The sequence below is a fragment of the Balaenoptera musculus genome, chromosome 7 (assembly GCF_009873245.2).
Source record: "Balaenoptera musculus isolate JJ_BM4_2016_0621 chromosome 7, mBalMus1.pri.v3, whole genome shotgun sequence".
Classification (NCBI taxonomy): Eukaryota; Metazoa; Chordata; class Mammalia; order Artiodactyla; family Balaenopteridae; genus Balaenoptera; species Balaenoptera musculus.
Genome location: NC_045791.1, coordinates 66,552,609 through 66,696,787, shown reverse-complemented (window position 1 = coordinate 66,696,787; position 144,179 = coordinate 66,552,609). Strand labels below are relative to the sequence as shown.

The 144,179-nt window shown below is 34.6% G+C and overlaps 1 protein-coding gene across 4 annotated transcripts; it reads left to right on the top strand.

The window, feature by feature from the left end:
* The first annotated feature begins 73,457 nt into the window (after positions 1 to 73,457).
* On the top strand, positions 73,458 to 143,475 carry TFPI (tissue factor pathway inhibitor). Of its 4 annotated transcripts, XM_036858584.1 has the most exons (9): positions 92,837 to 92,984; positions 105,341 to 105,463; positions 107,760 to 107,799; positions 110,879 to 111,076; positions 117,508 to 117,552; positions 123,553 to 123,729; positions 124,431 to 124,526; positions 139,781 to 139,960; positions 140,641 to 141,695. In XM_036858584.1, the coding sequence occupies exons 2-9, from the start codon at positions 105,422 to 105,424 to the stop codon at positions 140,745 to 140,747; spliced, it is 885 nt and encodes a 294-aa protein (XP_036714479.1). In that variant the 5' UTR covers positions 92,837 to 92,984; positions 105,341 to 105,421; the 3' UTR covers positions 140,748 to 141,695. The 4 variants fall into 4 exon arrangements, with proteins under 4 accessions (XP_036714480.1, XP_036714478.1, XP_036714479.1 ...); XM_036858583.1 differs by lacking the exons at positions 92,837 to 92,984; positions 107,760 to 107,799 and adding an exon at positions 73,459 to 73,743 and having other exon boundaries at positions 140,641 to 143,475; XM_036858582.1 differs by lacking the exon at positions 107,760 to 107,799 and having other exon boundaries at positions 92,862 to 92,984.
* Positions 143,476 to 144,179: the final 704 nt, after the last annotated feature.

Genomic DNA, 144,179 nt, shown 5'->3' with positions numbered 1-144,179 from the left:
CTTAAAGTGATGAAGGGGAAGAACCTACAACCAAGATTACTCTGCCTGGCAAGGATCTCATTCAGATTTGATGGAGAAATGAAAAGCTTTACAGACAAGCAAAAGCTAAGAGAATTCAGCACCACCAAACCAGCTCTTCAACAAATGCTAAAGGAACTTCTCTAAGTGGGAAACACAAGAGAAGAAAAGGACCTACAAAAACAAACCCAAAACAGTTAAGAAAATGGTCATAGAAACATACATATCGATAATTACCTTAAACGTGAATGGATTAAATGCTCCAAACAAAAGACACAGGCTTGCTGAATGGATACAAAAACAAGACCCATATATATGCTGTCTACAAGAGACCCACTTCACACCTAGGGACACATACAGACTGAAAGTGAGGGGATGGAAAAAGATATTCCATGCCAATGGAAATCAAAAGAAAGCTGGAGTAGCAATACTCATATCAGATAAAATAGACTTTAAAATAAAGAATGTTACAAGAGACAAGGAAGGACACTACATAATGATCAAGGGATCAATCCAAGAAGAAGATATAACAATTATAAATATATATGCACCCAACATAGGAGCACCTCTATACACAAGGCAACTGCTAACAGTTATAAAAGAGGAAATCGACAGTAACACAATAATAGTGGGAAACTTTAACACCTCACATACACCAATGGACAGATCATCCAAAATGAAAATAAATAAGGACACAGAAACTTTAAATGACACAATAAACCAGATAGATTTAATTGATATTTATAGGATATTCCATCCAAAAACAGTAGATTACACTTTCTTCTCAAGTGCGCATGGAACATTCTCCAGAATAGATCATATCTTGGGTCACAAATCAAGCCTCAGTAAATTTAAGAAAATTGAAATCATACCAAGCATCTTTTCTGACCACAATGCTATGAGATTAGAAATGAATTACAGGGGAAAAAATGTAAAAAAAAACCAAACACATGGAGGCTAAACAATATGTTACTAAATAACCAAGAGATCACTGAAGAAATCAAAGAGGAAATCAAAAAATACCTAGAGAAAAATGACAATGAAAACACGACGATCCAACACCTATGGGATGCAGCAAAAGTAGTTCTAAGAGGGAACTTTATAGCTATACAAGCCTACCTCAAGAAAAAAGAAAAATCTCAAATAAACAATCTAACCTTACACCTAAAGGAACTAGAGAAAGAAGAACAAACAACCCAAAGTTAGCAGAAGGAAAGAAATCATAAAGATCAGAGCAGAAATAAATGAAATAGAAACAAAGAAAACAATAGCAAAGATCAATAAAACTAAAAGCTGGTTCTTTGAGAAGATAAACAAAATTGATAAACCATTAGCCAGACTCATCAAGAAAAAGAGGGAGACTCAAATCAATAAAATTAGAAATGAAAAACGAGAAGTTACAACAGCCACTGCAGAAATACAAAGCATCCTAAGAGACTACTACAAGCAACTCTATGCCAATAAAACGGAGAACCTGGAAGAAATGGACAAATTCTTAGAAAGGTATAACCTTCCAAGACTGAACCAGGAAGAAATAGAAAATATGAACAGACCAATCACAAGTAATGAAATTGAAACTGTGATTAAAAATCTTCCAACAAACAAAAGTCCAGGACCAGATGGCTTCACAGGTGAATTCTATCAAACATTTAGAGAAGAGCTAACACCTATCCTTCTCAAACTCTTCCAAAAAATTGCAGAGGAAGGAAGACTCCCAAACTCATTCTATGAGAACACCATCACCCTGATACCAAAACCAGACAAAGATACTACAAAAAAAGAAAATTACAGACCAATATCACTGATGAATATAGATGCAAAAATCCTCAACAAAATACTAGAAAACAGAATCCAGCAACACATTAAAAGGATCATACACCATGATCAAATGGGATTTATCCCAGGGATGCAAGGATTCTTCAATATATGCAAATCAATCAATGTGATACACCATGTTAACAAGTTGAAGAATAAAAACCATATGATCATCTCAATAGAGGCAGAAAAAGCTTTTGATGAAATTCAACACCCATTTATGATAAAAACTCTACAGAAAGTGGGCATAGAGGGAACCTACCTCAACATATTAAAGGCCATATACGACAAACCCACAGCAAACATCATTCTCAATGGTGAAAAACTGAAAGCATTTCCTCTAAGGTCAGGAACAAGACAAAGTTGTCCACTCTCACCACTATTATTCAACATAGTTTTGGAAGTCCTAGCCATGGCAATCAGAGAAGAAAAAGAAATAAAAGGAATACAAATTGGAAAAGAACAAGTAAAACTGTCACTGTTTGCAGATGACATGATACTATACATAGAGAATCCTAAAAATGCCAACAGAAAGCTACTAAAGCTATCAATGAATTTGGTAAAGTTGCAGGATACAAAATTAATGCACAGAAATCTTTTGCATTCCTATACACTAATGATGAAAAATCTGAAAGAGAAATTAAGGAAACACCCCCATTTACCATTGCAACAAAAAGAATAAAATACCTAGGAATAAACCTACCTAAGGAGACAAAAGACCCATATGCAGAAAACCATAACATTGATGAAAGAAATTAAAGATGATACCAACAGATGGAGAGATATACCATGTTCCTGGATTGGAAGAATCAACATTGTGAAAATGACTATACTACCCAAAGCAATCTACAGATTCAATGCAATCCCTATCAAATTACCAATGGATATTTTTATGGAACTAGAACAAAAAATCTTAAAATTTGTGTGGAGACACAAAAGACCCCAAATAGCCAAAGCAGTCTTGAGGGAAAAAAACAGAGCGGGAGGAATCCAACCCCTTGACTTCAGACTATACTACAAAGCTACAGTAATCAAGACAACATTGCACTGGCACAAAAACAGAAACATAGATCAATGGAACAAGGTAGAAAGCCCAGAGGTAAACCCACGCACCTATGGTCAACTAATCTCTGACAAAGGAGGCAAGGATATACAATGGAGAAAAGACAGTCTCTTCAATAAGTGGTGCTGGGAAAACTGGACAGCTACATGTAAAGGAATGAAATTAGAGCACACCATAACACCATACACAAAAATAAACTGAAAATGGATTTGAGACCTAAATTTAAGACCGGACACTATAAAACTCTTAGAGGAAAACATAGGAAGAACACTCTTTGACATAAATCACAGCAAGATCTTTTTTGATCCACATCCTAGAGTAATGGAAATAAAAACAAAAATAAGCAAATGAGACCTAATGAAACTTCAAAGCTTTTGCACAGCAAAGGAAACCATAAACAAGATGAAAAGACAACCCTCAGAATGGGAGAAAATATTTGCAAACGAATCAACGGACAAAGGATTAATCTCCAAAATATATAAACAGCTCATGCAGCACAATATTAAAGAAACAAACAACCCAATCCAAAAATGGGCAGAAGACCTAAATAGACATTTCTCCAAAGAAGACATACATATGGCCAAGAAGCACATGAAAAGCTGCTCAACATCACTAAGTATTAGAGAAATGCAAATCAAAACTACAATGAGGTATCACCTCTCACCAGTTAGAATGGGCATCATCAGAAAATCTACAAACAACAAATGCTGGAGAGGGTGTGGAGAAAAGGGAACCCTCCTGCACTGTTGGTGGGAATGTAAATTGATACAGCCACTATGGAGAACAGTATAGACGTTCCTTAAAAAACTAAAAATAGAATTACCATATGATCCAGCAATCCCACTACTGGGCATATTTCCAGAGAAAACCACAATTCAAAAAGACACATGCACCCCATTGTTCATTGCAGCACTATTTACAATAGCCAGGTCATGGAAGCAACCTAAATGCCCATCAACAGATGAATGGATAAAGAAGTTGTGGTACATATATACAGTGGAATATTACTCAGCCATAAAAAGGAACGAAATTGGGTCATTTGTTGAGATATGGATGGATCTAGAGACTGTCATACAGAGTGAAGTAAGTCAGAAAGAGAAAAACAAATATCGTATATTAATGCATGTATGTGGAACCTAGAAACCTGGTACAGATTAATCGGTTTTCAGGGCAGAAGTTGAGACACAGATATAGAGAACAAATGTATGGACACCAAGGTGGGAAAGTCGCGGGGGGGTGGGGATGGTGGTGTGATGAATTGGGCAATTGGGATTGACATGTATTCACTGATGTGTATAAAATTGATGACTAATAAGAACCTGCTGTATATAAAAATAAATAAAATTAAATTAAAAAAAAAGAGTGCCTGCTGTCATCAAAACAGAACCATTAATAATAGGAAAAATTAAAATCATGTGCCAACTGATAAGATGCAATGAGAACACAGCATTACTTTTGTAAGATTCCTGCCACGATAAACAACCTAAACTAATATGACGACAATCAGGCAAACACCAACAGAGGGATCTTCTACAAAGGAAATGCCTTGTAATCTCCATATGTGTCAAGGTCAAAGGAGTCAAGGAAAGACTGAGGAATCAAGAGACCAAAAGAGATTAAAGAGACATGACAATTAAAGCAAAATCAATTTGTGAGTCTGAACTAGAGTTTTTGCTATGAAAAACATTGTGACATTTGGTGAAACCTGAAAAGGATGATTTTTAGTTAACAGTAATGTATCAATATTAATTTCTTGCTACTGATGGTTGTAATATGGTTACTTATGAGAGTGTCCTTGTTTGCAGTAAAATATTCCAGGCCTGTAATGGCTTCAGCTCTTCAGTTTAGTCTCAAATGGTTTAGGGGGAATAACGAAGCCTTTGTGTTGATTACATGGACAACTTTTCTGGAAGTTTAAGAGTTTTTTTTAATTCTAAAATTTACAGGGAAAATCTACATTGTTAAGGTGATTTTACTTTTTAATCATTTAAATAACTAATTGATTTCAAATTAGGCTTCTTTAAAAGGAATCGCAGTTTACATGGATGATCATTTCTAGAGTTATAACTGGATCAAATCAGTCAGTGTTTCAGAATCAGCTTTTTTCCAGACAAAATGAAAGAATGGGTGTTTACTTTTTAATTTTATTTCTTCTCCTATTACTAAGCATGAATATATTTTTTAAATCTTTTTGGTCTTTAGCCTTAGGTTCTAAAAATTCATTGCATTTATTAAACATGCTCATATTAATATATAATATATATTAATATATATTATATATTAATATATATTATATAATATAATCATATATAATAACTTGATATGATGCAAGAGAAAAACATAAACAGTGCCTGAAAGACTATGCTGTTTGTATTTAATAAACTCTATTTCTGAGGATCTTTGCTTAATTATAATGACTTAAAACCCACATTATGTTTGTGGGTTTTAAGAATCAACATTTGATATATTGTGGTTTCATCAAAGGTGGATTTTATTTTACATTTTTTATTGCTAAAATTGAGAGAAAAGTGAGTGGACTGCACTGTATATTACTAAAATACTTTGGTTTTTCTGTTAAGAGCAAGGTATTGATATTTATCAGACTTTACAGAGAGACCATTAATTCTCCACAAAGTAATCTACTGTGAAATTTCCCCAAATGGTATTCTAGCTATGTATTTATTTTATTATAAATAAGAAATTTGCCTGATCAATAAAATTGTGCATATTCTGTGTGAAATAGAAGTTAATTTTTCACTGGAGTAATAATGGTATTAGAATTAAGAAACCTAGACAATTGAACTTTGAATGACCAGTAGGATCAGTTTTGTCACGGTTATAATTACTTCCACAGAATATCATTTCTCCTCTTAATATGCACTTGGTGTGAATGACATGACTAACGATTATCATGAAATTGTTTTGGTCACCTTAACAATCACTACATAAATTTTCTATTTAAATGACGAATGAATTGCCATTAATTCATTTAAGGGTGTATTTATCAAATGTTTAACTATTTTCTGCATGTAGTACACGGGGGTTATTTAGGATGAGAGACAGATGCTGTTACCATATGAGTGTTTTCTTATGATCCTAAGCAAATTCTCTTTTTCCTTTCAAAAGACCTGAAACTAAAAGTAGTTTTAATTTTTTAACTTAATTAAATATCTATCAAGTGTCTATTATCTGCATTACTTCATCACTATATGATATATAAAGATAGATGAAGTGTAGCACTGGATTCATAGAGTATAATAAAATAAGGAAAATGGATAACATTAATACAATTTGCATGTGATAAATTTCATATGAGCTAAGCAAAGCCAATTGGCACAGCATTGGATAAAGGATAGATCATAAGGGAGAGATAGTATTTTGAATAAATTTTGTGGGCCAGGGGACTAGGGTGACTTACTTGGCTTTTGTCTCTAAATCTATGAAAGGCTTGTTGATGCTACTCTCTTCTCAGCCCTTTCCATGGACTTTCCTATAATGTTTTATGTCCAAGTAATATTTTTAAAGTATTTTGAAAATATCTATTTATGGAAAGTGAATTTTCTTTTGTATAATAATTGAACAGTCTCTTTTGAAATTTAAAGAAGAGATTTTAAGTACAAAATAATACAGGTATTCAACAGATACAGCAAAACAAATCATGAAAGTGTTATACAATGGTACATGGTCATGTCAAATGCTAAGATCATGGCACCAGAATGAATGAAATTTGAGTATCCAAGAAATTAAGCTGATTAAGATTAAGATTTGATGAAAGAGTAACCAGGCAAAGAAGGAAGAGCATTTCAGTGTGAAGGTACATCATGAGCAAAGATCTTATGCCAGGCATAGATATGGAATGCTTATTAAGAGAACAGGCCAGTGTGGCTGAAGTGAAGATACATGGCAGTGAAATATGAGATTGGACATAAAAGTAGGGATTGAATTTTGTGGGACCACGCAGGCCATATGAAGAATGTTAGTATTTATCATAAGAGCAATGGGAAAACCATAAGTATTTTCAGTGGAGAGGTGACGTGTAGCTTTGTAATTTGAAAAGATTGCCTGCTTAAAAGCAAAGGAATACTAGAAAAAAAAAAGAGAAAAAAATTCGGTAAAATGATAATAGTTTAAGTTACACAGTACTACCACTTCTTTGTATTTTAGAAACATGAAACAGTTTAAAACAGTTAAAACAGATTCTTTCGATTAAGTGCTCAATCTTTGGTTCTCTTTCCCCTTCTTTTGCTTCGCTCCAAAGGGTTTCCAGGTGCAAGCATTCACACTACCCTTGAGTTGCCACTGGTCTCTGACAAAATGGTTTTTCCCATAGTTTCCTGACCTAGTATCTACTGAGTTGTAAATGGTTTTATTGTGCTATAAACCACTCATCCAATTCTGGCTAGACTGTGCTGAACATTGGTGGCTCCGTATTCAAATTCCAGCATTCTTTAGATCCTTGGATATTCTTAGCACCTCCATGTTCCATCCCTCAACAACCGTCCCTCCCACCATTGCTACCTAGGAAATGAGAATGCATCTATATCCTCTACAGAATTGTGTAACCCATAGGAGGTCATTATGTCACCTCTGATTCTCCTCTGTAGCCACTGCCTCCACCCATATGTACGGTTGTAGAATATGGCAAAAGGCCAAATGGAGCCTTACATGGATTTCATCCAGGGAGTTGGGTCACTAGTTCCAGTGCTCTCATGTTTCCTCTTACCCTTGTGGAAGTTTCTACTGAATCCCCAGAAATATCATCATATTCATCCACCAGAACCACAAATATGCACGCATTGAGTTTCCTCACATAGAGGTCCAGGAATAAGGGCATTGTTGTTGGATCCTTTGCCCTTCTCCTTCTTCTGAGGATAGGATTGCCCCCAAATACCCCTGTGATATCCTGAGTTCTCTTTATTTCTTGCTTATAGTAAAACAGATATTCAAGGATACTAGTCCAGGCCCATAATTTGTTAATAAGAGGATAATAAATTTAGACAGTCCTTCCAACTTTACACTATTATACTAGGGAATTTAAAAAAGCCCCCAAAACATTTTTTTCATTGGTCATAAAAGCTAAGCATTGATTTTTTTTCATTCTTTTCATTTCCTACCACAACAGTTTTAATTCTCTCCTCTCATTCTGTTTCTACCTCATAGCATATATATGACATAAGTTAACCAAAAATTGTCGAATACAGAGACATTCAAAAATAAAACAATTTAATATATTTCGGTTGAGATTTTATAATTACATGAGGAAAACATTGCAGTGAAATTAGGTGTCTATTGCAGTGATCTAGAAGGGAGAGGGTTAGAAATTGTAAAAAAGTTGTTGGTGATAGAACTGGTAAAAAGTGAATGAATTTAAGGGACAAATCTGGCCCACCACCTATTTATGTAAATAAAGTTTTATTGTAACATTCATTTATGTACTCTCTGTGACTGCTTTGCATTACAACAGCAAAGTTCAGTTGTCATGACAGAGACCACATATCAACAAAGCCTAAAATATTCACTGCTTTGTCCTTCACAGAAAATTTTTGCCAACTCCTAATTAATAGCATAGATACAAATTCTATGCATTATTTATACTACTTTTTTATTAAAGATATCAGCAAGGAGATTTTTACCTGTTGTGAACAGTTGGCTTTGATCTTGTTTTTAACTTGGTGTTCTAGAGGCAGCATTGACGTAAATATTATTTAACTTCATATGGAAAGGAACTTTTTAAATATTTATTTATTTTTTTATTTTTGGCTGCGTTGGGTCTTCGTTGCTACGCGCAGGCTTTCTTTTAGTTGCGGCGAGCGGGTGCTACTCTTCGTTGCCGTGCGCAGCCTTCTCATTGCGCTGGCTTCTCTTGTTGCAGAGCACAGGCTCTAGGTGTGCGGGCTTCAGTAGTTGTGGCACACAGGCTTCAGTAGTTGTGGCTCGTAGGCTCTAGAGCACAGGCTCAGTAGTTGTGGCACACGGGCTTAGTTGCTCTGCAGCATGTGGGATCTTCCCAGACCAAGGCTCGAACCCATGTCATCTGCATTGGCAGGCAGATCCTCAACCACTGCGCCACCAGGGAAGCCTGGAGTCCTTTTACAGAGTCAGTAATCATTTATAACTTCCTTATGATTCCATTTGACATGAATAGCTCAGTTTGTACACATCCTGTTGCAGATCTGGAATTAGCTATTTCTCCAAGGAGTTCTGTATCCTTTTAGTGAGAAATGTTAGTGAGCACAATCTTGATGCTAGGAATGCTCATTGGTTATTGGGTTGGTCATTATTTTTAGTATTTTTTAAAAGACAGAACTAGAGTACACATTTTGTTTTAAGATAACTATATTGATGCTTCCAATTCAATATCAGAATTATTCTTACTTAATCTCATTGATCTTACCTCTGTATTTCCTCCTATCAATGTTAAAAATCCTTGTTCTCAGTGACCCCAACATTCTCATTTGTTTTACCCTGTGTAAGAAATATACTACAGTCTCAGAATAATAAAACCAATAGGACCTACAACAATATGATGACTAAAATACTGTTTTTAGTATACCTAGAAGTTTCCTTTAAGTCAACTTTACTTTTAACAATTACTCAATATATTTTAGTAATTACTTTAGTAAATTATTTTTTGACTTTAGTGGATTTCCATTAAAATTGTCTATAGTTCTGGAAATTCCTATAATATTTTGAAGTTAAGTAAACAGAAAACCACTTGATAAAATATCTTGGGGAAGTGCCGTCATTCTTTATCTGTCTTTTGTTTCAGAAAATCTTTATTCCACCTCTATAAGAATTTCAAATCTCTTTCTTTCCAAACCCCTCTATGTCTTCTACACAATCCCCATTTAGAACATTTCTTTAGATCATAATCAGCCTAAGAAACTATGATGAAGAGGAAAATAAATATTATACTACATTTATTTAAGTACTGTTTTTTCAAAAGAAAAACCACTGCATTTTTTTTCCCAAACAGTACTTGAAATATATTATTGAATGCTACCTTTAGGAGATCAAGAATCTATACAGATATAATAAAGATATATACATATGTATTTTAAATAGGACTTATTCTTGTCTCTATGGGTTATAATGTTTAAATCACATTAATATGAACTTTGTTTCTTTTAATACTCCTCAATCTTCCCTTTTTCAGTAATATCTTATCCTCTTTGTTGTTAGACACGTTAAAGGGTACAACATGCAATATTTATATGATGAAGCTTTATTTTTTTCTTAAATATGGATTTGGAAACATGATGAAAGCTTAATGTTCACTTAACTATGTATTTGGAGATATCCCAGTTGAAAATGTGATGTATCATGAGTATTTCCTCTTGAGGGCTTTGAAAATGTGTCCTTACTGATTGTAATGTAAAATCCACAGTCAGCTGCAAGTTACTCATGACTATATAGCTAAGTATAAATGATTTGACTATGAGTCAACTTCTTATGCATATAGAAAAATGCCTTGTATCACAATTATATTTCAAGAGCAATTCAATTATAGCCTTTTTCAAAATCAAGGAAAGATATTCTGAGTATGCCAGGTTATTTGCAATAACTGCCTCTCAGCTTCATATTAATATAGATGATAAACACAGTTCTTTGTACAAAATTTGAATTTTATGAATTGTAAATTTGAAAGGTTGTCTTTACTGGAACATTATTTATATTAATTATTTTACTTAAAATAGTTTATATTCATAATCACTGATTTAATATACTTCTAATTTTAGTGAATTCTCAGACTACTGCTATAAATGACACTGAAACTTTTATTTAAATTATGAGGAATCTTTCATACAAGAAAATTAAGTAGCAAGACCAAGATCGTTGATAGAAACTTGTGGTGGAGAGAACACCAGTTTCCATCTAATTATAGCTGTATAGTTCATTTTATTTATACTACATTTATTTATACTAAATACAAATTTATACTAAATTACAAAACCAGATTTGAGGAAAAAATTGAATTTAGGCAATTAAAACATGTATGGCTAAATGAAAACCAAAGCATTTATAATTATTTTTCTCTTCTCAATGTTATCTTTATCTTCAGATTTGGTTTTCCACCACCCTTGACCTTGTGTATACCTATTATGTGTATGCAATTCTCTTTGAAACATGGGGGGTTTTGTTTATTTTTTTTGTTTCATTTTTAATGCAGGAGTGGAATTTTTGAAAAATGACTTAAAATCTTTAAAATTTAATAAATTTATCAACTGCAGTATGCCAGACAGAACTTAGAGCCAACCAACAATGTCCTCCAATTTCTTCTGTTCTTGTTCAGTACTTCTTATCTCACACCAAGGTGTTCATCCAGGTGGCATCAAGTTATAAAGAATCTTAAAGGAAGGCTCTTAAAGAGAAATCACAACAAATTATTACAGAGCCTAGAGCATACACACTGAAATAGATGAAAGGCTCTACTCCTTGTCATGTAGATAGTGATGGATAAGTGCCCATTGTTTGCATATAACCTCCAAATTTCTTTCAACAGTTAAAGTTGAATTTTTTAAAGATAATTTGGTAGGTCCAGTATTTTTAGCAGGTAACGTGATGACAAGTTCTTTAGTTTGTTAATCAATAGTGATGTATTGGTCAGAACTGATTTAATACAGTAATAACCAATAAGTATAATATTGAATTATGGTTAATTATATCCAATAACAATAAGAAGTAGAAGGAGGAGGAGGAAGAAAAAAAGAAGAGGAGGAAAAGATGGAGGAGGAGGGAAGGGAAGAAGAAGTAAATGCAGTTATTCCTCATCCAAACACTTTGGCAAGGTATATAGGAAGAAGGGGAATGCATTTATTGCCATTCAGGATTCTGCTTGTCTGTGAGGGTGAGTAGATCTCCCTTTAGCCTGCAAGTGTTATCAGGAAAGAGCTAGTCTGGGCCTCTTTCTTGGAGGAATCAAATGGAAGTCCAATCCACAGTGTTCAGTTTGTGACCTGCAAAGGCAAAAAAAAATGCCTTCTCATTTAGAAGATTCTTGGTCTTGTTTGTGCACTATGTAATTCAGACTATTCGGGTTTTGCAATAGGTATTAATATACATGGAAGTTTTAGGAGAAATAAATTTGACATTCAACTATAGCAGTATTCTACTTTTTTAAAATAGAATTTTCTGTATTGTCATCTATAATTTCAAAAATTCTCCTCTCATAATCTTAGTTTAACGTATACTCACTTGTTTTCTATTTCCATTTCTTCTTCTATTTCTTTAAAAAGTGCTTCATATGCTTTGGGTATGCAACACTAGAACTGTCAATAAGGAAGCCATAATTTATATGCTTTGTAGTGAGTGTTTAAGAAGAGTTAACAAAACTATAAAATTATTTGTCCTTAAAATTCTCATTTTACTAAAAATTTGGAAACTGGAGTAGCCTGAGGAATGTAGGAAAATACGGAAATTTCCAAAAGATACTTAGTTCTTAAGAATGACATGAAATAAAGTTAACAGTTTTGTAATCCTCATTCCCTGAATCAATTCCCTTTGAAAACCTCAATAAGAGCCTTTTACACTTGATACGCATCTCTAAATTTGATCAAAGAAATTCATTTTAAATTATGCAATTTTAAAAAGAATTTGATCGATTGCTTTGCTTTTTTAATCAAACTACTACAAGTTTTAACTAAAAGAGAGAAAATGATTGCAAAGGAAATAAGACATTTATAGGTGGATATTAAGCATGTTTTGCAACTAATTGCTCAATACTCAAAACTTATTTCTCTTATTTTATTCTGTTTAAGAATGTTAGCAATAATTTAAACATCTCTCCTTTGTTCTGAATAAATTTATATTAATTTACTCTCCAAATTATTTTTAGATATTCTTATCCGCATATATATTTATTGTGATCAATTTAAATTTAATACATTTTAAAGATATGAAAACAGTTTGAAAGCTTATTTACATGGATGATGATGCATACGAGGTGGCACAGACCTATTTAAATTGAATATAAATCAGGTGTAGAGTAAAGTTAAATTTAGCAGATTTGAACCAATTTTACAGCACTAAATATGTTCCCTATTGAATTCATTAATAGGCCAAACAATTATTAGAGCTTTTTGATAAAGTTTTGTGAAGTCCCTCTTTTCTTGTAGTGGCAATTCAAAGGTACAAACTCTTAGACTGAATATATCCTGTTGAATTTGCTATAAGAGCTATTTTAGGAATCATCAATACAGTTGACGCTTCCATTTTTAAGGTTATATGATCCAAAATTCCGAATTAACATAGCTCTCCAATCAGAAGTCTATAGGTTCTGGTTTCCGATATTAATATAGATGTCTTAGCATAGCAAAGGTGATTAATTCTGGCACCTTTAAGAAGTTATGGGCTGCACAGTAGTGGAGCAAAGTTTTTTGCTTAGTTTTGTTTTTTCTTTTCTTACCAGTTTTATGAGAAATATGGTTTTGTTCTTCATAGGATGCGCTCTAATAAAGTTCATCTACGAAAAGTTAAGTTTGCAAGATTAGATGGATCCACAGGTCTAGAAAAGCAACAATAAAGGGGTCCAAGTCGGTAGGAATTTTGAAACTGCTAGGTGGCATTTCAGGGGCTCCAAGGAGCTCTGGTTCTTTATGTCTCAGTGCAGAAAAAATTCAGCAAGAGCTAATGCAATAAGTGATTTATTAGAATAGGACGCTTGTGAGACTTATAAGCGGGCAGGTGAGTATAGCGCTGCCCTGAGTACTTAGCGGGTTATATTTTTATAATCAAAGGAAAAGAGGGGAGGGGGAGAAGACCACCTTCTTCCTCGTTCTTCTAGCCTTCCATCATTAACTCCTCCTGCGTCTTGGGAAGGGGAGTTTTTGATCCTATATGGTGCATCCAGGACTGTCATGGCACTATGGAAAAATTATTTCAGGTCTCAGTACAATGAGAGTCTTTCATTTTGAAATGTCACCTTTCCATAAATTATTGTTTTTTTGTGTGTGCAGAGAGCATGTCCTAGGGGTCATTAACTTGTTGACATCACTGGCAAGGTTGTAGGCCTTATTTTCCACTATTATTTTATTGTCTTGAAGCATGCCTCATGCCTCCATTGCATGGGTTTGTTACTGAGCAAATTAGCTTGGTTTTGTTGTTAGGCAAGCCAGTTTGGCTTTGATGCTAAGCGACTCACTGTGCTTTATGAGTCAAGCAAGCCCATATTGTTTCAGGATTTTTCCATTACTTTCTTGAGTGATCATTAACTTACTGCGGTCTCCCAAAGCCCCCTAAAGTTTCCTCTCTATCTACAATCCCCTAGTGGGATCTAAACTAACTATTTGATTATCCTATTCTACCCCTATCAATTTGGCATGAAAAAAGTTCTATAATAAATGCTAGATGTATGCTTCATGTATATAGAGCATTACAGCAAAAGGAAACCATCATCAGGCAAAAGAGAGAAGTTATGTACAAAATGCCTCAAAACCAGGAAGCCTGACACATACTAGCAAGTGCTGGTCATGTAGCATATTCCTGCCAAGAAACCAGCTTCAACACCGGAGCCCTCCAGGAATCTCATTGAGCCCAAATTCAAATCATCAGTCTTACTGTAATCAATAAACAAAGCTGACGAGCTAGTACAAACCCCACGAATCTCCTCAGTTCCAGGTCACAAAGCAACACTTTTTTTTTTAAAGTTTTATTTATTTATTTATTTTTGGCTGCGTTAGGTCTTCGTTGCTGCGCGCGGGCTTTCTCTAGTTGCAGCAAGTGGAGGCTACTCTTCGTTGCGGTGCCTGGGCTTCTCATTGCAGTGGCTTCTCTTGTTGCAGAGCACGGGCTCTAGTCATGCGGGCTTCAGTAGTTGTGGCACGTGGGCTCAGTAGTTGTGGCTCACGGGCTCTAGAGTGCAGGCTCAGTAGTTGTGGTGCATGGGATCAGTTGCTCTGCGGCACGTGGGATCTTCCTGGACCAGGGCTCGAACCCATGTCCCCTGCATTGGCAGGCAGACTGTGCCACCAGAGAAGCCCCAAAGCAACACTGTTAATCAATATGTTCATACCTTGACCAGAGGGCAGTGTCATACATGTATATTTCTTATTTCACTAAGAGAGCTAAGGCTAATTCCAGACCTCCTGAAATTAATTCTTACAGCATAGTCAACCTGCCAACTGATAGTTAAGGCCTTCTTATGACAAAATGCTCATTCTTAGTTTGTCAACAGTACTTGCCTTACAACATCATATAGTCAGATAATCAGAAGTTACGTACAGATTCCAAATGTTTGTAATACCCAAATGTTTGGGTTTAGATGGAATTATACAGCTAAACCATCCAGTAGTACCAGCATAAACTTTTTCATATTTTTGTGCTAACTGTAGTTTTTCACCTCCCTGATAAACAGCTTTCTGTACTTTATGGTATATATTTGCTGAATGGCTAAGAAAACAATCTACCATTAATCAAGTCTAAGTCTTCTTCAGGCCAATTCTCCTCTATAAGGATAATATCCTGAGGGGGCTTTAATTCAGTCTCCCAGTACATATTGCAAAAATTTCCCAATTTCAGATATTTGAAAAGCTTACCATATACCACACAGCATACTTATGTAGGTCTTTATTTAAAAGCAAATGGAAGAGAGAACACAGGCAAACATTGAGCTTCCACAAAACATCCCATGAGAAAGCTCCTCAGGAGTCTTAATTCACACATGCTGACCTTGTTCTGTCTCCAGCTTAAACCACCAAGATCTGTGCAAAGACTGTTAACTTTGGGAGACCTCAAAGCAAAAGTCCTGAGCAGGGCTTTTATGCCTCTCTGGCTGCAAAATAAGCCAGACTGACTTAATTGGTTAGGCTGATTGCAAACCATCAGTAAAGAAACTAAGTTTGGGGGATTTCTAGAGGTAGTTTAGAAGTTTAAATAAATCATCATAAATTCTACTGCCTTTACCTTAGCCGGGGGTCAAAAACCGGACATTCAGGAGTCCCCAGAATATAGTGTCTCCAACCTACCTGTAACTGAAACTTATCTCACATATTTACGGTAATGAATACTAACATTATCTTATCATGCTTACAATACATATATGTATATAATACCAGTATTATAATTGTGCAAACTAATAGGTAGAGGGTAAGGCATCAGAAATAGAGAACTCATGGTAGGTTTTTTGTTGCTGTTTTTGTTCCTGTTGTTGTGTTTTACATAGCGAATTAGTTCCAAAATCAGCAATAAAACCCAAGTCTTCTGAATCACAGTCCGTCTCCATTGCATCTTAATGCCTTGCAACATAAATGTGAACTTCCTGGGGTTTGAAAGGTGTAACTCACTTATGAGATAGATATTCTATATATCATGCAAAGAAAACAGTTGTAATATCCTAGAAATAGCAATATAAAAATTTTCTGATGTGAATTATTTAGCTCTGTCATCAACAAATCAAAGTTAAACACCATTTAAAATTAATGTATATTTCAATAACTAAGTATACTGTTGACTTGTTTTAATTATTTTAGCTTTATGTATGTTTTCCGTATTCTTTTTCGTATTACATTATATGTTGCTACTTTATGTAACCTTTATTTAAAGCAAAGACAGAACATATTTTTTTTCAATATCTGGATAATACCATTTTTTAAAAAATTTGTACCTTTTACATTATAAAGATTTAGCTCATTATATCCCTTTAAGTCATCTAGCATTTGCTTCAATGAAGCCATCCATGCTTTTTTATATCTTCTATTTATTAAAGATAATTTTTCTGTCTCTGAAACTCGGAAAGATTTCTATTACTTTCTATGTTAAAATGTAACTGTAAATCTTCTTTACTCTTGAATATTAATTTTCTCAGGGTTAGCATTCCTTCTGTCTTTCATCAGAAAAAGATAAAATTATAAGAACATGATTTATATTTAAAGACACTATTTTTCTATCATATGACTGGTTCAGATGATAATACCAGTGATACCTTATACAAAATCAAATTACTAAATTGTAGGTCTGTAAAATTCCAGTAAGAAATATGTCTTTATGTGTGATACTTAAGTTAACAATAATATTTTATTGTCATGCATTTATTTGATGCATTTGATTTAATTTGCTGTCATCTAAACAAGTTGCTGAAATTTGTTATTTTCTGCTTTCAAGAAAGCCTCTTTTTGGAAAATATTGATTAAATATAAATATATTATAAATATAATATAAATTTGTATTATAAATATAATTCATTAATTTAAGCCAAAATTTTGTCTATGAATCATGCCACATAATCCATATATAGTGTCTGTGTATGAAGTACAGAGATCAGAGTCTCCCCTATGAAGAAACAGTTTGCAGACATGATTTGTGTGAACTGAATTCAGACATTATATGTGTAATTGAGGTCTATGGTTAACAAGCATCTTAATTCAGAATTATATGGTTATTAAGACTGAAGGACAACTACATAATTCACAATGTATTAGTAAAGAACTATCTTTGGGATAGAGAAATGAGAAACAAAGCCAGATTATGATGCAATTAATATAAATAATTACCACATTATATTTTAAATATAAAAAGCTTTCATCAAAATTATTTAAGGTGCATTATTAGTTTAAGAACAGATAGCCTAATTTAAAATGGCATATTTGAAGATAATATGCACTGGCAAGAAGGAAAAATTAAAAAACAAATTTTGAAATGTTATTTCTAAATATTCAAAAGCTTGATATCAGATAAGCAAACAATTGAATCATTATTTGAGATTCTTATTGCTAATTTTGGATAGATACTTAGAATATTGAATTGATTTCATTTTTGTTATTAATAGTAGAGTAAGAAAGAGGCCATAAACACATATCTTGAGGAGAGGAAAGGCCAAGTTAGTTCTAGACCTTCAGCCCATAATACTAAAGTTCAGAGACAAAAAATAGATCAAAGTTTTCTTTTAGGGATACTCCAGGCCCAGCTTCTTCCTTGTAGTACTCTTGCCGGATTATAGGAAAAAGAGTAAGCTTAAGACCTAAGGTGATTCCAAATGTTCAAGTAAATGGTTTACAGGGCTCAGCACAGTTCTATCCATATCAGGTACAGTTTTCTTTATCCAAGAATGAGTAAGGAGAAAAATATTGAACTAATGGTCCAGTCAGAGAATATGCCACAAGGATATGAACAAAGGATAAAACAAAAAATATAAGCATCAAATACAGGTAAAAAATATACATGAATTTTGGAAAAGTATTACTGCAGAAATCAAAGTAAACTTTCTCCCCAAGAATATTCATTTAAGTGTTATTTTTTTTTTAATGGAAGCAACTTAGATGCCCCCAAATATGGAAATATTAAGTAAACTGAGATGTCCACACAGTGAAATACAATAGAACCTTTAAAACTGATGGTAGGGGAAATGACTACAAGTGATGTTTAAAATCAGGTTAAAAATATTGTGAGTATGAAATATTCATATTGTATATACAAACGTATCTATTGAAAGATAAAACAAGATGATAATAGTGATTCTCCCTGTATAGTACATTTTTGGTTTACTTTTTACATACTTTTCTTTGACTTTATTTTTAAACTTCCTCTACAATAAATAATAAATTATACTGTAATCAAAACCAGATATTTTAGAAGAGACTTTAATGGAAATATTGGAGGAAAAAGCATGAAAAAGTAGCCCATGATGGGAATGATAGTTTACTATTAAAATATAACAATGAAGAAAACTCCTTAACTCATTTCTGCAAATAGGAAAGAAGAAAATGAATATTACTTTACCAGCACATTGAGAGAACAGGAGTCATAGGGAACAATCAGAAAACAATATAAAACAACCTTGGGTTTTTTACTTAGGACTGCCCCTGAAAACTTACTACATGAGACCATTTTGTCTCTGTCCAGGTTAAAATTTGGCCAGGCCACCCAGCTGTTAACTCTTAGTTAACAAAACTTCCCTGCTCAGTTTAGTGCTGAAACAGTCTCGCTCTATAGTTAATGTACCCAAACACGTATAATAATTAAAGCTCTCAAATAACTTCAGAGTTGAAATTCTTCCATATTCCAGCTAGACCAGCTTCTCATCTAACAACTCCAGAGTTGGAGAGATATCGGGGAGAAGATGTAAATGATAATGAGGTCTTTTTTTTTTTTGGCCACACTGGGAGGCATATGAGACCTTAGTTCCCCAACCAGGGATCGAACCCGTGCCCCCTGCAGTGGACCACTGGACTGCCAGGGAAGTCCCAGTGGGGCCTTTCTTAAGTGAAGTTCTCTCATCCGCAGTTCCAGTGTAAAGGAGATACATTGGACATTTATGACTCCTTCAGCTTATGGTCCAAATAGACTCTCTTAATTAGGCCCTTCTCTCTCCTGCTCTAATGGTCCATGATAAACCCAGCCCTTTGACCAGCCATTAGGAGGAGTCCTTTTCCAAACCACCCCAGACCACTACTTTGCTGTCACAAACTCTTTTATTTTTCCTTTTTATTTTTCCTAATACAAGTTCATTTGTTCCTCAAACTTAGAGACTTCAGCAACACCTATCAAATTCTCCAAGTAGTCTTATATAAGTTTTTATCATTATATCTGAGGTAAGGGGGAAGCATGATCCCCTCACAGCAAATTTATAACTCTATCATGAAAGCCATTTCAACTTAGCTTTGATATCATCAAATGTTTAAGAAGCCAAGGGTTTTGATACGGTTTTTGAAAACTCTTGCAAATCCGGATAGGTGAATAAATGCATCATTTATTTTCCTATTTCTGGCTGAAGGAGGGGATGGGATGATAGGGTCCCTTTGACCACAGAAGTTTCCCCTCCTCTTCAAAACTATGCATCCTGCATATGGACCTGGTTTATGCCTTCTACAGAATAGCTCAGCACCACCTGCCTTTAGGGCTTCTCCCCATTGACCTATTTCCCCAGTTGATAGCCTCACAGAGTAGTTCTACAGTCCCCACAGTCATAAAGCCACAATCTTATAACACATACCATTGTCTCAGTCTGTGCTGGGGGGTGAGGAACAGCCTCCCATGGCCTCCATTAAAAGCATCATTGAAAGAGTCATAGAAACTCCCATGCCAAGGAGACCAAACCAGTGGAGACTCTGTCTTCCCCCAGGTGCTGTCAAGAGGAGATAGTCAACACAATTCAGAAGTGTGGAGGACATAACAACACTGTATAGGATGGACTTTATCTAATGGGGAACAAGAAATAGGACTGTTTAATGAGCAGTAGTTTTAAACTGCCTCTTTGGAGATACTCTTCATGACTGAACCAACATCTGGGTTTTCTTGGGAGTTGGAAATGCTTGTATTTGCTTTTCCTCCTTCTCTGCCTCATTTCTTTCCCCCCTATGTTTTCTTCATTTGAATGACATTCACCAATAATACAGTAGCATGAAAGTTTGCCTCAGGCTCTGTTTTCTAGGGAGTTTAGGCTTATGCCCCCTGAAAGTAGGTAATTTACTGAAAAGAATTTAGGAGATTATTGTGAAAAGAACTTGGATTGCAGATGGTCAAGAAATTACAAATGCTACTGACATGTAACAGCTATTAACATCCTATAGAACTGCAGTTCTGAGGAATACACTTCATTTAACTTTGGACCAGTTGACTAGTTCAAATATAAAGTTTTATGATTCCTCGCTTTATAAGTAGATCTATTATATTCAGAGATGCTGTAAATCCAGTCATTCAACCTATGAAAATTCCAAGAGGTCATGATTCTGACTTTGAAAAGGAAGATACTAAGCAGCAATAAAATTAACAACTTTTTGCACAAAGATATGTGTGTAGCAAGAATCACCCACAATGACTTCCATTTATTTTGACCTCATAACACCAGAGCACTGAGCCAGTAACAGCTCAATGTCAGAAAGATGAGCTGACCCAGAGGAATCAAAGCACTGACATTGGCATCCAAATTATTATGTATTGAAAAATCGTCTCGACTTGCACCTGGCACACTGGCTCTTCTTGTTGACATTGAAACTGGAAACTGCCACTTGGCATTATCTATCAAAGTCTAGAAGGATAGAAGTTCGATATAGAATGTAATGCAATCAGGGCCAGCCTGTAATTATGGGGACAATTCTCAGAGTTTGCATCGACACTGAAATGACAGTCCCTGTATTCATTCAATAACCACACTCTAAGGACTTAACAGTAAATACTAAAGTGATGTCTTTACATTAATAACATCAATTTAGTGAACTTAAAATTTTGGAGCAGTATTGAACTACTAATTATAACTCAACTGATGTAAGAAGAAAAATTCCTAAATATAAATATGTCATAAACACAATAATTATACCCTGAATGTGTTATTTTATTATTGTTACCAAAAATCAAAATAATTTTTATAGTTATAATAGGAATAGGTAACATTTGTAACTTTTGTTTTTAGAGCATATCCCTTACTAAGGTACTCAATCTTCATTACTGCTATCACATATTGTGTCTTCCACTGCTTCCCCATATTTCATATTATTCACTGTTATTTTTAAAAGCAACATTTGGAGAGAAATTTATAATCTTCATAGTTATCGGATATTACTAATGAAATATAAAGCTCCTCATATTTTAATAAGTAAAACTGGGGAGCCATAAAACTAAACTGTACCACTTTTTCTCTTAAAAACTCACCTCTTAATTTCTTCTATCTTTTCCTTAAGCTGTTTGTAGGCATATTTTTATTGTTTGTATTACTTCTAAAATGTACTATGTACTCAGCAATTCTATTTCTTTAAATAACATTGTGATTTAATATTTAAGCAACACTCATTAGTCCATAAGTTTTAAAATCGGAATTCTTTGCAGATGTGGATATTGCTGTTGATCATTAATCAGGAGTTGCAAAACTCATTAATTTGTGGTAAGGTTTTACAGAATTCATTCTTCTACTAGGTGAATGCTAAAGGGCACAGAAGGAATTAGAGTCAAGACTAAAATTAGGTAGTGGCGAAATGGCCAATAGTTAAAACCAATAACCATCACGTTGATAGATAGTGGTTAATTCAGAGTACTGTAGAGCAATGCTACAAAGTCAGAAGGATTGCTGCTATGCCAGCAACAGCTTACAAGGAAATGAAATGGCTTCAAATATAAAGGCTCTATGATCAAAACCAATGTTTCCTTTGGTATGTGAAAGTCCTAATAATGTACCTTCTAAAGGACATGTGAAAAGAGTTTACATTTATGACCCGCCTCTCCTTTATGCTTTTCTTCATTATACTTATACTCAAAATCTCCTAGGAACCTCTTTCAAAACACATGTGAGTAGTCTCAACCCACAGTGCAACCAGATCTAGTGAATCCCAAGCACATGTGTATTTTAACAAAGGCCCCCAAATGCCAGACACAATAAAGAATATTTCATTTGTTATCTCATTTTATTTAACCCACACAGGACCCTGAGAGATAGGTATTATGAACTTTACTTTCCATTAGAGGGAAAAGGAGACTCAAAACAGTAATTAATAAGGAAACCCACCTAGTTATTCTGCTTATAATCACTATGCTCTACTATGTTCACTCCTTAGTCACTAATGGTTTATGTAAAATCAACTAATCATCTCCATCACTGTCATTTCATAATCAGAAAAACAGAGTACCATTGGAAGCACATGCCACATGAAAGATAGAATTCCCACAGGAAGCAGACTATCACACCTGAATGACAGAAGTCTCACAGAAGGTTGTCAGCTACACCTATTCCAACATGTTTGTGTTATGTTCCTATCACTTCTTCTTCCAACTCTGCCCTCCTGGCACCCATGCCTGTGTGACTCCAACACACCTAAGCACAGAGACGTGGGTGTCCACTCTTGCCACCCCCCTTCAGGATTTGGTGGCAACTTTGTGCGAGTTTACTTTCCCTTAAAATGGGGGAAACTATGATTTACGTTATACTGTAAAACCCTTTGCTTTGGATGTTTTCTCCTGGAACAGATGCAAAGATATCACGGTTGTACCCTCAGGTTTAGGGGGAGAGTCCAGCAGCATGCAAAAAGTGTTTATTGTCAGCAAAGAGATGGTCTTAATTGGTTTTACTTCTGATTTTAAAAGTCCATTTCTGCCCATCTTAGCTACTCAGCATAACTTTTTTTTTTTTTTTTTTTTAAAGCACAGGCTTCCATTTATAGCTACTTTATTTATTTATTTTTATTTATTTTTATTTTTTTGCTGTGTTGGGTCTTCGGTTCATGCGAGGGCTTTCTCTAGTTGAGGCAAGTGGGGGCCACTCTTCATCGCGGTGCGGGGACCGCTCTTCATCGCGGTGCGCGGGCCTTTCACTATCGCGGCCCCTCCCGTCGCGGGGCACAGGCTCCAGACGCGCAGGCTCAGTAGTTGTGGCTCACGGGCCTAGCTGCTCCGTGGCATGTGGGACCTTCCCAGACCAGGGCTCGAACCCGTGTCCCCTGCATTAGCAGGCAGATTCTCAACCACTGCGCCACCAGGGAAGCCCATCAGCATAACTTTTAATTTCACACTTTATTGCCTTTATTTTTGCTGTTCTGATCACTTGGACTGTTCAGTTATCTTTGTTATGCTTGGTTAATAACTATATACTTCGGCAAGGCAGTCTTTGCTTCAAACAGCTATCCTTCCTGATTTAATCAGTATAGTCTACTTCGCTTAATATTCCAACAAAGAGTAACATGGGGAACTAGAAAGAAAAGAATCCATATACTAACAATTAGTCCTTATAATTAATGCCTATGATCTTGAACACATAACAATTTAGACCTTATTCAACCACTTTTAATGGCAAAGTATCTTCATTAGATAAGAGAATATATTAATATTTGACAGAATATTAGTCAGTGATTAGTCAATAAATAGCTAAGCTAAAAAAAGAAAAAAAAAAGCTCTTTGTAGCTGATTAGTTCTTCAACTTGTAAAAGTTTTGCTTTTATTAAATTTCCATGTGCTATATTCCCATGACCAAATCATAAATCTCTGGCAGGTTTCCCAAATCACAAATATTATAATACAGAAATTTTAATTTTATCTCAGCAATTTTAGTAAAATGTATTCTCAGAGGTTGTCACCATAGAAACACATTCCTCAATATTGTGTGTTTTTGACTGAGCTTCGAAAACAATTGCACTGTTCGGACAAAAAAAAAAAAAAAGACTTTTTTCCCTCAAACAATACATTTTTCTTCTTATTCTGCTGCATACACTCAGAGCTGTGAGGCCATATTTTCTAGTATCCTGAGAACCTGCACCTATATTATAAATTAAGGGTTGCTTTAGTCATTTTAGAGATTCTCTGTAGAGAATAACAACTCAAATTTTCTCTTGTGTTTGCCCAGCAGTTCAAAGGAAAAAGCAAATTAACTGGAAAAATAAAATAGCTTTTCTTCTTCTCCAAATGATGTTTCTAAGAATATTAGAAAGTTCTAGTAGTTGGAGTGGGAAAAAGGAAATATTACAACAGAAAGGTATCTCTTCAGTTATTGAAATTTTTTCTTTTATATTTGTGGAGAGTGACAATGACAGCGATGACAGCAACAGACAGTAAGTTTTCACTGAGTGCCATTGCATGTGCCAGGGACTATGCAAGACGCTGAGGAGTCAATTATGAGAGAAAGCAGACAGTCTCTGTGACATCACAGCCTTAAAAAGTCCAAGGTACTTTCATTCGATGATCTCAGATATCAAAATTCACAAAGCAATCAAATAGTTTCCCAACTGACCTACGTAGTTTTAAGAGTTCACTTGTTTCCCAAAGTAAAATTTGTTGTTGGCTGTTCCCAAAATGTCTGCTAAAAGTTTGAAAACCAGTATTTTTGCCATTTTAATTTAAGGATATTGCCAAATACGCACACGAACAATTTTTTAAGCTCTATTTTGTGTTTAGAAAAGAAGAATAATTGTCCTAAATTAAGAATACCTGACAAGGGAGAAGAAAAATGGAAGTACTAATCATTCATTATTAACATGAGGGCTACTCTTGACTCTTTCATTCTTACAAGTATTCCATTGGCTTATTATATTACTCCCCTAACAGTCATTATTCTTACTGATGCGGTACTGCATTTGTGTTTACCACAATTGAAAACTGTAGGATAATTCATCTACTCTGATAAGTTGCATCAGGAAGCTACAAGGATCTTAGTAATAAAAGAGTTATTACTCTTAGATTAAGTATTATGGTTGTTGTGTATGAATAAATACTGCTGAAACTTTTCAGCTTCTGACTGCTGTCTCACAATATTCAGAAATTTCAGTTCTCACTTTGGTATAACAATAACTCATAAAATATCGCTAGTCTTTTTTTAATCTTATTTTTTGAGATATCGATAGCTTGCTAGCTGGTAAGATATAAATATACCAAGTTTCTTTTAGACCACTTAACTTTAGAGAAATAGATTTGTTTTCTGTCTAATTGTGTAAATAACCTTTGTGTTACTTAATCTTTTTTGTAACCCTGGAGGTGTCTATACTATTAAAGAATTAAATTCTGAATCATGTAACTTCCAGGGACTATTTGGCCAGAATTTACTGACTAAATAAAAAATCTCCACCACAAAATTATAACTTAGTCCTCTTAGCTCATACCTGTGATTTCCAGAAAACAACTTAATCTCTTCTTTTCATAATGATTCATTCAGGCTATGTTTATCCTCTCACAGGAGTTACAAGACATTCTTTATTTTTCTCTTTAGACCATTTACATACTGAGAAACCTTAACACTGAAACAATATTTATAAAAGGGAGAGTTCTTCAAGGACCTGTGACAAACAGAAATTTAAAGTTCATCCATAAATCTAAGTGCTGTCTTATATGTACATGGACACCAGAGCAACTGGAGATGCTAAGAACATAATTACTATATTATTAATTATTAATGGATAATATAATATAAAAATGTGTCTTGAATAATTTTCTGTGTAATATTTACTCACAAAATAAATCCTTATCCAAGAAATTAAGAAAAACAAAATCTTATTTTCAAATTGTAAACACCTATTCTTTTTTGTAATATATTCAGAGAAATAATACAATTTAATATTAACATAGATATTGATACTAATACACATATTGATACAGAAATATATAGTGTTACCTTAGGGAATTCATATTTTCATACCATTTATTATCATGCTCAAAAATATGGATAGTCTACAAATTTGATCCATTAGTTTATTACACAAACCAAAATTAATTATATTCCCATTAGGTATATGGCTCATATACTCATATATGATAGAGAAAAGGCACAAATAAGATGAATGAATATACATTACAGCATATTTTTAGGCAAATTTAAAGATAAGATATTTTTAATTCTCTGATTTTGCACTTGATTTCCATTCTGTCTATTGTGTCTCATATCTCCAATACCATTTCTAAAATGCCATTTACCAGAAGCAGAGAGTAATCTCTAGAGTTCCAGGAAATTTGAGGCCACACATGAAGTAGATTTTCTTCTTCCCCTTAAAAGCCTTCATTAGGAGATTACCACTTGCATGCTAGGTCTGTTCCATCAGGCATATTGGCCACTGGTGTGGCTACCAAAAGCAGTTTGCTTATCAGTCACTTCTGAGCATTCTTCAGGTCATTAAAAGCCATCAGAACATGATGTTGCAGAGCAACCTGGTTGTTGAACATGAAATTTTTTTAAAAAATTGCTCTGCTGTACATACTCTACAGATAATTATTACAGAAATCCATATTGTGGATGGTTAAAAAAAAGAGGGTGAAAAGTGCTAATATCTTTCCATAAATCAGCACCGTATGTCACCAAATAAAATTCCCTTTATTAACAGAAATTCTATCTAAATCTTTTACATAATGTGCTGGAAGCTAACTCATGAGTGGTTATGGAAAGCCACACAGCTGGATGCTCCTTGCAGATCTGCTGAAGTATGCCTCCTTTAATCAACGGCATTTGGATCTTCCTTTAGAAGCCTTGCAATGATTTAAAGAATTTGACCACAGCAATTACCAGGCTGACACATCACACAGTTTCATTAAAGATCCTTTCACTGCTCATTAGCATTAGACAGACATTACATAAGAATTCTCTATGATTACTTAGTGGAATTTTCTTTTTTATTCTACATGTTTCCAGTGGTTTATACTATCTGTCAGAGATTATTGTATAGTCTTGGTGCTGTGTACTATATTAACAATGTGACGACTCTCAGGAACTTGCATATCCCTAAACATGGCACTGATTTAATAAACTGTGTGACATCATAGAAGACAACTTTCACGTCAGTATAAGATGGCTTTTACTTTCTAATTGGGACTTATTCTAGAGTTTTTTGATTGTAGGGGAAAACCATGACATTTTTCATTCATCCAGAAGAGATTAGTAACTTTTTAAAGTAATAACATTTTAACAGAAATGTTGTCATGTGAGTTTCACTTTCCACTACTTTTAACACCACAGATAAATTATGTTTACAGTCTTTTATAGTTATTATCATTCATGCACACTGAAAGCTGTTATAAAGACTTGCTTTGTGATTGTCAAATATCCAATCAGTCCTGGGTTTGCAAATCTGATCTCTATGGCAAAACTGTTCATTGCTAAGTTTAAGGCCAAGGTTTAGACTCAACTGGATAGAGAGTCCTTCCAATGAGAAAGTTCCCACTTTCTGCCTTGTGAAGTTCTAACATGGACCCTAGAGGAAGGCAGAACATCTTGATCAACAGTTCCACTAAGACCATCCAAAGTGAGAATGAAGTAACACCTGTAAAGGAAATAGGGCTGCTGAAGAAGGGGGAAATGAATACTGAACAGGCAAAATAGCAAAAACTAATGGACATTTCAAAACTAAAGTAAATAAGTGCTTCTGTCTGGCATAGTTATACTTTTAGGTTCTCTATAAATAGGAAGAGCCATTATAATTAGTGTTTTAACAATATAGGCCCTATAGTCAGATATACCTGCCTCATATCCTAGCTCTACCTCTTCAAGTTATAGAACTTTGAGCATGTTTTATAATTTATCTATGCCTCATTGCATCCCATTGTTAATTTCATAGAAATCATCATGAAGATTAAAAAACTATATAATTCCAAACATAGCATGAGCTAATTACTATTACTAGTATTACCTACTATTATTAGAGGTAACACTTATGAAGTACTTTACACCAAATAAGCACCCAGTAAGTGCTAGCAATAGTGACAGTGAAAGTAACCATTATTATTTTTATTAACCAACAAAATATATACTGGTACATCAAAAGGGTATTTTTGCAAATAAGAACTGGACAAGGAACTTCCTTCGGTTAAATAAGAATTTAAGTATCGGGACTTCCCTGGTGGCGCAGTGGTTAAGAATCTGCCTGCCAATGCAGGGGACACGGGTTCGAGCCCTAGTCCGGGAAGGTCCCACATGCCGCGGAGCAACTAAGCCCGTGTGCCACAACTACTGAGCCTGTGCTCTAGAGCTCGCGAGCCACAACTACTGAAGCCCGCACGCCTAGAGCCTGTGCTCCACAAGAGAAGCCACTGCAATGAGAAGCCCGCGCACCGCAACAAAGAGTAGCCCCCACTCACTGCAACTAGAGAATGCCCGCACACAGCAACGGAGACCCAATGCAGCCAATAAATAAATAAATAAATTTATATTTAAAAAAAAAGAAAAGAATTTAAGTATCATAAGTTGCACATGCAAAAATTGTACAATCAAGTTGGATGAGATGACCTTGTCTTTACAGAATAACAACAGCTAACATTATTATTAAAGCTACCTTTAAATAAGCACCTATTTTGATCCAGACATAATGCATAATACTATCTAATCCTGAAAGATAATAGTAATATAGAAAACAATAATAATATCAGAACTGCCCAAGGTAGTGAGCAAAAGAGGATCCAGATTTTTCTGGGGCCTGAAGATTTTAGTATGGGAAGCTAAAACATAATATAAAATTATGAATATATAATTAGGTACAGGGTCTTAGAAGGATTCTCTATTAGCCATTTGGTTAGTCTGCCTCTGAAAGGGAGTACTATCATTATCATAACTTTACAGATAAGAAACATAAGACGCCCAGTGTTGAGACAGCTTGATCAAAGTCACACAGCTGGTGAATGTTAGAGCTAGGCGTCAAGCCTGATATTGTGTTTTCATTTTGCAGATGAGAAATCTCAGTCTCAGTGAGTTTATGTAACCTGCCAGAGATTGCAGAATTATTGAGTGGTGTGGGCAAGATTAAAACCCAGATCTGTCAAACTCTGAAGTCCATACTCTCTACACTAAGCTTTTGATGCCAACTGGTGAATAATTCTACCACAAGATACTGAATATTTTTTTCAGATTTTCATTGCTTTTGATCAAAGAATCAAACGAATGAGACTTACCCTGGACCCTGAAGGAAATAAGGCTAGTTTCAAAGGTGAAGTTGCAATTTTCTGAGGACACTTTAGCAGAGGTTATTTTTGATATGTTTTAACAGGTATCATTATATCTCTTATTTGCAACATAATTTTATATCCACCAGTCATCTGTTATGTTATAGAGCATTTGAGATTTCTAAACTAAAAGTTCCATATTAATTTTTATCCTAAGACTGAGTTTTAAACAAAAAACCCACCATAATATAAATAATCTATTCTTTGGGGATATAGGCAAGCTTTATTCCAACTTTAGAGTTCAAGAAATTGTTCTTCTTATTTGGTTTCATTACTAGAACCCTCCATAAGCATCCTTCTCCCCTGCATAGTACTGTGTATGTAAAAAAGTGAAATTGATGGTTCTCCCTTTAAGAACATAATTGAAAAAGTGAATTCATGCCAAATGTATCTTAATATAATATTTTGAGGCCAGAATAAAGTTGGTGGGGAATGTGAATATTTCCATAAACTTATTTCCCATAGTGTGTATAGGCATTTAAAATTCTTATATAATTTGACAAGCTAGAGGAAGGTGTGATAGGAGTCTGGTATTCCTTTATATTCATGCGCCAGTAGGGTGTACATCAGATAAAGAGGAGATTTTAGAATTCATCAATTAGGGACTTCCCTGGCGGTCCAGTGGTTAAGACTTCGCCTTCCAATGCAGGGGGTGAAGTTTCGATCCCTGGTCGGGGAGCTAAGATCCCACATGCCTCGCAGCCAAAAAAACAAAACATAAAAATGGAAGCAATATTGTAACAAATTCAATAAAGACTTTAAAAAATGGTCCACATCAAAAAAAAATCTTTAGAATTCATCAATTATTCAACAATTAGATTGATATGAAACAGTAGCCATAACACTTCAGGTTCTTTAGTAGGTCTTGGTAACGCATTAAATCATTCTATGTTTTCCTCTCATATCACTCAACACAAATATACACTATATTTATAGATGTAATGTTAATCAGTAACATCCCTGAACTATTAGTTCTAGGAAGAAACTTTTATGGTAAAGGTGGTGTAGCAATGATCTCATGCCCATGGAATTCACTGGTCTTACTTTACACCATATTGGAATTGTGATGGAATGAGAAAATATAATCTTAACTAAACATTTCAGTCAGGTGTCGGTCTGTGATTTTTTTTTAAACATTTCACAGAAAAATAAGAAAACTAAAGACACTATAGAAAGTTTTTTATTAAGTTAAAATTATACTTTTAAAATAATCACTTTTATTCTGAGATTATGTTTTTCCTTCTTTTTAGGTGTTAAAATATTCTTTCCTTTATGTGGCTAAAGTGAATGGAAAAGTTATTTTTTAGTTGCTTTTACTTAGAAAATTTTAATGTTAACATTCTCTGCAAAGCACTTAATTTTTAAATAAAATGTTACTTGACTATAAAATCTAAAAATACAGGAAACCAATATTACATAGAAATTAGTATGCCATATATTTTTGGTTAAAGTAATATGTGTGTACCTTAAAACCCTTAGTGAAATAACCCTTCTCAAAAAAGTAACTAGTGCCAGATAACTTCTGTTTGTTAGTTTTCTTTCTAGTATCTTCATATGGATAGACAATTACATGGATATAGATTTGCCTTCATGAACTGCAGTGCTTCTGCAAGCACCATCATTGGTGGATTTATAGAATTCCTTGTTCACTATTACGTTAAACTGCACAAAATCATCACAGGCCAGGGACATATTTTATAACAAAGGAAGTGTAGCAATAAGCTCATGCCCATGAAATTTACTGAGCCTACCATATGTCACATCTAGAAGAAATATGCTTGATAGGCAGCGGCACTTTGGGGAATCCAGCAGGAGGTGAGAAAGAGACAGAGACAGGTTAAGAAGAGAGTGGTAGGGAGAGAGAGGAGAGGAGAGAGATATCAAGGTACGGATCCCCATGGCTGTCTTTTGTGAGGCTGCCTTGAACTAGTTATGTCCTTTACCTAAAGGTCACTTATCATCAAGGTGGCTCCCCTCAAGGTGGTCTGCTCTATCATGACTCACTTCTGGATTTTAGTTTCCTCCATCCCTTTGATACTTTAGGCCTAGGGGTACTGATAACTAAGCTGCTGTTAGGTCTGGATCCCAGCACTATATTAGTGTTTCCACCGACCCCCCCAAACCTTTATAATTAGTACTTTGGAAATAAATTCTTTTTGAATTATCTAAATGTATGTGAGTCATCTGTTTTCTGTAGGAACTCTGACGATCTATTTTCATTTCACCCTAAGAGTAGAAAACACTGAAGATAGAGGAGACTCAGGTCATACACACAAATACAGACACATACATAAAAAAATAGAAAGCAGGAATAGAGAAAGCAGGGCAGAGAGACAAACCCGCAAGTACAATACTTCACAAATAGAAAAGAAACTATTAATTGTATAACATATAATTTGTAGCAGCAACTTTGTACAACATGTTGGAACAATAGATGAACAAATTAAAAAAAAAACAGTGAGATAACACATAAGAAGATAGAAATTTTCTGCTGAAAATGATTCATGTAAAAGAAAAAGACATTACAACTCAAATCAGCATGTGTAAAGAATAACACATAATTAACAAAAAAGAATCAGCAACAATTGATCAATATCTGAAACAAGGGACATCCTATCAGGACAGTACTGGACTAAGAGTACTTCAGTTTCTTAATGTGGACAAAACTGTAAAAGAATATAGATTATTATATTCTCTGGTATAGTATTAATTTTGAATTAAACATTATTGACTACTGTGACTATTGTATTGTGATTATTAACACCTCTTTTTGCTTTTAACTTTGTTTTCATAAGGTTCCAAATTTTTAAAAATTTAGATATTGTGAGGGTAAATAGATAAGTAAATAGTGTTCGGGTTAATAGATTTATCATCTGAATTGGGTTCCTGACCACATTGTGTTTTAAGATGTTCTATTCTAGAACGGAGTTGGAAAGGGAACTGATAGGATTATCATGAAGAATATATTTTCTTAAGACTTTTTACCAGTGTGTAGGTATACTGCAAGCTACTTATAAATGGCAAAACGTTATTTATGGAAAAATAAACAAGCTCCCTTTACTCTATTAAATGATAAGAATTTGCCTCTAATATTGAAATATTACATTTCTCTAAGAGTCCCTGGCCATAATCATTTCCTATTGCACTTCATTTTTTGCCTTTCTGGATACATAAAACAATAAGATAAAACAAGTTATATTATACAATTTCATTTATCAGGGTGATTTTTTATAGTTTTTAAGCCAAAGCATATTTATTTTCCCTTTAAATTGGTGTTGGCCCTATTGAAACTTGTGCTTGTGAATTTTTTATCTTGAACCAAAATATTTTTCCTTTATCATATCTTTGAAATAGTTACAGACTTACTGCTCTTATGGCAGGAAGTTTCAAAGTCAGTTCTACTATGCAATAGATTTATTTTTTTAATTGAATAAACTCAAAAAAATGATTGAACCCTACAATAGCTCCATCTATTATACTATGTTCTGGGTGGGAAGAGCTCATAATTAATAAGAGAGTAAGATAATAATTGTGGCTTTGAAAAAGCAAGGTATGGTGCATACTGAAGATATTAGTGAAAATGGTAATAGACAAAGAAAAATATGTATCAATATAGATATAGATATGGGTAGAGATATAAATATAGAAATAGAATTTTAATATCAGCTATTATTTGATATACTAGATTGTGTAAAATTAAACTGCAACTTTCTGCTATTTTTTATTATAAGTTTCTAGAACTAAATAAATAACATTGACTTCTTCAAAGATCAAACTAAAGTAGACAATATCAATTTTAACAGAGTTAATGAAAGAAATATCTTACTTTTTAGTCAATGATTGTTACAGATGTATTAATAAATTATTGTTATTAAGTAAAAAAATGAGTCAAGTTTCAAAATTATATTGTAGTTTGATATTCTAACTGAAATTACTTGGAGAGAGAATACTAGAGAAAAGGAACAGAGAAGACAACTGGGTTAGAGGCAACAAACTTCACAGGGCTCTCTGAGGAAGAGTCGGAGGAGAAAGGGAAGTAAAGCATTTATCTTGCTGAGTTTTGACTACTAGAAAATAGTCATGTAGCCAATACTCAAAATTATTTTCTAAAATCTCATCTTATAAATATTTTAAATCTAAGCAATCACATATTTTATGCATAACTACTGCTATTTTAAGAACCTGGGATGTCTCAGATGCTGTCTAGTTTAGAAAGTAGGAGGTTATAGTCATTATCAACTTCACATTAATTAATCATCTACATATGAAGAACAGAATTATTTGTCAATTTTTATACTTTTTACTATCTTGTAACTTCTCCCCTCTTTAGAAAAGAGAATGGTGGTTTGCATTCATGTTTTCTCCAATTGAAAATATTCTTTGTGAAAATTACTGTAATAGGAACATGTGTTTAAATTGCAAGGTATTAATTAAATATGTCACCTTTACAACTGACTTAACTCCTCTACATCTGATTCCTGCATTGGCTTACTCAATATACATGCCAACTCCTGTCTAATGTAGATACTTAAAAGGTTATATTTCCTAGATTCCTTGAAACTATTTTTTCCTTAAATAGATCAAGTAGAAGCCAACTGTTGGTCAGCAACTTTCTGCTTCCTAGTCTTCAGTGAAGGTAGTAGGTTCATGGAGCCATCAGTTCTGCTGCTCCAAGACTAACCAAAGTAATGTGATTCTAGAATCAGTGACCAGATTACCCAGATTTGTGTTTGTTACAGATGGAACCCTAGGTGGGCTGGTGCTATGGTGTTTTGCTGGAAGTGACTCTTAGGAGCTGAACTAATAACTGATCCTCCAGTCCTTTCCATAGTTTTGTAAGCACCATACTCTGTATTAAGTCTCTTTGTGCTTAAATCAGATGGAAGGATCACCATTATTCTCAATTGAAATCATACTAAATATTAACTCATAGAGCTATTATGAGAATAAAACGTAGGTGATGATATAAAGCAATTAGGATAGTCAAGTGTTTGGCCATCAGTAAATGTTAGAAAAATTAGTAGAGACATATCTTAATGAATAGATTTTATTTTTATAAACATATCTCTTTTTTTAACTGAAGCAAAATCTAAGATACTTTGTATGTTTTGTCAGAATTTTGAGTTAAAGAAAATTTCCAAAGTCAATAAGCTTTTACTTTTATTTGTATAATTTTGCTTTTTTTTATTATGATCTTTGTTTTTACAAAAGCCAAATGCAAACATAGCCAAGACAATCAAAATATTGAAGAATCAGTCTTTATGGGTCATTGCTGGCAGGGTCAGTAATTGATTTAGATTGTCAAAAGATAAATTGAAAAGTGGTTTATTTTTGTAACTGATCAATGTTGCTTCACTGTAATTCATTGATTTCACCATACATATCCATACTAATATATTTTTTAAAAATTTGGAATTGTTTCAAACAATTTTATTGACTATTTCTGTGCATCTGACAAAGAATTAAAAACTAATGAAATAGTTCCAATAATTGGAGGAAAATAAATAAATAGATGACCTTATGTAGTCTATTTCTTAGAGATAAGGACTCAAGAAAAATGAAAAATAAAAGCCAATTGCTAAGTTATGCAGAAAATAACAATTTTTTTACATACTGTAATATTGAACAGTATAAACACACACACACATATGAATGCCACCTTGTGTATACATATATTCACATGTGAACATGAGTTATGGTCATGTAAGGAAAGAACTGAGTTCATTGTACCCTTCATCTCATGCTATAATATTATCATCTATGCAGGGACTCTCCCTTGATTTCCATTTAATCATTTTCCCTTCACCATTGGTTCCCCCTCCATTCCCTCTTCCTGTTGCTGTCCATTTAATGTATATGGTGTATGTCTTTAATATGCATGTACTTTTTTTTAATGGTGTTATTTGGTGTATGTGCTTTTAGTTTGTATAGATGATATCCACCTACAAATATAATTTCTCCAATTTTTTCATTCAACATCATATTTGAAGATCTTTGTTGTATGTTTATATAGTTTTTTGTCCTAAATTCTGCACAGCATTCCACTAGAATTAATTTTTCATTTTCCTTTATGGACACATAGGTGCCCCCAATCTTCTGCTCCCACAAACTGTCATGCAATAATAAATAGTGACACTGCCCATTGGTCACACACTCAGTAGCAGGATTGCAGTGTCCTAGGAAACACACAATCACAATTCCAATAAGGATTGGTAGCTTGCCCTCCATAACAGCTCATCCAGTTTTCACTCCCATTAGCAAGATAAACCTGCTCTCAAGTCTCTACATTCTCACTAACACTTGGTATTATCTCACTTGCCTCCTCTTCCTGAATTTGAATGTGGAAACTTCCTTCAGTCAGTGTGCTGGAGCAAATCGGAATGTAGGGCTGAACTCTTGTTTCCTGTCCTTATGGGATCACTGCTCTTCACTGACCAATATTTAGTTAGCGGAAAACCATCATTTAATATATTTTGATTATTTTATTTTTTTAAGTTGTTTCAGGTGAGAGGATAAATCCAATGTTAATCAATTGTGGCTGGATGTAGAAGGGCTATTTTTCTTTAAATTTTTATTTTGTATTGGTGTATAGTTGATTTACAATGTTGTGTTAGTTTCAGGTGTACAGCAAAGTGAATCAGTTATACATATACATATATCTATTCTTTTTCAGACTCTTTTCCCATGTAGGTTATTACAGAGTACTGAGTAGAGTTCCTTGTGTTGTACAGTAGGTCCTTGTTGATTATCTATTTTATATATAGTAGTGTGTATATGATAATCCCAAACTCCTAATTTATCCCTCCCCCCCACATTTCCCCTTTGGTAACCATACATTTGTTTATAAAGTCTGTGAGTCTATTTCTGTTTTGTAAATAAGTTCATTTGTATCATTATTTTTTTTTAGATTCCACATATAAGTGTGATATTTGTCTTTCTCTATCTGACTTACTTTGATTAGTATGATAATCTCTAGGTCCATCCATGTTGCTGCAAATGGCATTTCATTCTTTTTTATGGCTGAGTATTATTCAAACCAGGGCTTTTTTAATAGTTAAGAGGAGAGATCATGATAACTGTAAAAAATATCAATCATAAATTATGCTATGCAAACCAGGACAAATATTCACCCCGTAACACTGATGTTTTAATTATTTGCATTTAATTATTTGATTATTAGTGAAATTGAACATCTCCTCATAAACAGATTAGCCAGCAAATTAATTCTGCTAATAAATACTATATCATTTGAATATTTCTCTCATAGTTTCCTATCTCTTTCTTATTAACGGGTAAGAGTTTCTCTAGATTTTAGGCTCTAATCCCTTGGTTTCTGTCATCTTTCTCCCAGTCTATGATTTACCTTCTTCCATTCTCTATTGTTTCCTTCACTGAAGAGAAATGTGAGTAAATCTATTTTATTCTTTGAGGACTGTATTTTTAGTGTAATATCTTACAATGCTAAAATTGTTATTGCTTAACCAAAGTTTCACAACACATCTTTATGAATAATCTTCTATGTGTCGCTAGACATTAATAATCAGTAAAGCAGATGCGGTGCCACTTTTAGGAAGTTCACAGCAAAGTAAGGCAGGTAGGCATTCAAGTACCAACATGGATGGTGAATGTTAAAAACAAGAAAGAGAGAGAAGTAATGTTCTACGATAATGTAAAGTAAAAGACTCTAACCCAGTATAGGAGCCCCTGAGGAAAGGATGCTTAAGGTGGAATAGTTTAGCCAGACAATGGGGTGTGGGTGGGACATGTTCAAAGCACGGAAGAACATGACCAGAAGCTGTTTTAGCGTAAGGCACTTTGCAAGAGAAGCCTTTCTGTCTAGGCAGTTTTAGCTGTGGTTATGGTATCTGGTAGTTATACCGAGATTGTGATAAACTACTTTCTTTCAGACATTTCTTTCTTAAGGAAAAAAAAATTCAAAAAAATTTTCGATATATATACCAGAATGTGGTGGAAAATGTATACAGGATGAATTTATTCCAATTTTATATTAAACATATAAGTTTTTAGTACTTGAGTATATGTAAATATATATTTTATATGCATATATATTTTAAAAGTTTTATAAGTAATGGAATACTTTGAAAATGTTTCATGTATTATATATTAGCCATGCACCATATGTAGCCTAAATCTTAATCCTCTATCTTAAAAATAAAATTATTGTTCAAGTAATGTCTTCTGATTCTGTACTGTCTTCCTAATGAATTCTTTGTGCTATTTGAAGCGTGTCTATAAGTTTAGGAAGAAACTTATATCTTCTAAATTAAAAAACAAAATGTTTTCCTAATTTTTTATATCTTATGTGGCTTGGACCTAAATCTAGTCGACAAGTACTTAAGATGTGGATTTGCTTCTTTTCATAAAGTGCTTATTTAAAAAATATTCTAAATCATTGTCTTTATGAACAAAACAGTCATATTTGGTAAAGCAACAGTGACATCCAGTGACAGTTCAGATTTATTCAAAGAATATTGTTTACATTTGCCATACAAGCAAAAGAAAAAGTTATTAAATATTAACCTGCACACTTTTACCGGTTCTAAGAATGTGTCTGTAAAACAAATAATTGGATGAAAATAAAAACCAGTCAATTATTTAGAGAATGAAAAGATAAGCCACAGACTGAGAGAAAATACTTGCAAAACGTATGTCTGAAAAAGGACATATCCAAAATACACAAAGAACTCAGTATCATATGTCAAAAGGGGATTGCAAATTAAAACAACAATGATATACTACTACGCACCTGTTAGAATGGCTAAAAATTTTTTTAAAGTGATTATACCAAATGCTGGCAAGGATAGAGAGCAAAAAGAATTCTCATTCATTGCTGTTGGGAATACAAAATGTTACAGCCATTTCGCTGCCAAAGTTTGGCAGTTTCTTACAAAGCTAAACACTGTCTTTATGATCCAGCAATTATGCTCCTTGGTATTTACTCATATAAGTTGAAAACTTACGTCCACACAAAAACGTGCACACCGATATTTATAGCAGCTTTATTCATAATCGCTCAAAACTGGAAGCAATTAAAATGCCTTTCACTAGGTGAGTGGATGAACAATTGTGGTACATCCATACAACTGGGTGCTATCTAGCCATAAAAAGACGAGTTATCAAGCCACAGAAAGGCACAGAGGAAAGTTAAAAGCATATTTCCAAGAAAAGGAAACCAGTCTAAAAAGACTATGTATTGTATAATTCTAATTATAATGACATTCTGGAATAAACAAAACTATAGAGAGATTAAAAACCTCAGTGGTTATCAGAGGGTGGTGACAGATGGGAGGGATGACCAGTTGAAGCACTGAGGATTTTTAGCGCAGTGAAACTATTCTGTATGATACTCTAATGGTGGATACATGGCATTATGCATTTTCAAAACCTGTAGAAGTGTACAATACAATTGTGAACCTTAATGTAAACCACAGACTTGGTTAATAATAATGTATCTATATTGATTCATCAATTGCAACATGTACCACACTAATGCATGATGTTAATAATAATGGAAATTATTTGTGTGGGGTGATATGGAAACTTTCTGTACTATCTTCTCATTTTTTCTGTAACTCTGAACTCTCCTAAAAAGTAAAGTCTATTGGGCTTCCCTGGTGGCGCAGTGGTTGAAAATCTGCCTGCCAATGCAGGGGACACGGGTTCGAGCCCTAGTCTGGGAAGATCCCACGTGCCGCGGAGCAGCTGGGCCCGTGAGCCACAATTACTGAGCCTGCGCGTCTGGAGCCTGTGCTCCGCAACAAGAGAGGCCGCGATAGTGAGAGGCCCGCGCACCGCGATGAAGAGTAGCCCCCGCTTGCCACAACTAGAGAAAGCCCTCGCACAGAAACGAAGACCCAACACAGCCATAAATAAATAAATAAATACTTAAAAAAAAAAGTAAACTCTATTAATTTTAAAAAGTCAATCAATAAAATTATCATTTCAAGATTAATCTTTTCCACTGAATTATGGTATTTTACTGAATGGTGGATTGTCACCAAGATATTGAATGGCATTATTCATAATTTTTATTGATTATGTGAAGTAGTGAATATTGAGTAACATGGTGACTGTGTAACTATATGACTTTTAATTGCAAAAATTAAATTGTGTGTTGTATGTGTTTGGAACAATGAGGACTTCACAGTCATGTTACTTTGCTCTGTCCTCATCATTGCATTATTCATTATTTTCATTAATATCATTGATATTGAAAACTTGACCTCATAATTCACCCTTTCTAAAAGGACAGTGGAAATATTAATACACTAGATACCAAAAAAAAAAATCACAATTTAATGCAATCATGATAGGCTGAAAAAAATGGACTGTCCACTATGCAACTAACAAGGGTGCATACAAAATGTCACATCAATCACAGAATTATATTATAAGGGAGATTTAATTTGATAGTAGTTCACACTGGAAAGTAAATGTTAGAGAGATTCTTAGTTGAACGCAGATTCAATATAACCTGTTTGTGACGAGGTTTTTATTGGGTTGGCCAAAAATTTCGTTTGGGTTTTTCCACGCCATCTTACGGAAAAACCCAAACGAACTTTTTGGCCAAGCCAATATTTAGTCTGCCTTAATTTCATTTTTATTCTGTTTTATTTGAAAACAAAGGGAGGAAATAAGCCAACTGTGAACTCCAGCTGGTTAGACTGCATCTAGAGTACTGTGCTCAGTCCTTGTTGCCTCGTTTTAAGAGGGCCATTGACAACTGAAAGCATCTTGAGAACAGGTAAGATGTTGAAATATGTAATATGAGGGGTGAAGAAACTTGAGAATTTTTAAATTCTCAAGAAAAGCATAGATAATCAGTTACAGTTACCTTTAAATATTTGAAGGCTCCCTCTAGGAGATAACATTTCCTTCAGTCTTACAGGGAAACTGTGAGCAATAAGTGAAAATTACAGGGAAACAACTCTTAACAATTTTCACTTAAGATAACATAAGTTGTTCATGCTGAATTTGATTATATTAACAAAACATTAAGATACTTTACCTGGTGTTTTTTATTTGAAACATAATTAGAACCCATCTCTATTTTTATGAAACATATGTAAAATCAAATGATGGAAATCTTGAGAGAGAAACATACATTTTTTTGCAGCTAATTACCAATTATGAAATTATAAACAAATTATCTCAATGTCTGTCCATATGAAAGACTGTCCTTCTTGTAATATTTAAATTGACTAGTTTTCTTCTTTCATCACCAAATTAGTATGGGCATATTGTCTCAAGTGAAAGATGCAAAAATGTGTGAAGATAACTTTAATGATCTCCAGTCAGACATCTCCTTTCCCACAACCTTGAATTAATAAATTTCAAATGTCTTTTGTATATTCTTCCATACTCCATCTATATTCATATGAATATATTAAATACATGCACATGTAGAAGTTATTCATTTCTTTTACAAAAACATGGATCACAAATAGTACATTGTAATGTAAAATAAAATCTCTTGATAAACGTATTAACCATTCCTCAGATCAGAAGGTTTGTTCAATCTTCTTTCTATTGATGGATATTCACACCTTTTTACTTTTTAGTTTTATATTGCAGTCATGCTGCTTGCCACAAACATCTTTGTATATGTGTGTATTTAGTTACTATTGCTTTTATTTTTATGTGGTATTCTGTAGGAACATTTTTAAAAGTGGGAATGCTAGTTTAAGGATTATGAGTATTTCTTTTGTTTAATAGATATTACAAATTACTTTTTAAAAAAATTGTAGCAAGGCTTGCAAGAAAAGGAAAGAGAATTTCATTTCCCTCGTCGTGTTATAGCACTGGATGTTACCAAATTTTAAAAGTTTGGTAAATCTGAAGACAAAAATATTCTTTAATTGTTGCTTTAATTTGCATTCCCTCGAGTGAGGTTGAAAATTTTTTTTTATGATGTTGTTTGTTGTTGTTATATTTCTTCTTCTGTAAATTTCCTGCTGTATTAGTTAGGATAATCTAGGATATGCTGATAATATATTAACCCAGAAACTTTGAAGGTATAACACAGGAGAATTTTATTTCTCAATCATGTTACATGTCCAAAGTGGATTAGCAGCAATCCCAAATCCACAGACTGAAAAATGTTCTTCGATGTTGTATTTGAACCACCTGCAATATTTGTTCCAAGGGAGCTTCCAAAGAAGCAAAGAATTTTAAAGGAGGCCTATCAGCTCATAGCAGCCTTAGCTTCCAAATAATACCCATCACTTCTTCTTACACTAACTAGTCCCATAGCACCAATCTAACTTTCAGTAGGGCTGGGAAGTACAAGCAAGCTGGGTTTAGTGAATATTTGATAGCTACTAACCATGTCTACAACAACTGCCATTTTTATAACTTGATATCTGTCTATTCTTAAACCAGTTTATCAGGGGTATTTGTAGGAGATATTAACTTTTCATAGATTATGTTAAGATATACTTTTTTAGTCTATTATTTATCTGTCTTAGTCTTTAGCTATTTTGTGGTATCCTTTGCTGTACAAAAAAATACCCTCCATTTTTCTAAATACTATTACTCTTGTACAATATTTATTCATTTTCTTTACATTTAAATATTTACTTCATTGATACTGATTTTTAAATAATGAAGTAAGAATCTGGCTGTTTGCCTCTTCAATTAAGTGGTGCTGGGAAAACTGGACTGCTACATGTAAAAGAATGAAATTAGAACACTTCCTAACACCATATACAAAAATAAACTCAAAATGGATTAAAGACCTAAATGTAAGGCCAGACACTATCAAACTCTTAGAGGAAAACATAGGCAGAACACTGTATGACATAAATCACAGCAAGATCCTTTTTGACCCAACTCCTAGAGAAATGGAAATAAAAACACAAATAAACAAATGGGACCTAATGAAACTTAAAAGCTTTTGCACAGCAAAGGAAACCATAAACAAGACCAAAAGACAACCATCAGAATGGGAGAAAATATTTGCAAATGAAGCAACTGACAAAGGATTAATCTCCAAGATTTACAAGCAGCTCATGCAGCTCAATAACAAAAAAACAAACAACCCAATCCAAAAATGGGCAGAAGACCTAAATAGACATTTCTCCAAAGAAGATATACAGATTGCCAACAGACACATGAAAGAATGCTCAACATCATTAATCATTAGAGAAATGCAAATCAAAACTACAATGAGATATCATCTCACCCCGGTCAGAATGGCCATCATCAAAAAATCTAGAAACAATAAATGCTGGAGAGGGTGTGGAGAAAAGGGAACACTCTTGCACTGTTGGTGGGAATGTAAATTGATACAGCCACTATGGAGAACAGTATGGAGGTTCCTTAAAAAACTAAAAATAGAACTACCATACGAACCAGCAATCCCACTACTGGGCATATACCCTGAGAAAACCATAATTCAAAAAGAGTCATGTACCAAAATGTTCATTGTAGCTCTATTTACAATAGCCAGGACATGGAAGCAACCTAAGTGTCCATCATCGGATGAATGGATAAAGAAGATGTGGCACATATATACAATGGAATATTACTCAGCCATAAAAAGAAACAAAATGGAGGTATTTGTAGTGAGGTGGATGGAGTTAGGGTCTGTCATACAGAGTGAAGTAAGTCAGAAAGAGAAAAACAAATACAGTATGCTAACACATATATATGGAATCTAAGGGGAAAAAAAAATGTCATGAAGAACCTAGTGGCAAGACGGGAATAAAGACACAGACCTACTAGAGAATGGACTTGAGGATGTGGGGAGGGGGAAGGGTGTGACAGGGTGAGAGAGAGGCATGGACATATATACACTACCAAATGTAAGATAGCTAGTGGGAAGCAGCCGCATAGCACAGGGAGATCAGCTCGGTGCTTTGTGACCACCTAGAGGGGTGGGATAGGCAGGGTGGGAGGGAGGGAGACGCAAGAAGGAAGAGATATGGGAACATATGTATATGTATAACTGATTCACTTTGTTATAGAGCAGAAACTAACACACCATTGTAAAGCAATTATACTCCAATAAAGATGTTAAAAAAAAAAAAAAAGAATCTGGCTGTTCTGTTAGATGATTAATCGACCCCATCAACAACATTTATTAAATAATTTCCCACTGAACTAAAATATTTCCTTTATAATACTATATTAGGTTGCTTTATAGGGTTTATATCTCTTCCAAAACTGCTTTTTATATATTTCACTAGATACCGTGTGCCTTAATACGACAATACATTTTCTTTTGCATACAATGTTTTCATACTCAAATTTAATATCTAGTAAAACAAGAACAGAACCTCCTCTTCCAATTCTTTAAAATTTTACTAGATATAATTCTTCTGACCTATAAAAACCTATTTAAAATCTAAGGTAAAATCAAATTATTGTGGACTTGTTTGAAATTATTCATTAATTTTACAATCACTTTTATTCAGCTACATGGTTTTTCCATTTTGTGCAGGTCTTGAAAAAAATTATATAGGTTTTTCATTTTTGCTATAAAATTTATTTATAGGCATTTTATCATTTACTATTTATGTATTTATTATTTATTACCATAAGATGGTATTTTTATTTCCATTTCTCAATGGCAATTGTTAGTAGAGATAAAAAGCTATACTGACTTTTGTGTATTAACCTAAACAATCAACAAATTTTCTTATTGATATACTCACAGTTTCTTTAGTTTTCTAGGTATACACTCATGCTATCTAGATCTAAGAGTAAGTGTCTCTCTCTTTTGCATATACAACTTGTTTTATTTTGTATTGTCTTGTCACGTTACCTAGAAAAATAATGTCCAACAGAACTTTCTGCAGTAATGTAAATATTTTAAACCTTCACTGCCAGTAGGTAGTTACTAGGCACACATGGCTAATGCAACTGTGGAACTGGCTTTTTAATTTCATTTAACTTAATTAATTTAAATTTAAATTGTCACATATGAACAGCACCTACTGTACTGGACAGTGTGTATCGAAAATACAAAAATAATTTTGAAAAATATCCTGATAATGATAATGAACATCCCTGTCTTCTTATTGTTAATTATCTCAGTATTTTACTATTTTATATGTTGTTTGCTGGTTTATCTGTGAGTGTGGGTGAATATTTTTCTTTATTTTTAAGGAGTCTTCTTCCATTCCTATTTCCTTAATAAAGTTTAGAAATTTAATTCAGATTGGAAACAGAATTTTAGCAAATACTTTTTGGCATACGGTTTCTCTTTTTTAATATGTATATGTAATTACTTAAGATTGATGCCCTAATTTTGAACAAAACTTATATTTTTGTCTAAACCCTTTCTGTTTCTGTTGTCTTTTCACATTATGGGAATTTAATTTTCTGAACAATGTATTTAGAAAGTTAATAGCGCTAAGTGAATTGTTCTAGAGTTTCTTAACATGTTATAATATTAAGATTATGATAAATGCATAAAATGACATGAGAAAAATTCCATTTTTCTATGATCTAGAATACTTCATTATTACATAGAGCTTTAATGTTTAGATAGAGCTCAATTATAAAACAATAAGGGTCTTATGGCTCTCAATGGGAGATTTACAAATATCTTTCCAATTGTTTTCTGTAATTATTGATTATTATTTGGTGATTGCTTTCTATGTTTTTGAAGTCATTCTTGAGAGTTTATATTATATTTTATAGGAAACCATCTGTTTCTTCTAGGTTTTCTAAGTTATTGCCATAGTATTGCTCATAATATTTTATAATTCCTTTGTTCCTTTTTTTTAAAAAAAAATTTATTTATTTATTTATTTGTGTGTGTTGGGTCTTCGTTGCTGTGTGAGGGCTTTCTCTAGTTGCGGTGAGCAGGGGCCACTCTTCATCGCGGTGCGCGGGCCTCTCACTGTTGCGGCCTCTCTTGTTGTGGAGCACAGGCTCCAGACGCGCAGGCTCAGCAGTTGTGGCTCACGGGCCTAGTTGCTCCGCAGCATGTGGAATCTTCCCAGACCAGGGCTCGAACCCGTGTTCCTTGCATTGGCAGGCAGATTCTCAACCCCTGCGCCACCAGGGAAGCCCCCTTTGTTCTTTTATCCTCTTCTTTTTCTAAAGTTATATCTATTTTATCAATCTAAATATTGCATAATTTTGCTATCTCTTATAGTTCTTTTGTCAGATTTGTTAAAAGTTTATCTAACTGACATTTTTAAAGAAGCTTTTGGCCAGTTGGTTTAGACTACTTTGTACTGTTTTCTATTTAATTATTTCAATATTCATTGATTTACATTCTCTGTTTCTTTTCTTTGGCTTCACTTTCTTTTTTTTTCCTAATGTTTTAATTTGGACACTTCATCAGTCTTTCTTATTTTTCTTCAGTCTGCATTGGCTATATTATGTCAGTCTTATAATAAATTTTTCTTATTAAAAAAAAATTTAGTTAAAGCCCCATTTATGGTTTTTCTCTTTGATCCCAACACTTTTATTTTATTTTATTTATTTTTTGAAAGGAAAAAAAGTCTTTATTTCACAGGAAGAAAAAATACCAAGTATGACACAAGGCTGATACCCACCCAATGGCCAGATATGTTTTCCTAAGGGATTTCGTTGTGTTTATTTCTCTAGCATTTTTCCATTTCTGACTTTTAGGGTGGCCCTTCTGTGAAGTTTCCTCATCCCAGCTGTTATGATATTTAATACAGAGTTGCCAACTTCTGATCTGGCGGTTCTAAGACACAGGGTAAGGAAAACAAAGCTTTCCAGTATTTCTGAATCCTATCCTCCACCCTAATTGGAATTAGTGCTTTCATCTCTGGTCAATCCTGAATTGTTTCTAACCCTAGCTTCATCCTTCCTCTCCCCCAGAATAGCAGAACACTTACTAATGGTAAAGATCCAGGTCCATGTCTAGAATTCAAATTACTTATGCCCCACACAAATCTCAATTTACTCTTTTTTCCTTTTTTATCCCTCTCCTCCCCTCTACCCAAGTAAATTATGGTGGTTTTCTTTGGGGGGATTATTTACATTAAAGAGCTTTTATTTTTTCTAAGATAAAAATTAGATTTTTATTTTTAAACTAACTAGGAAAAACAGAATTATCTTTAAAAAGGGTAATCATCTGGGGATCCTAATGTTACTCCATGGGATGGCTTAACACTTCCAGTAAGGGAAGTCATGGCATTTCATTCTAGAAATACACAAGAATGGCTACTTCCTGCTCCCTCCAGCCCTCAGCCTGAATTGTTTAATGTTAATGTGAAGTGGTCCTGACTGGTCCTGTATTTTATGCGTGGCCTGCTGCAGAACAAGGCAGATAAGGAATTAGAGGTAAGCAGAATTAATACTTGAAGGCCTCAGAGTCAATGGGGAAAAAACTGATATATCTAATATGCTAAAATTCAAGGACAGGGCATTGTTGTAACCCAGAAATTACATATCTAAATAGGGTTATAGTAGCAAATTTATAATAATTGTACAGGCAATGGTTTGAAATCCAGTCTGTAGCCGCTGTCTCAAACTTGAAAGGATCCAGCCATCAAAATATGTCAGTGATCTTGGGGACCAGACTGGGAATATGCTCAAAGATTTGGGTAATATTGTGAAGTATTTTAACATCTTGGGTCATCTGGTGTTAGTTGGTTTGAATCTGACCTGAGTTGGTAGATTGTTCCATATCTCATCAAATCAGTCTCTTAGTTCTGAGAACGGCCAGTTTAATTAAAGGGTCGTGTCTCATTTCAGGAGGTGGTATTGCAGGTGGGCTCCCAAAGTTAGGTATATATGGTGCTTATTTGCATCAGGTTACTTAATAAAAGGCATTTCTATAGAAACAAAAGAAAAAAATGGTTAATGGTTGGAGCAGACTATAAACCCAGTCTGAGTCCCAAGAGTGACCAGTCAAGATTTCTAGATGTTGATTTTAAAGCATCTTCAGATGGAGTGAGGGAAGGCAGTGGAAATCTAATGGAGGTTCTTGGTTAGCAGTTTGAATGTCTCTGGTAATCCTTCTGAGCGGCCACATAGCAACAGACACAAAGATTGTCCATACATGAGCTATTGTGGTGATTTCTCTGAAGTTTATATTAAGTTGTCCTACTTTAGCTTTCATAGTTTGGAGGAACGGACAGTTTTAGTTTGAGAATTTCAGAATTCTGGAGGGATCAAGTAAGGAGAAAAGGTAATTGTTTCACTTTTGCTCACAAAGGTATACTTTAACAAATTGCTGTAAGTCATAGCTTAAGAGAAAAAGTTTTCTTAAATCTGGAAAACAAAAGATGAAAGAGCCAGCAATGTTCAAACAAAAAGTCATGAAAAAATTATAATCACGTTCGTCAGTTCATTCAGTCCTATGTAATTAATTTTTGATCTTGATCTTTTGTTAGCTATTTTATGAATCCAGTTTTTCTTAGAGTTCTGTAAATTCTTACCTAGTTCAGTGATATGATCTGACAGTTAGCAGAAACCTGTATTTGTCAGAGTCTCTTCCACAAATCTCCTTGAAGATGAAGCACTTTTGCAAAAGCATCAGAGTAAAACAAAAGCTATCTGTAAATGACGAAAGGCTTAAAAATGCCCATGGTTAAAGATCTGATGAGTGTTCATTATAATGCAATTGATAAGGAAATATGGTTCTTTCTCTAACACAGGACATTTCAAGATAATAACTAGAATTATGACTGATAATGTTACATATCAGATTTTCAGTTTCATATAATTTCTGAAACACATATTCATAACATATATCCATAAAGAAGGTTTAGCATTATTTCTTATTTGACAATGCTTCCCATATAACCTAACATGTCAAATAAGCCTAATTAGTTTAATGTTTCTCTTTTATGAGGAGAGGCCCTCTGGAAATCCCAAAGTTACTTCCAGGTCAAAAGATTTCATTTAGAATTTGATTTTGGGAAGTCTGTCAAAAATATCAAAAGGTTTTGGACATTTGACTAAATAGGATCACCAATTATTATGAAACAGTACTTAATTATCTACTTAACCAAAGTGACAAAAGATTTTAAAGGCAAATACAGGAGGTTACATAGTTGTAAGCAAAACAGCTCTTTTAATGTTGAGGAAACTCAGTTTTCTTAAGTAATCAAAGAACTGATTAAGACAACATGAAGCACAAAATTATTCTGATAAAACTCATAATCTTTGCTTTGTAGCCAGATCACTTAAAAGGTAGAGAAATACCTTTCACAATCTCTTATAAGGAGCAGACCAATATTCCAAAAAAACTTTGTCCTTTTGGCAGATGAAAGAAAATTGCCTAAGTGTACTTTGATACTAAATGTTATTTAAAAAAACTCTTATAATAACAATTCAGTTTTAGCCAACCTGACCACACAAGGTAAAATTCTCATTTTCTCTCTCTTCTCAACTTTCTATACCATTTTGTCCTTTATTCACCTCTTTCTCATTCTGAAATAACCAGCTTTACTTTAGGACAAAAGACAAAAAAAAAAAACAAAACCCAAAATAATTACTTGCATTTCCTTTAAAAATGCATCTCCATACATCATAGCTTTCTTACCCAAAACACATCTTACTTTCCTTGCATATTGAGATTTTTTCCTTATTATTTCTAAGAGGTTTAATTACATATATTAACTAGGGTCCTTAACTCTTAAAAACCTTAATTTCTAGTGAAAACTAAGAAGTAAGCAATTGTGAACTGTCTCTTACACCAGCATTCTTTAAGATTGGCAAATCTGTGAATATATTTTATAATTTGTAGAAACATACATTTCCTCATAGAATAATTTTTAAATGTTGCAAAAATCATGTTTACTAACAGACTCAAATATCTTTAGTTCCTCTATAATAAGAGATCAAAAGTCAGTAAACTTAGACTTGTTTGGTAATTAATGTTTTACTAGTTTATCTTATTTGGAAGTGATCTAGATAGTCAATGAATTCCCATCATTTATTTTAACTTAGCAAAAGTCTAAGCCTGGAAGTTACCAAAGATTTGGGAAACTATTTTTAAATAGACGTACTATGACACATAATTCTTACTGAAAAGTTCACCTAAAAACTCTTTTCCTACTTACATCTATTTAAATCATTTGCTCCCAACAATTATGTTTAGATTACCTGTGAAAACTTCATTAGGCAGTAGAAAAAGTCAGCCGTCATCCCAAGCTACTTTTCTTGCTGACAGATTTTATAATAGAGGTAACATGAATTTATTTGACTAGAAAACTCAGGTAGAATATAAGTAGTTTATCTGCACTATATTTAATGCTGATAACTCTGAAGACATACTTATTTTAATTAAACCAAATATAAACTAGCTTTTACTTACCAAAAATTATCCTAGATCATGTAAACTTGAAAAACTTTTGGGTTAGTTTCTATATTTCTGAGTTTAAGTAATAGTTAATTCATAAGAGTTCATTTTTAAGACAATTAAATAGAGTTCTTTTATGAATTCATTTTGGCAATACCATCCGAAGGTACAGAAGAAAAAATAATCACATACACCTAACATACATACATAGACTTTTGTAAACATGCAGACAGACACAAACAGAGACTCTGTAGCTTCTGTTCCAAAATTTTAGCCATGAATCAGGTACAGCAATATAAAACTCACTAGTTTACAAATAACAGCTGAATCCAAACTGACAGACAGAACAAGTAAAAGTTACCTGCTTCAATGGCTGAAACTTTATACTAACATTTGTGGAGAAGACTTTTTAAGATTTGTGTTTGCCCTTGACAAGTAATCTTAAGGAGGCTGTGGACTAGATTTTGGGCAAGAGAGCTTTTACAGCAGTTTGTATTTTAAAAGGCCCCTTCCCCCCACTATTTAAACCCTTCAGTCTCAAGTGATTGTGGGCAGTGTTTTAGTTGCCACCTGGGGTGTTTACATTTCCAGCACATAGTAAGATTTACATCTTCAAGGGATAGAGAAAGAATGTAAATTTTCTCCTAGGAGTTTTAGTGCCTTTTGGATGGTTTCAGTAATCCCAATAAAATGTAGTAGCACAGCCCTATAATTAGGGGAAGCACCTTGTAAAGATAATTTCTCTGGACTCAGGGTCAAATGGGACATGTTCAGGGCTGGACATGAAGAGGGGTGTCGTTTTGGTCACTATGGTCATGGAAATGATAAGCCCATTGGACCACGCCAACTTTTCATGACAGGAGACAAGCCTCATCTAAAGTTTTCCATTCACTGTGAGCCTTAGCAGTGATCACCGTGATGGAAGAATGGGCAGGGTGCCAGGCAATAAATATCCAGATAAGGAGAGGGAGGGCCCTGGTATGAATATCGATGGCTCTGGGGGCCTTTGCCTTCCAGTTTCCCTCTTCCTCCTCTCTAGAGTCCTCAAGAACCCTGTCAGCCTTTCCCTTGGCAGTAGGGATACCTCTTGAGGAATGTTTCTTAATTCTGACACATTCAGGGGAAGGCCAAGGGGGCTCAAGATCTGTGGTATCTCAGAGGAAGCAAGCATATATCCTTTGTGGATCTTTAAGAAAGTTATACATTTTAAGGTCATTAGAGATACTGACCAGTTGAGGCATTTGGGGAGCCATGAGTAATAATTCAAAGCCCCTTCCAAACAAACACCCCACAATGTCTGATTAGCTCCCCTCTTTCCTACTTGCTACATAAAATCTTTAAGAAAGGTTTGCATTTCAGTTAAGGTAATATTTTTTGATGTCAGTTTTACTTATTGATTTTCTTCCGTTACCTTAATCTTATGTGTTGTTACTGCAAAGGTTTGGATGATGCCCCTGTGAGCCCTCTTCGTGGGTGGTCACTTTCCTTTCCAGAATTGTCCCAGTTGATCTCTCTGGGATTGGAATCTGCCTCCACTTGTACGATACACACATGGTCTCTGGGGGAAGCCCCTAGGTTTCTGGAGTGTAATTCCAGAGTCTTGGCATGTTGGTATGCATGCCACTGAACAACACCTAGGAAGCTTCCATGGGGTTTTGCATTTATCAGGGAACTGCTGTACCTCTTCAGGGTTCTTCGGAGGTGCTGGCGTCAGATATTCAAGACATTTATATTTGTCCATTATTATTTCTCTTTTTTTAGCAATATCATACCAGTGATTGGACCCACAATATCCCACTGGGTGAGGGAACGAAGAGTGACAGTAGTGAGTGAAGTGACCATAGGCCTCTTTGTATTTTTTCTCTGATGATGCCACTGGTCTCTTTGCAAGGCTCTTTCTAACTCTTTCTGAGTTAGGACACGTAGTCCAGCCATGACCCACCAACTCAGGGTTTGCAGATGGATGTCTCCCATCCTCCTCACCTATGAGAATCCTTTCCTTGTGCCTTTAGCTCAGAACCTCTCCTTGGTCAGTGACAAAAGCTTTTCGATTCAATCCACCCTCCTTAGCTCTTCTTGGTCTGGAAGCGAGGAAGACCCTCATGCACATTAGTAGTTAATTAAAGTCTATATAAATAGTGGTCTGATCACCTCATTAGACCATATGGCCTTGATCACACTGCTCTGGGAAGATCATTGGATTATTATGGCAGCCCTGACATTTTGGGTTGAATACCACAGGTAACACATGACAGAGGCAATACCCAAAAGCACATGGCAGTAGGACAGAACCTCAGCAAGCAGTGTCCCTTCCCCAGATGGTGTTACCCACCTGAGTTAGGTGGTTAGTAAGCAAGTTTCAGGTAAAAGGCATTCCCCTTGGTTAATTGCAAAGGCAATCTTGGAGTCCTGCTGACTATGCCAATTGCTTTGCGCTGGTCTCAGCCTACCCAAAACCAATGTCATGGCTGGATAGGCCCTTATGGTCCTTATTATGACTGCAAGATGCCCTGCAGCAATAACTATCAGGAAACTTTGAAAAAAAAGAAAGGTTTATTACTTACAAGACCTGGATATTACATGGCACACCTGGGGCTACACAGCAAGGTCTCAGACAGAGAGACTGAGAACGGTCCTGGGGTTCTGCTTTACCGAGGTTGAGGGTGGGAGCCTAGGGTTTCATGGGCTCACTCTTTATTAGTGAATTTAAAATATGAGAGTGGAAATTTACAGCAGGGAAGGAAAAAAGCAAGTGGCTGAAATGGTCAGTTATTGAAATCAACCAAGATCTTTAAACAAAGGAGCCTTAGCGGGGGAAGACCACCTGCTTTTTATCTGGTTATATGGCTGGCAATGTGTATATTAGAGATAACCATCTTTGAATTGGATGCCTCTTTGAAGTGGATGCCCCTTTGAAGTGTCGTCTCAGCAATCAAAGCTTAAGTCAGGCACTTGCATTACAAAAAAGAAAAAAAAAACTGTCAGGGTTTACAGTACGGTCACTTTGGTTCACTGATTCAGAAACACGAAACAGAAAAGGAAATTTAGTAATAACTTGAAAAACAAACTGTGTAAGTCACAGATGGCAAATTTCTAGTTATGTGCAAGGACAGGAAGAAACAATCCAGGCAAGAGCAAATAAAAAGCAAAGCTTCATTCTGTGATGCATCACAGGAATTTCACAAGTAAGCAAATTATTCAAGTGTATAACCAGGATTATTGCATGTCAGAACCATGAAATAATCATTCTGTTATATGAAATACATGTTCTATATACATTTACAGTCTGCAAAAAAGATGAAAAAGAAGATAATCAATGGAAAGTTCCATGAAGCAAATTGATTAAATAGCATCTAAAACACTAGAATATTAGACTTGTGATGGGACATTAAGAGATCTGGATTTATTCTCTCTGTTAAAGACTCTGAATGAGATTGGATAATGGATTGAAGTACATGAAAGCTTTTTCCAAAAGGAATGATGACTGTTTTATTTCTAAAGAAGCAAGAGAACAAAGGATTTATATCCTATTTAAGGAGTACTTTCCTGGCAAAAATGATAGACATAAGAAAGCACTGGTGATAGAAACTGCAGATTTCCTCTTACTCACAGTCATTCTGCAAAGGATAGGTGTCTGTATATCTAAAGTAGCTTAATACATTTGGCTTAGTGATAAAGTGGTGTGAATTACGCAGCTACGGTCTCTATTTGATGCTATGGAGCAAATACACAAGTTAGCTAATATACAAGCCAAGAACTCTTGGCCCTAATGTGGACCTTAGAGGGCATGTATCTAATTCCAAATTTTTACCTTGGCGTGATCTGAGTCCTAGAAAAGTGACAAGGTTGCATTGTGAGTAGGAGCTTGGGCTTAGACATTAGACAGGAAAAGCTGAGTCATAACTCAACTCCCTAATAGATGACAGATATCTATGTCTGAGGCTGAATGGTCCAAGGTCTCAGCTGGTGGTCTAAGAAGGCTTCCTGAAGAGTGAAACCTGAATTGATAGGTAGAGCTGAGGCAGTTTTCACTTTAGGCAGAAGGAAAGTACATACAAAAAAAAAAAAAAAAAAGGCAATGTCAGTTCTTTTTTTTTTTTTTTTTCCAAGAACTGCAAGATTCTCAGTATATCTAGAATATAAGGCTCAACTGGAGACTCTGAGATAACAGTTCTAAAGGAAAGGCAATTCTTAGTTTATGAAGCACTTTTTAAGGCAATATTGGGAATTCGTATTTTATTCAGAAGGATTTGGGTGATATCTTAGCAAGTTCAGAACAGTGCAAAGGAACTGCATGAGTATAGGCAGTAATTGAGTGTATTTTCTCTAGAAAACCTAAAAACAATAATAAAATCAACTTATTTAGTCTTTTTTTTTAATGCACAAGCAATTCTAAACAGTCAGTGATAAAATACTCCTCCCAGAAAAATATTTTATTGGTCTAATTCTAAACAATTTCTTCTGCAGTTATTGCTGAATTTTAATACTATATATGCCAGTGTGGCAGATTGTATTTATCAAAAACAGATGCAATGGTATTTCCAGTACCATATGCTCTTCCAAAATTTTGTCACTCTCCCATCAAGAGGTGGAAACTTTCTCCCCTCTTTTTGCCTTTGTGTGGACTTTTGTAACTGTTTTGTTGAGTAGAATGCAGCAGAAGTGTGGATAGGTGTTAAGTGTCTCTTTCTTGTAATGCTTGCTTTTGGAACCCAGTCACCCTTACTATGAGGAAGCCAAGGAAGGAGTAACTTGCAGAGGTTACATGGAGATGTTCCTGATGACACTTGACCAAGATGGCCTTAACGTCCCCTCAGCTGATTAAACTGTACGCAGGTTTCTTCCTGTCTTTCTGACATTCCTCTTTTTAGAGCACTAACTTTAGAAGATTTGCAGTCATCTACTCTTTCTCTGCCTTTTTGAAATGTAAATCTCTCAGCCTCCTGCCAGGTTTACAACCTAGGAAAGTCTTTCTTGAGGACCTGGGAGCCATTCCTTTAACATGCAATCATTCAGAAAGATATCATCCTTATTTCCCAGTGTCTGAGGGAGGGTAGGAGCCTAACTTTGATAAATTAGCCAACACAAATGACCTAATTCCATTGACCAAATTCTCCCCTAATGTCCTCTAGTACTTTTCTACTGACTCACCCCAGCACTTAAAAACTCTTCAATCTCTCTCCCTATTGCAGTAGTCTTTAACTCTACTGCAATATACTTGAATAGTCTTCCTCTCTGTTTAACTCAATCCAATGCATTTTTTTCTTTGATTCACTCTCTGGTGAGGCCCCAGATGACAGCATCAACTGTTCAACATTTGAGTAAGTGAATATTAAGATTCCAGCACCCAGCAGTCCTCCTAGCTACCCCAGATGGTGCCACTTGGAAAAGATACAAACTGTCTTCACTGAGCCTACCCATATTTACAGCTGTGCAAACTAAGTAAATGATCGTCATTGTTTTAAGCCACTAAGATTTAGGATGGTTTGTTATTCGTCAATAGATAACTGGGGGCTTCCCTGGTGGCGCAGTGGTTGAGAATCTGCCTGCCAATGCAGGGGACACGGGTTCGAGCCCTGGTCTGGGAAGATCCCACATGCCGCGGAGCAACTGGGCCCGTGAGCCACAACTACTGAGCCTGCGCGTCTGGAGCCTGTGCTCTGCAACAAGAGAGGCCGCGATAGTGAGAGTCCCGCGCACCGCGATGAAGAGTGGCCCCCGCTCGCCGCAACTGGAGAAAGCCCTCGCACAGAAACGAAGACCCAACACAGCCAAAAATAAATAAATAAATTAATTAAAAAAAAAAAAAATAGATAACTGGAATAGTAAGCTTCAAATTAGCACAGTTTTGCTAATAACCCTCTTATTAACATTGTTTTTTATGTGGATGTTAATTCTGATAACTCCAATAGTACATAACACTCAATTCACAACTGCAGAATCATTCCAACTCACTTTTTTATTATTTTTTTAATTTTTTTTGATTTATGTGACAATTTTATTGGAAAAATCATACTCAAGGCAGAAATAGAGACACAGACATAGAGAACAAACGTGAGGTCACCAAGGGGGGAAAACAGGGGTGGGATGAATTGGGAGATTGGGATTGACATATATACACTAACTAATATATATAAGATAGATAACTAATGAGAATCTGCTGTACAGCACAGGGAACTCTACTTCTCTTTGCTGTACAGTAGAAACTAACTGTACCCCAATTAAAAAAGAAAAAAAAAAGAGAGGGGGCAGGGGCAGAGATATTCAGAGTGAGACTCTCCAAGTGTTGGAGCCAGAGGTTAAGGCTGTGTTGGGGGAGGAAGAGTACTGAATCAGGCTTGACTTGGGAGTTTTAAAATGAATAGGGCTGAGTTTCAAAGACTATAAAACTGTTCTAATTAACAGCTCACTTCTTGTGCCATTTGATTCTCCGATCCTGGGGAACCACATATTCCTGCATTTAACGAACAGATTCAAAATAAACTATGATAACACAATGATTATAAAAAAGGAGAAACAAAACTTACGTTATTTCAATTCTGTCATTTTATGTAACCACCTGGGTTTTGTGCATGTGTGTTTAAAATTTAAAACGTTGAAATAGAGTATGAACTGGAAGGAATAATAATTTTTGGCAAGTGCAAATTTTTATCCCACACATGAAAATTTTTGCTAAATTTAAATAATATTTTTAAAACTAAAATTCACTCCTTTTTTTTTTACTGTTAATTCGTTATTGGGAAACTAAAGAACAAATCAAAAAAATAAAATATTACATCAGAGTTATGAGGTAGTAGTACTTAAATTGTTTTGCAGATGTTCCAATTGTATTAAAATTCACTTACTAATTATTGGACACTTATTTACATAAAAACTTATTTTATAAGACTGTACCAAAGGATGATAGACACAATTGTTAAGTAGATATAAAAACTACTGTATAAATATTGTACTTTTTTCTCCTATAAAAACTTGGAGGAACTTGTAATCATTTGCAATATTTTTGTATAACCAGCAACTGGTTCATAATTATTGTAAATTTCAGAAAGAAAATTGAATACACCAACATGAAACAATTAAAATGAGTTTTCACTTGAAATGTTACACTGCTAACCACTATGTCATAACAGATATAAGTGGAAAACCCTTTCAGTAGTCAAAATAAACATTAGAAAGTCAGTGAGTTGAAAGTTCCTTTCTTTATCCTCCATAGATTAAGTCTTAAGCGACTAACTCCTTTTTCGGTCCTCTCATCCATGTGGGAAGGTGTGAAGCCAGTCCAGCGTCTCCTCTTTCAGCACTTTGCTATTCTCCTCAAAGTTAATACTATCACTCCCCAACAAACTCCTCTCCTTCTGTCAATCCAATGGAGCTCAACAAGGAAAAAACAACAAAGCAAAAACAAACAGCAACAACAAAAGTATACTAGGAAGCAATTGCAGCAATGTCTGCATCTATTTTGGAATATCCAATGTCTCCAATGTTGTGTATAAATTAACTTCATGGTCATTAAAAAAAATAATTTTGTCATATAAGAGAGGGGTAGATGTTAAAAAAATAATTCACTCTCGTGTCATAGGCTAGGTATACCACTGCAATGATTATTTTATATTATATATTCTGAGACTACTGAAACTATGCCTATTTTGTATTATACTTAAAACATAGAATTTAATAGGTATTTGTAAAGTTGATGCATAGGGAGTGACATAATCAGTGTTTTATTTGTAAAGGATCACACTGATATCAATTTGGACACTAAATTAGAGGAGGCTAAGTCTGCAGACAGGAAGACCAATATGGCAATTATTGAATAAGAAATGAAGAACCAAGGTGGTAGCTGTGGGTTTGGAGGAGATGGAAAAGATAAAAATACTATTTATGAACTATAATCCACAGGACATAAGGGAGAAGGAGGAGTTAAGAGAATCTTCTAGGGTATCAAGAAAGATGGATTTAGGAAATCAGTGATACAGTTCAGCTTTATACATGATGTTCTGGAGATGTCTCTTGACTATCCAAGAGGATATATACAGTAGGTAATTAAAAATATAACATTTGTGTTTAGAAGAGAAGTATCAGAGAAAAATATTGGAGATTCGATACATATATGGTATACTTGATACCAAGGATATGAGGGTGATAACTGAGGTTCAGCCTTTAGATTAGAAGAAAGAAATGTATAAAATTTGGGAAACTATCAGCAATTAGTGGATGAGCAGAGAAAGAGGATCTATAGAATAAAACCGTGAAAAAGACTTAGAAAACCATTTGGAAATTTCTAAAAAGAAACAGTGACCCCTGTCAAGGTGTGTAGAGAGGTCAAGATAGTCATTGAAAAGTGTCCATTTGACTTAGCAAATAGGGAGTCATTGCAATCATTAGAAAGAAGGGCTTCGCTGGAACAGTGTTGGGAAAAAGACTTCTGCTATGACTGAAGTAGAGACTGGGAGATGCAAAAGTGCAGATAACAAGTATTGACTATTTCAAGAGTCTTTATTCTAAAAGCCAAAAGAGGCTGTAAAATACTAAATAGAAAGCAAGTTTAAGGAAGAGGTTGCTTTCCTTTTTAAGAGGGATGAAACTTGATTATGTTACTGATGTACAGAAAGAGCTAATATGGAAAGAAAGTGATAGGAGTAATTAATGGAGATACTTGAGGATGTGAAATGAAATAAACTCCAAATGAAATCTTCTGGGGAAGATATTGAAGATTTACTCATTCAATATTTATTCTAGATTCCTTTTAGTATTTCCTTCTATACTGCAGAGACAGGAAAGCTTAAAACAAATCCCAGATTATCTCATAGCTAGAATTCCAAATGTGTTTTAGACTCCATAATCAAATGCACTTACATGAGACTAGAATCTGAACTGAGGTTATTGAGATGGGCAACTAACACATGAAAAGACGCTCGACATCACTAATTATTAGAGAAATGCAAATCAAAACTACGATGAGGTATCAGCTTACACTGGTCAGAATGGCCAAATCTACAAACAATAAATGCTGGAGAGGGTGTGGAGAAAAGGGAACCCTTTCACACTCTTGGTGGGAATGTAAATTGATACAGCCACTATGGAGAACAGTATGGAGGTTCCATAAAAAACTAAAAATAGAATTACCATATGACCCAGCAATCCCACTCCTGGGTATATACCTGAAGAAAACCATAATTGAAAAAAATACATGCACCCCAGTGTTCATTACAGCATTATTTACAATAGCCAGCACATAGAAGCAACCTAAATGTCCATCAACAGAGGAATGGATAAAGAAGATGTGGTATACACACACACACACACACACACACACACACACACACAGTGGAATATTACTCGGCCATAAAAAGGAACAAAATCGTGCCATTTGCAGAGACATGGATGGACCTAGAGACTGTCATACAGAGTGAAGTAAATCAGAAAGAGAAAAACAAATATCGTATAATATCGCTTATATGAGGAATCTAGAAGAATGATACAGATGAACTTATTTGCAAAGCAGAAACAGAGACACAGATGTAGAGAACAAACATATGGATACCAAGGGGGGAAGAGGGGAATGGGATGAATTGGGAGATTGGGATTGACATACATATATATACTACTATGTATAAAATAGATAACTAATGAGAACCTACTGTATAGTACAGGGAACTCTACTCAATGCACTGTAGTGACCTAAATGGGAAGGAAATCCAAAAAAGAGGGGATATATGTATATGTATAGCTGATTCACTTTGCTATACAGCAAAAATTAACACAACATTGTAAAGCAACTATACTCCAATAAAAATTAATAATAAAAAAAGAACTGAGGTTATTGATGAGGGAAGCAGAGTGCATGGTTCTCTAATTATTTGCACATATTGTGGAAGAGGCAGCATGGTTCTGAAGTGAGCAGTTGTAATGGCACCATGTCTGTATATGTGTGTGCTTTGTGCATGCACACATGTGCTCATGTGTATCTGTTGGCATTTGTCTGGAAACAGCAACTATAGAAACAACTTACCAATGCAATAGACAAGTTCTCATTATGGAAGGAGCTGCTGGGGCTTTGACAACAGTTCTACTATTGATAATTTACATTAGAGTCTCTTTTGACAGCTCTCTCAATGATTTATAACCCATTTAGAACACTGTAAAAATATACTTATTCTTTTTAAACCGCTTTATTGTGACGTGATTGACACACAAAAAGCTGTGCATATTTAATTTCACATCTGAAACAATCACTACAATCTATGCCACAAACATATTCATCACTTCCAAACGTTTCTGTTACCCTCCTTATTATTATTATTATTATATTATTTCTCTTTTTGTGATAAGAACACTTAACATAAGACCTATCCTCAACAAAATTTTAAGTATACTATACAGTATTGTTAACTATAGACACTATGCTGTACAATAGATCGTAGGTTCTGTTTGCTTTAACTCAACCATGATCCATACAACTTAGAAAAAAGGTATAATATGAATAAAGAAAAGATTGCTAGTGGGGAACAGGAAATTTGATGACATGCTATCTGGCAGTCTCCTTTTTCTCCCCAAACAAAATAAAATTTTCTACTGAGAGTAAAGAGTAAAGTGTTGGAGTAGGGACTTGCGGAATATAAATATTTTATTTTGCATTGGTGTTCAAAAACTTGCCTTTGTCTTTGTAGTTGTCCTCATAGTTGTCCTCTTGTTTTGAAGGGGAAATGTAAATTCCTGAACCAGTGGAATTCAATTGAAATATTCTGATTGAGGCAATGCGTAGAATAACACAAAAAATTTTGGCTAGAAATTTCGCGAGTGCTGAATAAAATATAACTTTTCTGATACAATATATTGCTGTGTTTTCAGGATAGAATGAGAATACCCCAGGGCTGGTGGGGGCGAAAAACAAGAAAGGAAATGGAGATAGTAGGCTGATCTTGTGGCTGTGGCTGGGCACTGAGTTTAGTTTTACATACCCATGGCGACAAGAAATAAGTTTTGAGTCTATATGAACAGGAAGTTAGAACTGAGGCACCTACAAATAATTGACATTATGCAGAGAGCTACACAATTACTGAAAAGGAAGACTATGGCAGTATCTATCCACCTGCACAAGTAGATCATAGGAATATTTTGCTGGGATTAAAGCAGGAAAACAAGTTTCCCTCAGTTACTTAAATCAATGAGCATGCTCCTTAAGTGAGTTTGAGATCAAATTTGCACAACTCTAATGGTTTTAAAATGCCCGTAGGAGTGAAAAAAAGAAGCTTAAAAATAGGTGAAACCAGCACCATCATGGATTTTTTGGCAGGTTTTGCACTACACAATGGTGCCGCTTTCAAGGAGAGTGAGTCATATCCTTGACATCATAGATTGTATTTTTCTATAACAATTTTCCAGTAATGACAGTAAGTTGTATTGTTCTAATAAACTCAATGCATTATGACAATTTTATGGAATAAAATACATCAAGAAAAGGTGACAAAAAGTTCCCAGGTGGGATAATAGCAGTCATTTGGGATATCTGGCATATGCACATGCACAATTTCTCTGAAAAGATACACAATCCAAGACAAGATTCTCACAAACAACCTCACTGTGAAGGTGAGGACATTTCCAAAATTATTAGCATCATAAATGATCACTAGCAGCCACAGCTACCAGGATGATTAAAGACCTAAAAACTTCAAAAAAAATACAAAAGAAAAAAAAGACCAGAAAATAAGTATGTATAAAGTTATTAAAGACAAACAAGAAACTAAAAGCATAAATCAAAAAACACCAAATTATGAAAAAAGGCAGAACTGAAAGAAAATCAAGTAGAACTTATAAAATTAAAGTACAGTCACTGCAATTAAAAATTAACTGAATCACAGATAACTAATAAGAATGTGCTGTATAAAAATAAATAAATAAAATTCAAAAATATATATAAATAAAATAAAATAAATTAATTGAATCAACTGAAAGCAGATTAGGCACAGAGAGTTTTGGTGAATTGAATATGAGACCTTGAGATATAACCCAGAATGCAGCACAGGGAGATAAATGACCTTTACTTCCCATTCCATGAGAAAATACAAGCTAACAGAAGACAACTTCCATATACACCCACCACCCTATCTACCCATGCTTTGCAACTGAACCCATATCCTGTCCAGGACCAGCTACATATTTGGGTGACACAGTATAAAATTTATCAGTTTCAAGGTGATGACAGCAGGGTATCAAACCAAGCACAGGACCCTCCTCAGTGCAATGCCCTGTGTGATCGCACCAGTAGCACATCCATGAAGCCAACCTTTAACCAGCCTTCACTTCTATTTCTGTGGATGAGCTGCCTGTCTCCTAGCTAAGGTCAGTACATCCACCAGATCACTGAAGTCCAGCTCCCTTAACTGTTCAAGCTTAATCTTTCCAAATTAATTTATTAATTTAGTGCAATGCCAGTTAATATTAATTTTTTCAAAGAAATGGGCACACCAGATATTAAACTTTATATGGAAGATATAAAGGGAAAAATAGCTGAAGAACTTTGAAATGTTTGAAACAGAAGACAAAGATGATGATTTCAAAGATAAAGATTTAAAAGTAAAAATTTAGAGAAAATGTAGAATAATATATTCATCATATTATGGTAGTAGAATTTTTTTAAATAAAAATTTAAAAGCATAAGCCATGAAGGAAAATATTGATATATTTACCTACTTCAATATTATTTCTTATATGACAAAAAATTCTCTAAACAAACTAAAAAGACAAGACACATATTTGGAGAAGGAATCTCCATTCCATATAACCAAGAGGATTTTTTTTCAGAATCTATAAGAAACAGCTCTTATTTAAACAAGAAGAAGGCAGAACAGAAAATCAAATATTTTAAATGGTCAAAGGATATGATCAGGCATTTCTCAGAAGAGTAAACCAATAAACATGAACACTTTCTCACAAAAAATCTAAGAAATAAAATCAAATCTACAATAAGACATCTTTTCTTACATATCAGTTAGGCAAAATTAAAATTCTGACAACACTTTTTGCAAGCATCTGGAGAAATAAGTACTCTTTTTTTTTTTTTTTTTAGTACTCTTATATAGTGCTGTGGTGAGACTACTTTGTAGAGCAGTTTAACAATACCTTGTGTAATTAAAAAACTGCTTATTCTACAAGCCAGCAATTCTAGTCTTCCATATCTATCCTGAAGATATGCTTACATTTATACAAGGTATCATGTTTAAGAATGTTCACTGAAGCAAAAACAAGTGCAAGCAAGCTAATCAATCTACTACTCCTCAGCAGAGGAATGGAAAAAATTAATTGTATGTTTTAATAAATGGAATACTATACCATAGGTAAAGCGAAAGAAGTAGATCCACACATATGACCATATATACATTTTAGAAATGTAATGATGTGTGAAAAAGAGAGGTCCAAAAGAATAAGTTGAGTATAATACTATTTACTCACATTAAAAAGGGAGCAACTGTATAAATTATTTGTGTAAATATCATATATAGCAATGTACAACATCATAAATGGGAAAAATTCACCCAACTTCAGGATATTGACTACTTCTAAAGAGGCAGAGAGGCTGTAAACTGGACTGGAGTTAAGGCTGTTTCAGAGTAAAGTAAGTCTGGGTCCTTATTGATTAGGAGTAGTAAGACTATCCACAAAGCATGAATAGAACAAGTATCAGCAGAAATGTCCCAAGATGAGAAACAGCCCCATAACCCATGTGCCATAAAGGAATGTTAATACTCACCAAAGATTATTTCTACGCTTAGTGACATATAGGTAATTTAGCCTGAACTACCATGCTGAAGTAAATGCATTACTCAGTCATCATCCATTTTTGTGGAAGCAAAGGTACACTCCCTGACTTTAAGACAAACATGAAAAATCTAGATCAACCTTGTCATTTATGCGTTTCATCTCTTAAATTTTTGTGAGAGAATGAAAACCACGTATTGTCTTTATGACTTCATTATTTAGTCTGACTTTGGTTATAATGATTGTCACCTGGGTTTTGAATGACTTCCACATCAAACGAGAGAAAAATTACTGTTGCCAAAAAAGTAGAAATAGATATTCTTCTCAGTCCCGGTGGGTTTTTGGCAGGCACCCCACTTTCTAAGCCATCTAATGAATCACTAATATATGGATCTGACACAATCCTAATAGAACTCACAAAAAAAATCATGCCTTGAAAATACCTTTTCCTGAATTGATTTTGCTGTTACTGGAACTGAATTTGCAACTACAGTATTTCTAATTAACCTTACTTTTCTGTGTGTGCAAAATGGGCAGCAGCTGTTTATCACTATGTCTCCACGGAGATATAGAGGCTATAGTTTTGTGATTGCTTATTTTACATGTTACAGTACCAATTAATCAAGCTTATTCTGCTTACTTTCTGGAATACCTTTCCAACCTGAAACAAAACTCAGTTTAAATTTATATTTTCTTTCTTTCTTGTTTAAATTCTACTCGTTAAATTTTGAGGATACTGTTGGCTACATTGACATTTTTCTATTATTCTTCTGCTTTCTTTTGCCCCCTAAACATTTTCCCCAAGGCCAGACCTTTCCTCCAAGTCTTTTGACGAATGCTTCTGCAGTTATGACTTTCTCCTACCAAAATCACATGTTAATTCAGCAAAATTTGTCATGTCAATGAGGAAAATTGAGAAAGTTAGTGTGTGCTATTAAGAGGGCAAAAGTAATATCACATGCCTGAATATGTTAAATATGTCCCCTGACCCTTTTGATGAAAAATGTACTAAAATGTAAGTTCCAAAAAAACGGTAATGTTTATCTGGTTTGCTTACTGCAATAGTCCCAATAGTGGCATGTAGTAGGTGGTCAATAAATAGTAAATGAATGATTCAGAAAATGCTCTGTTTGCATTATAGTAAAGTGGAAGGCAGCAGCGCATAATGATGAACATGTGTTAAATATTAAAAGTTATTAATCAAGTTAGAAAAGTACTACAAAAAATATTTTCTATCTTACTTAGACAAATATACTTCATAAAGGCGAAATTGTAAGATATGTAAAGCCATAATTTTTATATGCCTGAAAGCTGACAAAATTGTAAGACATCCCAATTGAGTTATTATTGTGCATATTTTGATATCAGGTTAATTGGTGAGTGCTGCTTGGATGAATAATAAACTAAATACATATATAATTTATGAGTATTTGTATACTTATTCCATACCATTGATCTTTCTTGCCTTCATTTCAGCACAATTAATAATTATGTGATAATCAAGATTATCACATAATTTTCCTCTACTGCAATTTGAAATAATTTGTCCAAAATGTAAATTAAATTTAAGTATTAAAAAATTTCATTTATTTTAAGTTTTTTCTTCTAAAGCAATCAAAATTATTTATTAAAATACAAATGCAACATGAAAAGTTTTAACTAATATCAAAATTTAAAATAAAAATTCACATGACTGAAATTTTAATGTAATGTTTGAAAATATGATTGTATTATTACATGTTTTAAGAAAAAACTGTCAGCAGTTCTGGTGTTCAGTGTTCATCTAACTGCCAATGAAAAGAATTATTAGTTTACTCTACATGTTATGTATACACTTACACATGAAAAAGTTCAGAGTTACATGAATTGTTTAATATACCAAACCATTCCACATTCCAAGAGCAACTACTACAGATACCTCCCTAATTTGTGCATTCTTCCAGAAAGAGGAATTAAAATTAAACAAGAAGCCAGGAAATGGACACTCAGCACTCTTGGGAAAATAACACTTAGCATCTAAGATCTACTCTTCTTGCTACCTGAGAGAAAGGATGTGACAAGCTAATTATTTTGATTTTGTATCTTTGCTGAGCATTTCTGCCACTCAAATCCTATCTGTGCACAGAAGCAGAAAAACTGGGTAGCTTACAGTGGAGAAGCCTGCAGACAACACCTTGATGAAGTGATCAAAGTTAACATCTGTCATCAGTAATGAGACAAACCCAAATCAAGTGTCCCCTGATAAAATGAAATGAGAACAAAACAGCTTCACTTGTGTAAAAGTCCAAGAAGAGATGCACAATCTAAATTAATTACAAGAAATGTCAGGTAATCCTAAATAAGGACATTCTAAATTTGTCTGTAATCCTCAAAAGTGTCAATAAAAGGAAGTCATATTAAAAAATGAGTTATATCTCTGCAAAGTAATGTGGAATAAACTCTAAAATATGTTTTACATTTGTAAAAAGTTGGAGAACAGTACTTCAATTTTGAAAAATACACACACACACACACACACACACACACACATATATATATAATTTCCAGAATGACAAAGAAACAGTTAATAGTGGCAACCTCTGGGAGTGGAATCTAGATGGAGAGTGAAAGAAAGATGTTTCTTTTTCTCTTCTCACTTTTATTTTTTTCATGGTTTATTTTTAACCTGAACAAACATCTTATTTCAATTTTTAAAATGAAATAATTTCTTTAATTCCTTTGACTACTGTAAACTTTGTTTTTGACTCAGAAAATAGGAAATATCCTCAGGCAAAAAAATTTACTGTTTTTAACTTAGTCAACACAAGACTGACGGTAGGGAACTTCCCTGGTGGGCCAGTGGTAAAGAATCCGCCTTCTAATGCAGGGGACGTGGGTTCAATCCCTGATCGCGGAACTAAGATCCCACATGCTGCTGGGCAACTAAGCTCGCGTGCCGCAACTACTGAGCTGCGTGCCTCTAGGGAGCCCACGTGCCGCAGAATACAAAGCCCCCGCGCTCTGGAACCCACGTACCACAACTAGAGAGAAGCCTGCGTGCACAATGAAGAGCCCACGCACCGCAACGGAAAGGATCCCGCATGCCTCAACGAAGATCCCGCATGCCACGACTAAGACCCAAGCAGTCAAAAAAAAAAAAAAAAAAAAAGGCATGGTAGGTCATGACACCCAGGGTCTCATCCTGCCCTTGTCATTTAAAAACTATGGCTGTTTGGGCAAGGCACTTCCATTCTCTGGGATTTAATTATTCATCTTGTTGTTGAGGTTTGTTATAACTCTAACTTTAAATACCCTTAAAATATAAATTAAGACTTATATAACATGCTGCCAACAGAGGGCAGTAATTTATCACAAATAGTTCCAAAGAGTTTTTCTGAGCAAGAAATGAATCATTTTCATACAATTTAAAGGAAAATAGTAACCAGAGTACCACCGTTTTCCTCGCTGTTCCTGAAAATTTGGATCGCATTCCAATTTCTAGAGCCCGTGCTCCACAACAAGAGAAGCCACCGCAATGAGAAGCCCGCGCACCGCAACGAAGAGTAGCCCCCGCCCGCCGCCAACTAGAGAAAGCCCACACGTAGCAACAAAGACACAACGCAGTCAAAAATAAATAAATAAATAAGTTAATTCTTTTAAAAGTGTTGTTGAGGGCGTTGGTATATGGGTACTATCAGACTGTGAAGTTCAAGTGGCTAGAAACTGATATAAAAGTATAATTTTTAACCGTGAAATTTTATTCTAAAAATTTTAAGTAATTAATCAAGATGGAAATAAATAAATGTTTGTCTTTAAATTTCACATAATGAATAATCGATGAAAACCTCCACAAGATAAACTAACACATTTTTTTATAAACTAGAAAGAAGAAATAAACTCTCACATGCAGCTCCTGGAATAACTTCTTTCTAAGCAGCTTTAAAAGGAGATATTTTAAAAGGTGAGACATTCTTTTGTTTGCTGTAATCCTCATTCACTCAGTAAGAATTGTTATCATTAGTAGCATTCAGTTTATGGCACTAAAATTAAAGTTCCAAGAAGACAGAGTTGTATCTGTCATGTTCTTTGCTGTCTCTTTAAATCCTAGAACAGTGTTTGTCATACAGTTGGTGCTTAATAAATACGTCTGTGTGGTATATTTATATGCTATTTTATTTTATACTTTTTAGTTTTCCCTAAGAAATTTGTAAAGTAAAAATATTTAATAAAAATGTATAAACTTATGAGAAACAAGTTTTAAATTTCTAAAACAAAATTTATCTGTTATTTATATTTTTATGCTTCTTACCAAAACTCTACTCTACCTACCAACTCTGCCTACCAACCATTCTTGCTTTTGTAGTTGTGTCTTATTATCATTAGACAAAGTGAGGCAGATAATCATAAAACCACCATCGTAGTGTGCCTTTTTTCCTTTTTTTTCAGAATTCCAAATGACACTGTATAATATTGTTTTTCTGAGTCCTCTTAGAAAAGAATAGTGAAAATACAAATGTATATTTAACTAAGAGATATAAAAATAAAATATTTTGACTGGAAAATTATTATCCAAAAACCCAGCTGATATTACAGTAAAGGAGAAAATGAGATGGTAGCTGATGTCCTATACTTTGAAATTCTGGGCAGGATCACACTATCTAATCAGCAAGGATTTCTGAGGGCAGAATCTATCAAGGGATTAACTCCCTAAATCTAAAACAATAGGAATGGGGATATAAGGACAATCCTCTCTGAGGCAAACTTTCCTTAGCATTCCTAATCAATAAGAGAGGTGATTTACGGTGTAAGTAACTACCCCTCAAACACAGTGAATAAAAAGTAGTAAATTAATATGTGTATGTTGGTAGTGGAGACTGGAATAAAACTTACCTATCCATACACGCAATCTTTCTGGGAGGTTCAGAATGAAAGTATGTGCTGTGAGAAGATAGACTTTTCATGCAATTTGCCAGTGTCTGTCCTGGCAGTATAGGTAAGCCAGTGGTTGGAAATAATTTTTTTCTGTGGGCCTATCAAATTATTCAATGCGGTAATCTTAGAGTCACTGAGTCCTACTTTGGTTAAGGGAGGATAGTCTATCCTAGGGAATTGAGGGCTTGCTGCTATATCAACTTGAAGGAAATAAAGACCCAACTTCCCTGGTTTACACCATGCTATATTGACACACATGGGCATCATACATTATATCTTCATCAATATAGTACCAATAATAATACTTAAGATAGATACTTCCATAAAAATGAGAATTAAAATAACACTAAAAGTAATAAAACTAGTTAAAATATTATAGATGGGATTAATAGTACTAGTAATATAAATCAGAAGAATGATTAAGAATAATAGTATTACAAAATAATTAAAAGGACCAGAAAACTAAAAGCCTAAAACCAGTTTTAAATGCAGAAAATAAATAAAGCAAAGCAATTAAAGTCTAGATTAAAGGATAAAACGCAAAGTTGTTGAAAGTATAAACTTCAAGTCTTGACATTCGAATGCAGAAGCAAGCAGGTAGAAACTATAGAAATTAAGATTACTCCCTTCCATTGTTATCTGAGATTGGACTTTCTTTGAAGGGAGTCTCCAGGCAGATTTCCTAAAGAAAGAGTATTTACTGAAACTCAGGTGAGCTCAGCAGTGGTTAATCTCCCTCAGGAACAGGACTGTGAATTTTTTCTCAACATTTTTGCTTCTCCTTTCCATGGCCTCTTCTCTCTTTGTTTGTGTTCACCCAACCAAGGTTTTATGCATCTGTAATGATCCCATCCATGCTGTAATGAAAAAGGGATCCACCTTGGTCTTAAAAAAATGTAGTGAGACAACAATTATGAATGGCATAATTGTTAAGCTCAAGGCTTCTGGAGTTGGACTTACTATTTGTAAGTTATTTAGACACTCTGTGTACTATCATAGAGTTGTTACAAAAATCAAATGAGTTCATTTAGTTAAAATCTTTAAATAACAAAATAGTTTTTGGTACATAATGACTTTATCATTCTCCTAACAGAACTTGAACTTTAAAAGACTATATGGTGAGCAGACAAATGCATTTTTCATTATTGGGTGCATTTCACACATGGTAGAACCTGGAATAAGACATTGGGAAATGTGAGACTTTTTCTCACTGCTTATCAAATTGCATCCCACAGGAGGTCACCTTTTCTATCTGGACATTTTTTCTCTCTTAGGAAAGTTTCCAGAAAGGATGAAAAAGCAAGCTGGGCAAGAAGGCCCTGTCCAGATTTTTACCTTCCATATAGAGTTAGGTAGGGACAGGAAGAAACAAGAGATATACTTTCCAAGTTCTCACAGAAAGAGTTAAACAAACTAAAAAAGATTAGGGAAAAAAAACACATTAATTAAAGCAAAGTTTCAAAGTAATATACCAGGCCATCTAATAGACTATCTAATTCTAGAAAATCATAAGGAAATAGCTAGGAATTCAACTTATTTTATTTTTCCTCTGTTTGAGACATGATGTATTTTTTTTAAATATCAATAAGTAGCAATAATTTATTGTGAAATGCAATGCCTAAACACAGATGATACAATGATTAGGCTTCCCAACTCTCTTAGTCAATATATTTTGCCTAATGAAGGAAAATCACTTACTCAAGATGTCCACCTGTTAATAATGCAAATTATCACTGAGATTCCTGTGGAGACGCTCCTGAGAGGGCTGAGTAACCCTCAATCATGACTTCATGGTCTCACATATTACCACTACTTCTCAAAAATCATTCTCATTTTAAACTGGGCAAGGGATATCTTATTAATAAGAAATATGAATTAGAGAAAACAAAAATAACATGATGATTCCAGTACTCAATTTGCATGTGTGTATTTATTTTGAGTTCCATGTAAAGATTTAACCTAATTTGAGAAGTTTTCCTACAGATGGAGTCAGCTTGCTTGTGACTGTAAAATTTCTGAAAACCCTTTTGTTATTACTATATTACTTAACAAGAATAAACTTTAATCTGCAACATATTTGAAATTGATTGTTGCTTAATTTTGTTTATACTGCTGCTTAACATCAGTAAATTTCCAGAAAGCACTCCCCCCAAATTACTTCATATCCTACAGTGAAGTGCATAGGGTGAAAAGGAACACAGGACACCAGGGGGACTGAGGGTATGGGGTCCAGGGTTACATAACATAATATATATGTGGTCAATATAACACATCTTTAAGGGAAGAAGGTAAGGGGGTAGGGAGTATATTATTTATCTCTTCCTAAGTTATGCTTGATAACAAACTATCCCCAAATCAACAGGGTTTTTATGAAGAAAGGGTTTTATTTTCAGTGCCCTTTGTGGGTCATCTTTATTGTGATCCAATTTTGAAGAGTAACCTTTATGTGGGACATGCACATCATCTGGCAGGAAAATGAAAAATATAGAATCATAAAACTCATGAACTTCTCATAAAGCTCATAAAAATCTGAAATGTTATTTGAATTGTGTGAGAGTTGGAAAGACAAAATTAACAGAGTATGGTGAGAAATGAAAAGGAGAGTGTTTAGTATTAGGTGGGTACGTGGAACATCCAGATAATGATTAGATGCAAAGAACTTTAAGATACGATGGCACATAGTCAAGTTGGTGGTGAGAAAATCTTTTTATCCAAATAATTTAGACTTAGAGTTGTACACAATAGATAGGCAAACTAGTAACAAAACCTCAAAAAGGAGCTCACGCGAGCCTCAGGGAGAGAAAAGCTGAGTCCACAGAGCCCTTAAGTGACAGCATCAGGTTGTCTTACCTTAACAGTAGTTTACATCAATTTCCCACATTCTTTTCAGCACAAGAATACCCAAGTGTGTGTGAATTACTTGGAAATAAAATGGTAAAAAGTCTTCACTGATGTCAAGTGCAACTTAAATATGAAATCAATGATCTTTGAGAAAATAACTTCAGCTCAGTTGTGGCTCTTTCAAATAGGGTTCTTTACATAGTAAGAAAAAGAGATTTTTTAAATGACCTTAGGGGGAAAAAGGGTTTATTACAAGGGTATATGTTCTTGAGTACTTAGAAAAACTTGAACTAGGCCTGGGAAGGACTGTCACTGTAGAGCTCAGGCATCACTTTCTCATCTCTCATCTCATCTCTCAGTCTTGTTCTTGCTTTCATTCTTTCCCTGTTTCTCTCTCAGAGGTTACACACACTCTTTCATTCATCCCTTTCACCATTCACTCTCAACTAGCTTTCTCCACATAATCATCTGGCGCATACCATTTTGGATGTCAGCACTTCCTCTATCTTGGCTTTTTAGTTAAGAGCCTGGCACTGTATACTTTTATCTATAGCTCTTAGTACAAGTTTCCAAAAAGGAAATCTGATTTGCTGAGCTTACTGCTACCTTAGTAAAGCCTACAGATTGGCCAAAAAATGAATCAATGTCCACTTCAGTCCAAGAACAGGCAACTTTCCTAAACAATCTGAGCAAGAAGGGAACATTGAATGTGCTTGAGTTGCAACAGGTAATAAGGGGTAATAATTATACAGCAAAGTTCTTGAACTAGGCCTGGGGAAGGACTGCTTTTAACTTCATTAGAAACAAAGTTTCAACACACAGCAAAGTTTTGTTGTGGTATGAAATCCAGAACGTGGGTGAGAAAGAAACATAGAAGAGTATTTAAGTATCTGTGCTCTGAAGTCAGACTACATGATTTGAATCAGTGCTCCACAAACTATACCTAACCTTCTTAAACCCATGAAATGGTGAAATGGTCATGCAGAGAGGGCTTTCTTCACAAGCTGGCTGTGAGAATTAAATGAGGTAATTTATGTACCAGACACCTAGGAATTATTCAATAAATAGTAAAAACACACAAGAGGAAAAGTTACCCTGTAATAGGGAAGGACCTTTGTATTCTATTACAAGGTAATCACTAAAGGGATGTTGCCTATAAGCTTAAATTATACATAATGGCCCATCTCTGGGAACCCTGCCTCCCAGGTAATGAGCATTAAATTAAAATACTTTTGTTTAGCTCACCAGAAAACATCCTGACTAGGCCCACCTGTGAATGACTGCAGAGAGGAAGAAATTAACACAGCCTCTCCAGAGGCTGAGGGGAACTAGGAAAGGTTTGACTTTCCTCCCTCCCCTTTAGTATAAAAGAAGCCTGAATTCTAACTCAGGCAAAATGGTTCTATTGGGACAGGAGTCCACCATCTTCTCGGCCTGCCGGCTTTCTGAATAACGTCGCTATTCCTTGCCCCAACAGCCCATCTCTTGATTTATTGGCCTGTCCTGAGGCGAGTAGTATGAGCCTGGACTCAGTAACAACCCCTTACCCAGAGGTCAAAGGAAGGAAGCAAGAAAAGTTGAAGACATGAAGACAATCAGAGATGGAGAAAACAAGAAACTGATGGATTTTCTGATCAAATGACTTCAGCCGTCATGGCAAAGAAGATTCTGCCATCTTACGAAATCTCTAGTGATCTTAGCCTGATATGGCCATAATTCCATTACGGAAATACCAAGGGTTAACTTCAGCGATAGTGACCTAGAGCAGAGCAAAGTGAGTGATGCCTTTAAATATTTACATATCATGTAAAATAATAATTATGATATAAACAACAGCAATAAACATGATAGTTAACATTTATTGAAGGTTTGCTATGTGTGGAGGACTAAGTGCTTTATATGTCTATTTATATGTATATATATTATATGTATTAATCCATTTACTACTTATATCAAACTTAGGAACTTTTATCATTATTTTAGGGAAAAAGAAACTGAGGCACAGAGAGTTTAAATAATTGACCAAAGTTGCAAAGCTAGTAAGTAGCTGAGGCAGGGTTTACAGCCTGACATTCTGCAACAGGCAATACGTTGCATTGCCTCTCTAATCAAAGGGAATTTCAATAGCCCTCAGGTGTTTTTCACAAATATATTGACAACGTGGATGAAATAATTTGAAGAAGAAATAAACTGCAAAAAAAAAAGTTTCACTTTATTAAGTAACTACATGATGACAAATATATAATATTTTAAAAATATATAGCTCTGGGGGAAAACAGTGTTTTTTTTTTTAACTGATTACAAAGAATCCTGAAAAGTAAAAGAGATAGTTATTCAAAAATAGTAATTCTGAAATCTTAGTATAAGCTGATTCCTTTGTCTGTTTCCTTCATAATAGAAAAGGCTTTAGAATAATTTGGCGAAATTAGCCTAAAAAGAGTTGGAGTGACCTAAACAGGAAGCCTGGCTATTCCCAGCTGTGGGTGATCTCTGAGACCGGCTCTGAGGCTTCTCTTTGCTCCAACAGATGGGAGTGACTTTGAGCTGGATAAAAGTCAAATTCTTACCTCGCCCTTTCACTGCTGGCAGGATCAGATTGCAGTTCTTTCATTATTCTTCACTCCCCAGTTTCCTGATCTGTTTAAAAGAAGAAGTAGAAAAGATAAATCCTCTCTTCAATGCCTGGAAGGGAAAACAAAATGACCTCAACTCCGCTTTGAAAAAATCTTTCCAAGAACTTTCTTCAGAGATTTTACTCGTGAGTACTTGGCAATATACTTTCTAGCCCATGAGAAATAACTTTTATTTCTTTTCCTTGGCGGGGGGTGGGGGTGGGGGAACAAGGGTGCTGAGAGGCAAAGACTTGTAGGGGAGGACCATTGTCTGTAACCCTACAATGAAAATCGACCCTTCTCTGTAAACAAACTCATTGCAATGCTAAACTAAATACTCAGCATTTTCCATTTAGTTTTAAGCAAATATATATGCAATATAGGATTATGCTTTTAAGACCATGAACATAAAAAGTCGGTGAGATGTAGCCTTGTTTATAATTTTAATCTTGTAGTGGCAGTTCTTTACTAATTGTGTCTTTAATTGGAATTTTCTGAAGATTTTTTTTTTAACCTTTAAACATTATTTAGTAACATATAAAGAAATATAATAAAGAGACTGTCTGGCAGCCTTATGTTTAAAGAAACTTCTTTCATTGCCATTAATTGATGATATTTAAAATAAGGTATAAACATTAGAATCCTTGTAGTCTAAATATTTCTTGCCAGCATTAACTAATCTCTCTTAAGAAAATACTTTACACGTCTCCAAAAACAAAAGCTCATATTCTAAATATACTAAAATAAGAATAGATAGGATTGCACTATATATAGTACAATTACGTAAATTAAAGCAATAGATTACATACCTATATGATGTACTGTCATATTCTTGTTGCTTATAAAACGATATTAAATTTAGCTTCTGGTAGGAAAGAAAGCACATAGTATAGAAGTACACAACCACAGAACTATAATGAAACAAAAAAAATTAATTATGGAAGCACTCGTTTGTATGAGTATTAATGGAAAAATGAGGGCCAAGAGCAGTGCTGTGCAGAAAAAAAAAGAAAAGATAAGTAACAGCCACACTGTGACTCAGTGCTCTGGAAATTAGTCACAAAATGACTTTGTATAATTGTGATAACATTAAATACAAAGGGCAGAACCCAAGCAGGAAACATACAGCCCAGAGAGTCATATTTTATTGTGTGTAAAAGCGTAATATTTACGTCAGAGGTGAAAAATTGTGTCAATTTTGAGATACTGCAAAGTTTTTTAACCTTTCATAAAACATTTTTAGGATTCTTTTATACTCATCATTCTAGTGCATGATTATTTCAAGACATATAATCTATATTTTATCTAATACTTAAACTGAAGGGTGAATAATCTCTGAAAATGTATTGGAGTATGAAATTTTAATTTGGGGCCTATGGGTTAATAAAATGGTGTAAAATATCCTTAGGGATCAACAGAGTTGGAAAACTATTAATGTAAATACAGATAATTAACACTACAGATGTAAAACTTTAAAATATTTACTTTTAACAATTTGAATGGTTATATTGGGAAGCCAAATTTGTCTTCTTCAGGTAACTGTACAATCTTATTAGAGAGCTTTAATGGCATATATACTACTATTTGGTTCCGTTCTCTATTAGGTATGCTGACTTGTACAAGTTTTGTTTTTTGTTTTTAAAGGTACAGTCTGATATCTTTAAGCATTTGTTTTATCTCCAATGACTAGATGAAAACCTCTTTGGGAAATGTGGTCCTGTTCAAATGGATTATGCTATCACGTAGTGCTTGCTGGTCTGATTGGTTGTCCGTAACTCTAGGCTTCATTTGCTTATTGATTGTACAACTATTTTGCCTAGAATCTTCTACTATAAACAGTATTGCTAAATTTAAAAATAATCTATGAAATAGAAAATTGTTTTTGTATTAAACTATAGTTTTCATAACACTAACTTATTCCCTCCTAAGAATTAATTTCCTGGTCTTAGTTATCTACATCATTCAAATTCAAAACATAATTGGGGGACTTCCCAGGTGGTGCAGTGGTTAAGAATCCGCCTGCCAATGCAGAGGACATGGGTTCCAGCCCTGGTCTGGGAAAATCCCACATGCCGTGGTGCAACTAAGTCTGTGTACCACAACTACTGAGCCTGAGCTCTAGAGCCTGCGAGCCACAACTACTGAGTCTGAGTGCCACAACTACTGAGCCCACACGCCTAGAGCTGGTACTCCACAACAAGAGAACCCACCGCAATGAGAAGCCTGCGTACCGCAACGAAGAATAGCCCCACGCTCACTGCAACTGGAGAGGGCCCACGCGCAGCAACAAAAACCCGACGGAGCCAAGAATAGATAAATAAAGTTATAAAAAAAAAAAACCCATAATTGGACAGATGACTACTAGAGGAAAAAAGCCAAACTGAAAAGGTTTTGTTTATTCCCAGAACACCTAGCAATCTAACCAAATAGTAGATATGCTATAGATTCTTTAGGAATTGTTGGTTTACTACATTCACTGTCACAAACTTTTAATACAGATTTCAACTGAATCAAACATCTCTACTTAATAGAAGAAAAAAAAAGTAAAATAAACATCCTTGCCAAAAAAAAGGGGGGGGGTGTGGGACAGGAGAGACAATATGAAAAGGAAAGGGAAGTACTCAGAACAGGGTTTTCAAAAAAATCTTGTTTATTGGTATAAATTAAATAAGTAGAATAATAATATTGATTAAAATTAGCTAATTATATCAATTTATTTTTGCTATGTAGACACGATCTAAAAATTGTATTACAGTCCAACTCATTTATTCTCAATAAAGGCTGTCTTCAGCCACCCTTTTCTTGTTTACCATCTAAAACATGTAACTCAGGAAATTTAATTTGCAGAGTTGTCTTTTTTAAAACAAAAAATACTTTTTAAAAAAAACTATTTATTTATTTGGCTGCACCAGGTCTTAGTTGTGGCATGCAGGATCTTCATTGTGCCATGCAGGATCTTTAGTTGCAGCATGTAGGATCTAGTTCTCTGACCAGGGATCGAACCCGGGCCCCCTGCGTTGGGAGCACAGAGTCTTACTACCAGGGAATTCCCAAAACAAAAATACTTTTAAATGCATTATATTTTTTTTATAGAAAATGCCAATGATATAATTATTTGATTGTTACCATCTGCATTTGGAGAAATCTGAATTCAAGACATGGAGTGATTATTGAAGTCCTTGTTTCTGGATATTAAATCTCACCAAAATGAAGAAAGGATGCAAGTTATTCCAGAGAGTTCTCTCTATGCTAGACCACCTCTCTTGGGTCTCTGAGATCCTCAGTGACTGCTTTCTTGGTGTGATGTATCATCTCCAGGAGCCCAGTCTTCCCATTACCCTTCTCTCCCTGTCTTCATTTCAAGTGGCAGGTGCTGTGTAGAACCAGAGCCTAGGATTCAGCTACCAATAGGATGAGGGCACCCTAGTCATTTCCACTTTTCTTCTTTTCAAAAGCAATAACAAAAAGCACTGGATGCATGTCAAATCTGCTATGTTCGTCTCTCTCCAGGCCTTCCTTTGTGATTCTATGCTCTTTCTTAGTTGGAACAACCATATTTTAAAATTATTTTAAAAACAAGAGGTCCATGATCCATACTAGGAGTCCCAGTGCTGCAATATTTCTGTCTCACTTGCTCCATCTGATAGACCACAGGTACCTGGGGAGACACAGAATTACTGCAAGGAATTCCTCAATCAAAATGTGATGGTAGCATTTTCTCTAGACTGAATAAATATTACATGTTGTTGATTAGGCTATTTCAACATCAGGAATGTAAAAGTATCTATCAATACATCACTGATATACTGTGGTGGGTTTTTTTTGTTTTTTGTTTTTAATTTGTTTATTTATTTATGGCTGTGTTGAATCTTCGTTTCTGTGTGAGGGCTTTCTCCAGTTGCGGCAAGTGGGGGCCACTCTTCATCGCGGTGCGCGGGGCTCTCACTATCGCGGCCTCTCTTGTTGCGGAGCACAGGCTCCAGACGCGCAGGCTCAGTAGTTGTGGCTCACGGGCCTAGTTGCTCCGCGGCATGTGGGATCTTCCCAGACCGGGGCATGAACCCATGTCCCCTGCATTGGCAGGCAGATTCTCAACCGCTGCGCCACCAGGGAAGCCCCTACTGTTTTTATTACCAAGCATAGAGTGCCATTGACCCCCTTCAACTGTACCACACCCTCAGTGCCACCAACACGCTGCTGCCAACCTCATTCTGTCTCTCCTATTCATGTTTCTTACCAACATCTATCCCATCCTTGAATTCTGTAATAATCCTGTAATCTAAACATCACCTCATTCCTTACTTCGCAAGGCTTAGAAATGGAGTAAATCTCATAAATTGGGTGAGTCTCCAGAATAGTAGTGTTTGTTGCAAAATATTGGTAATATTTTTAAAGTTCTTTTAGGAATAAACTTCAAAGTATCCCAGGAAATGAATCAAAATGATTATATCAAAATATCAAACGCCTACTCACTCTTCTATGTGCAACCAATTTCAAATATACGTGACTATAAAATGAATGAACTTCTGATTCATGCTACATGAATGATTTTGAGAACATTATGCTAAGTGAAATAAGCCAGACACACACAAAAAAACAAATAGTGTATAATTTCACTTACATGGGATATCTACAATAGGCAAATTCATAGAAAAAGAAAGTAGAATAGAGGTTACCAGAGTTTGGAGGAAGGGATGAATGGTGAGTTATTGCTTAATGGATACAAAGTTTCTGTTTGGGGTAATGAAACATTTTGGAAGTAGGTAGTGGTGATGATTGCACAAAAATATAAATGTAATTAATGCCACTGAGTTGTACACTTAAAAATAGTTAAAATTGCAAATTTCATGGTATATATATCTATTTTACCACAATCAAAAATAGTAAATGAAAAAATTAATATTTTTAGTTTTTTTCTGTTTCAATTTACGTAGTTTCTATCATTATATCTTCAAATTTACTTATCTTTTCTTTTATGTCCAATGTGTTTATAATCCCATCTAGTGTATTTTTCATCTCAAATAATGTTGTTTTCATCTCTAGAAACTCAGTTTGAGTCTTTATCTTCTTTCTCTATTTAACACACTCAATATTTTCTCTAGATTCTTGAACATATGAGTGCAGTTAAAATTTTAGTTTAAATTTTAGTTTAAAATTTAGTTAAATTTTAGTTTAAAATTTTAGTTTAGTTTATGAATGCAGTTAAACTTTTAGTTTAATTTTAGTTTAGTTTGTTAATTCTATTTTCTGTGTCATTTCTGTGTCATTTGGCTTCTTCTCATTATGTTATGTTTTACTGTTTTTTGCAGACCTTATAATTTTTATTTGAATGCCTGATATTATGAATCTTACCTTCTTAAGTGCTGAATATGTTGTATTCCTGTAAATAATATTGAGCTCTGTTCTGAGTTGCAGTTTAATTACTTGGAAACAATCTTGTATTTTGTTATCTAACTGTCAAGCTTTGTTAGGCAGAATCAGAGAAATGTTTATTCTATGGTTAATTTTTTTCCCAGTACTGAGAAAAAAACTTTCTGACTACTCTGCTTAATGCACCATGAATGGAGGTTTTTGCAATTTAGGGACAAGAAAATATTCACAGCTTTACGTGTGTTCTAAGTGTTATTCCCTTCTAGCCCTTTAAGGTGGTTCTTTACCCAAACTTGGGTACTTTTCTCTTGTATATGTACTGATCAGTATTAGGCTGAAGACTTGAGGGCCATCTGAAGATTTCTGGATCTCTCCTTCTGTATAGCTCTCTACTCTGTTACACAACCGTGCATACTCTAGATACCCTGGCCTCTGCAGACAATGTGCTTTCTCCTAAACTCAGGGAGACCACTGGGCAATTCCAGAACCTCCTTTTCCTGAATTTGAATGTGGAAACTCCCTTCAGTCAGTGTGCTGGAGCAAATCGGAATGTAGGGCTGAACTCTTGTTTCCCATCCTTATGGGATCACTGCTCTTCACTGACCAATATTTAGTTAGCGGGAAACCATCATTTAATACATTTTGACTATTTTATTTTATTTTTTTTAGTTTACTTATTTATTTGTTTATTTTTGGCTGTGTTGGGTCCTCGTTTCTGCGCGAGGGCCCCCTCTAGTTGCGGTGAGCGGGGGCCACTCTTCATCGCGGTGCGCGGGCCTCTCACTATCGTGGCCTCTCTTGTTGGGAGCACAGGCTCCAGACGCGCAGGCTCAGCAGTTGTGGCTCACGGGCCCAGTTGCTCCGCGGCATGTGGAATCCTCCCAGACCAGGGCTCGAACCCACGTCCCCTGCATTGGCAGGCAGACTCCCAACCACTGCACCACCAGGGAAGCCCGACTATTTTATTTTTTTAAGTTGTTTCAGGTGGAAGGATAAATCCAATGTTAATCCATTGTGGCTGGAAGTAGAAGGGCTATTTTTCTTTAAATTTTTATTTTGTATTGACGTATAGTTTATTTACAATGTTGTGTTAGTTTCAGGTGTACAGCAAAGTGAATCAGTTACACATATACATATATCTATTCTTTTTCAGATTCTTTTCTCATATAGGTTATTATAGATGACTGAGTAGAGTTCCTTGTGCTATACAGTAGGTCCTTGTTAATTATCTATTTTATATATAGTAATGTGTATATGCAATCCCAAACTCCTAATTTATCCCTCCCTACAACCTTTCCCCTTTGGTAACCATAAATTTGTTTTCTAAGTCTGTAAGTCTGTTTCTGTTTTGTAAATAAGTTCATTTGTATCTCTTTTTTAGATTCCACATATAAGTGATATCATATGATATTTGTCTTTCTTTGTCTGACTTAATTCACTTGGTATGTTAATCTCTAGGCCTGTCCATGTTGCTGCAAATGGCATTATTTCATTCTTTTTTTAATGCTGAGCGATATTCCATTATATATGTGTACCACATCTTCTTTATCCATTCATCTGTCGATGGACATTTAGGTTGCTTCCATGTCTTGGCTATTGTAAATAGTACTGCAGTGATCATTAGGGTGCATGCATCTTTTCGAATTATGGTTTTCTCTGAGTATATGCCCAGGAGTGGGATTGCTGGATCATATAGTAGCTCTATTTTTACTTTTCTAAGGAACCTCCATACTGTTCTCCATAGTGGCTGTACCAATTTACATTCCCACCAACAGTGTAGGTTCCCTTTTCTCCACACCCTCTCCAGCATTTATTGTTTGTAGATTTTTTTGATGGCCATGCTGACTGGTGTGAGGTGATACCTCATTGTAGCTTTGATTTGTATTTCTGTAATAATTAGCAATGTTGAGCATTTTTTCATGTGCTTTTTGGCCATCTGCATGTCTTCTTTGGAGAAATGTCTATTTAGATTTTCTGCCCATTTTTTGATTGGGTTATTTGTGTTTTTTTGATATTGAGCTGCATGAGCTGTTTGTATATTTTGGAGATTAATCCCTTCTCAGTCATATCGTTTGCAAATATTTTCTCCCATTCTGTGGGTTATCTTTTTGTTTTGTTTATGGTTTCCTTTGCTGTGCAGTGGAAGGGCTACTTTTTTAAATTATATTTTAATGATATCCTAAAAAACTAAAAATAAACATAAATAGAATGAGAAATTTTAAGGGCATATAAACTGTAATTCATTCATTGGCCTGGATAAGATAAGTACATTTTTTGCCTGCTATATCTCAGCAACTATGTTAGATGAGTAAATATATTTACATGATTGTACAATGAAAAACTTAAATTCACTATTTCTAAAAAATAATTATTTCATTTCAGATAAGCAGTTTGTTTCATTATGATTTTCTGATAATGGTAGTTGTTTGGGCGGCTAATATTTTACTCTCTTCTATTTTAGATGACAAATTCATTCTACAAGCTTAAAACCAATCAAGTTGTCACTTGTTCAATAGGTATTTCCAAAACTCTGAGTGCTGAGTGTTATTTACCTAAAGCCTCCATAGTTTTGCAATGAATTAAAGATTGCCTTTACTGATAGTTTCCTTTCACAGTTTCTCATAATTATCTTTCCTCCCCTGATTCCTGGATACTTCTACATATTGGAAACTGGGAAAGTTCATTGACAGCACAAATTAAAACTTTCTCTTTTTATGAAAGAAGTTTCAGGTGTTTCCTGCTTAATTATATATACCAATTGATATAAACAGATAATCCCAAATGACAAATATTGTAAACAAAAATTATATTTAGCGTTAGAATTTGTTTTTATAATTATGTAAGAGTGTGTACATTATTGAAGTTTCTATGCATCTTATTTGAGTTCTGTGGTTTTAGTCTCCTTTAGCATAGTTATTCAGTCTATGAGGAAAGGAAAACAGGTACACAGTAAAGAAATCATTATGGCATCTACATCCTGGCACTAATGCAGGTTTATAAAAAAATTATGAGATAAGCAATTTACCTTAGAAACACTCAGGCCCTCCTTTCAGTGCTAATAATTTTTTTCAAGTTTCAGATTTCCCAGGATTAACCTCTTTTTGTATGTTTTTCTCTTAAGGAATTGCTGAAGAATGTTCCAGTGGAAGAAAAGTGTTTAACTAGGGAGAATTTAGATTAGCCTCAATTAACATGGCAAAAGAGGGTTGTTGGTTTTTTTTGTTTTTCTATTTGTGGTAAACTCTGGACGAAACTCCTTTAAAGCCATTTGCATTTATTAGTTATATCCCTAAAGAAAGGAGAAGGTTCCTTAGGTACCAATGTTTGCCCTATCACTACTATGTCAACATTGCTCTCCCAACCACCACCTGCATTCCATATTTCCATCTCCTTATTCAGAGGCCAAAGAGATACAAGTGACCATCTATCCTTCCTAATAGGTACTGGAAGCCTCTTCTGAAAAGATATGAGTAAATGGGCATTCATGGATGGTCCTCAAAAACATGTGTGAAAAAATATCTGAGCCATGTATTTGCTCTTTAGAAGGGAATGTATAGTTTTCCTCAGATCTCTCAGGAGCTTACATATCACCATGAAAAATATATCTGAGACATGATTAAATATCCAAGGAAAATAGTATATAGCATTGGGATCAAAAAAGAGTGTCAAGTAATAATATATCCTGAAGAAGGGAAGATAAAGATTTCAAAGGCCGATAAACTTGACATAGGAGGGATAAGGGTGGGGTAGAGATGGATAAGTTATCCTATGTATAAGAAATCTTGGAGAAAAGATCTTTTTTCAGAAGTCTTGGAAGAGATTAAATTATTTTAAGATCTTCAGTTCAATCATTACACTTGAATAAGCAGATTCAATTTTTAATATCTTTAAAGCTGAGCATTAACTATGTGCTTTTTATATATTAGAACTTATGCAGCGTACAAAAAGTGTACAATGTGATCATTTTTTTTTAAATTTATTTTTGGCTACGTTGGGTCTTCGTTGCTGCACACGGGCTTTCTGTAGTTGAGGTGAGTGGAGGCTACTCTTCCTTGCGGTGCATGGGCTTTTCATTGCTGTGGCTTGTCCTGTTGTGGAGCACGGGCTCTAGGCGTGTGGGCTTCAGTAGTTGTGGTGCGCAGGCTCAGTAGTTGTGGCTCGCGGGCTCTAGAGTGCAGGCTCAGTAGTTGTGGCACACGGGCTTAGTTGCTCCATGGCGTGTGGGATCTTCCCAGACCAGGGCTCAAACCTGTGTTCCCTGCACTGGCAGGCAGATTCCCAACCACTGCGCCACCAGGGAAGCCCAATGTGATAAATTTTAATCATTGATAAATTAACCTATTAGGATTTGAAGTAACTTAACACAAATAAAAACTCTGGTCTTCATTCTCAAAAATTACAATCAGAGGAATTAAGTAGGGCATTTAACAAGAACATGCTATCTGATTCCTGATTATGTGTTAGGTAGAATATGAATAGGAGAAAAAGCAATGGCAATTTAGAGAAACTAGCAGATATTTATAAAAATGTAAAATAATGAGCATTCAATGTGAGGAACCAAGAGAAAAAAAGAACTATTTATTGGATGCTATGAGTAAAATAGGAAGTAGCACTAGTTTCCTTTCATTCTCTGAGTCCATAGTTCATTGTTTCATGGGTCTGACATTTTACAGTCTGAATGGAAGTGGCTGAAGATTAACATGTTAATGGTTCCTGGAGGACCATGACTTAGCTGCCTGGGACCTCTGTTCCTTTACAATGATGACTCAGAAAGTTGAACTCAGGATGTCATGGGTGTAGTCACCAACAGCTGCAGTTCCAATCTTAACTAAGCTCAGTTGCTTTTCATTAGAGCACAATCAGAAATTCCCGGGTTTTTTACTTTCGGACTTACTTCACCCGCAGAATTACTCTCACTGAGGAGGGAGAAAATTGATCATTACTGGTTCAACATGTTTACTGTACTTAAGTATAAAAACTTTAGCTAATATTTGGAATCATAACACTGTCATAGTCAGAAACAAAGTTACCTGATTATTCATCTGACACCAGAATGTTATAAATATCTAGCCTCAGGTATATTGAGTATAAATTTTGCTTCTCTTTCCCTCAAGGAAATGACAGTATAGGAATATTTTGTGGGAACTTCCCATACATGCACTAACATTTCCTCTCCTTTTCTCATACTACAACAGATACTATCAAAAGCAGGAAGTTGAGAAGTTTCCAATATATTTCTCTGAGCAGAGACAAAATCTAAGATGGCAACAGACTTTGAGGGGAAATGAGGAAGCAGACTTGACTTTATCTATTGATCTTTAAAATTAAAAAAGGTAAAATAACCTGAATTACATAAGCTATGAATCAAGGTTCTAACTAGAAACCTGTTAGGAAGGTCTCAACTGTCTTTCCAAAATACATATACCTCCTGCCTAAGATGTCATACTCAATATTAATTAATAGATTAATTAGAATTAATAAATTAATTATGTAATCAGGAGATAGATAGATTGATTGATAGACATATAATCAGGGAAGCAATGGTCCTGAAATACCATTTTCTTATCTTACTAAATAATGGGTACCTAGAAGAGCAGATACAAACAGGAGAAAAAATAGACAGAAGCAGCCATAGGTCTTTCTATGTAATTTTCTTTCTAATATGGACAGTAATGATAATAAAGACATCGTTAATATATTCAATTCTTTTCTTTTCTCACACCAAAATTCATTGTATTCCTTTGCTCTTCTTTTTTATTTCCTTCCATTTGGGGCTACTGGCATTAGTAGTTGACCAGAATTATATCCTCAGAAATCTCCATTTTGGTTTAGATATATAATACCAAGTTTTATTTATTTATCTATTTATTTATTTTCCTGCTTAAAGGAAAAAAATGAAAACAGCATACTATGAAGATCTTTGCTGTTAAACTGGATTAGATTAAGACGAGTCCCTGTGATGAGGAAAGGTGAACTCATTCAAAGAAATGAATGCCACCTTCTTTTGACAAAATGTCTTACAAATTTAACTGTAATATCTAGACAAAATAATTCCCCACCTTTTTTCTAAGAGTTTTGGTAGCTATGGGCAACTATATAAGGAAGAATCTTTGGCATTATTTCTTTTATTATGTATTTCTATCTTATTTTACTTTGTTCATTGTATTTTTCTCAGTAAAATATATACACTCTCTTTGGACCTTTCTTACAAATTTCAGAAATATTTTTACATATTTACATTTCCACTATTCTTTCTTTTAATTAATTAATTAATTTATTTATTTTGGCTGCATTGGTCTTCATTGCTGCACGTGGGCTTTCTCTAGTTGCAGCAAGCGGGGGCTACTCTTCATTGTGGTGCGCGGGCTTCTCATTGTAGTGGCTTCTCGTTGCGGATCATGGGCTCTAGGCACGTGAGCTTCAGTAGTTGCAGCACATGGGCTCAGTAGTTGTGGCATACGGGCCCTAGAGTGCGTGGGCTTCAGCAGTTGCAGCACATGGGTTCAGTAGTTGTGGCACATGGGCTCTAGGGCATGTGGGCTTCAGTAGTTGTGGCACACGGGCTCTAGAGTGCAGGCTCAGTAGTTGTGGCACACAGGCTGAGTTCCTCCGTGGCATGTGGGATCTTCCCGGACCAGGGATCGAACCCGTGTCCCCTGCATTGGCAGGCAGATTCTTAACCACTGTGCCACCAGGGAAGTCCCTACATTTCCACTATTCTTAACTTTATAATTATCTCTTTACTCTCCCGCTCTCTCTTATTGCTTCTCAATTTTCCTTCTCCACATCCAGTTCTCTCACTCTTCTCTCTTAGCTAGTAATAAGAATTAGTATTCCCTATTATTATTTAGAGGGAGATTATTTTTCCTCTTAAAAAATATAAACACAAAAGTTTAAAAAAATAATTGGTGAGTTTCTTGACTTACTTTACTTATAGAACTTTAGTCCAAAACAGAGAATAAAAATCCCCTACTTATGTTTTGATGAATTGCTAATTTCTAGAGAATGTAAATAATCTGAAATTCACTTTAGGGGAAAAAAGAAAGAAGAAGATATTTGTGAAAATAGTGGGTCTTTCTTAAGCTTGCAGTTGCCCTTTTTAGGGATGGTCACAATTCCTGTGTTTGAGTTGAAGCTCTGTCAATATGCAAATGTAAGACTTTGGAGAGAAAAAATTAGTTTCAGGGCTTCAGTGTCCTTATTAAAAAACGCAGGATATTCTAGATACTTATCCCTGTAGTTTTTTATATCTCTAGCAGTATATAATTCTATGACCTTGCCCTTCACTTCAGCTTTTTAAAATTTTTTAAATAAACTTAGTTTACATATGTTGTATGCTATTTGGTTGTAACATGAAGATACTCACTTTTTTCTCCCAGCATAGCTATTTCTTTTCTCTGGGATTTTTTTTTTTTTTTAAGTTTTCTTTCTCATAGTATTACAAATGACAAGAAATTAGACCTACACGGTAAACAGCTTTTAACATTTCATTCCTAGAGGAAACTTCCCTGCTTTATAAAATCATACCTAACAACCACTTCATATCCAAAAGAGAGAGAGAGAGTAACAAACTTTTTAATCAGTGAAATTGTCACAGTCTAAAATACAGATAAATGTTGTGATTTGACATATTTACTAACGTTAAAGAATTCCACATTAAGCAGTTCTCCAGAAATATGACTTCCTGTAACAAGAGCCAAATCCAATAGATGTTTCCTGAAGGATTGGCCAATCTTTTAGTAAACATGATTAGAGTGAATAGTCTGCAACTGTTTGGGGAGACTTGTTTTTGTTGTTGTTTTGGTTGTATTTTACTGTGTTCCAATATTAGTTTACTTACCAGGTTCAGAATGTTTTGCTTCATTGTTTCTCATATTTTATCATTAGTCTGGGTGTATTTTTAGAATATAATCTGAAAATCCGACTTTTAATAAAGCAAAACATCAGGCATTATTTTAAGGGCAAAATAATTTTTTTAATATTTATTTATTTATCTGGTTGCACCAGGTCTTAGTAGAGGCAGCCGGGCTCCTCAGTTGCGGCTCGAGGGCTCCTTAGTTGCAGTAGGCAGGCTCCTTAGTTGTAGCTCCCAGGCTCCTTAGTTGTGGCATGTGAACTCTTAGTTGCAGCATGCATGTGGGATTTAGTTCCCTGACCAGGGATCGAATCCAGGCCCCCTGCACTGGGAGCGTGGAGTCTTATCCACTGTGCTACCAGGGAAGTCCCAAAATAATTTTAATGATAAGAAAAGGGGATTCTGACCTGAGCTTTATAGTAATGATATTATTTTCCCATCCCCCAAGCATCCTCCAATCGAAAACGCTGAAAAAGTTGGTTAATAGCCAGTTTGTGAAATAAAAACAGCAAAATAACTGTCAGGTTACATTTGGCTGCTAGAAGGCAAAATCCATAGCATGAGTAGCTTAAATATGAGGCCATTTACTAGTTCACATTATACAAAGTACAGAGGATGCCTCAAGATTTGTTAATTCAACACAAATCTAAGTGCTTTCCATCTTTTTATTTCCATCACTAACAGCAGGTCATCCTTATCTAGGGATAGTTCTCCTCAACATTATAAGATGGTTGCTTCAGTCATAGTCATCACATACAGACAAAACAAGTGGAAGGAAATATGATGTGCCCTTCCCATGTGGCTCCATTTAGAATAAGGACCTTTTCAAAAGTTCCCCAGCCCTGGAAGATAGCATACTTCCTTTCTCATCTCATTGGTCAGAGATTTATGAAATAGAAATATCTAAACCAATATCTGTAAGGGAAATGGAATCACCATGATGAATGTGGATTAATGAAGAGTTTATTATTTATAAATTTATTCCTTAGGTGGGCATAGGCTATCCTTCCCTGAGAACTGGACGTATGAACATATTCAGTTCATCTATCAATGAAAAGTGACAGAGAATTGTTGTTGCATAAGCAAATGAGATGACTGAAACAACCTTACAAAGTTAAAAAGAAAAAAAGACAAAAATATATCCATAATCTCACTGACCTAATTTCCCTTATTAAAGCATATTTTTCTGTATAAACAGCAATTTTTGCTTAGTTGATCTTAAAGTATACATATATTTTTGTATACAGTTTTTAAAATTCATATTACCATGATTAATCCCCTCTTAATCTTCTAGTCATTATCATTACCAATTTAACTTTGTATAATATTACATCTGGTGGATGGATGTACTGCCGTATCTAATAATTGTCAATGTTGCGTACCTACATTGTTTAAAAATGTAATATTATTTCCTATTCTTAAAAAGATTGTACATTTAGTCATTTTCATATTTTTAAATTCCCAAGTGTCATATCAGTACCTTAAAGTATCATCTACGTTTTTTAACAAAGAAAGTACACATTAAGGAAAAACTTTTAGTTGACGATTAAATAATAAGCCACTTATATACTTCCGCTTGCCAACACTACTCAAAGTCCTGCCTTTTTTGTCCTTTGTCTCTGTGCAATTGATAAAACCTAACTCTGAATCCTTCAAAAGTTTAATTTCTGAATCTGGAGGGAAAGGGCACTGAATTTTGAAAGCACAAATTACTATGAATTTATAGTTTGGGATTCCAGCAGCCCATAATCCTTTAAGATTTTCGATACGCCATTTTATTTTACCTAGAGAAAATGGCAAACCCTAACATTTTTAAAAGTCCGTTATTTCTTGACATTTTGAACAGAAAATCTCAGCCTCTTCTTCACATAGAAAATTGAATCACAGCAAGAAAATCTTCAATTTTCATTTTATTTATTTATTTATTTATGGCTGCGTTGGATCTTCATTGCTGCACACGGGCTTTCTCTAGTTGTGGCAAGCACGGGCTACTCTTCATTGCGGGGCACGGGCTTCTCATTGCGGTGGCTTCTCTTGTCGCAGAGCACAGGCTCTAGGCGTGTGGGCTTCCGTAGTTGCAGCATATGGGCTCAGTAGTTGCGGCACATGGGCTGAGTTGCTCCATGGCATGTGGGATCTTCCCGGACCAGGGCTTGAACCCGTGTACCCTGCATTGGCAGGCAGATTCTTAACCACTGCGCCACCAGGGAAGTCTGAAAATCTTCAACTTTCTGCCTACTCTTCAACAGCTCCATCACAAGACACGCATACACACACACACACACACACACACACACACACACACACACACACCTCTGAAAAATGTGTCCTATTTCTCTCCCCACAGAGAAAACCTCATTTCAGTGGAAGTTACTCTTTTCTTCAGGGCAGGGTTAGACCCTCTTTACTTGTGTCCAGGATCTCAGTCTCTATTTATTTTATTTTTATTTTTAGCTTTTGTCTCTTCCTCTCTAGTGGCAGAATCATATTAAACTAAGCCCTCCACAAAAGTTTCCCTCAAACACCCTCTCTTACTTTCCAGCATAGATTTGTAAAATGATATCCTCAATTGCTGTTTTCACAGCCTTTGTTCCAATTCCTTCGTCAGGTCACCAGTTGCTGCCCCCCACCACTGTACCAAATTTTATTTTGCAGTGTGCAAGGGTACTGACAATGCCACTGTCACTAAACCCCATGCATGTTTTTTAAATCTTGTACTTGAACCCTCTGTGCTTTAGACATTGTCAACTTGTGCCAGTTTTATGAACTATTCACTTCCTTAGCATCTATGTCACTACAGCCTCCCAGGTTTCCTTTTGTTTCCCTGTCTATTTCTTAATCTTCTTCTTAGACCTATTTCCCTCATCCTTGTTCTCCACAGTTCACTTATAGGATGTTCCTTCCCCATCTTCACACTCACCTTATAGAGTCACTGTGAGGATTATGTGAATTAATATTTGCACAATCATTCAGAAGAACACCTGCTTCATGTCAAATGCTACGTAAGTACTTGTTAATCAAATCAACCTCAGCACTCCACAGAGTAATTTTCATTTTTATGTTGATTCTCACATTTCTGTCTCTACAGAGATGTCTACCGTGAGCTCCATGTCTACATATTGAGCTTCTTATTTCATGGCTCCAATGAACATCTTACAAATACTTAAAACGCTCCTGCTTTGGATGAAAATATTTATTTAAATCTATTATAGTTAGTAATACATAGTCATAGTAAAATTTTGCCTATGATTCATACTATCTCAATAATACCAAATAGAATGCTTACTTTTTTATTGAGACATATTTGACATATAACATTGTGTGAATTTAAAGTACATGATGTGTAGATTTGATATATTTATACATAACAATATGATTATCACCATAGCATTGGCTAATACCTTTATCACGTCACATAATTATTTCTTTTTTGTGGTGGGAACAATTAAGATCTAGTCTCCTAGCAACTTTGATGTTTATAATACAGTACTGTTGTCTATAATCACTATGGTGTGCATTAGATCTCCACGACTTATTTATCTACTGGCTATAAGTTTGTGCCCTTAAACAACATCTCCCCAATTTCCCCATCCCTCAGTCTCTAGTAACCACCATAGAATGCTTACTTTAGATTTATACAGATATATCACTTAGATGGAAACCAAACTACATTTTTTTCTAAATGGCATCAAACACAAATTAAATAGACAATTTCTGGATGGTTTTATTGTTAACATTTTTTGTATTTTTCTCATTGTAAAGATGGGGAAAATAAAATTTTTGGGTACCTAGAACTGATAAGCTTATTATAGTCCTAAAGTTATATTAAAAGAATATACTATAGATATTTTTGAATGAAAAAATTAAATTGGTATCATAAAATTATAACTAAATTGTTGCAAAATACACATAGAAAAAATTCCTTAGATACATTTACTTTTCTGTTATTGACTTTTTAAAATAAAAAGACATTGACCATTATGTCAATTATGGTGATAATAAAATATATCACATTTTAATTGTATGTCATAAAACAAGATTCATTTAGATGAAATAAACAACACATATAATAAGACCTCAAGGGCACAATTGGAATTCCTTGATAGACTATGGAGTATTATAGAGAACATACAGTCATGAGCTAAGGCAGAGACTAGAATGTAAACAACTAAGATCACCGGGTTGCAGGGGGCTGTTGGTGGTGGGATGAATTGGGAAATTGGGATTGACATGTATACACTAATATGTATAAATACATAACTAATAAGAACCTGCTATATAAAAAATAAATAAAAGAAAAAAGAACAACTAAGATCACCATCGCAGCCTCTCTAGTGAGCTCTTGTTATTTGGCCCTCTCTGGAAGTCTATACCACACCTCTCTCTATAGACCAGCAAATCATCTGACTCTGTATATATGTCTACCCCTTGGCAAGTCAGCAGTGGCCAGATGCTAATGTGACTTCATTATTATCCATTCAGTAGGAGTTTGGAGAGCTGACTTTATGAGTAGAGAATATGGGCAGGTTTTCTTAGAAGTAAGGGTGGAGAAAAGGAAGAAATAATTAGTTGAATACTTATTGTCATCTCTAGTAGAGGATTAAGTTATAATTGAAGTCCATTATGTTCCCTTTCATTCATACAGTTTTAAATAATTTTAGTTTATACATTTGTTTTAAATTTCTCCAGTGACTTTTTACTTTCTTTTTTGCAGAACCCTTAATTCATTGATTTGTTCTATAAACATTTATTGAGCTCCTATTAGATACCAGAAAGAACAGATATAATTGCCGCTTTTAAGGACAGAGAAAACAGATAGTAAGAAAATGTGTTACATAGGGATAAGTGCAGTGATTTAAAAAAAAACATGAAAGGGAATGGAACATAATCATGGAGCTATTTTGTCTCAGTGTTCAAGGCAGGATTCTGAAAAGACTCCATTTAAGCAGAGATTTGATACAGAACCAATATATCCATAGCATTTATGAGATTGAATCAGAGCATGATTCCAGGGGTGGAGAGGTAAGGAAGACCCTGTGAGTAGGGATTTACCACAGAATTTCCTCTCTGCTGCAGTTGGGAGTGTCTCTACATCCTTTTCCATAAGAGTAATCATAACTTCTCATTTTCCTAAAATCTTGCAGCAAATGGTACATACTTAGTTTTCAGGTCCTTAGGATAATTCAATAAACTTTATTATGCAAAATTATGAAAAAAATCCAATCTTAAAATAAAACTTCTCAGTAATTTCATAGCCCAGAAAACTAACTGGCTGAGTAAAAATTATTCTCTAATTTCAAGTTATAAGGACTGACATACAGGGCAGTGCTTTCTGCTCTGGAACACATGATTTGTGATTACAGTTGAGGAATGAAGCAGAGAAGGGATTAGGCAGTGAGGGTCTGTTTTACCTGCCAAGTCTTTCCTTCTTGTTGTGAACTTTAAAAGACACCTTCTTCCTAGATGAGATTATACAGAACAATTTTCTCAGAACACATCCCCTCTTAGTAATTAACAACAAAAACCCAACAAAAGCACATAAATTGAGAGAACTGGATACTAAGCATCCTTATAGTACAGGTGATTCTATATTTCCTATAGGAATGTGGCAGGCCATGGCCAGTCCTGCCTCAGGCTTAATTTTTAAGCAACAAGAAATAGAACATGGTAGTCTGTAACTGTGCAGAAAGAAAAGAATTGGCTTACACATTAAAAAGCAAACTCTAGGGCTGATGTATCTCTTCCCACAGACTAATGACAAAAGGGAAGTGACCCTTGCTTCTGAAACAAATCTACTAACCAAGTTTAGAGATACTTTCTTAAGAAACTAGGAGGGCTCCTGCTATGAACTGAATTGTGTCCCTCCCACCCCAAATTCATATGTTGAAACCATAATCCCCAATATGATTGTATTCGGACATAAGACTTTTAGGAGATAATTAATGTTAAAATGAGGTCATAAGAGTGGTGTCCTAATCTGACAGGATTGGTGACCTTATAGAAGAGGAAGGGAGAGAGAGATCCTTCTCTCTATATATGCACACACAGAAGAAAGGCCACTTGAGGACATAGAGAGAAGGTGGTTTCTGCAAGCCAAGAAGAAAGCTCTCCCCAGGAGCCTGATTCTGCCAATGCCTTGGTCTTGGACTTCCCTCCAGAACTGTGAGAAATTTGTTTCTGTTGTTTAAGCCATCTAGTTCATGGTATTTTCTTATGGCAGCCGTAGTAGACTAAGATAGCTCCTGTGAGCTTTATCCACAAAATCACTTGTATCCTTACCTAACAAAGATCCGTTTCAAGCCGTGTTGGCTGGTTGGAAGTGATAGCAAAGAAAAACTACCTTGAACGAGGTCTAATTCAGCATTCTTGCCAAACCTCTAACCTGGACTAGGTCACTGATGATTGCCTACCTTAAGCATTGAGGCTCTTTCACTCATTTTTTACCAGCTGGCCTATCAACATAAACTTCCTTTATAATATTGCATGCTCAGAGTTCCAAAAACCTTACGCTGCCAACATGCTTTGGAGCATGGTTCCATTCTAAGATGATGACTGCCTTAATCAAATCTGTAGTGTCTTTTTCAAATTTTGACTTAACCATTTTTATTACAACAAATCACACTAATCAATCCACAGAGGAATGTGTAAATATAATTTTTACTAATATTTACATTTTCTTTTACCAAAACTTTTTTTTTAATTTGACAGTATAAAGCAATAACTAAGGCATTTGCTTTAGAATTAGTACATCTGCACAACCGCTTACAAGCTGTTTTCTTGGAAAAGTTATTTTATCATTTTGAACCACTGTTTGTTTTCTCTATCAAATGAGGATAAGTTAACAACATTCTCTTAGAGTGTGAAATATAAATGAGAAAGAAATAATAATTAAGGCTCATTATTGGAAACTGCTTTTCGTATTATGATTTATTATCATTAAAGTGACAAACTGTAATTTCACCACCCCATGGTAAAAACAAAAATAAGGTGGCTTAAAAGCAGGCATCTAGAGAGAAAATCTAAACAAAGACTTAATCGACAATATGAAAATTAATCCCAGATATTTCAAGAGCTGACTATAATTACATGTTTGAAATGGGGCTTAAGTAAAATAGGAATTTGCTCTTTTCAACTCTAGTCTTTAGCCAAGATTTTTTTTTTTTTTTAAAGAAATTCACGTTCTTTTATTTATTTATTTATGACTGTGTTGAGTCTTCGTTTCTGTGTGAGGGCTTTCTCTAGTTGCGGCAAGTGGGGACCACTCTTCATCGCGGTGCGCGGGCCTCTCACCATCGCGGCCTCTCTTGCTGCGGAGCACAGGCTCCAGACGCGCAGGCTCAGTAATTGTGGCTCACGGGCCCAGTTGCTCCGTGGCATGTGGGATCTTCCCAGACCAGGGCTCGAACCCGTGTCCCCTGCATTGGCAGGCAGACTCCCAACCACTGTGCCACCAGGGAAGCCCCCAAGATTTTTTTAAATGCGTGTATATGTGGTTTCTATTTCTTCTAAAGTTTGGGGAAAAAAGAGAAAATATGTTACTTAACAGATTTTTCAAGTACCTCTTTTAGATGTTCCCTTGTGTAGACTTCTTCTAATCTATTCATTCAGGCTTTGACTGATGGGTGAACTTCTGTATCCTCTTCCCAGGTATGAGAGGCAAACACCTAAGTTTTCTAAGGTTTATGACCTATTGCCTAATCTAATATGGTTCGCTAAGGCTTGGGCCAAAAACTAGCTACCCATATATATGGATAGAGTGATGTGGAAATATTTACACAGTAATAAGTATAATTACTAATGAAGTGTAGAGCTAAAGCTAGGAATAGAAAACATTTAGACAACTTACTGAATCAAAAATTACAGTGATGATCACAGTAAAAACTTATATTGGTCAGTTAATTGTACTTGTAGGATTAGCAAACCAGAGAAATCAATTATTTTGAGAAATCAATTTTTATCCCGTAGTTCCCATGGTGATATTGCCTAATCATCTTCTTCAAGTCACAATAAAGGTATATCGCAAAAAGAAGTAAACAGAGAGAGACTAAGTGATTAATACATTTAATTATAGTTTCCTGCATTGGATTTGGTCTCTATTCCACAAATCTTGTTTATTTTAAGGGTGCTTTGGGATCCTATCCTGCCTCTGTCACTTACTAGCCACCTGGGCATATGAGGTTGGAAAACAAACCATGTATCTCTAACATAAATTCAGTATACCTGCCCCACTGGCTACACAGCATTATTATCAAGATACAGTAACCTGGGGCTTCCCTGGTGGCGCAGTGGTTAAGAATCCGCCTGCCAATGCAGGGGTCACGTGTTCGAGCCCTGGTCCGGGAAGATCCCACATGCTGCGGAGCAACTAAGCCCGTGTGCCACAACTACTGAGCCTGCACTCTAGAGCCTGCGAGCCACAATTACTGAGCCTGTGTGCCACAACTACTGAAGCCCACGTGCCTAGAGCCCGTGCTCTGCAACAAGAGAACCCACCACAATGAGAAGCCTGCACACTGCAACGAAGAGCAGCCCCCTCTTGCCGCAACTTGAGAAAGCCCACTTGCAGCAGCGAAGACCCAACCCAACCAAAAATAAATAAATTTAATAAATTAAAAAAAAAGATACAGTAACCTAATAGGTAAGAAACCACTTCAAAAAATAATAAATCATTACAAAATACAAATGTTTTATAATGATATATCTTTGTACTTCTATTATCATTCTTAAAATAAATGTGGTGAATATACCATACAGCCAGAGCCTCAGGAAATTTGATCTTAATTTTAACTGTAGGTCATAGATAAATAATCCTGATACCAAAATAATGCTTATAGTGATGACTCAATGCCTCAGTAATGTGAGATCCATGGGGGAAGTTAATGAAGAGATAAGGCTCTGTACTGACTTGTTAGAATTTGGTATGTGGCAACCGTGCAGTTACACAGCCTTACATCTCTCTTGGGAAACTGCCCAAACATTTGTATTTTCACAATGTATTTATTTAGAAAAATACTCTTTTCCTGAGAAAAATCTGGCTCTCAAATCTCTCACTGAGATTATGCAATTTCAGTAACTCTATTCCGGAACAAGTGTTGGAAGTCTAGTGAGAAATATATTTAACAAAAATCCATTTCCAAACTCTAATTGTTGTGAATATTTGGGAATTTTCAGTTGAAAATACTACTTATAAAAAATGAACTTCAAAACATTAAAAAAAAGAAACTGTAAGAATACCAATAGGGCTTTTTGTCTTCCTCCACTTACTGTAGATTTATTCTCATGTTACCTTTCTTCATTCATTATCCTTGGTGTTAGGGCACTGCAAACTCACCCAAAATGAGAAACAGCCAAGAAAGCACAAAGGTTAGAGATAAAAACAAGCTCTAGGTTTTAGTGGGCAGCTCCCCCAGGGTTCAGCCAAATTGAGTGGAGGGAAGTATTAAACACCAAGAGGATAACAACATTGCCACTGCTGAGCAGAAAATTGGAATTATTTTTCAAGTTATATTTTTTCTTTTTTTCTGGTTGTTGGGTTTTGTCTCTCCTGTCTTTCATTGCTACACTGCAAATAAATAAGCAGCCAACATGAAATTTCTTTTAGACATGGCAAAGTACTCATTAAACTTAGAGATTAATAGTAATATTTTAAAAAAGAAAAAGTTCAATGATGTGTGATAAAGAAAATCTGAACTAGGAAGTTTAAATTATATAAGCATCATGATGATAATATACACGTAAACACAACATGTGATTTTTCCAGATAAATTTATAAGATGACAAAATAACAAGAGTGTACCCCAAAACTAATGATAGAATAGAGTAATAACTGCCTACATGTTGTTATATGCCTTTCCCAAAATGATGTATTAGAACTTTAATGCTGGGGACTTCCCTGGTGGCGCAGTGGTTAAGAATCTGCCTGCCAATGCAGGGGACACGGGTTCGATCCCTGGTCCAGGAAGATCCCACATGCCGTGGAGCAACTAAGCCCATGCGCCACAACTACTGAGCCTGCACTCTAGAGCCCATGAGCCACAACTACTAAAGCCCATGTGCTCTAGGGCCTGCATGCCACAACTACTGAGCCCACGTGCTGCAACTACTGAAGCCTGCGCGCCTAGAGCCCGTGCTCCGCAACAAGAGAAGCCGCCTCAATGAGAAAGCCTGCACACCGCAACGAAGAGTAGCCCCCGCTCGCAGCAACTAGAGAAAGCCCGCATGCAGCAACGAAGACCCAACACCGCCAAAATTTAAAAAAAAAACAGAAAGAAAGAAATTTAACGCTATCCTTCCAGCCTACTATTGGTCTCTTCCATTACCTGTGAGCTTTTTGCTCTTTGAATCCTGCCACAAGTTCTCATCCACATCAACATCCATTGCCATTTCCTTTGAGTTGTTCTCACCAAAGCCAAATTGCCAACATATTTCTAGCTCCAATGGACTTGGATTCTTAGAAAAACATTCATTTTACATTAAGATTTGTACTGCCTCATCTTACAACTTGTAGCCCAGGAAACCTCCCATACCTAACCAAATTATAACAAAAATGTCTCTCAGTTTGGGCCTAAGGGCTTTACAAATCAGTGCTATATTTTCAATTGTTTAGATTTTCAAAGAGTCTGAGATGACATTCTCAACAAAGAATAAGCTCAATATAGCTCAACAAAGAATAAGCAAAATATTTTGCTTCCTTTTTTACACTACACCCAAAATGATGTCAAGGATTACTTAAAATGATTATAATAGCTAAAATTTATTAGTCATCATTCTAATGACCTTTCCATTTAATCCTCACACTCTATAAATAGGTTTTAGTAAAATACCCAGTCTATAAATGAGTAAATAGAGGCAAAGAGAGGATAAATATATTGTCAAATTCACGTAACTAGTAAGGTACAGAACTGGTATTTAAAGTTTTACAGTCTGTACTAGGTTACTAGAACTGCCATAAACAAAGTATGACAGACTGGGTAGCTTAAACAACAGAAATGTATTTCCTTACAGTTCTGAAGGCTAGAGTTTGAGATCAAGGTGTCAACAGGGTTTATTTCTTCTAAGGCCTCTCTCCTGGGTTTATAGGTAGTCAGTCTTTCTCTGTGTGTCTGTGTTCTCTTTTTTTTACTAAAGACACCAGTCATAAGACCCACCCCAATGACTTCATTTATCCTTAATTATCTATTCAAAGGTCTTATCTCCAAATACAGTCACATTCCAATGTACTGGGGGTTAAGACGTTAACATATGAATTTGGAGAGGACACAGTTCAGCTCATATCACAGTGTTAATCCAGATCCCTCCTCTTAACCACTAAACATGCAAAAGGAAGGGAGGGAGGGAGGAGGAAAGGAAGGAGGAAGGGGCGAGGGAGGGAGGGAGGGAGAGAGATGTTACTTAGGGCATTACTTGGATTGATTTGATGGCTCTTGGTTTCCATATGGGATATAGCCACCTCTACCACAGTAATATACTTGTCAAGCAAACCAGAATAACCTTGAAGGCAGCTGGAGGTAGGGTGCTTTCTAGACAATGCTGAGACAGATTGACCAATTCTTGGGACAGCAGCTTTGTATGGTGATGTGACCTTGAGCTCTGAGGTTACACAGATATAGGTGCAAGTATTAGCTCAGTTTCATTCTACTTGGAAAAATTATATTCCCTTTCTGAGCTTCAGTTTTCTTAACATGGGTGTAATATTTCATATAGGATAGGATTTTTAAGAGTATTATAGTTTATATGAAGTTCATAGATGAGCTCATATCCTCAACAAGTGAAAACCTCAAAGTTCTTCATTTTTCCTTTCCATTTTTGGCCCCTCACCTACTAGATTCACACAGACCACTTGCCTTTCTTTCACATACCCTCTCAAGAATATTAATATCATAAATAAATAGTGAAGTAATAAATAATACATTTCTTTCACCTAATTACCTCTTTTCTAAGCACACCTTTCTTTAGTCATCTCTCCTACACACTCACCATCTCTTGACTGGATTTAAGCAATCACCCTGTCTTCTTTCTTTGAGTTGCAAATTACCTATCACTTAAGCAAAATTTTACAAATAGAAATCTACTCTATTCATTTTACATTTTCTTTGAAAAATTTCTTTTTAAACAAATTTTTCAATTAAAATATTTTATACTTCCAGAAAAGTGGAATAAGCAATACAAAAGACACAATTAGAAAAATAAATGTGGATAGATGGACATTCCATCATATTGATTCTAATGTCTATTTTTTGGTGGGATTGGTAGAAATAAATAAAACTGTATGGATATATCAAATGATCCATATTGTAACCTAATTTTAATTCACAAAGTTTATCCACATTAATTCATTTATTTATCCTTATGTCAGTCATTATTTTGGGTATTGAACATAGAATTGTGAATGTTATGCTAAGAATGGAAAATGCTGTAGTGATGGAGAGACAGTGACTATGTATGCAAATAAATATGTAAGTGGTGATAAGTGCTATTCCAAAAACAAACAAGTCATTACTTTTAGGAATGTAAAATGGTGCAGCTGCTTTGGAAAACAGTTTGGCAGTTCCTCAAATGACTAAACAGAACTATCATATGATCCAATAATTTCATTCCTAGGTATATACCTAAAAGGAATAAAAACATATGTCCTCACAAAAACTCGTGCACAGATGTTCATAGCAGCATTATTCATAATATCAAAAAAGTGGTAACAGCACAAATGTTCATTAAATGATGAATGGATAAATAAATTGTGGTATATTTATAGAATACTTTTAGCAATAAAAAGAAATTAAGTACTGGGACTTCCCTGGTGGCACGGTGGTTAAGAATCCACCTGCCAATGCAGGGGACACGGGTTCGAGCCCTGGTCTGGGAAGATCCCACATGCCACTGAGCAACTAAGCCTGTGTGCCACAACTACTGAGCCTGCGCTCTAGAGCCCACAAGCCACAACTACTGAGCCCGTGTGCTGCAACTACTGAAGCCCGCATGCCTAGAGCCCGTGCTCAGCAACAAGAGAAGCCACCGCAATAAGAAGCCCGCGCACCGCAACAAAGAGTAGCCCCCACTCACAGCAACTAGAGAGAGCCTGCGCGCAGCAACGAAGACCCACCAGAGCCGAAAATAAATAAATAAGTTTTAAAAAAGAAATTAAGTACTGATATATGCTACAGTATGGGTTAACCTTGTAAACATTATGCTAAATGAAAGAAGCCAGACTCAAAGCCATTATATGAAATGTCTAGAATTAGGTGATATATAGAAACAGAAATTATATTTATGGTTTCCTAGGAACGTGGGGATGGGAAAATTGCTGGGGGTGATGGCGAAAGGGTGAGAAATTTCCTTATAGGGTAATGAAAATATTCTAAAATTGATTGTGGTGATGTTTATACAACTCTGTGGATATAGTTATAGCTATTGAAACATTTTTTTAAATTGAAATTATCAAAATTAAAAGTTTGTGCTTATCAAAATATACGTATAAAATTGAAGAGATAAGACATAGACCAAGATAGAATACTTATATATATTTGGCAAAGAACTTATATCCATAATATATAAAGAGCTCCTACAATTCAATAATGAAAACACAAAAAAATCTTTAAAAAAAACCCTCAAGTTATTGGGGGTAGAGAGTAATAGAGGAACTGGTGGTTGTTACTTTTTAAATATGGTGCTCAAAGAAGGTCTTTTAGAGAGAGGATACCTGATAAGTGTCCTAACTAAAAGAAGGGAGTCTGTCATTCCAGGATCTTGTAGAAGAGTGCTCCCATGACAGGAAATAACAAATTTAAAGTACTAAACCTAGAATGAATATGCTATGTTCAAGAATCAACAGCTTCAGTGGAGCCAAGGGATTAGTAGACAGTATCCATAAAGCTGAGTAATTACAGAAAAGACTGACAGGAAATAAAGTTGAAAGGGGAGCTGGGAATGACATATTGGACACCTTTTCCCTTGTCAAAATGATCCTCCCTAATGATGATGATGGGGCTACAGCAAAATATTTCCTATCTCCTGCCTTGTGTCTTTAACTGCCCTTATACTGTTCCACTTAGAAAACATAACCTCAAATGTAATCTGTCCTGGGCTTCCCTGGTGGCGCAGTGGTGGAGAGTCTGCCTGCCAATGCAGGGGACACGGGTTCGAGCCCTGGTCTGGGAGGATCCCACATGCTGCAGAGCAACTGGGCCCGTGAGCCACAACTGCTGAGCCTGTGCGTCTGCAGCTTGTGCTCCGCAACAAGAGAGGCCGCGACAGTGAGAGGTCCGCACACCGTGATGAAGAGTGGCCCCCGCTCGCCGCAACTGGAGAAAGCCCTCACAGAAACGAAGACCCAACACAGCCAAAAATAAATAAATGAAGCTTTCATTAAAAAAAAAAAAAAATGTAATCTGTCCTGACCGAATTCATCCCTAATATGTACGCCAATCAATATTTATATTAATTTACCAAGTTGTATGACTAGCACAACAATTCACTCAGCATATACTTGAATCCTCTGACCTTCATATTCTGTATCTATTCAATGACTCAGTTTTATCAATACTAACTCAAAATGCCTGCCCCTTTCTCTGTAGTTCACTGATAACTCCCTTTTCATAATTTCAATCTGATTTGCAACATTCTAGCTGTTAATTCCACTTATAATTTTGCCCTCTCAACATCTTTCCATACATGCTGGATTTTATTAATACACAAAGCATATCATACTTTTTAATATTTTTCTAGCTCGGAAAACCTACTGACTTTTTCTTATCTGTAATATTATCTCTCAAGATATTTTCTGAAAATATTTTATGGGAAAATAGTCCCTTGACATATAAATTTGGAAATGCAGTTACTATATCTCCCATAGAAGATACTATTGCACATTATCACATTAAGGATTCTTTAAAAGTCCTAGAGTTAAGAAACCTATATAAATTTTTAAACTTAGATATAAATATATATTAATCTATGAACACTTTTTAAATATAATAACTAATAACATCTTGCTGAACTGGTATTCTAGGAACATACCTTCACTAAAAAGGTTAAAATTGATGCTGCAAATTATCATTAAAGTGACTATAAAATGTAAGTTATATGACATAACTATGTTATTCCGCAAAGTGAGTAAAATGTGTTAGTTCAAATGCATAAATTTTTAGAACTGAAATGTAATTTAAGGACAATCTAGCCCAAGTCAAGCATTTTTTGAATCAGATTCAGAAACGTAAATTTCCGAAGGTTACTTAGGTTGCTGGCAGAGCTGAGCTTAGAATTTCTAGTTTATTTCCCTAATGTATAAATACTATTTTTATTCAAGGTAAATAAATTAACATATATTTATTGCCCACTACTATGTGCCTGGTATATGCAAAGATATTCTCACAATTCATCTTGGCACTTAACATTGCATTTGTATTTAATTCAATTGGTTGAGCATAAATTCCTTAAGGGTCAAGGCTTTCTCTAGATTTTTAAATCTCCCTTTGTGACTAACATATTATTATGCACAACTAGTCACTGACTCAACACATTCATGTAATATATTCTTGCTTAAATAACTTCTGATGACAGATCACAAATTAAAGAGGATTTAGCAAGAGTGAAGACCCTCTTCCTGGTTCATAGCTGGTGCCTTCTCACTGTGTCCTTACATGATGGAAGGTACAAGGGACCTCTGTGGGATCTCTTTTATAAGAACACATCCCATCCCTCATGATCTAATCCCTTCTGAAATGTCCTGCTTCCTAATACCATCACCTTTGGGAGTTAGAATTCTACATAAGGACTTGGGGGAACACAAACATTCAGACCATAGCATAATCCCACCAATGTTAAAGGTCCACATCCTCACCAACATTTTGTATTGTCAGTTTTTATTAATTTTAGTTGTGGTATCTCATAATAGTGCTGATTTGTATTTTTTGATGAGTAATGATGTTGAGCATCTTTTAATATGCTTATTGACTGTATATATATATAACCTATTGAAAAGTGCCTGTACAATCTTTAATCCATTTTTAATTGCATATTTATTTGTAGTTCTTTATACATTTTCAATATATAATCTTAAGATGTATGAATTTCAAATACTTCCTCACAACTTGCCTTTTCAGTATCTTAATGGTGCTTCCTTTGTTGAACAGAAGTTCTTGATTTTAATGAAATCCAATTATCAGTATTTTATTTTTAATTGGTGCTGTCTATATCTTGATTCAAAAATGCTTGCCAACCTCATCATGAATATATTCTCATATGTTTTTTCTCCTAAAATTTAATGTTTTATCTTTCACATTTAGATGGTTGAATTCTCTTGAATCAATTTTTGTGTATGATACCAGGTTGGGTAATACATATTTTTAATGGGGCCAGCTATTTAAGACAATAGAGTACAGAAAGGTACAAGGATGTGTAAGAAGTGTGTTAATCAATGCATAGCTTCAGGTCGGGTTTGCTATCTTGTTTGTCATTTTACAATGTAATAATGCATTTTGAAATTTAAAAATAAGTTCATTACAATAATATATAATTACATCAGTTCACTCTAGTTGATCTCCACAAATTACAGTTTTATGAATGTTATAACAAGTTGTACTATTTTTTCAGTGGCGCACCCAAATCAGTCTTCTACACTGCTCTTAGAAATTGAAATATTTAGTGGTTTTGGTCACTTTTCAGAGGCAACATTGTGGAGAAGAAAAAGTACTGAACTAGCAATCTGCTCACTTGAATTCAAGTTCAGTATCAGTCATTAATTAGCTATGGCTTGCTATAGAGCATACTCATAGTTTTTTATGTCCAACACCCTTGCTTTCTTCTGGAAGCTACACCTGTCCACTCCACCCTTAAACTCATATACTTACATTAAGATTTGCAGTGTTTTGACATTTTCCTATTCTCTGACCCCTGACTTTTTTAGGGTCCACCAAATCTGTGCTAGTCTCCTGTAGCTCTCCACCTCAAACATATTGGTCCAGTGGTGGGACACTTCCAAACTGAAACTATCAGTGCTGTGCTGAAGCTATGTGAATCTAGTCCATGAAGAAAAGTAGTCACACTATTCTGATTAGGCCTTCCATATGCACAATTCCTTCATATCCACAGTTCCTCTATATCAGCGGTTCCACATCCAAGGATTCAAGCAACCGTGGATCGTGTAGTACTATAGCATTTACTATTGAAAAAAATCCATGCATAAGTGAACCCATGCAGTTCAAATCCATGTTGGTCAAAGGTCAGCAGTGTATATGTATATTTGTGCATACATTTAAATACATATATATTTGTGAATTCAAATACTTTATGATATGATTTAGAAGTTATGTAACACTGCTACCAACTAAAATTCAAAAATGTGTTAACATTTCCAAAGTGTTGTGAGAAAATAGGTTATACATTTCACTAGTGATTTTAATGAAGTTTAAAGCAAATGCCATTTATTACTTTATTATTTATTATGACTACATTTTAATGATGTGTATTACAGCTGTAATCCACTATAGACATAAACAGAATATTCTTTAAATTGTTTTTGATGGAATATCTGTTCCTGCATTTCTGAATAACATTTACTGATAACATTGCTCTTTCCTTCCTGATTCCGATTGCATCAGCAGCTGAGCACGTGCATGCATTCTCTTCTTTTTCTCTTCCCATGCTGTGTGAACATTACACATTTCCTTCCACTTTTGAATCCAAAGGAAAAATAGCCTTAAAGAAAAAAATTTATATGTGCTTTTCCAGTATTTTTTGCTATTGATCTTTAAATAATTTTGAAACAGGAAGTCTAACTCTCCTGCTGAAATCTGTTTCCTATAGAGAGTAAATGTGTTGATTTATCACTTAAAGTCACTTTTCTATGAAACTCTTTTGAATCAGATAACTCCCTAAGTTGAGGGAGAAGAACTGGGACAAAGGACTGGCTAGAATGTTAGACATTTCTTTTTTCAACAGTTCTGTTTGCAATCTCATAGAAAACCTGGTTAGGAAATTGGTTATAAAAACAGAAACATACTTTAAAGGAAACAAAGATGAAAATTTGGAAATGTGTTTCTTTTTTGAACATGGGAGTAAAGGGAAAGAGAAATCAGAAATTGAAAGTTGCGTTAAAGAAATAATAGAAAAATGCAAGAAAAAGTAAAATTAGTTCTGACTCAAAAAAAATAGTTATGAGAAAGATGTGGCAAATAGAATTGCAAATGAAAATGGATCTTAATACATACTTAGTCATGTTGATCAGGATTACCCATGTCTCTGAGTTATTGTCATTTTAATGTGTATTTTCAAGATTGAAATATGACCTCTGCACTTGAATATTATTAGCTATATGCACTGAAAGTATGTGTGTCTACAATATTGAATGCTAATACACATGTTTTAAATATGACTCATGGAATTTGTGGACAGAAATGTATGAGAATACACATTAAATGTCGTAGAAATTTACATGTGGAGGTATGCATAAGGTTCCTACTAGTCTATATATAAATCCATATTAACATTTTATTTATTAGATATATCTGTGTTCTGTATTTCAGAGATGATTGATACAATGAAGAAAGAACAGATTTTTTGTGTTTCTGTATGTCTGCTTCTTAGTTGTGCCTCTGCCCCTCTTAATGCTGTTCCTGAGGAAGATGAAGAACATACAAACATTACAGGTAAAATGTTAGAAGCATTCATCTTTTTAAGCTAGTCAAAGCTCTCAATTTTAATCCAAAAATTTAATACATTTTTCTCCATCTTGTAGAAAAATCAGTTTTTATTGAAGTGACATTTTTCCAAAATCTTAGTCCAAAAAAAAAGTCACTTTAGCAAGGAAGATCTCTTTTTTCTCAGACTATATATTAAATACTGAAGTACCTCTGAAAAATTGCAAGGAGCAAAATGATATAGATACAACTCTATGAACCTTGATGTCACCCTTTGTCTGGGAAAAGTATGAGAAGGAAAAGGAAAGTACAAACATCTGAGGTTTCAGTCATTCTCTCCTTGCCTTTATTCCTCAAATAAAAAACTTCTCAGATGAGTCCAAAGTAAGAATCTAGTCAAGCAGGACACCAGAAGATCTGGGTAATAGAAGATAGTTCTAATCCCATAAAGTTCTGTGTCTAAAAATAAAATACAGTTGACCCTTGAGCAATGCAGGGGTCGGGGCACGAACCATCAGTGAAGGCAAAAATCCACATATAACTTATAGTCAGCCCTCCGTATCCATGATTCCTCTAAGTCCTGCGTTCTGCATGCAGATTCAGCCAACCACAGATCACGTAGTACTATAGTATTTATTACTGAAAAAAAATTTTGTATAAGTGAACCCATGCATCTCAAACCCGTGTTGTTCAACATCAACTGTTTTAACAATAAAACAATAGAACAAGGAGGAGACTGTGTAGTGATCGTTATTATAGATTTATTTCTTTCTTAAAAGTAATATTTTCGGGCAAATTAGTAAATTAGTGATAAAAATCTCGTCATTGTTAATAATGAGAGACTGAACAAAGTGATAGCTTCTATTCATTTGTATATATGTTTATGATGTACAAAAGATTTCCATAAATACATTTTGATTTCGTATCTCCAACAGCTCTTTAATGTGACTTTGTTCCTTGTACTAACCTTTGATAAAGATTGAATAAATATATCTTATGTGCCTGAAACTCCTGTAGGTGCTAGGGAAGAAGTGATGACTGAGACCAGTTTCTCCAAAATTTCATGGTTTCACAAGGGAGACTTTAATGTAGACAGATTATTTCAGTGTAATGTAGTAAGTGAAATGATAAGAGGCATGCATAAGGGTGCTGCTGTTGACACAAAGAAAAGGGGGACTCATCTAAACTTGGCTCTCTGAGAGCTTGGCACAGGGAAGTGGCCAAATGGTACATGCTACATCACTTCAGCCTGCACCCAAAAATGAGACACTGGGAGCAGATCTGAAGGTCTAGACCCACTGGACCCACAGCTTGAAGTCCATCTGCCCAGGCAGGCCCAGCCTACATCAGCCCCCAGCTGACCGGTCGATAAGAAGCAAACCCAGCTGGGATCAGAAGGGCCATTCACATCCTACCCATGAATGAAAAATAAAGGCTTATTATTATATGCCACCGAAAAATACATATATATTATTGGGAAAATTTCCTAAAGATGGAACATTATTTGATAAAGTAAAAACCATTATGTGCCTTATGAGAGTAAGAATGTGGGCACTGTGAGATGGACTCTAATTCTTCATTCCACTCATTTTTCAAAAGGGATGGCTAAAGTTCTAATATTCTGGAGGTTGGGTAGAGAAGGAATGCAGAGGTTACAGTAAGTCCCAACAGGGCAAAGCAGGCAATCCCATCTTAGAAAGTGGGAGGAGAAAGAGTCCAAGTGTTCCTAATATTCACCTCATCCAAGCTCCCTCAATTAGGCTGAGAAAATGCATGCCAGTTAACCAGGATGTTCCTGAAGTTGTTGCTGCTGCCACAGTCAGCCAAGAAACCAGAATTAACCCATCAATAATTAAACCCAAGTTTAAAATCTCTGGGTAAATCCAGACCAAACCCACCTGGATAAGGAAAAATTTTGATCTTAAAGCTAGATTTGAAGACCACTTAGCTGACTGGCTGCACAGTCTTATGCAGTTTTGGTTTTCTTTTGTTTTGTTTTTAATTAATCTTGTGATAGCATGATCCTGTGTCTGTATCGATTCAATTTTGGAGATACCATCTATCACAATATGCCAAGGTTATGCCATCATTTTATAGATGTATGCCATTTCATTGAAATACTGTACTAGCATTTTATTGAAAAACATTACAAGATTTTATGGCTTCTCTCACAAGTCAATAGTAGACTTTTTAAAATTAGTTCAACCAGCAGGGAGGATGAAATAGAGAAACTTTTTGATAAGATAAAAATGATTAAAAAATAGTGGTGATAAGGTTTTTTGTTTTTTTTTTTAAATTCCTTTAGACTGGGAGAGACAAGATTAGCAGGGAGCATTCAGAGAAAGGCAAGTATGTTTCATAACATTTAGAATCAGACAGACCTAAGTATGCATGTGTAGTTTGCCACATAGCAGCTTTGCAAAATTAGATGAGTTTATGTAAACTCTCTGACTCCCAGTATCCTAATCTATAAGTAAGTGATCTAAATAACTACATTTAAATGGTTGTTATATAAACTGCATAAAAGCATCTGGCATATTTCCTAGCACAGAGGAGGCAGAGTACATGTCTGTGCTCTTCCTTTCCAGAGAAATCAAGTATTTTAGTTAGAGAGTCAAGTAGCACGTAGACTCCTAGATAGTAGGTTAACCTTAAAGCTCTAGGTTCCCAAACAAATTCCAGGAGAATGAGGATTCTAATAGTCAAGGATATGACACATCCCCAAATATTATCATAAGCCTTCCATTCAACATCCCAGGACAGGGGGAGGGAAGACTGAGATTTTAATTCTCAGACTGTGAGACATAAAATATTGGGCTGGCCAGAAAATTCCGTAAGATGTGATGGAAAACCCCGAACTTTTTGGCCAACCCAATATAAGAAATTAATTATGAAAATAATTACATATAAACCATAATTCTGTTTATCTCACTACATCAGATTAACGTCCTGTTACATTGTCTTGTATGTTTTTTCCAGTTTTATGGCCTTAGGTAGATCCTTGTCACAGTCAACGCTTTCTTCAAGTCTCAGGAAAGTGACCCCTGGTCCACTCAGAAAAGCTTAAGTATCTTATTATACACTTACACAGCATCCTGAACTTCTTGAATATTTATATAACTGTCTTTAGTGTCCGCATGCTGCATGAAGCGGGGGGGTGGTTACTGCCACCTAATTTACTATCATATCCGCCATGACAGCACAGTGCCTGACACACATGACCAACACACGATTGTTAACTTTTGAAAAGGTTTATCTAAATTAAAAAATGAAAACAAGACAAACTTTCATCCCTTTTAAGTGGCATGGCATGGCTGTGTGTCCAAAGGGGCCACCTGATCACTCTCTCAAAACTTGAGCTTGCTCAAGTGCGAGGTTGCAAGCTCACTGCACAAAAGAATATTCTAATATAGGATTCATGTAAGAAATACAATAAAATATGAATGGTAAAAATGAGTAACTAGATAATAATTAGTAAAATACATTACTCAAAGTTAATTCTTAGTGTTTTCTTTAGGAAATTGCTATAAAATCATTACCTGCTTTCATCACTGAAACCATTTGTAATTTTTATAAAGTGAAGTTTAGAAAAATTTATTGAGTGGAAATTGTAAAATTAAATCTATGTGCTTGACTTAAATGCCAATTAAGGAATCTCAGTCACACAGATCTGTGACAATATCACTCAGTTATTAAGAAGGTGAGCAGTATCTGGTATAAAACTATCTGAGGGTCAATTCTGAAGCCATCACTTATGATGTGAACTGAACAATTGATTTTTGCAGTGCTCTTTTATAATCTGTAAAGTGGAGATAATAATGCCTAATTCAGAAGGTTGTTGTGATCGTTAAATAATATAATTGCGAAATGTCTGGAGCACAGTACTCAGTAAACGTTAGCTGTTACTACCAGGACAACTGCTACAACTATGGTGTAATATCCTTTGTTTGTGGTGCACTGCCACCACCTGGTGGCACCATTACTAAATAGCAGGTTGAAAATAGGATGGTATATCCTTAATACAGAAAATGTAAAATAAAAGATTTGGCATGATGGTAAGGAATATCTAATATATGAAAAGTCAAAAATGTGGGAATAATCAATGAGAAAGAATCTGATATAAATTATTGATTTATAAGACATAGTTTCCCTAAGTATACAGTATTTGGCAACTCAGGTAAAGCTGTCTGTGTTCTACAAGTGGTCTATATTAAAGGTGCCTGTCTGAAGCACTGCTTCAATGACTTGGTGTCTGTAGAGTTCTAAAGTAACATTAACTTGGGAATCAAGACCATCATATTGTATGAGAAGTGCTATAGGAATTTCTGAAATCATGGTATATAGCCATAAGATTTGAAGATGTCAGAGTTTTTATTCCAGCTCATTTCTCAAAATTATTTATGTGACTTCTGAGATTCTAAGATCTGCTCCTAAGATAGGATATTTATAGAACTGATAGGTCAAATTTTTGTCAGCCCTACAAAAATGTATCTAGAGCAGATAAAACATAAAGTGCTAATTCAGTGACACATCGTGGGCCATCTCTCAGTCAGGTGCTCCACTTAGGGTCCTTGAAGCTTTCTAACTTCTCACAACTTTTTAACAACTTAGAATGTCATGTATAGAATTATCAATCTTTAAGTAAAGAAAGGAATATAAATAGCATTCACAATCATGCATAAATGTACTACTCAGAAAATGCTTTCGCTTATTTTTGAATTCAAATTGACAGTTGTAACTTCAGTGATGAAGGGAAAATATATTTTTTTCATGTCAGTTTTTGTTTATATACAGATATATACAATACTCTAAAATGTTATTATATATTATCAATTTCTAGAGAAAAGAAGTACTTGTGTGTATAGTTTAAGAAAATTAATTATTTGTAATTTATAATATTTAACACCTAAATTTTCATAACTAGGGAATGGTTTAATGTAGTATGATATATACATACATGTATGAATATAAATATTCTGTTGCTTTTTTTTCATGAGGATTGGAGTCATGTACCAGCCCTGATATTGTTGCTTTTAAAGAGTTGTTTTATATGTATAAAATGACACAGCTGTGGATTAGGGAGACATCTCTACTTATTTGTAATGTCAACACATCAGTTACCTTATAACTACTACTCAATTCCATATTGGTCAACTGGTACGAGTTTAAGCAACATATGTAACAAGAGTCTAGAAAAAATATTTGATATTTTTCCTTAAAACTTGGTTAATAATCAACTATTAAAGTTTAATAAAGTTGGTAAGACCTGTCTCATTTGGTGAGTTTATATATTTTATCTAACTTTTTGATAACTTTTCATAGTTTCTTATGTCAGCCTGTTTTATTATTGTACTTCTCCTTAAAATTAAGATGTATTAAAAATGAAATGAAAAGGAATGTTATTCTTTCATTTTTACCTTGTAGATGCTGAGTTGCCACCATTGAAACTTGTACATTCATTTTGTGCATTGAAAGCAGATGATGGCCCATGCAAAGCAATGATAAAGAGATTTTTTTTCAATATTCACACTCAGCAATGTGAAGAATTTATATATGGGGGATGTGAAGGAAATCAGAATCGATTTGAAAGTCTGGAAGAGTGCAAAGAAAAATGTACAAGAGGTAGGTTTCTGGAGACACTTATCACCCAGAAACCTTTAGAGTTATTAGATCTAATCATAGATTTGATAATTTTAGAAAAAAAGTTAAAACTATTTTAACATTCCAAGGAATTTTTTTTTTTAGCTTTAATGTTCAACTACTGTTTTTCATTTTTTTGTATCAGTCATTATAAAATACATTAAGCTTATTGGCCTATACTCTTATCCATAATAAAGAGGAAAGAAAACCCTTAAGTTTACAGAGCAAGTTTTATATCTGCAGCAAATTAAGTGTAATTCAGCCTCCTTGGGTAGCTATGAGTTCACAGGAAATAAATTGTTATTCACAGTGACTTAGACTTTCCTTTACCAATACAATGATCTCATAGTTGTTTCCCTGTCAAGATAATGAATTAATCCAATTTGAGGTTTTCAACAGCTACTAATTAGAAAATTATAGAAATATATATATGAAAGTTAAATCCTTCTCTTTGGAGCCTTGGAATAATGTAGAAAATATCATCCCTGATGACCTATGAAGACCTTACTGAACCCAACTTTTCATAGTTTTACTAAGTTATAAGGTTTAAAAGCACATCACATTCTACTATTAAACTTTATTGAACACTTTTATTCTTTTAATCATGTTAAAACAACTTTTTTTTTTTTTTTTTTGGCAAATTCTACAAATTACAATGTTTCATGTGGTTTTCTCTCTTTAGACTGAGATAAATTCCAAACAATTACTGGTCAAAATTTTGAATGTTTTTATCTCAGTTTTATTCTTCTGAATTGAGAGCTACTTGAGAGATAGAAAATCCTGAGTTGTCTTTATTTCTGCAGTATCTAGTCCCAAATTTCTCCACTGCATGTTCTTAGAGACAGTTGAATTAAACTGTAGGGCCATAGCGATGGTATCTTTAGTTAACACTGGTGTCTTGTTTTTTGCAAAGCAGGAAGGTCTGCATTTTCACTCTGATAATGCTTTCCTAAGCAGCTTTTACAAAACAACCTTGGCATCATGATGCTCTTGGCCTATGGGAAAATCTCAGTGTGGTAAAAACAGAGAGCTTTTCTCCTCTGTGACTGTTGTTTCTCCAGAGCTGGCAGAAAAGAATTGATGTGAATGAATTTCTTTATCTCAGAGCACTTATTTCCCTCTTTCCTCTCCATAGATGTGCTAGAAATGTTACTAACACAGATTAGGCAGTTCAGTGGTTCTCTGTAGTACCTTTGGTTTTTGTGATTGCCTGGTCATTTTCCATTCATCACAGATTTCTATACCCTGCTCTATTCCATACTGGGCCAAGTATCCTTTTGTATTGAGTATCACTCAGGTTCAGCACCTTGGCTAGAGGCCTGGTTGCCTCATTCTTTGTAATCCTCACTTTTTCATGTAGCAGCCTACTTAGTTTCATCAACTGGCCTCTTTCCTGAAATACATATCTATTTATTTAGTTTTTATAATTTACAAATCTTTTATTTAACCATTGTGAAAAGTTACCCTTTTCTTCAGAAATTAATCAAATATAATGATTTTGTTCTTCAGTGAATGTCCTGCTATAATGTTTTCTCAAACATCATTCCTGCCTACCATAACTATATGTCTTTTGCCCCCATCTCCTCATTATCTCTTCAAAAGTCATTGATATTACTGTTTAAATATCTGAATGTTTTATATAGTAAGCTACTGTTAAGGATATAGCTGACATAGAAGAATTACTAAGCTTTTAAAAAATCACCTAAGGAGAAAATTCCGTCTTCAGCTATGATGGAGTAACTGGAGCTGAACTTTCTCTCCTAATGTAAATAACTAGAAAACTGGGCAAAATATATGAATCAGCTGTTTACAGACATTGATCAAAAAGGCATTGCAGGATTGTGATCTCTGAGAGATGGGAAACACGTGAGGTGAACCCTCCAGTCTCCCCAGCGATCTGCACGAAGGCACTTCAGACCACAGTTAAAGGAGGGAAATACCAGCGCAGCATGGTGGTCTCCATGGTGGAGGATGTGGAGATTGGAGACTGGTAGACTGAGGTGGCTGGGTTTTGAGGGACAATACATGAGAGAGAATGGACATATGTAGAGAAAAAGCTAAAAAATCTGGATAAGGGTCCCTTTGAGTTTGTCACTGAATAATAAAACTGCATGCACTTGGTGAAATCCCATGAGTTTGAGAAAGTAATTACAGGGATTTGTAAGTGGAACAATTCCCAGAGCTCCCACATGACTAGGAGAAATTTTAACATTTAATTTAGTACTAGGACTAAATTAGACCTAGAGTAAAAGCTACTTTAACCTTGCCATAGTGAAGCTTAAACCAAGCCTTAAAAGTTCCAGATGATCCACAAGTAACTTAACTACTTGCCAGAAGGCACTTCTCTAATGGAAGATGGTAAAACATTCTTTAACGGAAGACAATAAAATCCAGCAGCCAACAGCATAATATTCAAAAATATCTATAATCCCCCCTGCCCAGAATACTAAACATTGGAAGAAGCAGCAAACTGTGATCCATAATTAGGAAAAAAGTGCTCAATTCAAACAGAGAAATGACAGAGGTGATGAAATTAGTAGACAAGGACTTTAAAATAGCTATTATAAATATGGTAAAGGATTTAAAGAAAACATGAACATAATAAGGAGAAAATGGAATATATAAAAGAGAACTAAATGGAACTTCTAAACCTGAAAAATTCAGTATATAAAATAAGAAATTTTCCAGATGTACTTAAAGCAGATTAGACATTACAGAAGAAAAGGTCAGTAAACTTAAAGACAGAGCAATAGTAACTGTTCAAGATGAAGGACAGTGAGGATAAAAAAAGGCTAAACAAGCAAACAAAAAAGAATATAGCCCAATAACCCATGACAGGAAATCAAGAAGTCTATCAAAATGTGTAACTGGAGTCCTGGCGGTTGGGGCAGAAGATATGTGAACAAAAAAATGGCAAAGAATTATCCACATTTGATGAAAACTGTAACTCGTAGAACCAAGAACATTGACAAAATCAAAAAAAAAAAAGAATAAATAGAAAGAAAAAGAAGTCCACACAAATGAATATAATAATCAAATTGCTGAAAATTGTGGATAAAAAGTAAATTGAAAAAAATGAGGAAAATGATACATGAGGAAATGAAGAGCAAAAGAATCCCCAAGTTCCCATAAAGAAACAATTCACAAGAGAAGAAAATGGAACATCTTCTTTAAAGGGCTAAAGGAAAAAATAAACTGCCAGTTAGTAATCTAGATCTATTAAAACTACCTTATAATGGAGATAAACACTTTTTCAGATTAACAATATCTGAGAAAATTTATTGCTAGCAGACTTGCACTGTAATAGTAAAGGATTTAAAACTAAAGCACACAGGAAAGGAGGGGGGAACAGATGAGATTACTGTTGTAAGGTTCTGATACTACAGATGAAAGTGGTATAAATTACTTGAAGCCAAATTGTCATGAATTAAAGATGCATATTAAAATTACATTAAATTTTAATGGTATAATCACTCCAATTAAAAGGTATATAGTAGACAATATAAAAAAATCACGAACTAAGTACATGTTGTCTGCAGGAAAGACGTTTTAAAAATACAGACACAGAGAGGTTAAAAGTGAAAAGATGAAAAAAGATATACCATGCAAGCACAGATCAGAAGAATGATTAGTAAAAGTAGACTATAGGACAAGGAATATCGGCAGGAGAAAGGAAAGATACATTATAGGAATGAGGGCCAATTAATCAAAAAGCCATAATAATCCTCAATGTCTATGTGTATGCCTCAATTACAGAACTGGAAAATTTTCAAAGAAAAAACTGACAGAAGTGAAAGGAGAAATATGATGTATACCTTATATATTAAGCCTTGGAAGCTGAAATTTTGTTTTATTTTGGAGACCTTCGAGAACTATGGCTTGTAAATTACCATACCTGAGAATAAAGTCAAGCCAGATATTTCAGAGAATAGGAACTAAGGATGTGTTTAGTTTGACATGTATGCTCAGCTGTCCTTTTGCATGTAAAGCTGTTTTATCAGTTGTTTCCAAATATGTATAATCTTGCATGATGTATTCACCTATGTAATAATAGAGACATGGTAACAAAGTTAATAAGGTAGAAAAAATTAAAATATAGTTTGTAAAATGGTTTCTAAACACATGGCTTTCAAAATGTCTGTCTTTTGGTTTAGTTGCTTTTTTCCCATAGCCTAAACAAGAACGAGATTGTATTTGATTATTATTTTTTGAAAAAATAGGTGTATGTAGTGTGGGAATTAAAGAATTAGATGAAAGAGATCAAATTCCCGCTTAGCTTTTTAGCTAGTCAGCCTCTACAGCAACTTTTAAAGGCTCTAGTAGGTATGCTGTTTATATTAATTACTATTTTATTGGTTGGGCTAACTGTGACTTGCGGCTTTTCATGGGGATTTACATGGGAATTTTCTCCACAGGGAATTAAAGAGCATGTAAATACTTTCTCCATTCTCTTTATTTTTAAGTTTATTTTGTGTTTTATCTGTTTGGAATAGTGAAGACTTAGCTAGTAACAAGAATATTCTGTCCATAGAGTCTTTTGCCATCTACTTGGAAAATTTTCTAGGCTGACTTCAACAAATATGAAATATAAAAGTTAGCGTTCAGATTTTACCCTCCCCTTTCCCAACAGAAAACAAAAAGATGAAGAAAGAATAGGGCAAAAAAAAATTTTTTTTTACAATTGTTTAAATGTATCAGGTAATTATGAGTTAATTTTGATATTAATTTTAATATTCATAATGAAATATTAAAATGTGAATTCATATACATTGGAGTTCAAGGAATTACTAAAATAAGAATTAGTAAAACATACTCTCATTATTCCTTAAGACATCATTAATAAGTGTTATGTTCTGCATAAATCTAGGAAAATATGATAACTTGGATAATTTGCTGTAAACCTTATCTATCTTTTCAGACTGTAATTGGCATAAAAATAAATTAAATAGGGTATCCATGATTGTTATTTTCAGAATCCTCAAAGATAATCATTGGTAATTTAAATACATCTAAAATTCGAATGTGCTAAAATACATTATTTGAGTTAGTTTGCATGTATACCAGGTGAACTACTCTGATTTGGGATGAAACCAGAAAGGAACAAGTTCTCTCTTTTAATATTGCATGAATATTGAAATCAAGCATCTCTAGGTTCCTGTTCTGTGGCTATTGTCAGTAGGTAAAACAGAGCAAAAATGATTACTCAGCACTCTAGTCTTATATACTGTTTATATGTATATATTCTTTCCCTGCCTTCATAAATTAAAAATGTAACATAATAATTGTACATTAAAATATTTTAATGTAAGCTTATTATGACAATCCACCATCTAAAAACATTAATGGGGGTTGGTTATTTACAATAAAAAAAAATCAGGTTTTCTTAACATTTAAAATACAATTAGAATTCCACACATACACACACATACATCTTTTTAAAAAGACTGTTGAATAAAACATAGTAAAGTTCAAAAGGGAGATGAACCACATCACCTTATCATTCATAGACATTTTACTCTCCAAAGAATAACCTGATTGATCACTGGCTGAAAGGGGCATTTAAGCCAACTCATACTCATATTCTCTCTCTTGCCTCTCTCTCTCTCCCTCCCTTTATGTCTCTCTGGCCATACAACTAATAATAAGCTGCCTTGAACAAAGCTTTTTTCTGTAAAACAAATGATTATACAACAAATCAAATATCACTTAGTTTTCCTAATGTTTACGTGAACAAATCAAAATTTTACATAATATATCAATTTGAATTTCATTATCTTTTAAATTAGAATTTAGAATCCATACTTGAAATACCATGGGTCAAAGACAAGTAGCATTCTAGTTTTTAAGTGGAGTAATTCCAATAATTCTATGAGATTAAACCAAAAAATACATCACAGATACCATTTGCTTCATTTCTCCTCTGTAATTGGAAATAATAATGACACTTGTAATTGGATTAAGATAATGAAGCAGAAGAAGGAATGGAGGAAGGAGGTGATTCTGGTTCCTTTCACCCCTACTCCCATTCCTCTACAGAAATGATCTGTTTTTATAGGCAAAATAGGCTGTTTGAATTACTTTCACATTTCACATTATTTTAATAATAACTATTTTAATCATAGATATTTTGAATAGCAAACTTAGTTCACCATGAATTATTATTTTTGTAAATGTGTTAGAAAGTTTTAAAATAGTTTTTGAGACATTATTATCTTAAAATGTAGGTGACTTCATGGTTATACTGTAATAATTTAATTTAATCTTTAGAGAAAATAAGAAATTTATTTATTGACATTCTGTATAAGAATAACTTTAATAGTAATAAACATATCACCCTAGTTTGTTAAATTGAAAGTCATAACATTATATTATAAATTGTGGTAATTGATACATATACACTGTTTTTCTTGCAGATTATCCAAAGAAAACTAGAAGGACAAAGACAACATTGCAAAAAGGTGAATGTTCATTTGTATGCTCATTAGTAGCATTTACATAAGGCACTTGGCAATTCAATTCTTAGCTTTCCCTGCTATGAGATTCATTATAAATCCATGTTATCTTTGAAATGGTGTTTTGTTTCAGTGGATATAATGAAAAAGTAGAAATAACATACATGATATTTGGTAAAGGAAGACTTCAAACACTGTGTTTACTCATTCTAACACAGTGTGATATCTGGTATTAGATCAGTGACAATCCAGAGCCATGCACATGCTATTTTAACATCCCCCAAATAGCGATTTAGATGTTGCTGTTCTTACTTTAGTTCTCAGATCTCTAATCCTTTCATAATCTCAGCATTATGTGGCTTTAGCAAGTTTCATCCAGTATTACCCTGAATGTATATATGCCTTTGAGTTGTCAACAGTCTGTATGCAAAAATAAGTGGAGATATTTAACAATAAATAATTGCTTTTGTCAACATTATGTAGCATTTGCATATTTTTGATTTTGTGATTTAAATTATTTATAGTTTTTAACTAAAAATAATTACTTTTTGGTGAATATATTATATCAGTACAAGAAAAATGTTACAAGAGATGAAGAAAGACATGCTCCTTTTAATAAAGGTCTAGAAGCTGACTTTGCTCAATTACCATTCACAGCATTTACATTTAAATGAGAAAATATTGAACAAAAAGATCAAATTATTTAACTCAGGACATGAAAAAGCTACATAATTCAAAGTGAATTTTAGTTTTACTAACTTTGATTTAATTGTGTGGGAAAGAGCTGAAAAATTCTATAACTTACTGATAAGCTTAAGACAATCTACTGTCCAGAATTTCAATCAAAATTTATAAAATAAATTCAGCAAAGTTTGTACAAACAACATAAGTAAATGTATTTATTTACAAGTTTTAAAATAACTTTCTCTAAATATTGAATTAATTTTTACAAAAGTGTTCAATACTTCAATTAAATGAAATTCTTCTTATCTGTAACATTAAAGAATACAGCATATTTATAAACAGGGTTTTTTTTGTCCATCAAGTAAAAGATGATATCTTCAACATTTAAACATTAGTATATTTTTTTCAAAAATGTAGATTTAGGAAAAAATTATATGCAGGGGAAATTTACTGGAAAATTATGCTACTTAATTTATATTTAATGATTCAGAATTGAAACATTCTTATTTGATATTATATATGAAAGTTAGAGAATAAAGCTATGGATACTATTCATATGTGTAAAAAATGTTCAGATGCTAAAACCAATCCATAAGGAAGGCCTTTAAGCATATTGATTTGAAGTCAACTTTGTGATATGCTTCCTAACATCACATCAGAACAGTTATAAAGACAATGGGGATTCTTTACAACCCTGTTGGGAGAAAGTTTTGTTTAAGACAATTGCCAAGTATGCAGCCTCAAACAAAAGTTAGTAGTGAAAATCATGTGGTTTGTGGAAGTTGGCATATAGCTTAAAGCCTGCATTCTGGGTTTTAACTGAGCATCAATTTAGAGCAAGGACTGTGTATGCAGATTCAACACGAACGTTAAAACTTTATTTATCTGAGGAATATTGGGAATGAATTTCTTAATTTGTGACCGTAGATATTTTAAACTCTAGGCCTAAGCAGAATTATTTTACAAGTATGCAATTTCAACTCCTAAAATAAATGTATGTCCTAGAATGGGGCCTCATATAAATATGGCAACTTTCAGTTGTATAATTCCTTAATCATATTTTCAGAATAATTTGTTACTGTTTTCTCTTCTTTGTATGCAATATTTTTTACCTACCCCCTTTTGTTAAACATAGAATTCTTATATTATTTGTTAATATGATTTAAAATTTCATAAATACATACTAAGACCTAAACAAATCAAATTAGTGATCAAATGTATTTTTCTTTCTCTTGTAATACAGTATATTTTAAAACTTTTTTAAAACAGCTTTATTGAGATATAATTCACATGCTAAACAGTTCAGCCATTTAAAGTGCACAATTTAATAATTTTAGTATATTTTGTGTTGTGCAACCATCAGCATAATCAATTTTAGAACATTTTTATCACCCCCCCCAAAAAAAACCCTCTGTAATCACTAACAGACACTGCCCCATTTCCTTTGGCTCCCCCAGCCCCAGGCAACCATTAATCCACTTTCTGCATCTATAGATTGGCCTATTCTGGATGTTTCATAAAAATGAAATCATATAATATATGGATATATGGATATATATGGATAATATATGGATTTTTGTGTCTGACTCATTTCACTCAGCATAATGTTGTCAAGGTTCATCCATGTCGTAGCAGATCTCAGTACTTCATTCCTTTTTATGACAGGATAATATTCCATTATATGGATAGACCACATTTTGTTTATCCATTTATCAGATGATAGACATTTGGGTTGTTTCCACCTTTTGGCATTTGGGAATAGTGTTGCTAGGTACATTAGGGCTCAAGTTTTTGTGTGCACATGTGATTTCATTTCTCTTGGCCTAGACACCTAGGCCTCGGTGTGGTTCTAATAGGCATTCCTTTTAATTTTGAGTGAAGTTGAACATCTTCATGAATTGCCTATTTAAATCCATTGCTTATTTTGCTGTTGGGTTGTTTGAATGTTTCCTATTTGTGATATTGTGATTTATAATAAAGATATAGTTGGTCTTCCTCCTGTTGTTCCTGGCACAGAGCTCCAAAAACCCTTGGAATTTCCTGACTTGAGCCTTAAAGGTGTCTTTTGTTATGTTAATGATGTGACTTCCGGGACAGCTCCTAAGTTGGGGGGTGGGGGGCGGTGCTGGTTGCCAGGGGAGCCAACCCCTTGATAAGAGGGTTGGAACTTTCAATCCCAGCCCCCCTCCACCACCTCGGGGGAGGGGAGAGGGGCTGGAGGTTGCGTTCAATCACCAATGGCCAATGATTTAATTATTCATGACTGTGTAATGAAGCCTCCATAAAAACACAAAAGAACGGAGTTCAGGGAACTTCCGGGTTGTTGAACTTGGGGAGATTCGGGAAGAGTGGATGCCTGGAGAGGGAAGCTCCGCCCCTTCCCACATACCTTGCCCTGTGCATCTCCTCCACCTTGCTGTTCCTGAATTATATCCTTTTGTAATAAACTGGTGATCTAGTAAGAAAACTTTTCTGGAGTTCCGTGAGCCAAATTAATCAAACCCAAAGAGGGGTGTGTGGAACCTCAGATTTATGGCCTTGTTGGTCAGAAGCCTGGGGGGCGGAGTGCACCTGAACTTTTTTTTTTTAACATCTTTATTGGAGTATAATTGCTTTACAATGTTGTGTTAGTTTCTGCTGTATCACAAAGTGAATCAGCTATAGATATACATATATCCCCATATCCCCTCCCTCTTGCGTCTCCCTCCCACCCTCCCTATCCCACCCCTCTAGGTGGTCACAAAGCACTGAGCTGATCTCCCTGTGCTATGCAGCTGCTTCCCACTAGCTATCTATTTTACATTTGGTAGTGTATATAAGTCCATGCCACTCTCTCACTTTGTCCTAGGTTACCCTTCCCCCTCCCCGTGTCCTCAAGTCCATTCTCTATGACTGTGTCTTTACTCCTGTCCTGCCCCTAGGTTCTTCAGAACCATTTTTTTTTATATAGATTCCATATATATGTGTTAGCATACAGTATTTGTTTTTCTCTTTCTGACTTACTTCACTCTGTATGACAGACTCTAGGTCCATCCACCTCACTACAAATAACTCAGTCTCTTTCCTTTTTATGGCTGAGTAATATTACATCGTAAATATGTGCCACATCTCCTTTATCAATTCATCTGTTGATGGACACTTAGGTTGCTTCCATGTCCTGCCTATTGTAAATAGTGCTGCAGTGAACATTGTTGTACATGACTCTTTTTGAATTATGGTTTCTCAGGGTATATGTCCAGTAGTGGATTGCTGGGTCATATGGTAGTTCTATTTTTAGTTTTTTAAGGAACCTCCATACTGTTCTCCATAGTGGCTGTATCAATTTACATTCCCACCAACAGTGCAAGAGGGTTCCCTTCTCTCCACACCCTCTCCAGCATTTATTGATTCTAGATTTTTTGATGATGGCCATTCTGACCAGTGTGAGGTGATACCTCATTGTAGTTTTGATTTGCATTTCTCTAATGATTAGTGATGTTGAGCTTCCTTTCATGTGTTTGTTGGCAATCTGTATATCTTTTTTGGAGAAATGTCTATTTAGGTCTTCTACCCATTTTTGCATTGGGTTGTTTGCTTTTTGATATTGAGCATGAGCTGCATGAGCTGCTTATATATTTTAGAGATTAATCCTTTGTCAGTTGCTTCATTTGCAAATATTTTCTCCCATTCTGAGGGTTGTCTTTTGGTCTTGTTTATGGTTTCCTTTGCTGTGCAAAAGCTTTTAAGTTTCATTAGGTCCCATTTGTTTATTTTTGTTTTTATTTCCATTTCTCTAGGAGGTGGGTCAAAAAGGATCTTGCTGTGATTTATGTCATAGAGTGTTCTGCCTATGTTTTCCTCTAAGAGTTTTATAGTGTCTGGCCTTACATTTAGGTCCTTAATCCATTTGAAGTTTATTTTTGTGTGTGGTGTTAGGGAGTGTTCTAATTTCATTCTTTTACATGTAGCTGTCCAGTTTTCCCTGCACCACTTATTGGAGAGGCTGTTTTTTCTCCATTGTATATTCTTGCCTCCTTTATCAAAGATAAGGTGTATTATAAAAATATAAAGAAGTAGGATTTTTCCTTGTCCCATATATTAAACTTAACCACAAATTGTTACCATGGGAATAATAGTAACATTCACCTTAAGAAGCAAGAGGCAGTAAACAATGAACAAAATAACTTTCAAATTGGTACTTTGAGAAGTCATAGAAAATAGATATTTTACTGTAATTAAAATAGGATGTTTTATTTAATAAAACAATTTTTTCATAGGGGATTGGTTTTTCTACTCTTGCAGAAATCATTAACATTATTAAATACATACTGTTTTTATAATAAAACACTCATGAATATTGCTTCCCTGAGATAAATGCAAGATGCTTTAAGATGTGAAATGATGTTACTGTTCATTTTTGCCGCTATGGTAATATATAGTTGCAGGGGAAAAAAATGGGGAAATTGGAGCTTTGCCCTAAAAAATTCAAGCCCAATATATCTTGCAATCATCATAATTTTGAAAATAATTTATTGCTTTTCTTTACAGAGTATGCATGTAAACAAGGCTTGTAATGTAGATCACAGTGGTACAACTTTTGTGACAGCTATGTTTAGCCTGGTTTGGAGCACTATCAAAGAATGGGTATTAGACTTTTTCAAAAGCCTCTCCAATCCCTGAACATGTATTTCCTGTCTGCCTCTGCACTATTGGAGTCATTCCAATGCCTGGAAGAAAAATAAGAGACACAGTGGTGGAGAATGTCATACCTAATACAGATATTAATTTCAGCATAAGAATTCAGGAACTTCTAAGTATAGCCATGAAAGCTTCCATACCCCTCAAAGCTTCCCCATTCTTTAAAAATTGAAACCATTCTAATGAAGCAACAAAGTATACTTAAATGAGACTGCACACCTGAAAAATAAGAAATATTTTTAGATCTTTCCTAAATGTTGATACACATAAGCTTAATAAAAATAATTAAACCAAATTTTTGCCATAATATTTTGGACTTCCAAACCAAGGGTAAAAAAACCCAATATCTTTTATTCTCCCAGTTCATGAAAGAGCTGATAGTTAATGCCCTACTAATTTACTATGAGAAATTTAGAATTTGAAATTCCAATAGACACAATGTATGACAACAGTTGTAACTCCCTTATTCTAAATGTCACAGTAGATATAGTATAGTTGTGGATAAAGTTATATTTTACCTTTTATCTTTATCTTTTCATGTTTACTCCTTAAATAACTTCAACTTAACCATTTATATTTTTAATTAACATAATTAAGTTATTCACAAAAAGGAATATTGCTTTCTGACATTTTTATAATTTCTAGAAAAGCCAGATTTCTGCTTTTTGGAAGAAGATGCTGGAATCTGTCGAGGTTATATTACTAGGTATTTTTATAACAATCAATCAAAGCAGTGTGAACGCTTCAAGTATGGTGGGTGCCTTGGCAATCTCAACAACTTTGAATCACTGGAAGAATGCAAGGACACCTGTGAGGACACATGTACGTTCATTTCTCATCTCCTTTTACTTCATTTTATAGGCATTCTTTTTAAAATAAGGCATCCTAGAGGATGTTCAGGCTTACCCAGATTTTGTTGCAGCCATGCAAATGAAGATCCACTGTAGTCACTCTTAATCTGATAGAAATTAGTCACCATGTTAGTTTATTTAAGAAACAGAGAATTAAGAAATTTATAGTGGAAATTATTTCCATAGAAATTGTCTTTAGGTTACATTATTTAATTTTCCTTTCTGAGAATACTGTAGTACAATTTAGGCACAAGAGTAGGACTGCTGAAATCCCTTAGGCTTATAACAATTTGAGAGCACGTGGTTCTTTGGAAACTACCACCTAAAATCAGTCAGTTTTATCTGACCCTAAAATTAATTAAAGGAGTGACTTAAACATTAATTGTTACCTTTTTTGTTTTGACAAAGAACTTTGACAAAGTTACTCGTGGAAATATTATCGTATAAGATATATATATAAAGATATAAAGATATATAAAGATATATATATCTTATATATATAAGAGATATAAAGATATATAAAGATTCACTGTTCACTAATTTAACATACCAATGTGAATAAAATTTCTAGACATCTACTTTTCTTAACACAACTTCTGTGCTTTGCTTTATGTGCACAATTATGAGCTTGTGAAAATGTCTTCTATTTTAATTGGCTGTATTTTTTTCCAGTGAATGATTTCCAGGTGGATGATTATAGAACCCAGCTTGGTGCTGTGAATAACGACTCCTTGACTCCCCAGCCTACCAAGGTACCCAGCTTCTTCGGTAAGACTCTCTTTTATTTTAATTGCTGCCAGAAAAATTTTATCATGGTTACAATAGAAATAGAATGTATATGAGAACTATGCTTTTTAGAAAATTATACTTCTTTTGTTATTTAATAATAGGTGTGTTGAAATACTGAGATTCAAAATTGCTTAAGACCTTTTGTCCCAGAAAAGTGATAATTTTCCTAATCTATTTTAAAGTATGCTTTGTAGTAGGCTTTTGATTACATATCCCATGAAAACTTTTACATGATATTTAACTCTGCACGAAATTTATCTTATAAAATAATGCTAGGAATTATCAACCTCAGTATCTAATTGTAAATCATTGTAATGGCAGCAGTGTGTCAAAAGCAGCCTAAAGTGCTGTTAAATTGAGCATAGCATTGGAGAAGGTCTCTGGTGTTAGTCACAGGACAGATTAGGAATTCGGTGACTAACCATCCATGAGCCTATGTCACTCTGAGAGAATTTTATTTTGGATGTATGCAGAACACTTTTCTGGACTCTGTCCTGTCAACATATTTGTCAAATTTAAACAAACATACAGGAAATATGCTCACAACAATGCAGAGCTGGGAAAATAGTGAAAATACTGGAAAACATAACCAGACACCACAGATATCTAGACAGAAACAACCTAAAAGTAGAAAGTTAATGGGATGAATGTAAGGTTCTTTCTAAATTTAAAAAATCACTAGTGCTTATTCAGAAATTGGAGATTTTGCTTATAAGCAGTCCGTATAAGTGTTAAACGTAAAGTTGGCATGTGTTGAGAGTTCTGTGGCTATTAAAATTGCAGCCTTAGGGTAAAAAGAGACATAGTGTCTGGGGCACAGGTTCTCTGCCCCAGCCATGTGTCAGAATTGGATGGGGTTCAGAACCAGAATGTCTTTGAGCATCTTTCTTTACAAAAAACAAACAAGCAAGCAAAACTTCTGCCCAGATGGATTTAAGGGACTGCAAATGTTGACTGTGATTTATCTAGAATGAGGAATATAGTCCTACATTGACCTGATGATGTCTGTGGACTTGCTTCAGCCCTGAATGCCATACCTTAGAAGTCACTGGACTGAGACTTAGAAGGACTGGAAAGTGTAAGGAGATGTGAGATCTAAGAGAGAGCATTATATATACTCTCAGTACTTGAAACACTGTCATGTGAAAGGAAAATTAAATTCTGTACATGCCTCACTCAATCTTCTCCATTTCAGTCTTCCCTGTCCACATCCCCCTGTTCCTTATCTCCCTCAACCCAGCCTAAGAATCAGAATTAATAAATGAAATCTGAAGTACAAATTTCTTTCTGTAAAGTGTTTATTTTTAATGTGAGGTCTTCAAAAATGAATGAGTGCTTCAGTGACTAAATTCCCCAAATTGTAGGCATTCAAATAGTGTTCCAATAGTACTTGCAGTGTCATAAAGAGCATGCAAAATTTCAGAGGGAGTTGGTATATTCAAAATGCCTTCAGGTCTTTAGATTTTATAATTAGAGCAGTGAAGTATTACATCTGTCACTGCTTGCAATTATATAAATACATTTTATAATAATTTAAGAAAATACAGTTCTATGTTTATGTAAAAACTTGTTCAAGGTTTTAGCAAATGTGTAATGTTCTCTGTGGATATTAGGTTCTTTTGAAAAGATGTAAATCCTTTAAGGTTTTGATGCAGTGTACAGGAATAAGAACATGCCCCACAATACAAACAGAATAGCATTCATTTAAAATTCTTTGTATTAAAAATAATCCTTAGGTATTTGAATATTCCAAAAATATAGCTAGATTGTGTTATTGTTATTAAGTGAAATATTTATAAGTATAATTTTAATGTTTCTCTTTCTGATGATAATAGAAAAACATTTTAGAAATTTTGTTCAATGTTACTGGAAAATGGTTTGGTAATTTTTTTTAATTGCTATTTATTCTCAACCATAATATTGCAAATTAGCATGAGAATATATTTTTTCCAGTGAACCCTCTTTTTTTTTTTTAATTTATTTATTTTATTTTTGGCTGCATTGGGTCTTTGTTGCTGTGCATGGGCTTTTCTCTAATTGCGGTGAGCGGGGGCTACTCTTCATTGCGGTGCGCGGGCTTCTCATTGCGGTGGCTTCTCTTGTTGCGGAGCACGGGCTCTAGGCATGCGGGCTCAGTAGTTGTGTCTCGCGGGCTCTAGAGCGCAGGCTCAGTAGTTGTGGCGCACAGGCTTAGTTGCTCCGCGGCATGTGGGATCTTCCCGGACCAGGGCTCAAACCCGTGTCCCCTGCACTGGCAGGCGGATTCTTAACCACTGTGCCACCAGCGAAGTCCCAGTGAACCCTCTTGACTCAAGATATTTGAATGCTTATTAAGCACAACTGAGGTTTAATTTTCTCCTTTCATTTCCATATTTCAATATTAATAGGCTACATAGGTGACCTCAAATGTTGAAACTTGCCCTTCCTTAAAGAGGTTTTTATAAATGTTTTTTAAGCATGGCCCTGTGCAGAAGTGAGAGCAAATTATTTGATTTTGATTTTTGGTCCTGAATTGTGAGGATCTCCTCGTAGTTACAATAAATATGTGCTCAGTACATGTGGGAGAGAAATAATTCTAACACAGTATCTCTAAATGTATGCAGTTCTGTGTAAGATCTTCAGAATGAAAGACTGTCACAACTGGTTCTTCTTGACTTTCCTGCTGGGATTGGCACTAAAATATAGTGGGTAAGAGAAATGACTCTGAGCCTGAAGACTTGGTCTCAGATCCCATTTCTTTCACTTACCAGCTGTGCAACCTTAAGATAATTCTTAACCTCTCAGAACCTTATTTTTTCCCACTGCAGAATGAGGATGGTAATAATATAGTACTTACCTCATAGGTTTTATTGTGAGGTGAAATCAGTCAATATACATAACTCGCTTAGGACAGTGCCTGATAAACCTATTCAGTGCTACATAAGTATGATTTATCATTATTACCCATGTAATTCAGAGCAATACAAGCTTTAGTTTCCAGGCCTTAGTTTCTCATCTGTAAAACAACTCTTTGTAAGTTCCCATTTGCAGGAAAAGGTGGTATTTCAGCCACTTATAAAATCTCTAATTATTCAAAAAAGTGCTTCAGTACACATACAGTAAAAAAATTACAATTAACCTTTAAAAGAGAATTCACAATAGAACTAAATACATATGTGGAAACTTAAACAGTTCAAATGTGTTTCCTAGAAACAAATTGAGAATATTGGCATGCAGAAGTATCATGGGGCTTTGAAACCAAAAGAATTTTATTTGTAAAATTTTTCTTTATAGTTTTCAGTATTTCCAGCTTTCCAAATTTTCAGAATTCTGCCACCATTTTTCCATTTATTTCAGCTTGAGTATTTGGTAATCTCTTTTAATCACTTCTGTTCTAATCAGTCATTAAATTCTATTGCTTTTTCTGATGAAATGTCCATTCTCATCTTCTCCATTTTCAGTCTAACCTGTTTCATTCAACTATCAATCTTTCATGTTTAGATTATAACAATCATATGTCAACCAAACTGGAATGCTAATAGAAATGAAAGGAGAATGCTAAAAAAAAAAATTATTTATTTAAAATATATACATATAGACAGAAAATTGTGTTTGTCATTTTGGTGGATAAATATTATAGTTTTATTTTAAAACATATTTGAATTTTTTAAAAACACAATATGTTAGAACATGATATACCAAAAAAATAAGCATGAACTAATACTAGCTCAGGCAAACCAGATGTTATAGACATTAGATAGGTAGATAAGGAGGATAAATAAATAGATATCACAGAGGTCAGCTATAACTCAGATATACTACATATATTATTAATGTAGTCATATATCAGGCATAAGTCAACTAAAACATTTTATGTATATGTGTATATATGTATAGACATAAAAGACAGAGATGGAGAATCAGAGAGCTATATATATAACATGTATAAGATATGACCTTTTTTGACATAACTGGCCTACTTAGATATATTCATTATATTAGAGTCAAGCAAATTTACATATTTCTCTTGCTTTATAGAAAAGATTTTTAACTTAATGGATACATTTTTTCCCCTGTGTTAATTTAGCCTCATCCACTTGGCTTAAATTTGTCTGTTATCTGTTAGCTCTCTACCTATTCCAGATTTTGTCTCACTATCCTATAAATAAAAAAGTTTTTTGTCCATTCAGAATAGATATTGTCATTAAACACAAATTATCCACTCTCTTCATTATTATTAAATACAAGTTATCCACTGCTTTCTCCCACCTAAAACTCACTGGCTTTCCTCATCGTATCTAAGCTGCTTTTTTTTTTTTTTTTTTAATTTATTTATTTATTTTTGGCTGTGTTGGGTCTTCGTTTCTGTGCAAGGGCTTTCTCTAGTTGCGGCGAGCGGGGGCCATTCTTCATCGCGGTGCGCGGGACTCTCACTATCGCGGCCTCTCTTGTTGCGGAGCACAGGCTCCAGATGCGCAGGCTCAGTAGTTGTGGCTCACGGGCCTAGTTGCTCCGCGTAATGTGGGATCTTCCCAGACCAGGGCTCGAACCCGTGTTCCCTGCATTGGCAGACAGATTCTCAACCACTGCGCCACCAGGGAAGCCCCTAAGCTGCTTTTTTACCACCATAAGGAAGACTTCTTCCTCTCTCTTCCCCCTGGCTTTTTATTTTGATTCATTTAATATTTATATTGTTTGATGTGTCAGCTCTGCCTCACTGACTAGATTACAAGTTTTTTGAAGGAAGAGACCATGGATTATATATTTTGTAGACTTCCCTCCCCTAGTGTTTATCCCACTGTTAGGCACAGGATAGAAGACATATTTTTTTTATTTCTTAATTTTGTAATCCACAGTTACAACAGAAAGAACAAATGACGGTTGGAAGAATGCTGATCACACTTACCAAGTCTTTCTGAACATCTGCATTCATGCATCCATATTCATTTTAAGATTACACAGAATTTTATGCATATGTTAGTAATTGTTTTTTGGTATTTCTTTAATATTTATATGGTATATGTGATGCCTTCCATAGGATACTATTAATAAAGTTTTAATATTTATATGCATAGAGTTAATATATTCCTCTCAATATATCTCTTTGATAAACATCTAACTAGCAAAGAAAAACTAATGTTTTCAAGTGTTCATGTTGGTACTGGGCCTTCTGAGTGGACTTGACTCATTCATGAAAAAAGTGGATTATCCTTCTGCTGTTCATAGCTTCCTTTGCTTCTGTATATCAGCTCTTAATAGCTGCCTTGGAACTACACCAGCTATATGATATTTTGGAAAAAAAACTTTGAGTAGACTTCAAAAGCCTATTGCCAACCCAGTCTGGTACTTGCTAGTTAAGAAAATGAACATCTATATACCTGACCTAGTCCCATGTGGCTTCCTGGCAGCCTCCAGGTCAAGGGAGAATGATTGGATGGTATTCTAAAGGCCATTTGGGTACTTGGAACTCTATCTCTCTCCTGACTGTGTTCATTGTATGACCTAGTGGCCGGATTCCATATATATGTGAAAAAAATGGGTAGAAAAGAAAAACACACACACACACACACACACACACACACACACATACACACACATCTTTTAAAAAATTTTGGTTATCATTAGCCTTCTGGAAGAGGTGTTATGCTCAGAAATTGCCTGATTGACACCAAACACCATTACTGATATGGTCAATTTACAGACTTGCAAGAGAATGTTGTCACCTATTCGACCTCTTGTTGAAGATGTGGTTACATAAAGGAGAATATTACAACCATGGAAATTTTTTGGAAAGAAAATAACTTCCATCAACTAAAGAGTTACACACTTAGCTGTATACCACAGTTAATCAATCACTAAGCAGTGTCAACAATTCTGGAAAACCCCACTCATCAACAACCCACTTCCATAGTCCTAGAGAAGTATCCTGTTTTTCATACTATGTTCTCAAACCAAGAAGCACAGAAACTTCCCTCATAATCTAAATATTCCTGCACGGTGAATCAGGTACCTTGAAGCTGGCTTTACAAAAATTAATAACAACTTGTGGTAAGGATTCATCAGACCTACTATTTCCTGGCAGGAGAGCTGGTGAGAAACAAAAATGTAGCACTTCATCTCTGCCAAGAGTGCTGCCGTCTGAATATAGTCACTCTAGGTGACCACTGACTACTTTTGCTAATCCTTTTCTTCCTGGACCATCTCTGGTTTTAACAAGGATAAATTTTTTGCCCCAGTCATAAGATTCCTCCAGAGAAGTGTTTCAAAATATACGGATACCTTTAAAAGAGAAAATTCACAGACCTCCATTTTGAAAACCAAATTATTTTGAATGACATTAATTTTATATGAACAAGTAAGATGGTAGGAATAAACTTTTTTGGCATGTGACCATTACACAACTATAAATCAAAACTTATTCACAAATGAATACAATACAAACTACAAACTAATAAATTAATAATACTAATTCATTGATTTATTTGATGGCACATGTTTTTTTGCTAAGAAGGAAAAATCCCTATAATATGATTTTGGTGTGGACTGCTATAGGACATGTTAGGAATGAGATAGGAATAGGTTAGAAAACCCTGTGCTACTCTATGTTGCGTGTAAGTCTTTGCCCTTTTTCTATTTGAATGCTGGACAATCTTTGCAGGAATGAATTTGAGAAGCATTGATATAAAATGTGTATTTTAGGAAAATGCCAACTTTATCTTTCCTAGGGACACAACAGAATGAGGTTTCTAGTTTTCTATCACATCTTAATGCTATTAAATGGATCCAACTGGCCAGTGCAAATATGATCAGAGAGGGCATAAAATCCTGGAACTTTGGTCTATTTCTAGAATCTGCCCAGGTTGAACATGCCAACTCAATAATTCTCGCCTTCAAATGTTTGAGCTCTCTGAATACTGTTTGGCTCAGCACTGTTTCTCCCAAAACTTGTTTTCAGCCTCCTTGTTTGATGACCTGTTTTGATTAGGTATCTTTCTCCTGTTCAAACTTGATAAATTCCAACTCCACTCATATAACTGAGGGTAAGAAGCTTCTAAGACATACTGAATCTGAGCTTCAAAGAAGAGAGACTTTGAGAATGAAACATAAAGGATAAGTTGTGACAACTTTCATTTTACCTGATAATTATTAAAATATATTTGCTCAGTTATTTTTATTTTCTAGTTAGTTTTCAGAAGATGTATCATAGTGGTTAAGAACATTGGCTTTATGGGCAGAAAGATGTTTAAATTCCAATTCTGCTATTGTAGACTCTCTCTGTGGCCTTGAAAAAAATTACACAACTTTCAGCCCCAGGTTCTTCATTTGTTACACGTGAAGAGTAATAGCTCATAAAATTTCGGGGAAGATTGTAATGACTTATCTTAACCCAGTGTTTAGCACAAATAAGAGCTCAAAGGTATTAATATTTGAATTTTTCACGATGGTGGTATCAGTGATTATCCAGTATCAACAGAGGTTTAAAGCAGGAAAAAATAAAATAATCAGGGGTATCATTTGTATGTACTTTATTAGTAATAATTTTTAATACAACTAAAGTATGTAACCTTGATTTGAAGTGTCTGTATTTAATATACTTAATACTATGATTACCTGAAATAACATAAAGCACTTGTAAAATTCAAACATAATTATAAAATACCAATACGTGTTTCGTGTCTTTGGGTCTTATTTCTAATCAGAGGACTTGCAAACCTGTGTTTCCAACTTTATCTTATGACTTTAGGTACAGATCTGTTATATTTCTAAATTTCGATTCAGTTCAATAATAATTGAGTGCCTTCTATATGACAGGATTTGTCATGCAGACTGGGAGTCTAATAATAATAAATAAGAGGGTGGTTTTGTCTTTTACAGGCATGCCTGAGAAATAGGGGCATGCATAGATGAAGGGAGGACAGAGTCATGATGTTGTACTTGCATTGAAGGTTTGTCAAAATTAAAATTTTCTGTCTTCTCAAAACCTGGGTTCCATCTTCTATCTAACGTCTGGGACTTGTTTGCCTAGGTGCTGGCTAATCCATAGGCACAGTTCACAATTCCATCTTCATTCAGGGAATTTTCTAAGTAAAGCCACATTGAAAGAAAGCCATGATAAAATGACAAATTTTGAAACTATTGACTATATTTTATACTCTAATTATATTTCATAATACATTAGAAATATTCCATCTTCTAAGTCAACCAGTCTAGAGGTATTAGAATTACCTTCTCTCTAGCTGTCTCACTACCCGCATTCACTCTGGTGCTTAATTTTAGCCATTCCCACTGTAACTGCTTTAGTTAGGGTTATCTTATATTCTCCTCTATTGCAAGTCTCCTACTGGATTTAGCTGACACATGCCTGGTTGTGTTTGTTTCACGCATAAAGATTGATCAGAATTTGTCTCTTTCATCCTTCTATATGTTCAGTCATTTATTAATGTCTACATCATAAAAACCAAATATATTAGTATTCAAGGACCTTCTTAATTTTGTCTAAATCTGCTTTTCCAGCCTTGTGTCCCACTATACTCTCCATGCACTCCACTCTTCAGATAGCTTGGAGTTTGCGAAGTACCTCAACAAACCAGGAATATTCGGACCTGTGCTTTCCTTCACCTATATTCTCTCTACCTCCTTTGCTTATTAAAATTTCATTCCTCCTTGAAAGCTGACTTTCAGGGACTAAAGGGACTAAATAAGCATTACTTTTCACCTTTTACTAAAATCTTATAGGGTTTGCAATGTTGCAGATATGAAGTTTTTCTAATGTATTATAAGGTATAATTATCTTAGTATAAGTTTACTCATAAGAGTCTCATAATTTGTGATTTTACTATGGCTTTCTTCCTTTATGGCTTTATTTAGAAAAATCCCTGGATGAAAATAGTTTTGTGAACTTTGTCCATGGAATAGGCAGTATCTAGGCAAGGAAATCCAACCGAATAAATATCTACCTAATTTCCCTTCCTCCTTTTTAATCTGTGGGGCTTCCTTGTCTGGGCAAGTTTTCTGACAGTCTATTTCCCCATGACCTTTCAGTTTCAAGTGCCCTGGCAGCTTACCTTTTACATTTCACCCTCAGCTAAGTGGCCCAGTACACACAGAAAAAATAAGTTCTATAGTGCTTGTTTTCCCATTCCCTGCCCTCTTTTCTATATGGTATGTCAATTTCTACCCATTTAACACCAGTTCTACCTAGTGAATGGAGATACATGCTTTCCCTGTAGTACAAATTTACTATTTGTAAATAGTAAATTTACAGGTGACAGGTTTATTCTTCATTCCTAATCAGAAATAGATTCTAATCTCTAGCCTTTCTTTGTGACCCCCATAACACTGGGATCCCCCTAAAAATATTTTTATTATATAATATCTCTAATATTTATTATATAATATATTTTATTATTACATAATTTGAGCATTATAATTGAAGACAACTTGCAAAAAATACAAAAGTAGAAGAAAAAAATTAGCCATATTTGCATTATGCGGAGACACTCACCATTAATATTCTAACGTATTTCCTTTTACTATTTCTTTGCTATTTTTGTTTCCAACTCATCATGAAGTAAATAAAATACTGGAAAAGTAGATTCTGGAGGATCCCCAGCAGTATAGACTAGGCTTAGCACAAAAGAATCTATTTTGCAGAGTTGTAAACTCTAAGCTCCCTACCTCATAAAACCATCTCTACAGTGATCATCTTTCCCACTGATTACATACCCTCTCAGCTTTTTGTGTGTGTTTATATATGTATATATGTATGTGCTTAATTTTGGTGTGTTGACACAAAAAGATAAACTATAATGTTTTATTGATTGTGAGGTACATATTTTTCCATGTTTTAACATGGTTCAGATCATGATGAAACTTGTAACTTATGGTATATAACAGTGTAATTGTATTTTTTTTTCTTTACAAGCAGTGCATAAAATAATGGTGCATCTTCAAATCAATGGCACCTTAGGTTCTGTAAATTATATTTGCAGAACATTTGAGTAATGAGCAATTACCTCCACTTTTGTGGGTATGAAGAGAAAATAAAAGCAACAAATGGTAAATAAATACAATGCAGTAAGGTCCAAGTTTGTTAAAACTTTCAGGCACTTTTCTTTTTGTTAAATTGTTTACGCACTTTTAAACACTATTGTAAAAGTATAAATTTATATAAACTTTTAGTGGAAAAGTCAACAGCATCTACCAAATTATAAATTGAATATAGCTTTTGCACAATTCTAATTTTAGAAATATCTCCTAGATGTATCTGAACCAGTAAATAAGGATGTTCATGAGCCACTGTCTGGAACTGAAAAAAATAAAAGGAAGTAATCTATGTATACACAATAATGGATTAAATATACTGTAGTCAATTCAAAAAATTAAATACTGTGCATACATTAAAAAGAATGAGGTATACAGATGAAGAAATGTGGAAACAAGCCAGAAAATATTATCAAATCTAATAATGAGACAAAACAGTATACTAATATGTGTTGGCATATGCAAACGATTTGGGGGAAGATATTCCCAAACCACTGGTGGTGATTTAAAGGGCAAGGGTCAAATTATGGAGAACTTTTGTTTTATATGTGTCATACTTTTATATTATTTCAACATTTTACAATGATAAAGTGTAATTAGAAAAGAAAAATCTTTATATTTTTCTTCACTATAAAATTATGGGAAAAAAGAATTTGTTGTTCAAAGGAAAGATTTGTTATTCAATTCCCTAAAACAATCTCAGAAGACAAAAAATAATTTATTCAACAAGTGATGAGGTGGTTCCTAAAACCTAAGTTGGTTGGTAAAATAAAAGCCTAAATATAGGCATGTAAAGTGGGACAGTAAGAGAGACACCATAGTAAAGATTCAAAGTGAGTACAAAATTCAAAGTTTACTGTATAAGTTTCAAAGCAATTGCATAAGCCACTTTACATATAAAACTGGCTCTGGAGCATCACCTTATAGTTTACCAGTCATACTACATCATGGCAGTTCCTGGCAGAATATAAGTGGATCCTGAATTCTGAAATCTATCATAGACCCTCTAAATGGAAGCTATCCAAATTGTTATTCATGGCGAGATCAAGACAGAATGCATTTGGTTATTAAATTACTTTGGAAGGGCTTCCCTGGTGGCGCAGTGGTTGAGAATCTGCCTGACAATGCAGGGGACACGGGTTCGAGCCCTGGTCTGGGAAGATCCCACATGCCGCGGAGCAGCTAGGCCCGTGAGCCACAATTACTGAGCTTGCGCGTCTGGAGCCTGTGCTCCGCAACAAGAGAGGCCGCGATAGTGAGAGGCCCGCGCACCGCGATGAAGAGTGGCCCCCGCTCGCAGCAACTAGAGAACGCCCTCGCACAGAAACGAAGACCCAACACAGCCATAAATACACTAAAAAAAAAAAAAAAAAAAAATTACTTTGGAAAGGAACAGAAGTCAGGTTAGCGTCTTTTTATTCGATCTTAAATTTCTGTGAATAATTATAATCTAGACCAAAACATCACATTGTGCAACTACTTCAAAACCTTTATATTTTCTTTCACTGTAGATATCAAAGTCTGGATTTTGAATAGGTGAGTGCCTATGTTTATCTAGAATAAACATGTTAATTGAAAACAGTCAAGCTTATCTCCTCACAGGGGGCAAAAAAATTTCTATTTCCTCACCTTTGGAGATTGAATCAGATGATAATCAAGGACCCAAAAAATCCTTGTAGCTAAAATGTCCTTGAGAAACCATCTGCTTCATTATTTTAATTCTGTTGTTTATGCTAAAATAACCCAATTATAGTCTTAACTGCTTAGAGTTTAAATGATTTTAGGAGAAATAGATTAGTTTATGTAGTGGGTATAATTCATGTTTCTGAAGAGTAATGACGTTATGACGACTCCCCAACTGATGATAATTTATTGCATTATTAAATACATAATTTTTTAAATTTAAAACACAACATTCTTAGTGATTAATTTCAAGGTTTAACCCCCTAATCAAAATATTCTTACTTCTCTATATTGACCTGGGTCAAATGTGAGTTGTGTTTGATGATCTGTGTAGGTAGTGATTAAAACAGGACAAACAAATGAGATAGACAAACAACTGTCATCGGGTCAGTCATGGACAGACCCTTTCTGAGTAGGGAGCTGCTATCCAGTAAGAGGGACAATTCAAGTCTGCACACCAGATGCCAGGCTGTCAGAAAGCAGCATTCCACACATCCTCTGATTCAGAAGTCACAAAGAGTTTCGGGTAGAGGCAATCTGATGCCTGGGACAGTTTAACAGGAAGTAAAACTCTCTTTGATGGATCTGTGCTGTCAACTGTCTGTTTGCTTTCAAACTAATCCCCTGCCTTCTTCATGCTCTTTCTTTGGCTTCTGAGTAGATTTGGTCAGTGGCAAACTGTTGGAAGACTGGGTCGCCAAAGGAAGACAGAAGCTCCGGTACATCTCTCCACCAAAACTGTGGTGTATGCTCCATGGTTTCAGATCCCACTGGAGAGATCGTTTTGGTTCCAGCTTTCACATGATGTTTGAGGCTCCTGGCCTGTGATAACAGAGACACGTCCCTTGTTACCTTTAATCTAGGGACTGTAGCCCCAGATATACCAAGCCAACTTTTTTTTTTTTAATACTATTCATGTCGTTTTTTTAAAGTGTGCCTCCTCTCTTAATAATTGTGACTATTTTTCTAAGTCAGTAAGTGCACATTTAATATATCTTTTTTTTTTAAAATTTATTTATTTTGGCTGTGTTGGGTCTTCATTTCTGTGCGAGGGCTTTCTCTAGTTGCGGCAAGTGGGGGCCACTCTTCATCGCGGTGCGCGGGCCTCTCACTATCGCGGCCTCTCCTGTTGCGGAGCACAGGCTCCAGACGCGCAGGCTCAGTAATTGTGGCTCACGGGCCCAGTTGCTCCGCGGCATGTGGGATCTTCCCAGACCAGGGCTCGAACCCGTGTCCCCTGCATTGGCAGGCAGATTCTCAACCACTGCGCCACCAGGGAAGCCCTACCAAGCCAACTTTTGCTCAAGTTGAAATGGAATTGATTTTGTTATGGGGCCAGTTTTACTCTAGATTGTAAGCAAAAAGAAGGATGATTTTGTTCCCTGTCATCAGAAAACTCTCTCTGTCCTGGAATAAGGAACTTTAGGTAGGGCATTGCTATTAAGACATAATAACTAACATTTGAAAAGAAGTGTACAACTTACAAGTACATCCATATTATTATTTTCAACTTACTGTGGACTAATGACATCTTGTGTACAAAATGCTAAAGTGAAATTGATGTATAAATCATATCATCATACTTACACATATACTATGAAGCATCTGTGGGTGCTTTCTGAGGATAATTGTTCAAAGAATAGCAATTTCCTCTGTTTTCTCTGTTTCTCAAATCAGGCTAATTGCTTGTGGGGTATTTCATTTGTTTCTGAACATAGGTGATGACTTTGGATGACTCATGGAATTAGAAGTGGTGGCAACTGATAACCATCTCATCATCTCATATTCTTGGCTGTGGATTGATGAGAATCCACAACATACCTATTGGAAAAGCTTGCACAATATTGGACTCAATTACCACATATCTCTCCTAGGTTGTTAGAAATTTCCTCTTACATGAGCCATTGTTGAGGCAAAAAGACCTTGACATTTTCTAAAAAATTAAGCACACATTCTCACCAAGTACATTTTAAATTTGATTTATGATGGCAATAATCATGCACTATAACTCCCAAATGGGGTGAGGCCAAACATAAATTAGACTACATGATTTTGAATGATGTTTTAGTTTTATAGATCCTAGGAGTTTCTTTTAAAATCAGTGTCTACACACCTAGTCAAAGACTAAATAATACAAAAAGTTTTAATGTGATTTCAATTCTTGAATTGACACAAAATGTCACCTTTCTAAAATGTTTTATCAGAAATTCTTCCCATAGTATTCCCACTGCTTCTTTTATATTTTCCAGAATTTCTCTTTACATGAGACGTTATATCAAGACACTCTAATATTTAAATACATAGAAGGCCGGAGGTTATAAAATTGTGTTTATCAATTTAAGATCTTTTTCATTTTTTTCTCAAGTTGTTTTATTTCTCTTTTAGTCTATTCACCTGGGGTTCACTTGCCATCAAACCACTTCTTGCTTTTTTGCACAACCTATTTGCCTTCATTGCTACTGGATTCCTCAAAGAAGTTCTATTTTCTACCAGTGATGTACATTTAGCAAATCCTCTTCATCTGCATTTGCTGTAGCACATCTCACTATTTGGCAAAGCCACCAAAGCTCTCATTTATTGATTCCTGACCATCCACCAACTTACCTGCAGTATTGGTTTACCAATAATATCAAGCAATTTAGCTCTGCTACTGAAGAGTACCAGCTTTCCCTCACTGACAGGAATTCCAGAAGGAGCTAAAAATTATCATTGGGCTGAAACCATTTTTCTGCTTTGCCTTAAGGAAATGAGTTATCCTTTCATTACCCTGGTTGCATTTTTTTTTCCTTCTGTTTTTGAAAGTGGTTGGTCCCACTGACAGACCAGCCTGTCTGTCTGGTTTAAACCTGTAAATGTTTGATCTTTCCTGCCTTTAGCAATATTCCTTCCTTTGCAAAAATATCTAACTCATCTAGAACTGATGGTTCAATTCACAAGAAAACTTTATTACTAAGCCAGATCATCTCTTCTGAACTCCTTTTCCAAAGCTTAAGGTTAGAATTTGCTATACCTGATTCCCTGCGCTTTAAATTGTGATATGTTATATCATTCAGAACTTTAGTCAGGGAAAGAACTCTTTCTCAGCTTCAGTTTGTGTCATACAATGAGTAAGGATTTTGCTCATCAGGAGTTTTTTTGCAAAGTTGAATACTCATGAACAAATGATATGTAAACTGATAATTTTTTAAAAAATTGGTATGGTTAATAAATTTTCACAAATTAAGTTGTTGAATAGTGGTTGTTTGTATTATGTACAACTAGTTTTGTCACATAAAGAGTAATCCCGGCACTTTCCTTTAACAAATGTACCTACTTTTACATTTATTGGAGAAAGGTGTCAGTACAGTGGACACTTGGAGATTGGTTAAACATTTTCCTGGAATTGAAATACATGAATTTTGTTACTTTAATTCATTCAGATTACTGTTTTACATAAACATGCCACAAGACTAATCTATAAACAATAAATATGAAAGTTTCAGATTAACTATCATATATGGCTTACCATGTTCTCTTGATGTTTTTAGAATTTTATGGCCCCTCCTGGTGTCTGAGCCCAGCAGACAGAGGATTATGTCAAGCCAATGAGAGCAGATTCTACTACAATTCAATCATTGGGAAATGCCGCCCATTTAAGTACAGTGGATGTGGAGGGAATGAAAACAATTTTACCTCTAAAAAAGCGTGTCTTAAGACTTGTAAAAAAGGTATAGAGGACATTCTTCCTATTAATTCACTAGTGTTTAAGATAATAATTATATTGAAATTATGAATGAATTTTAATCTATGAAAGTATGAAATGAGTTCTGTTTATGATAAGAAACAGTACTGTGATTTAACTAAGTGTCCCCTTTTCAACTACATTTTGATAATATTGCCAGATATGTTAACTGTAATTCCTTTTAATGTGTCTTCATAGAAAAAAATCAATTTTAAACAAAACATTTTATTCTTTTAATATTTACATACTAAGCTTTCATTTTAAAGGATTATACCAAAATATCTTTAAGCTTTCTAATACACAAAACTTTAATGTATTTATTTTCTTCTGACAATAAAAATGATGCATATTTATAGAGTATTAATATGTAAATAAAAATCTATAACTCCACTAACCATATATAGTCACATGTCCAGTTTAATAAAATGAGTATTATTTTGTAGCTCAAGGTGAATAATAAAAATCAATAACATTTACCCATTTATGCAAAGTGACATCCTTAGAAAGAGGTTGTTTACACAAAGATATAGACAAATTAAAGACTTTTAAACCAATTACATGTTTTTTGGTTTTAAACATTAAAAGATAATTTGAAGAAATCTTAGATTAAATGTTTTATTATCTTGTTACTTTATCATGCATAAATTTATTTATCTTCCTTTTTAGGTTTCATCCAAAGAATATCAAAAGGGGAGTTAATTAAAACCAAAAGAAAAAGAAAGAAGCAGCCAGTGAAAATAGTATATGAAGAAATTTTTGTTAAAAAGATATAAATTTGTTACATTACAACATTATTTCTACTAAATATTTTGGATAAAACTTTTCATTATGATTCCTATTTTTTTCTCTCCTGAAATCTTTTTAATGAATTTTTCATGAATTTTCTATGCATATATTACCTGCTATTAATGCATTTGCATCAGAGTTCCTTTTCTTATCTGGTCAAATTGCTTATTCTATGGCTGTAACTTATTAACTGTCTACTATGAACTTATTATTCTCTCAATCCCTTTCTAACTATCTGCCATTTAACTACAATTTATAATACTACTGACATCAAATCAGTCCATTTTACCATTTGGTGATCATCCTATTTGAGAATATGTTGTCACTTATTTGTTTTGATCATGTGTACGATTATATTTTTTATAGCCTATGTCCAGATTAAGAAATACAACTATTAAAGATCAAGTGGTTTTGGGGTTTCACATCTAAAATAGTGGCAAGCATCTTCTTCTGATAAAGATCACTCAATTGTGCATTTGGAAAGAGCTGGTAATAACAGAATTCTGTCATGTGATTCCCTCCCTAGACATACTTTTTCTCCTTTTGCATTAACCAGTACCTCGAACAATCTTGAGCCAAACCATATCTGAACAAAGAAAGTCAACTCTACGTCATGTGCCTGCCTGATTTTGATTGATGTAACTAACTTTTATTTGCTTATGGCTCATCATATCAGTAAAGATGGCTGAATAGCTGTGTGTTAAATACAGATCATGATAAGAAAAAACTTGGTGGGAAAGGGAATTTCTAAGTGGCAATCAAAAGGAAATTGTTTATGTACTTCCTAATTTTATTGCTTGACAAAATTTTCTCTTACCAAAAATAGCAAGTATATTTAAAACTCCTGAAACCTATTCATTTATAATTAGGCTTTGCACACAAAGCAACCAGTAATTCATGCTTTTAAAACAAAGTCATGTTATTTCTGTAGAAAAGGAAGAGAAAATTATCAACAAGGAAGATTCTACTAGAAAACATATGTGTTATTCACTCTCATCTTTTAACTAACATTTCTCTGGAGTTAATTCACTTTATCCAGATCTATACCTTTCCTTCTCTGCTGAGTCATGTACAGTCTGACATCTTAACAGCCTTCTAGATATTTCAGATTCTATGATGTTCACTTCAAATTTCACATTTAAATTTGAACTTGTCATCTAGAAACAACTAACCACTTTATCCATTTAGTTTAGCTTAATTACTTCTCTCTAGCAATAGTATCATAATTCTGCCTGCTCCTCAGGCTTGAAAGTTTGAACCCATTTTGATTTCTTATTTTCCCTCATATACTACTTCCAATCAGTCTCTAAACACTAACGCTTCCTTTTTCATAAAGTTCATCTAACTCCCAGGCTTTTTACATCTACTTCATTCTTCATATCATTATTAATTTAATTCTTTTCTTTTTTAAATTTTTTCTTAAGCTTTATTTTTTTTAGAGCACTTTTAGGTTCACAGCAAAATTGAGAGGACATTTCAAGATTTCCCAAATAACTCTTGACCCTACACATGCATAGCCTCCACCATTATCAACATCCCACAACAGAGTGGGACATTTATTACAACTGATGAAACTACATTGACAAAACATAATCATTCTAAGTCCATAGTTTACATTATAGTTCACTCTTGGTGTACATTCTATGGGTTTGGACAAATGTGTAATGACATCATTCCACCATTTATAGTATCAAACGAAGTATTTTCACTGTCCTCAAAATCCTCTGTGCTCTACCTATTCACTCCTTTTCCTTCCCCAAACATTGGCAACAACTTAAGAATTAATTCATATATTTCTCCACCACTCAAAATCCTTTGATGACTCAGTAATTGGTACTTAACCCCACCCCATCCCCCAATTTAATTTTGATATATTTATATATATTTTTGGACTTACATACACTACTCTTTCATGACTATTTCAATTTAGTTAAAGTGGTATTCACTGATCACTGAATATATGTTTAATTACTTAGTTTATTCATGCTGATTTTTTATTTAAAAATATGATCCCCTCCAGACCATTCATGGAAGTCAGGGTACAGCTGATGTGAACTATAAAATCACTGTATTTTGAGGCATAATATGAAAAGTTCTAATATACACCCTGTGGCATAAAAATTATATCATTACAAAATAGTGTCAATTTGTTCACTTGAGAAAATTTTTATATCTTGATTTCAAATATTCAGTACATAAGTAACTGCCTTAAATTGAGTCTCTGCTGTGGAATTTGGAACTTTTGGAAATCAAAATCTCTTGTGAAATATTCCTGTTGTCTTTTATACCTGGATAGCAATAGCTTTAAGTAAAGGGTAAAGTCTCCCTAGGTCAAGTTGCAAGTTGCTACCAAGGACATATAAACAGCACATTGGTGAGTTGACTATTTTCGCCAACAACTATTGATGGCTTCATTACTTAGTCAAGAAAGATACACACTGAGAGATGGTTTGCAATGTTTAATGCATGTGAATATTATGTTTGCTGTGTTTTTAAATAAGATTGTCGCTGGTGGTATTGTTTTCCCTTATTTTGCATAATCAAATGCATCTAACTGTGAATTTTATATAGAATTACATTATACAGCATATAATGCTTATTTACCGACTTTGTTTATTCTCTGTTCAAAATTAACAGTGTATGCTGAAAATTGCTCAAATGATTTTATTTTTTACAATATAAGAAATAAAATATATTATCCTGAATAATAAAGTATGACTGTTAAACTCATGAGTTTTTTATACTTCAAAAAATAAAAATTAATGCTCTTCAGTTATTCCAAAGATAAAGAGTTCTAAGACAAAGAAAAAAAATTATTCCACAAGCTCCACTCTACTTACCTCCTTTAATTGGAATTTGCTAATAATCCTTTCAGTTATAAATGGGCATCCATGTATTATGATTTCTTACTCAGCAAATTAGTTTGCTATACCTTATAATCCATATATTCTACATTTAATTCATTCCATATATATTTCTACCAGTCATCTCATATAATTGTACAAATATGATAATATATTTAAATATATATCATATGACAATATATTATATAAATGACTTCCAATCCTGACTATTGAAGGTGGCCTGTCCAATTTTTATACCAGAAGAAGGAAGAAAATGACATTAAAGTAACCAACTATTTAGGGGACTTTCTGATTTTTTTCACCAGCTCTTCCTGCTCTTGTCTGGTTTTTATGAAATTAGCATTTGTGTTTACTTTCTCCAATTTTTGACTTTTAGTTCTTTCTCAAGGACTTGAACATGGACACATCTTAGTTGCCTTCCCTGCATTCTGCTTTACAGAACAGAAAACCTTGATCTTGTCAGCCTCTCAGGCCCAACCTCTGAACTATTCTAACCACATAGCTGAGGTCTTGGCTAGAATTATTCAGACCACTTTTAAAGGGAGTAATAATACA

Excerpts from the sequence above, each read along its gene's own strand:
- TFPI (XM_036858583.1), top strand. The coding sequence starts at position 105,343 with ATGATTGATACAATGAAGAAAGAACAGATTTTTTGTGTTTCTGTATGT. Across the intron at positions 105,464-110,878 it reads AGAACATACAAACATTACAG|ATGCTGAGTTGCCACCATTG; the intron begins GTAAAATGTTAG and ends TTTACCTTGTAG. Across the intron at positions 139,961-140,640 it reads TCTTAAGACTTGTAAAAAAG|GTTTCATCCAAAGAATATCA; the intron begins GTATAGAGGACA and ends CTTCCTTTTTAG.